The sequence below is a fragment of the Mesoplodon mirus genome (assembly GCF_964341445.2).
Source record: "Mesoplodon mirus genome assembly, chromosome: 14".
Lineage (NCBI taxonomy): Eukaryota > Metazoa > Chordata > Mammalia > Artiodactyla > Ziphiidae > Mesoplodon > Mesoplodon mirus.
In genome coordinates, this window is record NC_138990.1 from 2275806 (window position 1) to 2419984 (window position 144179).

The window sequence follows — 144179 nt, forward strand, 5'->3', positions numbered from 1 at the left end:
TAATTACTTGTGTCCAGTCCAATCGCCAACCTTCTATAGGGGGTTGGGGGAACATGAGCTGAGAGCGCAAGAAGCTGACAACCTGGGGCTCTAAGACAGCAGGTTTTTTTTCACCTACCTTCTGCTGCAGGTAGGAAGAGGGGACAAGATTGAATGCTGATTTCAGTTCTGAATTTTTAATTAATTTTTTATTGGAGTATAGTTGATTTACAAGGTTATGTTGGTTTCTGCTGTACAACAAAGTGAATTAGTTATATATATAGATATATATATGTATGTATATATATATATATATATATATATGTATGTATATATATATATATATATATATATATATATATATATATATATATATATATATATATATATATCTCCACTCTCTTCTAGCCTCCATCTCCATTTCCATATAGGTCATTACAGAACACCAAATAGAATTCTCTGTGCTATACAGTAGGTTCTTATTAGTTATCTTTTATATATAGGAGTGTGTATATGTCAATCCCAATCTCCCAATTTATCCCTCCACCTCCTTGCCCTCTTGGTAAACATGTTTGTTTTCTACATCTGTGACTCAAATTTCTGTTTTGTAAATAGGCTCATTTGTACCATTTTTTTAGATGTCACATATAAGCGATATCATAAGATATTTGTCTTTCTCTGTCTGACTTACTTCACTCAGTATGACATTCTCTATGTCAATCCATGTTGCTGCAAATGGCATTATTTTGTTGTTTTTTATTGCTAAGTAATATTCCATCGTATTATGTACCACATCTCCTTTATCCATTCCTCTGTTGATGAACATTTAAGTTGCTTCCATGTCCTGGCTATTGTAAATAGTGCTGCAATGAACATTGGGAGGCAAGTATCCTTTAGAATTATGGTTTCCTTCAGATATATGCCCAGGAGGGGGATTGCTGGATCATATAGTAGCTCTATTTTTAGTTTTTTAAGGAATCTTCATACTGTTCTCCATAGTGGCTGTACCAGTTTACCTTCCCACCAACAGTGTAGGAAGGTTCCCTTTTCTCCACACCCTCTCCAGCATTTATTGTTTGTAGATTTTGATGATGGCCATTCTAACTGGTGTGAGGTGATAAGTTACTGTAGTCTTGATTTGCATTTCTAGAATAATGAGTGATGTTGAACACCTTTTCATGTGCCTCTTGGCCATCTGTATGTCTTTTTTGGAGAAATGTCTATTTAGATATTCCACCAATTTTTTAATTGAGTTGTTTGTTTTTTTTTGATATTAAGCTGCATGAGCTGTTTGTATATTTTGGAGATTAATTCCTTATCAGTTGATTCATTTGCAAATATTTTCTCCCATTCTGTGGGTTTTCTTTTCATTAAGTTTATTCTTTCCTTTGCTGTGCAAAAGCTTTTAAGTTTAATTAGGTTCCATTTGTTTATTTTTGTTTTTATTTTCATTACCTAGGAGGTGGATCAAAAAAGATCTTTCTGCAATTTATGTCAGAGAGTGTTCTGCCTATGGTTTCCTCTAAGAGTTTTATAGTATCTCATCTTACATTTAGGTCTTTAATCCATTTTGAGTTGATTTTTGTGTATGGGGTTAGAGAATGTTTTAATTTCATTCTTTTCCATGAAGCTGACCAGTTTTCCCAGCATCACTTATTGAAGAGACTGTCTTTTTTCCATTATGTACTCTTGCCTCCTTTGTCATAAATCAGGTGACCATAGATGCGTGGGTCTCTCTCTGGACTTTCTATCCTGTTCCATTGATCTATATTTCTGGTTTTGTGCCAGAACCATACTGTTTTGATGACTGTAGCATTGTAGTATAGTCTGAACTCATGGAGCCTGATTCCTCCAGCTCCATTTTTCTTTCTCAAGATTACTTTTGTTCTTTGGGGTATTTTGTGTTTCCATACAAAATGTGAAATTTTTTGTTCTAGTTCTGTGAAAGATGCTATTGGTGGTTTGATAGGGATTGCATTGAACCTGTAGATTGATTTGGGTAGTATAGTCATTTTTGCTATAGACATGACATAGAACATGGCATATCTCTCCAATCTGTTTGCATCATCTTTGATTTCTTTCATCAGTATCTTATAGTTTTCTGAGTACTGGTCTTTTGCCTCCTTAGGTAGGTTTATTCCTAGGTATTTTATTATTTTTGATGTGATGATAAATGGGATTGTTTCCTTAATTTCTCTTTCTGATCTTTGTTGTTAGTGTATAGGAATGCAAGAGATTTCTGTGTATTAATTTTGTATCCTGTGACTTTACTGAATTCACTGATGAGCTCTAGTAGTTTTCTGGTAGCATCATTAGGATTTTCTATGTATAGTATTGGGTTAGCCAAAAAGTTCATTTGGGTTTTTCCATAACATCTTATGGAACGAACTTTTTGGTCAACCCAATATCATATCATCTGAAAACAGTGACAGTTTTATTTCTTCTTTTCCAATATGGGTTCATTTTATTTCTTTTCTGATTGCTCTGGCTAGGACTTTGAAAATGATGTTGAATAAAAGTGGCAAGAGTGGACATCCTTGTTTTGTTCCTGATCTTAGAGGAAATGCTTTCAGTTCTTCACTGTTAAGAATGATGTTTGCTGTGGGTTTGTCATATATGGCCTTTATTATGGTGATGTAGGTTTCATCTATGCCCACTTTCTGGAGAGTTTTTATCATAAATGGGTGTGGAAATTTGTCAAAAGCTTTTTCTGTATCTATTGAAATGATCGTATGGTATTTATTCTTCAGTTTGATAATGTGGTGTATCACATTGATTGATTTACAAATGTTGAAGAATCCTTGCATCCCTGGGATAAATCTCACTTGATCATGGTGTATGATCCTTTTAATGTGTTGTTGGATTCAGTTTGCTAATGTTTTGTTGAGGATTTTTGCATCTATGTTCATCAGAGATGTTGGCATGTAATTTTCTTTTTTGTGTGATATCTTTGTCTGGTTTTGGTATCAGGGCAATGGTGGCCTCATAGAATGAGCTTGGGAGTGTTCCTTCATCTGCAATTTTTGGAATAATTTCAGAAGGATAGGTGTTACCTCTTCTCTGAATGTTTGATAGAATCACCTGTGAAGCCATCCGGTCCTGTACTTTTGTTTGTTGGAAGTTTTTTGATAACAGCTTCAATTTCAATACTTGTGATTAGTTTGTTCTTGTTTTCTATTTCCTACTGGTTCAGTCTTGGAAGGTTGTACTTTTCTCAGAATTTGTCCATTTCTTCCAGGTTGTCCATTTTATTGGCATATAGTTGCTTGTAATAGTCTCTTATGATCCTTCATATTTTTGTGTTGTCAGTTGTAACTTCTCCTTTTTCATTTCTAATTTTATTGATTTGAGTCCCCTCCCTTTTTTCATGATGAATCTGCTATAGGTTTATCAATTTTGTTTATCTTCTCAAAGAACCAGCTTTTAGTTTTATTGATCTCTGCTATTTTTTTTGTTTCTGTTTCATTTGTTTCTGCTCTGATATTTATGATTTCTTTCCTTCTACCAACTTTGGGTTTTGTTTGTTCTTCTTTCTCTAGTTCCTTTAGGTGTAAGGTTAGATTGTTTATTTGAGATTTTTCTTGTTTCCTGAGGTAGACTTGTATTGCTATAAACGTCCCTCCTAGAACTGCTTTTGCTGCATCCCATAGGTTTTGGATTGTCGGATTGTCGTGTTTTTGTTTTCACTTGTCTCTAGGTTTTTTTTTTTTTTTTTTTTTTGCTTTTTTTTTGGTACGCAGGCCTCTCACTGTTGTGGCCTCTCCCGTTGTGGACCACAGGCTCCGGATGCGCAGGCTTAGCGACCATGGCTCACGGGCCCAGCCACTCCATGGCATGTGGGAACCTCCCAGACCGGGGCACGAACCCATGTTCCCTGCATTGGCAGGTGAACTCTCAACCACTGCGCCACCAGGGAAGCCTGTCTCTAGGTATTTTTTGATTTCCTCTTTGATTTCTTCAGTGATCCAGTGGTTATTTAGTAACATATTGTTTAGCATCTGTGTGTTTGTGTTTTTTACAGTTTTTTTTTCTTTTTTGCCTCTAATTGATTTCTAATCTCATAGCATTGTGGTTGGAAAAGATGCTTGATATGATTTCAATTTTCTTAAATTTACCAAGGCTTGATTTGTGACCCAACGTGTGATCTATCCCGGAGAACATTTCATGTGTACTTGAGAAGAAAGTGTATTCTGTTGTTTTTGGATGGAACGTCCTATAAATATCAATTAGATCCATCTGGTCTAATGTGTCATTTAGAAATTACGTTTTCCTATTTATTTTAATTTTGGATGATCTGTCCATTGGTGAAGGTGGGGTGTTAAAGTCCCCTATTATTATTGTGTTACTGCCGATTTCCCCTTTTATGGCTGTTAGCATTTGCCTTATGTATTGAGGTGCTCCTATGTTGGGTGCATAAATATTTACAATTGTTATATCTTCTTCTTGGATTGATCCCTTGATCATTATGTAGTGTCCTACTTTGTCTCTTGTAATAGTCTTTATTTTAAAGTCTATTTTATCTGATATGAGTATTGCTACTCCAGCTTTCTTTTGATTTCCATTTGTGTGAAATATCGTTTTCCATCCCCTCACTTTCAGTCTGTATGTGTCCTTAGGTCTGAAGTGGGTCTCTTGTAGACAGCATGTATATGGGTCTTGTTTTTGTATCCATTCAGCCAGTCTATGTCTTTTGGTTGGAGCATTTAATCAATTTACATTTAAGGTAATTCTCCATATGTATGTTCCTATTGCCATATTCTCAACTGTTTTGGGTTTGTTTTTGTAGGTCTTTTTTCTTCCCTTCCTCTTTTTTTCTTTGTTCTCTTCTCTTTTGGTTTGGTGACCGTCTTTAGTGTTGTGTTTGGGTTGCTTTTTCTTTTTTGTGTGTGTATCTATTGTATTTTTTTGTTTGCATTTCCCATGAGGTTTTGATATAGCAGTTTATATGTATACAAGGTTGTTTTAAGTTGCTGGTCTCTTAATTTCAAATGCAGTTCTCACTTCCTGCATTTGTAGTCTTGTCTTCTTACTGTTGCTGTTTTTCATATCATATTTGTGTATGGATGATTTCCTGCTTTTACTGTATGTTTGCTTTTACCAGTGAGCTTTCCCATTTGTGATTTTCTTGTTTTTAGTTGTGGCCTCTTTTTGTTTCTCTGCCTAGAGAAGTAAGTGTATCATTCGTAGTAAAGCTGTTTTGGTGGTCCTGAAGTCTCTTAGCTTTTACTTGTCTGTAAAACCTTTGATTTCTCTGTTGAATCTGAATGAGAGGTTTGCTGGGTAGAGTATTCTTGGTTGTATTTTTTTCCCTTTCATCACTTTAAATATATCGTGCCATTGCCTTCTGATCTGTATAGTTTCTGCTGAAAAGTCAGCTGATAACCTTATTGGGATTCCCTTATATGTTATTTGTTGCTTTTCCCTTGTTGCTTTTAATGTTTTGTCTTTGTATTTAATTTTTGTTAGTTTGATTACTATGTGTCTCAGCATGTTTATCCTTGGGTTTATCCTGTATGGGACTCCCTACACTTCCTGGACTTGGGTGACTATTTCCTTTCCCATATTAGGGAAGTTTTTGGCTATAATCCTTTCATACATTTTCTCAGGCCTTTCTCTTTCTCTTCTTCTTCTGGGACCCCTATAATTGGAATGTTGGTGTGTTTAATGTTGCCCCTGAGGTCTCTGAGACAGTCCTCATTTCTTTTCATTCTTTTTTCTTTATTCTGTTCCATGGCAGTGGTTTCCGCCATTCTGTCTTCCAGCTCATTTATCCTTTCTTCTGCCTCAGTCATTCTGCTATTGATTTCTTCCAGTATATTTTTCATTTTAGTTATTGTATTTTTCCTCTCTGTTTGTTCTTTAGTTCTTCTAGGTCTTTGTTAAAAATTTGTTGTATCTTCTTGATCCATGCCTTCATTATTTTTCTGAGATCTTGGATCATCTTTACTATCATTACTCTGAATTTTTTTTCAAGTAGATTGCCTATCTTCTCTTCATTTAGTTGCTCTTGTAGGTTTTTACCTTGTTCCTTCATCTGCAACATATTTCTCTGTCATCTCATTTTGTCTAACTTATGGTGGTTGTGGTCTCCTTTGCACAGGTGGTAGGATCATAGTTCCTCTTGCTTCTGGTGTCTGCCCCTTGGTGGGTGAGGTTGGTTCAGAGGCTTGTACCATTATCCCCTTGATAGGGGGTGTGATTTGTGTGGTGACCAGAGCCTGCCCTGGATATTGATCAGGGCCTCCCTTTTGTTGTGTGGTTCTCACTGCCCTTCAGGAGTGTGTTCTGCCCCCTAGTCGTTGGAGTAGAGGCCCCCCAATCTCTTTCTTTACTGTGTTTCTGATTTGTGATGCAAGCTAGCCGGGATTAATCACTCACACTAGGAGGGAAGTGACTGAGTATTCCTCTTCTGGAGCTGTTCATCTGTAGGTATTGTCTGTCGTGTCACCTTTCACCCTTTGTGCAAGCTCTCAGATTACACTGTTATTGACACTGATCTTGGCTACACCTTAACTCTGAGTATGTTAGCAGTTGGCCCTGGTGTCTCTCAGATGTTTTCACCAGTCCACCAGCACAGATTCACTGAAGTTGGTCCCAGGATTGCAGTAACCATAGATGTAGACCCACTGTGGGTGCTATTGGGGCAGCTCAGACTCTAGCCTGGCCCAATCCCCATGTGTATATGTCCACAAAGTCTACAGCTGCTAAAGCCAGAACCGTCTTGGCTTCAGGAGCACTTGTTGTTCATTCAGATGTCTGTAGGCACTGAGTTTACAAAGCCAGTTGCAGGGGTGTCAATTTGTGGTTTGCACAGCTGCAAGGAGAGATTTGAGCTTTTTTTCCTTAGTTGTATGGTCCCCTGGGGCTCAGCTGTGGTTTCAGCTCCATCTTTACATGTGGGCCACCCACAGAGTCTGCTCGCAAGGCTGCTCTGGAGCACAAAAGTCTGCCCCAGTGAAGAGGGTGTGTGGAGGTGGCATAGTGGACGGGGTCATGGGATCCCAGGCAGCAATAGGTGCACATGGGAGCTGGGAGCCCCAGGTAAAAGAGAGCCAGCCCAGCAGGGACCCTTCCTTGTGCCAGGCCACAGGCATGAGAGAGCCAGCCCTGGTAGTGACAAGTTGTGTAAGGGAGACAGAGGTTGCAGGTGCAAGAGAGCCAGCCCCAGTGGGGGTCCCTCTCAGTGCCCAGGGAGGCAGGGCCAGTGCATAGGGAGAGAGACTGCAATGGCAGCCTCGCCCCTTGTGTGTCACTTAACAATGGTGCTTTGTTTCTGTGGCAGTCCAGGTTTCCTCCACAAGCATTCCCAGTTGCAGACTTCCTCACTCCCATCCCCGCAGGCCTTTTCCTTGCAGCCAACAACAGTCGTCTTCCCGGGGTTGCTCTCCAAACCTCAGGTTCCAGCACCCAGCCCCCGTCTGCACTGGCAGACACACGTTTCAGGCTGGGGTGTGCAGGGCTGTGGCACGGACTGCCTGTGTAAGTCTCACTCTGTCCTGCCGGCCACAGCCCAGTTGCTGCACTCTCCTCTGAGAGCCCCCGAACCTCCCCTTCTGTCCCAATGGATTTCGCCACCAGTGAGGGGACTTCCACGGATAGAGGAACCTCTCCTCTCCTTCAGCTACCCCCACCCCTGGGAACAGGTCCTGTTCTGCTTCCTCTTCTCTTCCTTTTCCTTTCTTCTTTCTTTCATCCTACCCAGTTATACAGGGATCTTTCATGTCATTTTAGGTGTTCGAGGTCCTCTGCTAGTGTTCAGCTGGTGCTCTGTGAGAATCGTTCACTTTGTAGATGTATTCTTTTTTTTTTTTTTCTTTTTGTGGTACGCGGGCCTCTCACTGTTGTGGCCTCTCCCGTTGCGGAGCACAGGCTCCGGATGCGCAGGCCCAGCGGCCATGGCTCACGGGCCCAGCCGCTCCGCAGCATATGGGATCCTCCCAGACCGGGGCACGAACCCGTATCCCCTGCATCGGCAGGCGGACTCTCAACCACTGCGCCACCAGGGAGGCCCTGTAGATGTATTCTTGATGCATTTGTGGGGAGAGATGAACTCCACCTCTTCCTACTCCTCCACCCTCTTGACCTCCTTCTAAACAGCATTTTTGATAGCTGTTTTCCTTCCATGAATTGTTACTAAGGTGCAGCAGTGTCTCAGGATTGAGGTCAGCCCTTTTGCCCAAGGACACACATTATGTGAGAAAACCACCAATTTTTTTCTGCTTTCTGTGACTGCCCCTCCCTTCTGAATTTTTCTTATCACACAAACTAGCTTTTCTAACTATTTGAGTGACACTTGAATCTTTACATGGCACTCTCTCTTTGCCATGCCTTGCTGGGTCTTTAGAAGCCAGAGGAGGAGGAGAAACTAGAGTCCCTACCCTCAAGGGCCTGCCAGTTGTTTGGGAGAAAAGTCTAGTGCCTCCACTGTGACATTTAGCCAGAAGAGAAAGTAGTTCAGGACCAGAATGGGTGTCGTTGAGTTCAGAGATCATTGAAGCCAATGATCTCCTCTCTTTCTCTTTTCTTCTCTACACTGAGGACCCTGTGGTGAGGACCTGCCTTATGAGTCTTCTGCCCAGCTCTCAAAGGATACTGCCATCCTGGGGCTACCTTAAGCCTGGTAATGCTCTCCAGGGCCCAGGGAGGGGACTGATGTGGCACTCCCAGGCCTGAACCATCCTGATTCTCCTAGGTCACAGATGTTCTCTGCTCTCCTTCCCCCAAAACAATTCCCTAGCCATCTACAAGGCACCAACTCCTCCCCCACACCTCATGTCCCTCCTGCGTCTATCCTTCTTCAGCATCCAGTCTTCTCTGGGCACTGACCTGGCTCCATACTCATCCTGCATGCTGCTGCCATGCTTCTGAAGACAGATCAATCAGTAGTAACCATCATCTGAAGTCCCTCTTCCTTCCCTCCTCACGTCCTGCTCCTGCTTAGAGGTGGGACCACATTGTGGCCCTCATTTTACAGGGGACGGAGGCCCAGTAAAGGTGGGCCATGATGTGGATACAAAGTAGCATTGTCAAACTAGAAGAGGTGTCTCTGGCTCTGATGTATTCACTTAGAGAGACGGAGAACATTTCGTTCTTTAAGTTTCCTTCTGGTCTAATGTTCCCCATCAACTGTTGTATTTTTCAACTGTTAGCATTTCAGTTATCAACTCTAGCCCACAGCACTCTAACAGGTCTTTGTGAAATGAGTGGGGCCCTGTGGTATGCAACATTGCCCCCATTTTAGAGATGAGGCCACAGAGTAGGAGAGAGAATTATGTGACTTACCTAAGTCTCCCAGGCTCACAAAGACTCTCTTGCTCATGTGTTCCATGTCCTAGTAAGTGGCCTCAACTTCTACCCCCAAGGCCCCAAGCAAGAAACTTGGGGCTCATTGCAGATGCTGCCTCTTTCTCCTTTAACCCCCACATCAAATTGGTCATTACGGCTATCTGTTCTCTCTCATCACTGTCTCAAGATTCTTTCTCCTCCTCTTCATTTCTGCTGTATTACTGTCTAGTATTAATTTCTGCATTACTGTGTAGTATTGATAAGAAAACAAGACGCATCTGAGTTTCAGGGAGGAATCTCTGTCCTCAGACTCATATAAATGAAATATGACTTCATCTAGATTTACTTCAGTTTCTATTTGGAGCCCCACGACTACCAGGAATGCCACTTTCCATAGGAAGAGTGGAAATTTAATTCCAATATATTTTGGTTCATCCCCACCACACCCCACAGCTCTGTGCCATCTCTCTGATATCACTGCTTGTTCACTGGCCCTGGGTCCTCTAAGATCTCTCTGGAGTCTGAATGCCCTTTGCTCTCCCCACTCACCCAAGAACTCTGCCCAGTTAGCATCATGCATAGACCCTCTCTTCAGGACCCATCCAATGCTCTGGGCTTCAGAATTGGGAACTACCTCTGGGAGGCTATAACCACTCCTTTCTGGAATCTTCCTACTCTTCGGACTCCCAACCTCCTCCCAGCCCCACCCCACCTAAAGGAACTCTTAATTATGGTTTTAGGTTTAAAGGCACTCCCTCTATTGTGGTGTTTACCCTCAGAGACATCTCACTTAATCTCCTTAGTGAATATGAGCTTTAGCCAGAGACTAGCAGGGTGTTTTCTGCTATTGCTCTTCTTCCCTGAGACAATTAAACTGGACCAGCTTCTGGGATGGAGACGGTTGAGGGAAAGTTCAGAAAAAAAAATAAAGGAAAATACACAGAGGAGAAAAACATCAATTAATATCTCAATTAATATTACTCTAATGCTTGTATTTATTTGTATTTCCTCAGAAGAGGGATGGTGGAGGGAGGGAACAAAAAGTGCCCACCAAACTGAGAAGACATCTTGAGATTGAAAAACGAGGCAGGCAGCTCCATAGAATCAATGGATCAGTTTACTACAGGGTAACGTACTCACCGGGTGGGATCAGGCAGATGACGATCCGAAAGCATTAACAAATGCACTTTGCACCACCAAAGGGCCATTGGGACAATTTTAGAGTTAACCTAGGGTATGGGAGTACATGCTTGGAAACAGGATATGCATTCCTAAGTCAACATTTATGAATGGGTAACTAGTCTCACGGGTGCCAGGATTACATCAGCAAAGGTCTTCATCATTGTTTGGCGACTAACAGAGCATAGAGGCAACCTACTCCTAATGATTATTAAATAATATGTATTAACTACAAGGCCTTTGATAACAGAGAAGTGATTTGCCACATAGTACAGTCCTGGGTAGGGTCAGTGGAAGGACAAGAGGAACTCTATGGGCCCAAGATGGCGTCATTTATGCTAATAGCCATACAAGGACCCTATCTCTAGCTCAGATGATTTTATTGTACCTGGGACTTATATAAACTGCCAACTCACCACTTCCACTTAGATATCTAAGAAGCACAATGATACAACATAATTGTTGCTGTTTTGAGCATTAAAAATCTCCATTGACACTGAACCCCTCACACAAAGCAGGAATAAAAATAACCTCAAATCTACACTTAAGCCATATCTGATTTATTCCAGTATAGGTAGCATCAACTTTCTAGTATCCTCATCACAGAGAGAAGCCCCGCACCAACTGGAAAGCTGGTTCTTGTGTGTTGACTAGTTACAGGGTTAGAGGCCATTATCAGTTGGATGATAATCACTTCTGATTGGGTAGTTGTATGGTACTAGCTAATTAAGAACTTTTTGTGAATTATGCTTTCTTTGAGAAATATTACTTAATGGATTCCAAAGTGCTTTGTTAAATTTGCGGAATGTAATTATAAGAAATATATTCTCCTGAACGACTGTTGGGTGGGGAGTGGGAGAAATCTCTCCATCAACAAAATAGGAATAAACTTCCTAATCTCAACAAAGGCAAATGGCAGAAGCTTAAGACTACACTTTCAGGGACCATTTCTATTGTATGTTACCAGAGAAGTGTTTCTAAATAGCGTCAGGCTTCAAAAATCCTAATGAGCTGTAGTGCTTTTTTCTGAGTGTGAATCTGGCCAGGAGTGCCACCTGGTGGGCTGACTGCTTGCTCTTGATTGTTCTTTTTTTCCTTTGGAAAGGATAAAAGGGAGAAAACTCAAGCTGAAGGATTCATTTCTGATGTCATTGCTTATGTTTTGTTCTTCATCCTCACGGTTTGTTCCCTTTCCTGAAGAGGAAAGGGAAGGGGTGACATCGGGTATATTCTTTTATTTTAATTTTCTTACGGTAATATTACGGGTGTGTATTGTAACAAAACTCTCAAAAAGTTAAACGTGGGAATTCCCTGGCAGTTCAGAGGTTAGGACTCCCTGCTTTCAAAAAAAAAAAAAAAAGTTAACAGTTTAACTCCTTCATGACTACTCACCCTTTACCAAATGTTACCAAATATTTCCTTTCCGTTATAAGGCAAGCAGTTCTTTTCACTCTACTTATTTTTTATATAACAGTGTATGATACTGCTTTGACTTTTTTTTCTTTTTTTGGGAGGATCTTAGTTCCCTGACCAGGGATTGAACCCTAGCCCTCAGCAGTAAAAGGGCAGAGTCCTAACCACTGGACGACCAGGGAGTTCTCAATATTGCTTTACTTTTTTTTTTTTTACATCTTTATTGGAGTATAATTGCTTTACAATGGTGTGTTACTTTCTGCTTTATAACAAAGTGAATCAGTTATATATATATATATATATATATATATATATATATATATATATATATATATATATATATATACATATGTTCCCATATCTCTTCCCTCTTGTGTCTCCCTCCCTCCCACCCTCCCTATCCCCCCACCCCCTCTAGGTGGTCACAAAGCACCGAGCTGATCTCCCTGTGCTATGCGGCTGCTTCCCACTAGCTATCTATTTTACGTTCGGTAGTGTATATATTTCCATGCCACTCTCTCACTTTGTCACAGCTTACCCTTCCCCCTCCCCTCATCCTCAAGTCCATTCTTTAGTAGGTCTGTGTCTTTATTCCCTTCTTACCCCTAGGTTCTTCATGACAGTTTCTTTTTCTTTTTTTCTTAGATTCCACATATATGTGTTAGCACATGATATTTGTTTTTCTCTTTCTGACTTACTTCAGTCTGTATGACAGACTCTAGGTCCATCCACCTCACTACAAATAACTCAATTTTGTTTCTTTTTATGGCTGAGTAATATTCCATTGTATATATGTGCCACATCTTCTTTATCCCTTCATCTGATGATGGACACTTAGGTTGCTTCCATCTCCTGGCTATTGTAAATAGAGCTGCAATGAACATTTTAGTACATGACTCGTTTTGAATTATGGCTTTCTCAGGGTATATGCCCAGGAGTGGGATTGCTGGGTCATATGGTAGTACTATTTTTAGTTTTTAAAGGAACCTCCATAGTGTTCTTCATAGTGGCTGTATCAATTTACATTCCCACCAGCAGTGCAAGAGTGTTCCCTTTTCTCCATACTCTCTCCAGCATTTATTGCTTCTAGATTTTTTGATGATGGCCATTCTGACCGGTGTGAGATGATATCTCATTGTAGTTTTGATTTGCATTTCTCTAAGGATTAATGATATTGAGCATTCTTTCATGTGTTTGTTGGCAATCTGTATATCTTCTTTGGAGAAAGGTCTATTTAGGTCTTCTGCACATTTTTGGATTGGGTTGTTTGTTTTTTTTGTTATTGAGCTGCATGAGCTGCTAGTAAATTTTGGAGATGAATCCTTTGTCAGTTGTTTCATTTGCAAATATTTTCTCCCATTCTGAGGGTTGCCTTTTGGTCTTGTTTATGGTTTCCTTTGCTGTGCAAAAGTTTGAAGTTTCATTAGGTCCCATGTGTTTATTTTTGTCTTTATTTCCATTTCTCTAGGAGGTGGGTCAAAAAGGATCTTGCTGTGATTTATGTCATAGACTGTTCTGCCTATGTTTTCCGCTAAGAGTTTGATAGTTTCTGGCCTTACATTAAGGTCTTTAATCCATTTTGAGGTTATTTTTGTGTATGGTGTTAGGGAGTGTTCTAATCTCATACTTTTACATGTACCTGTCCAGTTTTCCCAGCACCACTTATTGAAGAGGCTGTCTTTTCTCCACTGTATATTCTTGCCTCCTTTATCAAAGATAAGTTGACCATATGTGCGTGGGTTTATCTCTGGGCTTTCTATCCTGTTCCCTTGATCTATATTTCTGTTTTTGTGCCAGTACCATACTGTCTTGATTACTGTAGCTTTGTAGTATAGTCTGAAGTCAGAGAGCCTGATTCCTCCAGCTCCATTTTTCGTTCTCAAGATTGCTTTGGCTATTTGGGGTCTTTTATATTTCCATACAAATTGTGAAATTTTTTGTTCTAGTTCTGTGAAAAATGGCAGTGGTAGTTTCATAGGGATTGCATTGAATCTGTAGGTTGCTTTGGGTAGTAGAGTCATTTTCACAATATTGATTCTTCCAATCCAAGAACATGGTATATCTCTCCATCTATTTGTGTCATCTTTAATTTCTTTCACCAGTGTCTTATACTTTTCTGCATACAGGTCTTTTGTCTCCTTAGGTAGGTTTATTCCTAGATATTTTATTCTTTTTGTTGCAATGGTAAATGGGAGTGTTTTCTTGATTTCACTTTCAGATTTTTCATCATTAGTGTATAGGAATGCCAGAGATTTATGTGCATTAATTTTGTATCCTGCTACTTTACGAAATTCATTGATTAGCTCTAGTAGTTTTCTGGTAGCATCTTTAGGGTTCTGCATCAGCCTGATACCAAAACCAGACAAAGATGTCACAAAGAAAGAAAATGACAGGCCAATATCACTGATGAACATAGGTGCAAAAATCTTCAACAAAATACTAGCAAACAGAATCCAACAGCACATTAAAAGTATCATACACCATGAGCAAGTGGGGTTTATTCAAGGAATGCAAGGATTCTTCAATATATGCAAACCAACCAACGTGATACACCATATTAACAAATTGAAGGAGAAAACCCATATGATCATCTCAATAGATGCAGAGAAAGCTTTTGACAAAAGTCAACTCCCATTTATGATAAAATCCCTGCAGAAAGTAGGCATAGAGGGAACTTTCCTGAACATAATAAAGGCCAGATATGACAAACCCACAGCCAATATCGTCCTCAATGGTGAAAAACTGAAACCATTCCCCCTAAGATCAAGAACAAGACAAGGTTGCCCACTCTCACCACTCTTATTCAACATAGTTTTGGAAGTTTTAACCACAGCAATCAGAGAAGGAAAGGAAATAAAAGGAATCCAAATCGGAAAAGAAGAAGTAAAGCTGTCACTGTTTGCAGATGACATGATACTATACATAGGTAAGTGATTTTTAATTCTGTTGTGTAATGTCTTAGGATAGAACAAACCACAGTATGTTTAGCTGTTGATTTGTCACACTATACTTAACCATCAAATTTCTTTCCATTCTTTGTTATAACAAGCATTTCTTCAATGAACATTCTTGTGTGTGTTGTGAGTTTTCCTTAGGAGTGGATAAGATGTGGAATTATTGAGTCAAAGAGTATGTATACTTTAAGTTGTAAGATACTGCCAAATTTCCTGTTACCTCAGTACTTAAATCTTAAATCCTGTTAACAATGTGTGGAGTAAATACCTGTCTCCACTTATATTCTCTCTCTGAAGAAATAATCTTAATGTTGCTCTAATTTTAATTCCCCTGATTACAAACCAGATTGAAATTGTTTTTATATTTCATGGTCATTTATATTATTTTCTTCTCTGAATGTTTATTAATATATTCTCTACAGTTCAATATTGAAGTATGTGTGTTATTTTATATGTATGATTTCTTTGTATAATCTGGATAGTAGTCCTTGGTTATAACTACTCAGTCTTTAATTTTGTTTATGATTACTTCTGTTATTCGTATCAGTATTGATATACAGGCATTCCTCATAGATAGTACAAATTTGGCTCCAGACCATCACAGTATATTGAATATTGCAATAAAGTGAGTCACACGAATATTTTGGCTTCCCAGTGCATATAAAAGTTATGTTTACAGTATACTGTAGTCTATTAACTGTGCAATAGCATTATGTCTAAGAAAACAATGTACATGCCTTAATTAAAAAATACTTTATAGACAAAAAATGCTAAGCATCATCTGAGCCTTCAGCAAGTCATAATTCTTTTGCTGGTGGAAGGTTTGAAATATTGAGAGAATTACCAAAATGTGACACAGAGACACAAAGTGCGCAAATGATGTTAGAAAAAATGGCATTGATAGACTTGCTCAGTGCAGGGTTGCTACAGAACCTTCAATCTGTAAAAACGGCAGTATCTGTGAAGCACAATAAAGCAAAGTGCAATAAAATGAGGTACACCTGTGATCAGGTTTATCAACCTCATAGTTTTTCATTTTTGTTTCAAGTGAATTTTACATGCCTGCTTTTTTTTCTTTTAATTTTGTGACTGAAAGTTTGTGATTTTTGAGCAACTTCACCCCTTTCTCCCATCCACCCACCCAGCTATAGCAAGATAGAGGGAGAGAGCGAAGATAGTGCCCACCAGTCTCCAACCCAGCATCCTGGTAGACTGTTCTAGTAGATTCTTAGTTTGGGTGGGATAGGCTGTTTCTGCCCTGGGCCCTGGAGCAGGTGTGTTCTTGAAGACCCGTTTCTCAGATAGCTACAGTCTTGTGGAAGCGAGTCCTACTGTTTTTCAAAGCTAGATGTTTTGGGGGCTCATCTCTCTGGTGCAGGTCTTAAAACTTGGGGTGCCCAATATAGGGTTCAAATCCTTCACTCTTCAGAGAGAAGCTCCAGGTTTTGAATTCCCTCTTGATTGTGCGTTATAAACTGGGGATGAGGTTTATAATGAGATTGTATCCCAGCCTCTCCTACCCACTTCAGTGTGGTTTTCTTCTTATTTACCAGTGTGCAGTTGTTGCTTAACCAGCCTTTAGGTTTCTTCCAGAGGAAATTGTTCCATATGTAGCTATAGCCTCAGTGTGTATGTGGGAAGAGGTGAATTCAGGATCTTCCTATGTCACCATCAAACTGGAATCTTCAAATATACATTCCTTTTATATTTCTTCTATGACTTTATAATTTTTATATCAATTTCTTTAACCAAAAGGAACATACTTCTATAATTGGTTAAGGATCTAAACTTTTTCTCTGTGTGTATGGATACAATTTTTTGAATAATTTACCTTTCTGAACAGATTTGAATAGCCACCCTTTTTATATACTAAATTTCAATATATACAAATTTTCAAGGTCAAAAGAGATATCTTGGCTAGAGATTCAAGTTTGGTAGAAATTGACATTTACATGACATTTGGATATTGCAAGTGAAAACAATCTCTGAGGTTAATGTGTAGAGTAAGAAGAGGAAAATTTGAAAGAGAAGACAATTAAAGAAGGACGAGGTATGGAGTAGAGATTCAGTGCCTGCTGAATCTAAACCCCAGGGGGAACCACATTCTTACCCTAGGAGCCCCATCAGGGACACAGGTTCCTGCCTTCAGATTAGGCTCAGGTCAGCCCTGATGGTTCCTGTGTCTCTACTTTGCCCCTTGATATCCCTGGGTCTCTGATCAGCATTAACTCCTTTCTAGCACCACGTGTGGGAGGAGAGGTTGGTTCTTACAACTAGGGGGCACTACTGACATTTCATGCATGCAGTCATTGGATGCTGGAACCATCTTGCACAAATGCACAACTGTCTTTCTCTAAATGCCAATAGCATCTCCTTTGAGAATCCCTGGAAGAGAGATTAGTAAGGAAGATATTGCAGATCTACTGGAAAAACGATGAAGAGCTAAGCCAGAGAAGTGGCAAATAATTCAGGGGAAAGAATAGGTATAAGGAATATTTATGTAGTAAAATCAACAAGAGTTGGTCTTAGATGGATGATCCAAGATAAGCAAGATGGAGGAGTCAATCAAGATTCCCAAGGTTGTACTTTGGGCAGTGGGATGGCTGAGTATTTCATCCATCAAGATAGAAATGCAGGAGCAGGAGCAGATCTGGATAGGTAGGAAATTATTAAGTCAATTAGGAACACATTGAATTTGAGATCCCTGTGGGAGACTGTATGGGAATACCCAGCAAGCCAGGAAACAGGTACAGATAAAAATCCAATACAAGAGACTGAGAGGGAACAGCCAGGTTTGGGAACCACTCATGGCGTATATCCCTATGGATTAGTAGCCTCTGTGGGAAATATCCCACTAATACATACAGACCACTGTGTTACATGCTTCTCCAGCCAAGGCTGCCTGTGGCCTTCAGGATCCAGCACACTGATAGTCTGGAAGCTCTGCTATTCCAAACCTTTTCTGTGACTTGCTCAGGTTTTACAGCGTGCTGGGGAAGAGGCTAGGGCTTAGAAGTGGACAAGCTCTGTGAGGAAACTCTCACCATGTTCAAAGATGGAGGACATTACCACCATCTCTGGGACACCTGAAGGATTGTCCTTGAGAATTTGGGACATGGGGGCCCCTCAGTGACTCCCCTGAGAGAGTAATCCCAACCCCAAACCATGAGGTCGAGAATGTGTGAGAGGTTTTAGGTGTACCGAACAGGAGTATTTGTGTCCCAGTTTCAAAAATATTCTCACCTGAACTTTAAGTGTGATTCCCGTGGCTGTCCATCAACCTTTCTCAAAGTTTAGGAGGTAGATTTTCCTTGTTATTTTTTTTTCACATTTCCTAGATGAAGTATTATTGGGAGAGAGTTTTCCATGGGTCTCTTGAGCTCCTACGTGTCTTAGTAGGTATGCTATCCAGACCATTTCTCAAGACTGAGTTTACAATGAGCAACCTTGAGGGATAAATGTCCATGTCTCACCAGGACAAAGCACAGGCTTGTTTACTGCTTGCTCTAAAAGCAAAGGATTTACTAAGTTCAGTGTTCCTCAGCTGTGAAGCAAACCCATTGCATCTGTGCCCATGGTGTCAACCTGTGGGGTTTGGGGGCAAAGGAAATGTTTGCAAACATGCTGATGCTGCTTACTTCTTGTGCCATCAGTAATAAAGTCCTTTGTCTCAGGAGTCTCATGTCTTCTACCAATGTCTATGAGACAAAAACAACTTATTCACTTGTAAGCAGGGGAAAATCAAATCCCAGTTCCTTCAAGTATGTGTTACTTCTGTGATAACAAACCAATCAACATTATTATACAGTTAGAAATACTTCGTCTCTAGTAAATTGTTATTTTCCTTCCATGATTTTCGAGGTAATGTTGATTAAAATGTATGATATGTGTCTATAAACAAATACCTAAAAAGAAAGTATAAGTCTAAGTCATTACATTTTATGAATATTTTCTTTCAGATAAGACATACTTCTCAAGCTAGTATTCCTCAAATCTTAGTGAAATTCAGTTTTCTAGTAAAAATAATTCTGGGTAGTCTAGGGCTGATCCCTGCAGCCATCTCTTTCCATAGTTGGTATGCTATAGAGATTTCCCCATTTATCTTCCCATATGCCTAAGAGTAGGCATGGGATTCTGCCCACACATCATGTATTCCTCCAACTCCCATCCGCCCGTCCTTCTGTAGCAGCTCAATCTGCTAATCTATCTAGGACCAGTGGCCCTATCCCATCTCTCCATCTTTACCTTCTGAGGTAAAATGCAAGTGAATTAGACAAGCCTGATCTCTGAACATGGCTACCAGTCATAATTATCTTTGCTTCTCCTCCCTTTTTACCTCTCTTAAAGGTTTGAATTATCCTTTTTGGGTGGGCAGAGAGAGCCTAAATTTAGCTAATCTGAAACTTTGGTTGTGTAATTCCTTGCTATTATAAGTTAAATTCTGTTCTAATCAAGGAAGCTGGAGTTAAAAGAAGACTTTGTCCCTCCTCACAGTACTTTGAATTCTGTCCTCAGAACATGGCTCGCTTTCTTTGAGAATCTGATTTTTTATCTGTCAACTGAAAACTGTGGAAGGACTAGGTATGCATTTCTGAGCCATCTTTTTGGTTTTTATGTGGAGAACGACTGAAGGGAACTGGAGGCAGGAAGACCAATGAGAAGACAGTTGCAGTGGTTTGCAGTGATCCTGAGGAGAAAGGATGGTAACCTGGATTAGCAATATGGATGGGAGGATGAGAAAGTTTAAGATATTTGAGATAGTTGATGGTGCCAGGTGTAGCTTTAGGAACTTTTCCTAGGGAGAGACATAGGAATCAGAAATGACAATGAGATTTTTGGCTTTAAGCAACATATTGGATTTTGAAGCCATTCCTTGAGATAGCTAATACTGGGGAGGAAGTTTGGAGGTGAACATAGTCTATTCAATATGGACACATTGAGTTTGAGGTACTTTGGGACATTAATTCAACTGGAATGACCAATAAGTAACTAAGTAATCATCTCACTCTTGTGATGCTCCAAGGACAAAGAACAAGATAAAGTCAAAGGGCCAATATTGCTGGAACAAAGAGTTACAGGACTCTTATCACTATGTCACATTGCGACCATTACAATGTCCCAGAGCCCTCCCAAGAAGGATGCCCTGTCCCTTTCCCACCTCAAATAAGGAAAGGTATTGTCCCATTCTTCTCACTCTCTGCACACTGTAAGTATACATACCCTGCCCAGTCAGCAGATAATTCCCAGGTTCTCTTGTTCCCTGGCTATAAAAACAGACCAGAAAACCTTGCTCAGGGTCAACTCCCCCTGGCTATCAGGAAGTTGGCCCGCTGTTCTGGCAGTGACCCTTCCATCTAATAAATTCTATCTTCTTTTCATTCTGCCTTGTGTCTAGAAATTATTTTCCAACCTGCATTCGGACTACAACAACTCTGAGTGTGAAATCCTTCCAGTGGCACGCATTGCTGAGAGTACACATTTCAAATTTCTTAACAAGACTTACAATTTACCTTTTTAGTTTTCATCTCTGACACCTATTAGAAGCAGATAGGGTAGGGGGTCCCCAGAGGAAAAGAACCAATTACAGCTTTGTGACATAAGAGAAGACATTTTGGGCTTAAGCCATTTTGTGATCTTGAAACTGAGCAGGACCCTGTGGGGGCACCCTTGGATACAAAAACCTTTCTGTGTCCCTTGTTTCTTGTTTTTAGGAAATAGGCTTCATTCAGCTTCCTTGACCTTCCGTGAGTTCTAAAGGGCAGATTCAAACCATTACTAATCAGGAAAGGGAGGGAATGCAGAAAGGAGGAGAAGTCAAGAAACAAAAATGCAGCCTTGGGGCAGGGTCCTGGTTCCTCCTCAAGTAGTATACATAACAATATCTTTGAGTTCTTATGCAGAACTGGGGCCCCCAACCAAGTGGAGAATGGTAACTTCAGGCTGAGTGCAAGATTCCTAGAGCATCACCCTGTTACCTCACCACCAACCAATCAGAAGAAAGTCACACACCCTGCAGCCCTCACCCCAAATTTTGCCTTCCTTTTCTGGGCCCAGTGATGACAATCCTGTTTGGCCCCTGTGTGTTTCAACTGCTTACAAGGTTTATCTCCTACAGGGTCCAACAGTTTCAGGATAAATTGTTGTTACTACAAGGGTGGAAGCTGGTTTCAGACATGGGATAACTTGATTTAGATCAGGTAAAGAGAGACTTCTGCTCTACAAGGCAGGACTATGCCCACTTTCAGCAGGAAGTAGTTACAGAAGAACGAAACCTCTGCCCCAATTCCCAAGAAGTATCTTGAGTTTGAAGTCTCTCAGTGGGGAGTTGTTAGGGGAACCACTGACCGAAACTACCCACCCTGGCCAGGCATAATAGTAACCACTTGCATACGTTATCTTACAACAGGAGGTCCTGGTAAGGAATGCAGAACTAACAAGCTACCACCAACTGGAAGAATTTGGGAAAGGTCAAAAGGAGAGATGAGACTCCTGTCCATATGTCCTACCAAGCTCCCAGAATCCTTTTCACTGAATCCATCTTGGCTGAATGATGCATGTGCCACCAAGAAGGACCCTGAGTTACAGTGATTGGCCAGAGACAGCCCAGAAACTAACCCCATTACCACAAACCCTGAGACTGCAAGACCTGTGGCAGAGCGCTCTCCTGGGTTCCCTTGCTCTGCTGCTCTCTGCCCAGGTGCCCCTTCTCAATACAGTTCCTGGCTTTGTCAGCCCCTGTCTCCTCCACAAGTCATTTCTGAGTGTTAGACAAGAGCCCTGGAAGGGGTCCCCCTTCCACAACAGAAGAATGCTCACAATGGAAGGGAGTGTTAGGGAGCGTTTCAAAGGAGGAAAAATACAAGGTGCACAATATAACACTAACTAATAAGTAATCATTTGTAAAAGCTATTAACTAGGAAAAGAAATCACTTGTGGGAGGCAGATGAAAGAAAGTGAGTAGAACATAAAATAATGGAGACTAAAACTGCTTTAGCTAGCTTTTAGCTGCAACATTCTATGCTGGATTCTCCTTTTCAAGCCCTTTCATGAATATGCATATATAGCCCAACCCCTTCATGCATATATGACCCAACCCCTTCATGCATATGCATATATGGCCCAACCCCTTCATGAATATGCATGTACCTTAGCTTAAGATTTCCTCAAATTTGCTGTGCAGGGAGACACTGCTTTGGGAAAGATCCCAGGTGTTCCCCTTACTTGCTGTAAGTAATACATCCTTCCTTCTGATATTGGCTTGGTTGTGTCTCTTGTCTTGACACCCAACAAAAGGTGAACCCAGTTTTCAGTGTAATATAATCCCTACCTAGAGTTGCTCAGCCCAAACTCAAGTTTAGCTCCTCAAGGGAGTAATGCTCTCCGTAGTCTCAGGGACTTTGTGCCACCCCTTCTGTCAGGAACCATTTTCTTTTCCTTTTTTTGCATTCAACAAAGAGTGAGGACCAGCTAGATGCTGAGAGAAAATGGTGAGCAAAAGACAAACTCCATGTCCTCAGGAGCTTACAGTATAATGGTGGAGTTAGACGCTAATCCAATAATTACACAAGTAATTAAAAATTAAGTTAAATTAAAAATTAAAATTGCAAATGACATCAGAGCTGCTAATGGAAGAATGAGAGCCTATAATGAGAATTTTGACATACTGAAGTCTTGCCTGAGAAATTGAAGATAGAGTTGATTCAAAGAGGGAGGAAATCTTTCTAGGCTGAGAGAACTCTCCCGTAGAGGGATATAACTTGGCATATGCGGAGAACTAAAGAAATACAGCGCACTTTCCCTAAGATATCCGGGCCCTTGTGGGGAGTGGGGGTGGGGTGGGAGGAGAAAGACTTGGCTATTTTGTCCCTTAGCAGGCGCCATCTGGCTCAGGTAACCGCGACCTTGTCGCACTGATTACTGGGAGTTGTAGTCTCGACTGAGGGAGCAAGCATGGCGGCCGCTATTGCCAGGGGCTGCCGGGCTGCAATGGCCCTGGGCTGGAGCTTTCGATGCGCCTGGGCTCTGCGCCCTGCGCCGGCCTCTGTCGCCTGCCGTAAGTGCAGCGGGGCTTGCTAGCCGGGGACAGAAGGAGCTTAGGGTCAGGCTAGGGGGAGGCGATTCTGGAAGTCAGGGGCGACATGGGAGGAGGCCTCTCGTGGGACCGCGCATTGGGGGCGATTGCAAGGTTTCGCGGGAGCTCTGGGCTGGCGCGAGCAGTCTTGACCTCTGTGGTGCGCTCCCGCAGAGGCCCTCGCGGGGCCGAGCCGGCGGCAGATCACTGGACCTTCTGAGCCCGGCGCGTTCCAGCCACCGCCGAAACCGATTATCGTGGACAAGCGCCGTCCCCAGCGCCGGGAAAGCAGGTGAGAGCCCCGACCTGGACGCGATTCCTGCCTTTTGGGTCTGTGCGCTCTAGAACCTGTAGTTGCTTCCGAGGTCTGAAACGGGTCTTATCCTGGGGTCTGGAACTCCCAGGTAAGAGCTTGTGTGCAGGATTCATGAATGCGTGAAGCGCACCCAACTCAGGTTTGACTTCCTCGCTTCTCCCAAGCCGGCATTGAACTTTCTCTGCAGTCATATTAGATCAGAATTTCAAGTAGGGATTCCCCAGATTTGAAGCTCTTTGGCCCGTATCGAGATTTTTTCTGTGAAATACATTGTATTTTACCTGTTGACGTTAAGGAACGGATCTTTTCTCCCTAGGTGAAATGGATTGGCCAGAACTCACCCTGTTTTAATTTCCCAACTAACTGTGTTTTAGTGTCTCCGAAAAAGCGATACGGTGGTAAAAATTTCTACTAATTTGTTTCTGAAATTTGCTCTTCAAAACAGTGTGCTTAAAAGCCTGGTTCACTTAAGCAGGCAGTGGTAACTTTGTAGGTACGTGTAAATTTGGATGATCTAGGATTTGCAGAAACTGTTTCTGTAGAATTGTATAACAACCTTATTAAAAAGCACATTTTAGGGGGGAAAATTGGTGTGATTTAGGCTTTATGAAAGGGCTCTATATTGTTGATTTGATTATCTCTGCATATGTATTTGTGTTTAATATTTAAAATATCCTGTGGTTCTAAGTTGAAATAAACTTGAATTTATGGAACCTAGAGATTCAGAAAAGATTTCTCGGTACAACTTTTTTTTTAAGGTGGAAAAGGAATATTTCTGTTAAATGGCAACACAATATAATTCAGTTCAATGGGAGTAACTACTTTGGGAAACAATTTGACAAAAGTTAGTAAGTTTGAGGCTGTCTGTACCTTCCCACCCAGACAGTATACAATGTAAGGAAAGTAATATGTACAAGGAGACATGTACAAAAATGAACACAAAAGTAATGTTTGTAATAAAAGTGTAGAAGCAGCCTAGATATCCTTCAGTAGGTGAATGAGCAAATACATTCTCATAATGGACTATTATACAGCAGTGAAACATGAATGAACTAGAGTTACCATGGATGAACTTCAACTATGATGTGTGAAAAAAGCAACCTGCAGAGGAATTGACAAGTATGGTAGCATTTTTGTATTGCCCAGGCATACATACATATGTAAAGTAGAAAAAAATATACAGGGGAAATTCTCTACTTTCACAGGGCAATCAAACCTAGTTTTCCCAGTAGCCGTTCAAGCTATTATGTGTCTCTTGATGTGATGGAATAAGATCACATCATCACCTCTGTAATATTTTTACCAAAAATGTTTATCCTTGGTCTAGGCATGTGGAAACAGTAAGCAAATTCAAATCCAGGGATGGATCAGCTTTGACTCTTCAAAAAAAGTCAATGTTACAAAAATACAAATATGGGGAAGAGTACTAGTTTAAGAGACTAACAACCAGATATAATATGTGAAGCTTGATTGTAGCTTGGATTGAGCAACAAACAGCTATGAAAGACCTTTTCCAGGACCAATTAGGTACATTTAAATGTGAACTGTATTCGATTATACTACTGAATTAATGCTGAAGTTCTTAGGTGTCATAAAGGTATTGTGATAAATGTAAGAGAAGGTCCTTATTCTTAGCAGAAGCCTTGTAAAGTTTGAGGGATGAAATGCCTTGCTGTTTGACATTTTCAAATGGTTCTGGAAAAAAATTATATGTACATATAAAGCAAATACGGCAAAATGTTGGCAGTAGGTGAAATTAGGTGAAGTATATATGGGTGTTCATTGTATTACTATTTCATCTTTTTGGTAGGTTTGAAACATTTTAAAGTAGGAAATTGAAGAAAAGGAAGAAATTCGTAGGAATCATCATCACACCAAATTTAGTTAATTACCCCACAGTAATTAACTATGGGGGTAGGGAGGGGTGCACAGGGGCTTCAACTACATTGTTAATTTATTCCTTGAGATGGGTGATAGGGACATATATTTTCATTGTAATGTCATTTATACTTTTCTACAGATTAGATATTTCATAATGACTTTAAAATCAGTTTGCTAATAGGGAGATTATTTTTAAAGTTAGTTTACAATTAATGATTTATATGTTTATATCTTTTCCAACATAATTTACTATAACATGTACAACTCAGTCTGAGGCCTGTGGGTCACAAGCTTTGGAATCTGACAGACATGATAAGTTTATAGCTAGTGTAGTAATAAGTCTGTTAATCTTGGCTTGATAAGTTTATAGCTAATGTCGTAGTAGGTCTGTTTACCGTCTCCAAGCTTCATTTTCTTCATCTGTGAAAAGGAGATGATGACACCAAACTCACCTTGTTGTTGTAGGGATTAAGTTATGCTATAGGTGTTTAATAAAGCTTTTAACACAATGCCGGGTGAGTACTCAGAAATTGTTAGCTATTTTCATGAGAATTGACAACAATTTTAGAAATAAGATGGACTTCTCTTATTTAGAGAAGGAAGAATAAAACATGTCAGCATCCTAATCTTTCACTTTTTTTGGTAAAGCAATGGTTTCTCTTTTAGTGATCTTTTAAGTTTGCTTTTAATTTATTTTACTCTATATTTTTCACAGGTTCTTGAGTCCTGAATTCATTCCTCCAAGGGGAAGAACAAATCCTCTGAAATTTCAAATAGAAAGAAAAGATATGTTAGAAAGGAGAAAAATACTCCACATTCCAGAGTTCTATGTTGGTCAGTAAGAGCTGGATGCTTTTATTATTAGTGGTTGGAGGGTTAGTTTTCTTGACAAAGAGAAAATTGTTTTTCACCTGTCTGTGTTTTGCCCATATGAGGTACTTATTCCTAATATTATATTAAAATATTTAGGAAGTTTGAAGTTACCTGGAAATGCTATTGTTTGATTCTGTGTCTCATGTAAAAGTTCACTTTCCTTTTGAATTTGGAGGAAGCATTCTTCGTGTTACTACTGCTGACCCATATGCCAATGGAAAAACCAGCCAGTTTCTGGGAATTTGCATCCAGAGATCAGGAACAGGACTTGGAGCTACTTTTATCCTTAGGAATACTATTGAAGGACAAGGTAGGTTTCATTTCATTATTTTGATTTTCTGGAAAATGTTATCTCAGGAGTCTTTTTTATTTTCTGCATCCTGGGTGAAGACATCTGGAACTTGAAAGTGAAAGGGAGCTTGGAGGGATGACATGGAGCCTGTGGCCTAAGAATGGTATGAGAATTGAGGTTGCTGAGTAAATACAGTTGGTGCTTTGCTTTCTCCTGAAGGCTTCTTTTGTTACAGGGACAAAAACCATTAGAAGTAGACTTTCCAAATCATGGCAACATCAAAGGAGGAGACAAGTGACTATAAAGCAGTACGGGGGCATTCATTTTAGGGGCAAATAACCCTTGAAAACATTAAGATAAGCATAATGATGTCCTTGCAAGTTAACTTTCTCCTAAAATGAATGGTCCCCATTTTGCTTTGTATTACAACAGTCACCACAATTATTAGTTTTATAAGAATTGGAGGAATTTTTTAAAACACAAAATTACATTTGCTATGCTAATAAGATAGGGGAACAAATGGTAAAATTCTAGAAAAATTATGAATCAAAATGGCAGGAACATGGTTGGACTTGGAGGGTATTATGCTAAGTGAAATAAGTCAGATGGAGAAAGACCAGTACTGTATGTTACCACTTCTATGTGGAACCTAAGAATACAACAAACTAGTGAATATAACAAAAAAGAAGCAGACTCACAGATATAGAGAACAAACCAGTGGTTGCCAGTGGGGAGAGGGAAGAGGAGAGGGGTGATATAGGGGTAGGGGATTAAGAGGTACAAACTGTTATGTATAAGATAAGCTACAAGGATATATTGTACAACATGGGGAATATAGCCAATATTTTATAGTAACTTTAAGTGGAGTATAACTTTTTTTTTTAATATATATATTTTTTTATTAGTTTCTGCTTTATAACAAAGTGAATCAGTTATACATATACATCTGTTCCCATATCCCTTTGGAGTATAACTTTTAAAAATTGTGAATCATTATATTATATACTTGTAACATATAATATTGTATAGCAACTATACTTCAATAAAATAAATAAAATAAACATGAATAAAACTAAAAAAAATTTTTTTTAAGAAATAAAGACAAAAAAATTGGCAGGGACAGTACATTTTTCATACTTAAAGTTGTATGCTTCATGGTCCCCAACAGTGAAGTAGTATATTGAAAGAAATTGAACATGTGAGAATCGTTGCTGTCTTCCTTATCCTATCATGACCTGTGGTGCTGTGGATGTAGGAACTCAGCAGAACTTGATAACAGAAACTTGGGCCAACAATCAGGTTGTGTACTTGGAGAAATCTTATAACAGAAAGGCAGGAGCAAAGGTGTGATAGACCTGAGATGATTTTTTTTCTTTAAAATTGAGATAATAGTTTCTACCTCCCAGGGTTGTGGTCAGTTTATTGTGATGTTCTCTACGAAGTACTGGACACAGAATACACAAAAGTATTAGTTCTCTCTTGCTATTTTCTACCATTAACATTTTGACTGTTTGTGACCTGCCTGTGCCTTCCCCATTGATACTTCCTACTTTGATGATTCTTTCTAGTCCATTAGCTTTAAATACCATCCATGTGGTATTAACTTCCCAGATTTATGTGTCAAGGACTGACCCTTTCCTTGTTCCAAACTTGCACCTACAACTACCTATTTGACATCTCCATTTGGGCATCTTATAAGCATAAAACAAGTTCAAAACAGAACTCTTTGTTTCCTTCACAATGTGTTCTTTTAACAGTTTTTTTCTATTTCCATAAGTTGTACCACTCCACACCCATTTATTTAAACCCAAAACTTAGGAGCTATTTTTAGTTATTCTCTTTCACACATCCAGTCAATCAGCAAGTTTTCATGGCTCAATTTCCAAAAATTTTATCCCAATTTTGCCTGTTTCTCCGTCTCCATTGCTACCACTCTTGTCCATGCCACCATCTTTTCCTGCCTGCAACTGTGCAGTATCTCTGGCTTACTTTCCTGGCCCACCAAGTTACTATGCTCCAGCCAAATGGACCTTTTTCTAGTTTTTCCAACATGGCAGGTTTGTTAAGACCCCAGAGCCTGTGCATTTGCTGTTCTTTCTGCCTGGAGCATTCTTGGCTCTTTATAGTATCAGCTTAGATGTTGTCTTTTCAGAGAGGCTTTCCCTGACTATACTATTTATAAAGTTGCCCCTGAGAATTCCCTGGTGATCCACTGGTTAGGACCCAGTGCTCTCACTGCCAGGGGCCCAAGTTCGATTCCTGGTCAGGGAACTAATCCCAAAGCCATGCGGTGTGGCATGCATGCATGCATGCATACATACATACATAAATTTGCCCCCTCCCCAGTCACAATGTCATCACCCTGTATTGTCTTCACTATATGAAGGTACCTTGTTGGTTTATTTATCATTTGTCGTCCACTAGAATGTAGGCTTTATGAGAAGAGAAGGATTTTACCTATTTTGATTTTGCTATAGGCACAGCTCCTATATCAGTGTCTATAACAGAATAGATGTACAGTGGACACTGGCTTAAATCCTGATATTAAACACTTGATGTTAACGTTGATCATATGTTTTACTATTTATATTTCTCTTGGGATTATTCCAGGAAACCTCAGAATATACTCTTCCCTTTAAATGTTTGATGATACAGATGATATATATTAACCTTTTATGTCAGCATCTTGAAACAACTCAAAGTTGTTTCTCCTGTGGAGGGCTCCAGAGTGTTAACAAACCTAGGCCATCTTAAGAGGACTTCTAAATCAAAGTTAGAACTTAAAAATGTACTTACTCTTTTTGCATCATTAATTCTGTTGCTCAAAATGTAGAAGATAGAGTCAAAATGTAGAAGACAGAGTTTTATTTAAGTAATTGGGAAATAAACAAGAACATAACAAAGTGAAGAATTTATTCAAACTTCCAACTAATTTAATACTATCAAAATCGAAGAAATAAATGGCTCAGTATATTTATAGAAGACAGTTTTCTTTAGACTTTATCATTCTAATTCAGGTTTTCTCATTTTTTAATCTACATGGATTTGTTCATTTCTATTTCTTTCAATAATCTTCATTTTAAAGATTACAAATTTATATCACATTTCCTACATGCAAAACCCTGAGCTAATTCCTTCATGAAATAGCTTTTTTATAGTATGAGGTGTATGCAGGAATCTGAATTTAGATTATAAGAATATGTTTTCTTCTCTTTTAGGTGTTGAGATTTGCTTTGAACTTTATAATCCTCGAATCCAGGAGATCCAAGTAGTCAAATTACAAAAGCGGCTGGATGATAGCTTGCTATACTTGCGAGATGCCCTTCCTGAATACAGCACTTTTGATATGAATATGAAGCCAATAGCACAAGAACCTAGCCAAGAAGTTCCTGTGAATCAGGTATAAGTTGTACATTTGGAACTGGAAGTTCAAGTATAAACTAAGAATCATCTTAAAGAAAACTTTTAGAAGAATTTTTGCTTGCAACTATCAGCCTAATTTGTTCCTTTTCTTATATCTTCCTTAGCTGAAAGTAAAAATGAAGCCCAAGCCGTGGTCCAAACGCTGGGAACGTCCAAAATTTAATATTAAGGGGATCAGATTTGACCTTTGTTTAACTGAAGAGCAAATGAAAGAAGCCCAGAAGTGGAGTCAGCCATGGCTTGAGTTTGATATGATGAGGGAATATGACACTTCAAAAATTGAAGCTGCAATATGGGATGAAATTGAAGCATCAAAAAATTCCTGATCTGAGAATGAGTTTGGTTACTTCCAGAGGATATACTGACTCTCAGAGGATTTATTTAGAAACCAGTTTAGTCTCATATACAAGGACATAGTCATTAAGTCAACCAAACATTCATTATTTTATGAATATTATTTTAAAAATTAGCACACCAGTTTATGACTTTAAAAAGAAATATGTACATGCCAAGTGGTCTGATGTCCATTCTCTTAATGGAGGTAAAGCTACAATAGAGTCAAACTGTTACCAGAATGGTCTTCATTGAGCTTGGAATCTGAGCAAGGAAGTGGATAGGATGATTTTTTAAATTTGTGAAAAATTATAAATTCAAAAAGTGTATGATTTAAAGAGTAATAATAAAGTGAGCATTCATATACCCACCGTCAGGTTAAGAAGTAAAACATTTGTAATATCGAAGGTCAAGAAATAGAGCATTTACTAGAATCTAAGAAGACTCTTGTGTGTTGTAATTGCATCCCTCCCCTCTTCCAGATGTAGGCACTATCCTGACTTTGTGTTAATCATTCCTTTGCATTTCTTTATTTTATTACATACACATATACTCTTAAACAATATATTTACTTTTGAAAAATCTGTTGGCAGGTATAAAAGGACAACATTGTCATTATTACATGAAAGCTTCAGGGAGAGCATAACGAAGTCTTTGGGTCATAGTCTGGCTTCAGCTTCCATGAAAGTTTACAAGTCACTTTTGAGGAAGTTCATGGCTAAGGTCATGAGTGAGTCCTGCTAAATAGAAGGCTCACCAGAGGGTATCTGGAAGGGCCTATAGTGTGGACTGCCTAATTGATGGTCTGACAAAAATGTGGTCAGAGGGAGTAGACTTCTTTGTGTTTACTTGTTCTCAGTCCATGAGGAAATTCTAGCTCAAAGGAGTAGGTCAAGACAGTACTTCCATAGGGTGATGTGAGTGTCTTTGCTGATCCTTGTAGCCGAGACGGAATGGAAAGCTGGCATGTAATCATACATGGTAAAGACCAACCTACAGATAATTAGGACCAGTTTCACCTGGGCATGCTGTCCCTCAAGTTTAAAAGAGTACAGTACTAGCACTGATCTTGGGGAGGGTAACCATTAACCTGTCTCTTGAATCATTCTGCTTAAATCTATGTTTTTGTGCCTAAGCTTTTGGGATTTGCGTTTACTCTTCTCCTGTGCTGATCTGTTTTCTGGATTTTTTGTTTTCCATTTTATTGGCTTTATTGTTTTCCATTTTGGTGAAGCACACCCTTTGTTAGCTTCTAGAGAAAGTATCAATATATAGGTAAATTTTTTGACCTTGCATATCTATCATAGTTGATATTTTATAAAATTCTGGGTGGGAGATAATTTTCCCTCAGAATTTTGAAGGTATTGCTTCATTGTCTTATTTCCAGTTGTGTTGAGAAATCCAAAACCATTTTAATTCTCTTTGAATGTGACTTGAAAGCTTTGTAGAATACCTTGGTTCTCAGGGTAGTGCAATTTTGTAGCAATGTGCCTTGGTGTGGGTCTATTTTTATTCATTGTCTTAGGTGTTTGATGAACCCTTTCCATGTGGTAGCTCATATGTTTCAGTTCTGGGAAACTTTCAGTGTTCATTGACTTCCTCTCCTCTGCTTCTCTTCTTCCTGGAACTGATATTTTGATGTTGGATTGGATCTCTGTTTTCCTACCCTCTCTCCATCTCTTCTTTAGCTCTTTGATTCAGTCTTCCAACTCTTTTAGATCTCAAGATCCCTTTATGATTTCTGAAAGTTCCTTTTCTTATATAGTACTCGGTTCTTATTTTATATTCTTGTCTATGGATTTGTTCTGTTACCATTGAGGATGTTCGTGATAGTGTTTGTGTTTGTTTTTAATATTTATTTATTTTTTTTTGGCTGTGCTGGGTCTTAGTTATAGCACACAGGATCTTCATTGAGACATGTGGGTCTTTCGTTGGCAGTGTGTGAGCTTCTCTCTAGTTGTGGCACAGGGTCCAGGGCCTGTGGACTCCATAGTTGTGGTGCATGGGCTCTGTAGTTTGTGGCACGCGGACTTTCTCGTTAAGGCACATGAGCTCAGTAGTTGTGGAGCACGGGCTTAGTTGCCCTGCAGCATGTGGGATCTTAGTTCCCTGAGCAGGGATTGAACCCACGTCCCCTGCATTGGAAGGTGGATTCTTTACCACTGGACCACCAGGGAAGTCCCTGTGTTCTTCCTTTTGAAATTGTTTTTCTGTAGAATCTGTTAACTCCAAATTTCTTCTCATGTATTTATTTCTTTTTCTATGTTTTAGGCTTTTCTAGGACATCTGGCATTCCTTGGCTGTCTACTTATGGTAGACATATAGTGGACTATAAAGCTGATTAGAAGCCTTGGACTTGTGGAAGGGGTTTGCTTTAGGGTTATCTGGGTGGGCCTTTTTTGGTAGTCCCCTCCTCCACATGAATATCTTGCTTTGGTCAGGTTCTACGGAGTAGAGGTTTCCAATCTCCTTCCTGGAGGCTAAGGGTTTGTCTGCTAGTGTTCCAGTTGCCATATTGGAGAAAAACAAGATTTCTGGCACTCTACATTTTTATGGCCATCCTGTCCATCCCCTCCCACACATACACTTTTGGCTTAGTACCCAGTGCCTGCAGTCCAGAAAACTGCTTTAACTGCTCTAGAGAATAAACCTCTGGACTTTAGCTGGTGTGGGGGAGGGCTAGACAAGCAGCAGTGGGGAGTTGGGAAAGGGATATCAGGAATATAACCTCCAAATAGTTTTCATCAGGTTCTCATTTTAGTCACTGTCCAGTACCCCCTGAGGTACTGCATCTGCCGACTGGCAATTGTGAGAAGTGAACTGTGTTGATTCTCATCTTTCTCCACTGCTGGCTTGATTTGCCTTTCTTGAGTCTGCCAGTCCATCCATATGCTTTTTCAGCTTTCAAAATTTTGTTCTGCTTGTTTCTTGTTCTGTTCTTTCTTGTGGTTTTATATCTCATCTATATGTTTCTCAACATTTTGTACTACTTGCATCTTGTCCTGTTTTCTCCTTCCTTGAGGGTTTGTCTTTTTCCCTGTGGTATATTCTAGTGGTTATTTGAATAATTCATCTGACAAATTAACCTATTCAGCCACTTTCCCCAGTAATAGATTTCTTTTGAGAGAAATATTCAGATATTAATGCTTGGGGTTCTTAACATTCAGTGCTACCTTGATATTTCACTAAAAGTTACACAGCGATCTAACTATTTTCAAAAAGCAATGAATATACCATCATATACTTATTTAGATTACTTGTTGAGATAGCCTCTCAAAGTAAAATTTTAACAGCCTATATCCTATATTTTTCTTCTGTTTTTATCAGAAGAGAACCATTAAAGCTTGTTCATTTTTTACCTTGATAAACACTCTGCAGTCTTCTTGGTAGAAGGGCAGATGAATGGTACATTTTGAGATCTAAAGCTGTGCAAATGTATGATTGTCTCATAAGTACATGTGCTCATAACAACAAAGCAAGTCATGTTTTTACTCTAAGATTCTCTTTAAAATTCTTGTGAATTTTCCCTCAGAAAAAACAAATCTTAATACATTAAATGTTTTATTGTGGTAATATATATGTATACTTTACCATAATAAAATTGTTATTAAAAATGTTTAAATAATATATATAACATATAATTTATCATTTTAACCATTTTTAAATGTACAGCTTCAGTGGCATTAATTACATTCATGTTGCGCAGCCATCACCATTATCTTCAAAACTTTTTTATCACTCCAGAGAGGAACTCTAACCAGTACATAATAACTCCCTATTCGTCTCTCCCCATCAGCTCCTGGTAAGCTCGTATCTACTCACTTTCTATATGAATTTACCTATTCTGCTTCTTATAAGTGGAATCATACAATATTTGTTCCTGGCTTATTTTGTTTAATATGTTTTCAGGATTCATCCATGTTATAGCATGTATCAGAATTTCATTCATTTTTATGACTAAATATTCTATTGTATATGTATGCCATATTTTTTTATCCATTTATCTGTTGATGAACACTTGGGCTATTTCTACCTTTTGGTTATTATGAATATGCTGCAATAAACACTGATATACAAGTTTCTTTTTGAGTTGTTTTAATATTTTGAAAATATATACTCCAGATATGTACATACCTTGGAGTAGAATTGCTGGATCATATATTTTGAAATTTTCCTTATACTTTCTTCTTTGACCTATTGGTTTTTAAAGTGTGTGTTGTTTAATTGCCATATTTAATATGCCATAAGTGAATTTTCCACTTTTCCTTTTGTTATTGATTTCTAGCTTCATTCCATTGTGGTCAGAGAAGATACTTAGAGTGATTTCAGTCTTTTAAAATGTACTGAAAATTGTTTTGTGGCCTAACATATGGTCTATCCTGGAGAATGTGCCTTGTGCCCTTGAGAAACGTATATTTTATTGTTGTTGGGTGGAGTGTTTTATATATGTCCATTAGGTCTAGTTTGTTTATAGTGTTATTCAAGTCTTCTGTTTCCTCATTGATCTTCTGTCTAAAGGTTTTATCCATTTTTTGACAGTGAAATATTGAAGTTTCTAACAATTCTTATAGATCTATCTAGTTTTCTCTTTAATTCTGTCAATGTCTGCTTCATATATTTTGGGGGCTTTGTTGGTACATAAATTATATCTTCTTGATGAAGTGACTTTTTTTATCGATATGTAATATACATTTTTGTTTCTTAAAACAATTTTTGGCTTACAGTCTATTTTATCTAATACTAGTCTAATACCCACTCCAATTCTCTTTTGGTTACTATTTGCACAGAATGTCTTTTTCTATCCTTTCACTTTCAACATATCTGTGTCTTTGGAGCTAAAGTGAGTCTTTTATAGACAGCATATAGCTGGATCATTTATTTTTATTTCTCTTTTATCCATTTTGCCAATCTTTGCCTTCTGTTTGGAGAGTTTAATCCATTTACGTTTAAAGTAATTAGTATGGGACTTCCCTGGAAGTCCAGTGGTTAATAATTCACCTTCCAATGCAGAGGGTGCGGGTTCATTTCCTGGCTGGGGAGCTAGGATCCCACATGCCTTGTGGCCAAAAAACCAAAACATAAAACAGAAGCAATATTGTAACCAATTCAATAAAGACTTAAAAAACAATTGTCCACATCAAAAAAAAATCTTAAAAAAAATTAGTATAAGGAAGAACTTCTGCCATTTTATTTGTTGTCTTTATGTCTTATACTTTTTTTGTTTCTCATTTTCTCCATTACCGTTTCCTTCTGTGTTGATTTTTTGTGGTGAACGATTATGATTCCCTTCTCATTTCCTTTTATGCATAACTGTTAAATGTTCTCTTTGTGGTTACTGTGGGGATTATAGTCAACATTATACAGTTTAATTTGAATTGATACTAATTTGAATTCAATAGCATACAAAATTGCTACTCCTATAAAGTTTTGTTCTCCCTTTATTGATGTCACAAATTATATCTTCATATATTGTGTGCCTGGCAATATAGATTTATAATTATTTTGTATGCATTATAGATTTATAATTGTTTTGTATGCATTTGTCTTTTAAGCCTTGTAGGAGATAAAAAGTAGTTACAAGACAAAGTTACAACAATAATAGCTATATTTTCCCATGTATTTACCTTTACTGGAGGTCTTTATTTAATCACAAAATAGATGTAGATTCAAGTTACTTCCTAGAGTCCTTTCACTTCTGCCTGAAGGACTCCCTTTAGCATTTCTTGTAGGACAGTCTAATAGCTATGAACTGCCTCAGGTTTCGTTTATCTGGGAATGTCTTTATTTCTCCCTAATTTTTGAAGGCCAGTTTTGCTAATAGGGAATTCTTGGTTGACACTACTTTTCTTTCAGCAAGTTAAATATCTCATCCCACTGCTTTCTGGCCTCCATGGTTTCTGATGAGAATTGTCTTGTTAAATTTTTTGAGAATCTTGATCATGAGGGGTTTCTCCTCCTTTGCTGCTTTCAGGATTCTCTCTGACCTTGTCTTTTGCCAGTTTGATTACAATATGTTTTGGTGTGCACCTCTGAGTTTATCCTGCTTGGACATTGAGATTCTTGGATTTGCAGATTCATGTCTTCCATCAAATTTTGGATGTGTTTGGCCATTCTTTCTTCAAATATTCTTTCTGCTCCTTTCTTTCTTCTTCTGGGACATTCATAATGCACATGTTGGTCTTTTGGATGGTGTCGGATCAGTTTTGTAGACAGTGTTCACTTTTCTTCATTCTTTTTTTCTTTTTGTTCCACAGGCATGATCATTGTAATTGCCTTGGTTTTAAGTTTGCTGATTCTTTTTTCTGCCTGCTTATACAGGTTGTTGAACTCCTCTAGTGCTTTTTTTTTTTTTTTTTTTTTGTGGTACGCGGGCCTCTCACCGCTGCGGCCTCTCCCGCCGCGGAGCACAGGCTCCGGACGCGCAGGCCCAGCGGCCACGGCCCGCGGGCCCAGCCGCTCCACGGCACGCGGGATCCTCCCGGACCAGGGCACGAACCCGCGCCCCCCGCATCGGCAGGCGGACCCCCAACCACTGCGCCACCAGAGAAGCCCTAGTGCTTTCTTTTAATGTCAGTTATTGTACTTTTCATCCTCAGAATTTGTTTCCCTTTTATAATTTCTATGTCTTTATTGATATGCTCATTTTGTTCATATATCCCTTTTCAAAGTTCCTTTTTTTATTTGTCCATGTTTTCCTTTAGCTCTTTGAGCATGTTCAAGACAGTTATTCAAAGTCTTTGTTTGTAATTCTGATGTCTCTACTTCTGCAGCAATTGTTTCTATTTAATTCGTTCCTTTGGATGGCCATGCATTCCTGTGTCTTTGAATGTATTGTGATTATTTTTGTTGAAAATTGGACATTTAAATATTCTAATGTGATTCTGGAAATAAGATTTTCCCTCCTTCCCTAGGGTTTTCTTCATTTTGATTATTGGACTGTAGTAGTCCATTTGGTTAATGATGTTTTCAAATTATTTTTGCGAAGAACATATTCCTTGTGTGTGATCACTGAAATTTGTTTCTTACCTTGTCTTTAGATAGTGTTTTGATAGATAGGTTTCCTTAAAATTCAGGGGCTAAAACAAACACCTCTCCCAGTTTTTGCAGGTTGTCACTTTTCTAGGGTACTCCCTCAACACTAAACCAGGCTTGCACTAAGCCTAACAGTTAGCCTGAATTGAAGGCTTAGGGTCTTTTGGGTCTTTTTAAAGTATGCTTCTTGCCCTGTACATTTGTGGCTTTCTGAATTTCCCTATATATGCTTTTGAATATCCTAACTGCCCAAAGTAACTCCCCACCCCCAGCTTTTTCTCCCAGTCCTTAGATGGTCTATCGTGTATCTCAACTGTAATCTTTTGACCCAGGCATTTGTGGATTGTTGGTTTGCCTTACATTCTGGCCTGAGTTTTGAGATAGGCAAAACAGAAATGAGTGCTTTGCTTCAGTCCTTAAGGAATCCCTAGAGAGGCTAGAATACAGACATATACAATAATTTGTGAATAAGGTCTGCTCTGCACCATCCAGAGACAGGGACTGAGGTTCAACACTGAGAATGAAGCTGTCATTTTCAAGACAGCTGCACATCAAGGAGGGGTGGGGGAAGGGCAAGTAAAAATGTCACAAAGTTTTCCTAACATTTGTTTTTGTTAAAATTTTTTTCTAGTTTTATTGAGATATAATTGAGCACTGTGTAAGTTTAAGGTATATAGCTTACTGGTTTTACTTTCATATATTATGAAATGATTATCACAATAAATTTAGTTAATATCAATCATCTCATAGTTATACAAAAAGAAAAAAAAATTTTTTCCTTGTGATGAGAACTTAGAATCTACTCTCTTAACAACTTTATAGTATACTATACAGCAGTGTTAACTATAGTCATCAAGTTGTATATTTCATCCCCAGTACTTATTTATTTTACAACTGGAAGGTTGTACTTTTTGGTCACCTTCATCCAGTTCCTCCACCTCCTGCCCCCTGTCTATAGCAACCAGGAATCTGATCTCTTTTTGAGTGTTTGTTTCAGTTTTACATATAAGTGAGATCATACAGTATTTGTCTTTCTCTTATTTCACTTAGCATAATGCTCTTCAAATCCATTCTTGTTGTTGCAAATGGCAGGATTTCCTTCTTTTTTATGGCAGAATAATATACCATAACTTATCTATTTATCTGGCAATGGACACTTAGGTTTTTTCCATGCCTTGGCTATTGTAAATAATGCTAGTATGAACTTGAGGGTGTAGGTAATTCTTTGACATAGTGTTCTTGTTTCTTTGGCTATATACCCAGGAGTAGAAGTTCTGGATCATATGGCAGTTATATTTTTAATTTTTTGAGAAATCTGAATACTATTTTCCATAGTGGCTGCACCAATTTATATTCCCACAAACACTGCACAAGTGTTCACTTTTCTGCACATCCTCCTCAGCATTTGTTACCACATGTCTTTTTCATGGTAGTCATTCTAGTGAGGTGGTATCTCATTGTGGTTTTGATTTGCATTTCTCTAATGATTAGTGATATTGAGCACATTTTCATGCACCTGTTGGCATATATCTTCTTTGGAAAAATGTCAGTTCAGGTGCTTTGCCCATTTTAAATTGGATTATTTGTTTTGCTGTTGCATTGTATGAATTCTTTATATATTTTGGATATTAACCCCTTATCAGACTAGTGGTTTCCAAATACTTTTTCCCATTGCATAGACTGTTTTTTCATATGTTGATCACTTCTTTTGCTCTGTAGGTTTTTTAGTTTGATGTCTCAGTTGTTTATTTTTAATTTTGTTGCTTGAGCTTTAGGTGTCATATACAAAAATTCATTGCCACGACTCATGTAAAGCAGAATTTTTTTCTGTTTTCTTCTAGGAGTTTGAAGGTTTCCAGTCTTACATTTAAGTCTTTAATCCATTTCATGTTAATTTTTGTGAGTGGTGAAATACAGGGGTCTAATTTCATTCTTCTACATGTGAATATCCAATTTTCCCAGCACTATTTACTGAAGAGACTGTCTTTTCTCGGTTGAGTGTCCCCTGCATTGCCAGGTGGATTCTTAACCACTGTGCCACCAGGAGAGCCTTTATTTAGGTTAAACTTTTTTTTTTCCTCAGCAGTTTTCGTACTCCTCAGTGTAAAGTCTTTCTATAGATTTGTTCCTAGAATTTGATGTTTTTCACTGCTACTGAAGTGTTATTGTTTTAAAAATTTGTTTCCAGTTAAATCACTAGCATGCCCATGGACTTTGATATTTGTAAGATCTTGGTAAATTCACTTATTTGTTCTGATTGAATTTTTTTTTTTTTGTAGAGTGCATAAGGTTTTCTACGTAAACAATCTTGTCATTTGTGAATGACGACTCTTGTGTTTTAATCTTTATGCCTTTTTCTTGACTGCTTGCATGGTTAGGACCTGCAGAACAAGAATGAACAGAAATGGTGAGAGCAGACATCCTTGCTTTAATATTTTACCATTAAGTATGATGTTAAGTGTGGATGTTCTTTTGCAGATGCTCTTTATTAAATAATTTATATTCCTGTTTTTGTACTGTGGGACAGTGTTGAATTTTGTCCATTGCCTTTTCTGTAATCATTAAGATGATTGTATGGTTTTTCTCTTTTATTCTGTTCATAGGTGAATTATACTGATTAAATTTTTAATGTTGACCCAAATTGCCTTCCTGGAATAAACCCTATTTGGTCATGATGTATTAGTTTTTTCCTTTTTATATACATTGCTGGGTTCAGTTTGCTAATATTTTAAGGATTTTTATTTCTATATTCATGAGGAATATTGGTCTATTTTCTTTTCTTTTTTTTTTTTTTTTTTTTTTTTTTTTTTTTGCTGTACGCGGGCCTCTCACTGCTGTGGCCTCTCCCGTTGCGGAGCACAGGCTCCGGACACACAGGCTCCGCGGCCATGGCTCGCGGGCCCAGCCGCTCCGCGGCATGTGGGATCCTCCGGGATCGGGGCACGAACCCGTGTCCCCTGCATCGGCAGGCGGACTCTCAACCACTGCGCCACCAGGGAAGCCCTATTTTCTTTTCTTGTAATAACTTTTTCAGGTTTTGTACCACATACGGTATTTCTTAGGAGTCATCTATATAAATATCATTTCATCTCAAGCCTAACAAATGCAAAACTCAATTGTTCTGAGGTATGTTTTCATGGCCATTGAAAGTTCCTAAAAGCCATATGAAAGAAGTAAAAACAAAAAGGTCATCTGTCTGATTCTGTAAAAATTTTACATTCTTTAAGTGAACAAAAAGCTGAAAAAATCCAGGGAGAGAACTGAGATGTGAGATAAACTACTAACTCAAAGATTTGTTTTTGCTAGTTGTTTTCTCTCCTTCATTCCATACATTTCAGAGTAACAGGAAAAAAGCAGGGGTGGGGGGAGGTGGAAAAAGGAACTCTGCACTGAGGATTAGGCAAGCTTCACAAGCGTTTTTGAATATCCTCAGATATAGTATATGATGGATAAAATTACTGAGATTCAAACTCCAAACATAATAAAATTTAGTTTAAAACTATTGGGAATTTTAATCAATTTAGTTTTAAAAGCAGTTCTAATATTTTCCACTCTACAAAAAGCAAGAGAAATCTCTCTGCCCAAGTTAAAAATGTAAGGGATCATCTAACACACCTTTAATTACAAATGCAAAAATTATAGGGAAATTTCAAATGTACACTTTAACAATTAAAAAGTTACAAATTTCATACACAATAAAGTATCTACCATTTATATAAAAAAACAAAGGTCTTTGTGTGTGTATACACACATACATACTTTTTAAGTAGAGAAAAGGTCTGAAAGGATAACAAAATGAAAACAGCAGTTACCTCTGGGAACATAATTGTGTAAGAATGCTAAATCCTTTTTAGCAATGGCTTGAATTTTCTAGATGAGATTCTACTCTTCATAATTTGTGTAACCAAAATAAACTTTAAAAAACTGTTCAGGGCTTCCCTGGTGGTGCAGTGGTTCAGAGTCCGCCTGCTGATGCAGGGGACATGGGTTTGTGCTCTGGTCCAGGAAGATCCCACATGCCGCAGAGCAGCTGGGCCTGTGAGCCATGGCCACTGAGCCTGTGCATCCGGAGCCTGTGCTCCGCAACGGGAGAGGCCACAACAGTGAGAAGCCTGCGTACCAAAAAAAAAACAAAAAAACAAAACTGTTCATACCAGTGAATCATGAGTCTTCACTGGAGTAGAAATCACACACCAATCTGCTAAAATAAATTACATGCAGCTTCAAAACTAGGGGTGATAATGTCAGAGGCCACATGCTCAAATCCTACACATAATCAATTTTTTCCTGATTGTCTTTTGGGCAACAATTTGCATAATACATTTAGGATGGCCCTCAAGTTATTTAAACAAAAGATTTAACAAAAATTTTTAGTAAACTCACTTTGAAAAAAAATTTTTTTTAAATTCTCATACACATAGCATGTTTCAAAGTTTTTATTTTATAGTTATTGAGAGTGCCACAAAGAATTTTTTTTTTTTTTTTTTTGGCTGCGCTGGGTCTTCATTGCAGTGCATGGGGCTCTTTGTTTAGGGGCTCTCACTAGTTGCTGCACGCAGGCCTAGTTGCCCCACACTATGTGTGATCTTAGTTCCCCAGCCAGGATCGAACCTGAGTCCCCCACATTGGAAGGTGGATTCTTAACCACTGGACCACCAGGGAAGTCCCTCAATTTCTTTTTGATTCAATGACCTTGCCTCACTTTCTTAATCACACAAATTTTTTCATTAGAAAATGAATCACATGTGCTGAATATTTATTTATTTATAATAAATTCATTTTATTTATTTTTATTTTTGGCTGCATTGGGTCTTCGTTGCTGCATGCAGGCTTTCTCTAGTTGCAGTGAGCAGGGACTGCTCTACATTGTGGTGCATGGGGATTTCTCATTGCAGTGGCTTCTCTTGTGGAGCACAGGCTCTAGGTGTGCAGGCTTAAGTAGTTGTGGCACACAGGCTTAGTTGCTCCGTGGCATGTGGGATCTTCCCAGACCAGGGATTGAACCCGTGTCCCCTGCATTGGCAGTTGGATTCTTAACCACTGCGCCACGAGGGAAGTTCCTGTGCTGAATATTTAAAATATTTGTTTCCTGTATAGGCCTACCACCAATGACAAAAAAACCACAACAAAAAATAGTAACTACCTAACAAGCGATAATGTAGTACACCAAAAACATACACAAATTTAAAGAAAATGGCAAATGAGGGAAACTATAACATAGCACAGCCAAAACATGAGTATCTTTGTTTTTTGTTTTGTTTTTGTTTTTACTTTTGGCTGTGCTGTGTGGCTTGCAGGATCTTAGTTCCCCAACCAGGGATCGAATCTGTGACCTCGGCAGTGAAAGTGCAGAGTCCTAACCACTGGATGCCAGGGAATTCCCAGAACATCAGTATCTCTAAAATATAAAGCTCTTACAAATCCATAAGAAAAAGATGAATAGATATTTCAAAAAGAATTATAAATGGCCAAAAAACAAGTAGTCACTCTCTAATAGCCAAAACAAATCATTAAAATAAGATTTTTTTCACCTATTAAGTGCAAATGAGTTAAAAAAATGATAATACCTATTGCTGGTAGAGATTCATTGGCCTTTCTTAGACTTCTGTTGGTACAATACATTGGTACACATTTCTGAAGAACAATTTGACAAGCAGTAGTTATCAAAAGCCCTAAAATGCCTTAATCAGAATCCTTAACAAGTAATTCATCCCAATTAAGACTTTCATTTAAACTCATCTGTAAACAGAGATAGTGAAAGTGAAGAGAACTAAAAGAGGTTTTTATGGTTCAGGACAGAAGACCAACCAAAGCCAAAACAGCTATAACAAGCTTCCTTCAACTCCTTTCTTAAGCTGGAAAAGTCGATGGAAAAATCAAATGGAAATAGAAATATGTTAAACTCTTACTGTTCCTGTGTGTCTAATTCCTGCAAACACTGAAAAAAAAGGGCCAGCCTTTCATGATACCAGAAGGTAGAAGGTGGAAGGAATGGAAAGACAGAGTCCTGCTTTTTGGGTGTTGCAAATCCTCCTCTCCATTACTGGGAATAAAGAAGTGGCAACACTTTTTTTTTTTTTTTCCTTCTTTCTCCAAGCAAAAAGCCAAGTGTGACTATATTAAAACCTCATTTTAGTACTTTCCTATAAAGTTCACTCAAACTTCTTTAATTACTGATTTAAGATGGTCTAGGTGATATTCTTCTATGAAGGATTCTGCTTGATTCAAAGCTTTTATTTTCACCAGAATAAGAATTATTTCTTTGACTTCATCCCTGAAAAAAAAAACAAAAAAGCATTTTCCCTTTTAGAAATGCAGTGTGTAAGGGCACAGTGAATCATAAGTAGTTAATCTGAAACAAAAACTTTACCTTATGCCAATATCTAAGATAGCATAAAATATTTAGGTGCTACCTTCTCCACATAATCATGAAGTTCCAATACAGACTACTAGTGGATGTATTCTGGCAAATATTAATGTGAATGACTATAAAAAAGGAGAAAAGCACAGAGCAAATCTATCAGAAATCTGAGTTGTGGTTTGCTGCTACCAGCAGCTTATATGGGCTATCCTGGCAGCAGTATTTATCCACAGATATCATCAAATGCTACAATTTGAAGGTTTTAACTGTTTTTCTTTTTGGAGAGGTGGTTTACCAGAATACCACTGTATTTAAGTCCTTAAACATCTAGTGCTGTGAATGAGATAATCCAAAACGGAGATCTAGCTACTGCTGGGTAAATGCCAGGTTGCAAACCTGTACTTAACAAATGTTGAGATTTTGAAATGGCTAGGAAAATTAAGAAGACATTAAAAACATGCTTGATAAGAGGCTTTTGATTTATAGTTTTAATTTTAAATTCCCCTGTGATACAGTTTTCTGGAAGTGCTTATTTTGGAAGAGATTTACATTTAAAAATATGAACTAATATGTATGAGGTGTGAATATAAAATATTGAGTGATTCTAAAGATCATACATGAAAATATCTCCTAACTCTTCAGTGACAGTCTTAGATTTTTAAAAGTAAAGTACAAATCTTTCTAAAAATTGCTGAGAATGGAACCCTAAACTATGCTTATGGAGGTACAAATAAAATATGCATTACCTGATTTCACTTGTAGATAATTTACGTGCAGACTGCAGTAAAAACTGGATGAAGTTTTCTAGCTGGGGAATAGATGTTCTCATGGCAGAATTTTGGAACCATTTTTCTGGTAAACATGCTGCTATCTAATAATCAAAACACATCATTTTAAATAATGACATTTATTATCTAAGGACTTTAGCTAACATTCAATCCTTATAGTACTGATGTTGGTTGAGTATTATTCTTCCATTTTATAGTTCACGGTTAAATAACTTTTGAGAATTTCCCCTTTTTTTGTCAAGGATTTATACTTTAAAAAAATCATATTTTGATACCGAGAGCTTAAAATAGACTACTCTTTATAAATACTTCCTAGTACTTGTAATACTTTCAATACTCTGTATTCTTGAGTGATTAAATTGTACAAAACATTTATAACTAAACACCAGAAATATGTAGACACAAAACACTTTTAGTTAACATACCTACATTTGACCCTTAAACAATGCAGGGGCTTACAGGCAGTGACCCATTCGCAGTCGAAAATCAGTGTATTAACTTTACAGTCGGCCCTCCATATCTGTGGTTCTGCATCCAAGGATTCAACCAACTGTGGACTGTGTAGTACTCTAGTATGTATTTATTGAAACAATCCATGTAGAAGTGGACCCATGCAGTTCAAACTTGTGTTGTTCAAGGGTCAACTGTATAAAATAGGTACATTTAATATGATTTCACAGTAAGAAATTGGGTGTGTTTGTGTATAATCTACATGAAGAAATAAATCAAGGTCATTCTAAGATACATTGAGTGAAAAAAATTAGTTATGGTTTTGATTTTCTTGTAATTTAATACATTGCTTTAAATGTCCATGGCAGCATAAAGAGTCAATGTATGTGCATTCATTTTTTTCTTTTGGGGGGAAAATAAACCCAAACAACACTTATCATCATCATGCTAAAGGTAATACATGATTTGGGGAAAAGTTTTGGAAAAAAAGAAAAATGTTAACAAAATAAAAAAGAAAAGAAAAACTTCCTCATAGCAGAAGGAAGAATTTTTTTAAAAAAGGAGAGAATGGGAGCAAGGAAAAATCTGAGATCATACTATTTAAAGAAATTCTTGGTTTTGCTATAGTTGGTTAGGTCAAGATCAGTACGTACTTCTAGAAAGTAGAAAGCTGCACCATATATATATTATAAAATACGTTAAATGAAAGTTCTGGAATGCACTCTTTCTAAAATAAATCTGACTGGTCAACACTGAAAACACAGTTGAGGAAAATGATTTATCCTATTTTTTAATCACCTTTTTCAATTATCCAGAAAAAATACAGACACACTGATTGCCTAAGGCAAAAAGTCCTGTAAGTCTTATTATGCAAACTGTATCTTTTTAAAGTTTAAAAACCAGCTCTTACTGGCTTGGAATTTAATGTCATTTGCACTCGCTTTCCCCTTGTTTTGTACCACAAGTCTCAATAAAATTCTGAAGGAACTATCTAGCTTTTCCATAAATGATCCTGGGACTTATAAACACATTGTCTTGGCCTGGTTTTCTGGCCACAAGCTGTGGAGAGAATGTCATATATCCTCTTCCTTAATTCTGCATAGTACAGCGTATGGTCAAAGAGAACTAAACTGAAACCTGAAACACATAGGATGGATGATGATTGAAATTTCTGGTAGATAATGTAGTTTAAAACTACATGAAATAACCACAGCTAGAAAAATGGAGGTTGTCTAGGAACTGCTATCTAAAGTTACATATATATTTATATTTTTAAAAAATTTATTTAAGAATGTAAATATTTTCCCACATTCTTAAAAATTTTTCCTTATGACTTTTATCTTATGGATAGACACTAATGTTTTTAGACATTTAGGTTCTTTCCAACTGTCTTCTATTATAAATAATGCTAAAATAATATTCTTTGTACGTAGAAACCTTTATGCACATCTGATTTTTTAACATAGGATAATTTCCGAGAAGTAAAATTGCTAAGTAAAAGGATATAAACTTTAAAGGTTTTATATCAATCATGCCAAAACAGTCTCCAGAATTGTATTCCTCTTTCCATAGTGCAGAAACTATTTCCCTGAATTGCCACTCCATACGTTCTAGATGAATGGTATCCCTGGAATGATGTGGGGCTGTTGTTTCCCTGTGCTTATGACAATACTGGAAATTATAATGGAAATAACAGCAAAAAATTTGCAGCATAACAGGTAAAAACAATATCCTTACTGTATTATTTGCAATTCTCTGATTATTAGTACTTTTAGTATTTTCCACATGTTTAGAAGTTATCTTTGCATATTCTTTTTTTGGTGAATTAGGCAATTCACCATGTTGCATGTCTTTTGGTCACTTTCAATAAGAATATTTGAATTGTTTACTGCTTTTTAAAAATGTGGGTATTTATCCTCGTTATGCATTGTAACTTATTTCTCTGTTTTTCAACTTTCTTTTTAACTTTTCGTTATAGAAAATTTCAAACATAAACAACAGGAGAAAAAATAAGTATAGTGAGCCCAATGAACCCATCTTCCAGTTTTAACAATAATCAAATAATCCTGATACATTTTTGGTTTAATGAAGTTTTATATTTTTGTCAAATCTATTATTTTTTCTCACCATTTTTGCTTTTAAGTTCAGAAAGGACTCCTTTAACATCAGGTATAGTCATTTATCTTCTTAGTACAATATTTTATAGTTTCATTTTTTTTACACTTAATTCTTTACTTCACCTCTAATTTACATTGGTATGTAGTGAGAGGTGAGGATCTAACATTCATTTTGTAAACAGTTAACAAGTATACTTTTTTTAAATACTGGGTTCTTCTGAGTTTCTGGTCTGTTAAATTAATTTGTTGTTAATGTGAGTACCACAATTTTAATTATTTTGCTACAAAATTGATTTTAATAACTAAATTTTAAAAATGATAAAATTAGAATCAGTTTCTATACAACTTACCTGGTTGCACTTTTTAACAACATCTGGCCCAGGTATGGCATTGAGAAGAGCTATAATAAGATAACGATTCAGCAGCTTCCCTAGTCCTAGCTCTTGCAAGGTGTCTTCTGGGAGGAGTTCATTCCAAAGAAGAATATTGCGGAAGAGCTAAAACACAATAAAATGTCAAGTGACTATGTACCTTTTCGTGAAAGGAAAACTGTAATAGTATCCAACAAACATAAAAAGTTGGTCAAACTCTTTTAAACTCTCACTACAATTGGCACTGTTGGAACCGTCAATTTTAGAATCAACAGAAAACATTTCTGAATAAACACTTGATTCTTTCCAACCTCCATATATTTGTTCATCCTATTTTCATCTTTTTAGGACAACCGCTCAAAATCTATTTCAAATTACCTTGCTGGAGCCTCTCCTGATCAATCATCTTCCTTCTCAATCCATACTCTCCTGGAGGCTTGCGCCATCAGATACAAGACCGCAGGACCTCAGGATTCATAAAAGCACTGCTGTTAAAGCCAGTGCTACTGTTACCAACGTGTGACCTTGAGAAATCAATCAAACCTGAGAACCTCACTGCTCTAATATAGAGTATAAGATGAACAATAACCTGTGACTTTGGAGATACCTTGGGTAAAATACTTTTAAGAAAATCTAATAAAAGTAACATGGGTTTGCATTTCCCTCCTCTAAATGCAGATCTTTCTGTGAATTTTATGGTATCTGCCACTTTCTTTCCAGTAATATATTTATCACACTAGGTGCTAAACTACATCCAATTGTACTAATATGCAATGCCTTTTCACAATGTCATTTTTCATGTTGCTCCCTCTTCTTGAAAAGCCTTTTTCCTGACTCAACCACATGACAAGTATTGATTCACCCTATCAAAATTGTTCTTGCTGAGGTTACCCATTACCTTATCGTCATCAAATCCAGTAAAAAAAAATTCAGTCTTCTTTCTAATTCTCTTCAGTGGCATTAACACTCTGTCTTCGTTCTTGAAAGCCCTTCACTTAGTTTCCCTGATGCCACTCTTTTATGACCATTCTTAGTTTCACAACTCATTCTTAAGGCCTCTCTGAAGACTCCACTTTCTCTGCCCAACTCTTATCTCAGCATCTCCCAAGGGTCTATCCTTAGCCTTCTTCTCATGCTTCATGCAATCTCCTCAGAGGTTGTCATTCATGACCATGCCTCCCAAACCTTTTCTTCTTCCCGTAACCCCTCCAATGCCCTCAAAGAATGTCATCATAAGTTACCAGGTTGCCAAAGTCAAAAACTTGACTAATACCCTACATTCTTCACACGTAATTAATATCTTTTGAATCCATCTTTTCCTTACCTTCCTTTGCCACTGACTTAGCACCGACTTCATCCTGTATCATTTAGACCAGGGGTGAGACAACTGTGGCTTGTGAGTTAAATAAACCTTACTGCCTGTTTTTGTAGAGTTGGTGAACTAAGAATATTTATTTATTTATGTATGTATTGAAATATTTATTTATTTGGCTGCGTCAGGTCTTAGTTGAGGCATGAGGGATCTTCATTGCAGCAAGTGGGACTGTGGCAGGTGGGTTTTAGTTGTGGCATGCAGGCTCTTAGTTGTGGCATGGGGGATCTAGTTCCCTGACCAGGGATCAAACCCAGGCCCCTGCATTGGGAGCGTGGAGTCTTAACCACTGGACTGCCAGGGAAGTCCCAAGAATGGTTTTTATAATTTTAAATGATAGTAAAGTTTACTGAACCAAAGACATGCGCTCATTTGTTTACATATTGTCTATGACTGTTTGTACTACAGTGGCGGAGCTGAACAGTTCAACAGAGACCATATGACCTACAAAGCCTAAAATATTTACTGTCTGGTCCTTTACAGAATTTTGCTGATCTTCACTCTATAGTAAACTTTTTAAAAATAAAAGCAATTATTTTTATTTCTGCCGTTTTCTGCTTACCTTTAGACCTGACCAGAACTGTCTTTCTTGGAACTTTGAATGTGGTGACATTCTGTTCTCTACAGCACTAATTTGAAGCAAAAGAAAGAGAAAAAAGAAAATGCAAATGACTGTTCATCTTTCAGAAACAGAGTTTAAAAGCCTGAATGGTTTTGTTTTTTTAAAAATCAACCAAACTAAGCCTTTACAGAATATAAAGGGAGGTGCTCTGGTGACATCTACTAAAATTACAAATGCATGCACACTTTGAGTCAATAAATCCATGTCTGAGAATGCCTTCTGTAGATACATTTCCACATGTACAGAATAATATGTCCATAAAATTATTCCCAACATTGTTAGTAATGTTTTACTGCTTACATGCTCATCAATTACAGTACATCTATATAATGGCATATTGTGCAGCTTAAAAAAGACTGAGGAAACTTCTGTGATGACATAAAAAGATCTCAAAGATGTACTAAGTCAAAAAAGTAAGGTACAAAACAATGGTTATGACTACAGTATACTTACTTTATAAGTAAATATATAAAAAAGGAGAGGAAAATAAGATTAATTCTAATTGCATTATAAGTATTAAAATTCTATAAGTGTTTAATTCTAATTGCATAAAGAAATTCTGAAAAGGTAAAAAAATTTACCAACATTGAGCATTCTTACATGCATGTATGTGTACAGAGAAGGAAGGGCAAAAACTGGGTGGATGGAGGTCAGGAATGGGAGGGAGTAAGACTTTTCATTTTAAACATAAACAAAATTTAAAAATACACATTCATACTTTTTAACCATGGGACTATATTACTTATCTAAAATATTACAAACCTTACTGGGGGGGAATTTTTACATGCAGGTATCTCTTCAGTATTCACGTTAACTAGCAAGCTTAGAAGTTCCTTTCTTTTCTTTCCATGCAGCTCTTCCATCCTGTAAGTACTCTACAGCTCCAGTTCATGATCCATTACTATAAATGATGCCTTCTTAGCAAATGTAAGAATATGCATCAAATACTACTTGTTTGATCATTTAAAGGTAAATATAGAATTCAAAGATGCAGTTTCTGGCCCCTCAGTGATGTTCCAGGCCTTATGCTGGGCTTTCCGTGTCAGGCATTGTTCTGAGCACTCTCTTCATCTTCACAATGTCCTGTGAGGTAGGCATTAATTTAATGCCCAATTTTATATACAAGGACACTGATGTACAGAAAGGCCCAAGGTCAAATATCTAGTAATGGTGAATCTGGGCTCCAGAATCTGTGTTTCTAACCACTCTGCCATGCCAACTGTCATGTTCTTAGGAATATCATTAACCACCACCCCCAACCAAAAAAAAAAAACCCTAAAACCTATGTCCAAGTGCCAGACATCATACACGGCAATATAAAAGGTGACTGAAAAATATTTGTTGAAATCTCAATTTGCATCTTAATAGGTATGTGTTTTGTAAACACTTAATACATTTAATTTTTTTTTCATTACACTCTTAAATGAATCTGTATTGCAGGAGTAACTATTTCATAAAATCTAGAAATTAGCAACTCTTACCTCATTGGATATAGAGGAATAAAAACATCATCATCTATTGCCTTCTTCATTCTTGAAACAATGGGTTTAATTAAATCCTATTTAAAAAAAATTTAAAAGCATCACTGATAGTTATAAGTAGAAATGTGTTTACCAAAAGAAGCAATTTTAACAGAATAGTGCAAATTTGTACACACAGACTTAGGTGTTAAAATAACTATCAATTAGGTACAAGAGAACTTCATTCATCCATGTTGTTGCATGTTGCAGTAGTTGGTGCCTTTTCACTGCAGCACAATATTCTGTTGCATGATGGAACATTTATTTAGACGGTCTTCAGTTTAACGGTTACTATGAATCATGTTGCTATAAAAGTTCTTGTAGAACATGTCTTTTAGTATGCATGGGCATACAATTCTAATGGGTATATGTAGAGATAGAACTGCTGGAATACAGTTCATGTTTATATGTTCAACTTTGTACAGGATGCCAAATTGTTTTCTGAAATAGTGGTATGCCATTTACATTCCCACTAGCCATGTATGAGAAATCCTGTTTCTCTACACCCTTACTAAATCCTGGTATTTTTAGGGTTTTTAAAGGCTTGCAATTCTGGTATGTAGTCATATTTTATTATGTTTTAATTTTTATTTCCTATTGAGTAATGTGATATTGAGCATCTTCTCATATTCTTATTTACCATTTGGATATGCCCCTTTGCAAAGTATCCAATTAAGCTGCTTATCTACATACCTGTTTTTTTTAATTTAAATTAGGTTCTCTTATTGATTTGTAGATGCTTTATAAATATGGTTTCTTCACTGGTTTGTCAATATCCTTTGACACAGTATATTCACTTTGGCAAACTCATTTTATTGTTTGTATATCAAAAATTGAAAATAACCAAAACGTTGAATTATGGGAACTTTTAAGGACATCATGTTATGTCCATCCAGTGCATGAAATATTTAGCTAAAGTTTATGAAGACTGTAGTAACATGCAAATTTAAATGTTTAATATTTAAGTGGAAGAAGTAGGATACGAGTGTACATGTCCATCAGTATTATAATTCTGAAATAAAAGGTAGGCTGAAAATATCCTACAATGGAATCAGTCTTTGTACTAAGATAAAAATTTCTATAATAAGATACTGATCTTACACTTAAAAAAGGAATCCATATTTGAAAAATGGAAACGGCATACTACATACTAGAGGGAAAGTTATTTTTTTAGGTCAGTGACAATGTGTGTAGCACAAATTAAGCTGTCATATACCCTATACTAAGCAAGTTACTCATAAATGTAGAATTCAACCAAATATATTTTTTCATAAGAGGTATATCTAACTGAAGTCCTGTTTCTCTTTTCACTTAAATATCTGTAACATATTCCTCAAATGGCTGCATATCAATATTAACATTAAAAACAAATAAAAACTCAATTTTCTTTTACTCTCTCAAACATTTTGAATTTCTTTTGTTGTTGTTGTTGCGGTACGTGGGCCTCTCACTGTTGTGGCCTCTCCCGTTGTGGAGCACAGGTCCGGACGTGCAGGCTCAGCGGCCATGGCTCACGGGCCCAGCCGCTCCACGGCATATGGGATCTTCCTGGACCGGGGCACGAACCCGTGTCCCCTGCATCGGCAGGCGGACTCTCAACCACTGCGCCATCAGGGAAGCCCTTTTGAATTCTTTTAAAATACAATTATGTTTTGATTTTTTTCCACTTAATGTAAATGATTTTGAAACTCAGCCTTGATAAATATTTCCATATTAATTTTTGTTTCTTAAAAATAGTTCTCTAAAAAATGCTATAAAGGACTTTATTGAGTCAAATGACAGAAGTAGAATATGGATGGTAGATTAACTACTGTTAAATTTACTGAAACTGCTAACTGTACTATGGTTATGTAACAGACTATCCTTAGCAAATACGCAACTTACTCTCAAAGTGTTCAGGAGAAAAAAAATCGTGTGCGTGTGTATATCTAATGGGAGAGCAAACACTAATGCAAATGGGGCAAAATATTAACGACAAGTCAATCTGGGTAAAAGGCCTATTAATATGCGATTTTTATTCATGAGAGTTTTCTGTAAGTTTGCCATTATTTTTAAATAATTGTTTAAAACAAAAAAAACCTTAAATTCACATATTTTATAACTCGGAGCTCATTAACTTTTCCAAGTAGTAAAATACCTTTGGTGGAAAAAAAAAGTTCTCTAAAGAGTAAAGTTTTAACAACTACACACACTTCTGTATACAGACTTTATTCTTATTTTATTATTTTAATTTTCTTATTGAAAGATTCTTTAAATTCTATAATGCTTTACAATTTTCAAAAGTTTCACACACATGATAAAAATATGGGATGCTTCACGAATCTGTGTGTCATCCTTGCACAGGGGCCATCCTAATCTGTGTATCATTCCAATTTTAGTATATGTGTTGCTGAAGCGAGCACTATATAGAGACTCTAAAACAGCTCTGAAAGGGCACTTAAAAGCTCTAGCGAGTAGTTTTTATGATGCTCTGCATATCCACAGTGATAACCTGGGTGGCATGGGCAGATGTTGAGGCCCTCAGGGGAGGAGAGTAGGTGCTCACCACAGCAAGCGCAGCATTACTTCTGTGTGTGTCTGTGTACAGCGGTATGTAAGGCTTTATTTGAAAAAGTTTCTGTGGATAGAAAAAGAAATTTGAAAACTACCAATCTATCTAAGCATTCATCTGATGTCACTTTCACGTTTCCACTAACCGGTTAACCAAACTATGTACTGTCTCCTGAGGCTGTGCATAACTTCGGGCATCTTTGGACTATTAGATTTCAGTTAATGAGAAGCAAACTTCTCTCCCCTACACCTTCCATACGTTGTCCTGGTTACTTCTCAGGATCATGCAGAACAAATCTAATCATCCTTCCATATGAAAACTCTTCAGGTTTAAGATTGATATCTCACTTTTCTACATTTTCTCTTTCCCATATCATCTTAGACACTCTCCATTTAATATACTTTAACCTAAAATTAAATGCAAAATACCCAGGGAAGTCTTACTTGTGAGGAAAGCACATACAACATTTTTACTCAAAAGAGCATACACCTAGTAGGATGAACTCCCATTAGTCTTTCTGCTACTCAAGAGACACTGTTGACTCATATTGGGTTTACGGTCGATTATAATCCCTCTCTGTGTTACCTATGTTGCTTCAAAGCTGTGCCTCTCCCATCTTGTATTTATGCAGTTGAATTTTCGAACACAATGGTAGGACATATGTATATTCCTTTTACATTTTGAGAGTCAGTCCATTTTCTCAGTATTTTGAAATTCTTTTGGATTCTAATTCTATTACCCACAGATCTGTGACAGAATTCCTAGCTTTCTGTCATTGAGAAATTTTATTAGCATGTATTTTACATCTTCATCTAGTTCAATAACAATATTGAACAGGACAAATCTGAGAAGATTCTGGCCCTATGGGTCAGTATTCTTTAGGTATACTCTACCAGTTTTCTTTATATCTAACTATACCATATCTTTTCCCATTTGATCTGTAAGAAAATCTTAACATATTTAAATGTATTACCTACTCTACCTGTACAGTACCTTATTTATCAGTGAAAGTAACTGAGATAATATGGAAGAATATGCTTTGATAAACAGTTGTTTGTATTTAGGAACCCCATCAATGAAAGATTACAGTAAACACTGCTTTCTTATTTTAAGTGCTCGTAATCCATCTCTGTAATAATCTATTTTAGAACATTAACCAGAATCAAAACTATTCTCACCAGACATTAGTTTACAGAATCATTTGCTTTTCACTTCAAAATCAGGAACTATGCTGTCTGACTTGTTCTTCTGGAACCTTTCTCATTCTCTTCAATTCTTAAATATCACTGAAAAAAATAGAGTGAGCTCACTGGCAAACTGTGTTACTAACCTGGAATATTACGTAGTACACTGATTCTCAAATAGGGATAATTTTGCCATGCCTCAGAATATTTTATAAGTCTAGAGATATTTTTGGTTGTCAAGACGGGGAAGTGCTACTGGCATCTAGTGAGTAGAGGCCAGGGGAACTTAATGCATAGGACAGCCTCCCACAAAGAACTATCTGTTCCAAATGCCAAGAGTGCCAAAGTTGAAAAGTCCTGATGTAGTTCTAGTTTCCTATGGATGCAAAGACCACATTTTCAACATTCAGAGTGGGAGGGCTTCCAGAATTAAAATCACCAGTATAAAAACTTCATGAGTGAATCCATAACACCGCTGAAAGACTTTAGTGGTTACAAAGTGCTGGGCCTGCCACTTTAATCTTTTAAAAGTGACTTGGAACTCTGGGCCCCAGCTTCTTCACCTGTAAAATGCAATTAAAGTCAACACATTTTACAAGGTTGTGAGGCTCAAATGAGAAAATGTGAAAGTGTTAAAAAAAATGGCAAAGCACTATTTACATTTGGGCTATAATTAAATAATCCCACACAGAGAGCAAATACAGGACTATATAGCTGCTTCCTTGTAGCTCTAACCTACTAATCTTGGTTCTATGCTTTATGACAACACAGAATAAATCTATTCCTTCTTCAAATATAAACACTAACTCTATGCACATCTTCTTTTAAGTTGAATCTCTCTAATTCCTGCATGATTTTCACATGTTTTTATCCTGTTGGGGGTAAGTGGAAAATGCCCTTTCTCCATCAGTTGCTACTATTCAAATCCTATTCCTTTCTTCAGGTCCCTGCTCAAATGCCACATCTAACAAAAATTCTTTCACTGCAGAAAGTAATTTCTCTCTCCTGCCTCTCTTTTGAGGTTCATAGCCCTTTATCTGGGCCACTCATGGGGAGGCAATGTGGTCAGTGAGATGATCCTGGGCTTTAAAGTAAGACTAAGCAAGGTACAAATCCTAGTTCTGACTCAAGGCTTTACTGTGAACAACTTTTCAAGATTCAGATTCTTCAACTGTAAGATTAAGCTATCACTGTTGTTAATAGGATTGCTGGGACTAAGTGGGATGCTACAGGAATAAGACCTGACTGAGGGCTTCCCTGGTGGCGCAGTGGTTGAGAGTCTGCCTGCTAATGCAGGGGACACGGGTTCGAGCCCCGGTCTGGGAGGATCCCACATGCCGCAGAGCGGCTGGGCCCGTGAGCCACAACTACTGAGCCTGCGTGCCTGGACCTGTGCTCCGCAACAAGAGAGGCCGCGACAGTGAGAGGCCCGTGCACGGCGATGAGGAGTGGCCCCCGCTTGCCACAACTAGAGAAAGCCCTCGCACAGAAACGAAGACCCGGCACAGCCAAAAATAAATAAATTAATTAATAAACTCCTACCCCAACACCTAAAAAAAAAAAAAAGACCTGACTGAGTGCCTAGTACAGAGCAGGAATCAGATAAACAAGTGCTCCTTGTCACTCCCACTTACTTCCTATTTGAAATAACAGTTTATGTACATCTTGCTTCCTCTAAGATAACATGCTTCTTAAAGGCAGAATCATGCTGGTATCCCTATACTCCCTCTTATTTCTTACAGCTTCCCTCCTTCATGACAGCAATTCCAAGTGCTAAAACTTACTGGTGTTCAGAATATGAATATGACATGTCGCCTTGCTTTTTCAACCACCTTGGTTATTCCACTCTGGGTACCCTCCAGTCTGTCAATCTCTCTCTTAATTCTCTTAAAACTCAATGTAAATTTGGTTTACTTATTTAACTGCATGAGTATACAATATTATTATCAACAAACAGAATGATAAAAAAGAGTACTACAATAAGAGTAAGATTCAACACTCTCAACAGAGCCTCTAAAAAGTTCTTTCCTCTTTATGTCTTATGTTCAGTGAAACTCAATTCTAAATTATGCTAAGATGAGAATCTATCCTACTGAAGCTTGAATCCTCAAAGAGATTACTGTTCTCAACTTTGGCAGATTATAGAAAACTAGTTAGTATAATGAAAGTTAGCCTAGTTTTAAAATCATTGTTAGGGCTTCCCTGGTGGCGCAGTGGTTGAAGGTCTGCCTGCTGATGCAGGGGACACGGGTTCGTGCCCCAGTCCAGGAAGATCCCACATGCCGCGGAGTGGCTGGGGCCGTGAGCCATGGCCGCTGAGCCTGCGCGTCCAGAGCCTGTGCTCTCCCACGGGAGAGGCCACAACAGTCAGAGGCCCGCGTACCGCCAAAAAAAAAAAAAAAAAAATCATTATAAAGTAAGGTCATAATACTACTAGACCTTTGCCAAAAAACAAAGGTAATTAGTATTTTTTTCTTTTAGAAGGAATGAATTTGCACTAATATATTTAGGCCTTTTCGTCTCTGCAGGGCCACTGTATATTCACAAACCTGAAAGACAGCTGGCTGGGCCATGAGAACACAAATCAGACCACTGAACAGAGAGAAATAAGCTAATAAGAATGAAAGTAATAATCTGGATCTTATTGAATGTATGTGTATCCTTTTATAAGCATTACCATTCCTGTAAGAATGTTCAGAAATATCAAGGTGTATTCTTTCATCTTATTAACTATAAAGAGCAAAAAATGGTCAATCCTAGTCTTCTGATAATTACTTCTTCTGCATCTTCCGTAAACAAAGATTTATAATAAATTATATTGATTTACAAATATATCAAGAAATTCATAATTCTAGAAATTATTACCTGTTTGCCTTTACTAATAACTTCATTTTCACAAGTGGAATGTTCTTCAAGGATCATTCTGCTCTGTGTTATTAAATTTGTTGTCTGTGAGGTTGACAAGGGATCCCAAATGAATTCTACAAAGTCTGAAACAAAAATTTTTGGCGGTGCACAATTTAGTTACTAGACTAAGCTTTGCTTGTCACATATAAACAATTGAGGCCTTTAGCAAACACTACTTCCCTCCTTATGTGGTTTAAAATCCATGACAATCAGTACCATTACGTATTTGCATACACTCTCTTTTGTTGCAGTCTGGCTCAACTGCAACCCTAGTTAAATCACCTTGTCACAGCATCTGTGCCTGCAACCATGTGGCTAAAACATGGCTGGAAAAAAATACACTCTAAATTGATCACCATGAAACTCCAGTGAGCCCTTAATGCTGCCCAGCAATCACATTCTGTTTCCCTGGCCCGTTCTCTTTCCTAGACAATTATTTCCTGACTTATCCTTACTCCTTGCTCTCAGTTAATGGACTTTACTCTTCCAGATGAATATTTCTTACATTTTCTCTTCTCCACACTTGCTCTCACTCTCAGCTGATTACTTCCCCATTTGATGAGAAAAATAGAATCAATCAGAAAAGAAGCTCCACAAGCTCCTCCTACAGAATCTACACAGCTACCAGCACCTGTACTCATAAACTCTAACTTGTCTCCCATTCCTATGGATGAAGCACTACACTCCTTGCCAAGGCCAACCTTTTATTTGTACAAAAGACCCCAACCCCTTTGGCTTTCTTGAAGATCCTGTTCCTGGAATTCTGCCCTCTCACTTCCACTGGATCTTTTCTATCACTCTACAATTATTTCTCTTGTATTAAAAATAATCCTTCTCTTGACCCTACTTTCCTCTCCAGTGCTGCCTTATTTCTTTCCTTCATTTTATAACAAAATTACTCAAAAAACTTCCTATCTCCAATTTCTCTCCTCAAACTCCTGAATTCACTTCAGTTAGGCCTTACTTCCAACTATTCTCCTAAACTACTCTTACCAAGTCACAGATAACCTTCACATTTGTAAAATCTAATGGTTGATTCTACTCCCCATCTGATTTATCAGCAACAATCACAACACTTTTCTTTACTTGGCTTCCAGGATACTACTTCCGTGTCCTACTTACCTCTCTGGTCTCCTTTACTGTCTGCTTGTCATCTTGTTGACTTTCTAAATGCTGGAGTACCTCAGGACTCTGGTCACTTACCTTCTCTTTCCTATTTATATTTATACTTTATACAGAATTCAACCACTTTCCAGCCACCTCCACTTTTAACACTCAAGCCTAAGCTACCATCATCTGTTGCTTGGATTACTGCAAAAGCTTCCTAACTGGTCTGCCTACAGTTCATTCTCAACACAATAACCAGAGTAATTCTGTTAAAATGTTAAGGCAGATCTTGTCACTTCTCTGCTCTAAACTCTCCAACTGCTTCTCACTCTTTCACTTAAGTAAAAGTCCTTACAAATGATTTTAAGGCCCCATATGACACAGCCAGTCATCCTGCTCACCTCTTCGTAGTCTCCCCCTTGCTCACTCTACTAAAGTTACCCTGGCTTACGTGCTGTTTTTCAAGCAAATCAGGCTAGCTCCTGCCTCAGGGCCTTTGTACTTGCTGTTTCTGCTGCCTTGGATGCTGTTACCTCAGATATTCATATGGCCCACTTCTTTACTTCCTTTTGGAATCTGCTCATTTGTGACCTTCCCAGGAAAGCCTTCCCTGGCCAACCTATTTTAAATTGCACTACTCTTTCATAATTTGTATCTCTTTCCCTTACTTTATTTTTATCCTTGGCCCTTTTAACCAACATACTCTATATTTTATTTATTTATCGTTTGTCTTCTGCATGGAATGTAAGCTCCATGAGAGCAGGGATTATTATTTTGTTCATTGTTGTATACACTGAAGTAACAACTGTGCTTGACCCTTGTAAAATACATGTTAAATAATGTTTTTAAATTTAAATAGGTTAAAAAGAAACACCCCAAGTCAAATATAAAACAGTGATTTCTCAGGCATCTACAAGGTTAGGCTTGTAATAATCTTAGAAATATTTGGTCAACTAATACTGAGAGCCTACTATGCGCCTAACATTAACGACAGGAAACAAAGCAATAAGTAAGACGAGGTAACTGCCTCTGAACAATTCTGTCTAATGGCAAATACAAACGTTTAGGTAAGCAATTATAATTTAATGCGTAGATGCCACCCTAAGTATGAGTTCAGAGTGCTACAGGAACCCTGAGAGGTATGCCTAATCCAGTTCCTAGAAGTGATGTCCATACCGAGTTCTGAAAGATGAGAAGAAGTTAGCTAGATGAAAGAGGTAGAGTTAGGGGATTTGTTAAGTGGATGGAGGGCAGAAGATATAAAGGCCAAGGAGAATATAGCTGAAGTCCAGTAGAGGTGGAAATGAGGGGAAGAAGGAACCGAGCTTGGCAGGAGATGGGGCTAAAGCACTACTAAACAGAGACAAAATCCTGAAAGGCCTGGAAAGCATGTTAAAGAGTTTAGACTTCATCCTAAAGACAGTTAAGAATAATTAAAGTGTTTTACGTGAGGCATGACAGAATCAGACATATTTTAGATAGATCACCATGGTTTCTGTATAGAAAATGGGTTAGAAAAAGGAAAAAAAAAACAGACTTGGCAATTGCTTATATAAGGAGGTAAGAAAAAGGGAGGAGTGGATGACTTCAAAGTTCTGGTTTGAATATGTGGGTAGATGGAGGTACCATTTTCTAGACAAGGAATATAAGAGGAGCAGGTCTGCAGCAAAGATGACAAGTATGATTTTGCGTGTGGAGTTTGAGTTGTCAAGTAGATGTACTCAGAAGGTACTTTGATAAGAGAGATCTGGTGCTCTAAGAAGACATCTGGACTTGTTCTTCCAGTTCTTTTTGATTTAAAATGAAGCAGAATAGTACCATCCAAAAGAACTTTCTGTGATGATGGAAAAAAACATCTTACATCTGCACTATTTAATATGATAGCCATGAGTGATATATGGCTATTGAAGATTTAAAATGTGGCTAGTGTGACTGAGAACTGAATTTTAATTTTACTAATTTGAAATTTATATTTTAATAGCTACATATTGCTAGTGGTTACCATAATGAGCAACACAGATATAGATGGCACTAGAGGAGAGTATGCAATTACTCAGGGAGCTCATGAAGAAGATCCAGGATAGGACTTGAGAATAAATATACAGTATTAATTTCTCATAATGCTACTTATTTGAGGAACTGTTTAATTGTAAGTGAAAATTTGGAGTTTTCAGATGAGTACTTAAATAAGGCACATATATTCTATGCTATCATTAATAGTGCTTAATAGCTAAAAGTAAATAGTTAAAAGTACTATCTTTCTAAGATACCCATGATTACACTGAAAGTTATATGAAAAAAAAAATCTTTAAAGTATAGTCAAGTTGGCTGAGAAGCACTATAAAGTAAGTTGCTTCATCTTTTAAGAGTTCTATAGACTTTGCTGTCAGAATCCATTCTCAGTGACATGGTGGAACAGATCCTTATCAAATACAATTTCAGATAAAACAAGTCTTCAGACTGAAGCACAAAAATCAATGCCCAAGGGTTTCTGAGTGCTGGTGGCAGATGTGAGGGAAATGTAGTAATGTTTTTTAAAGAAAGAAGAAACACACCATACACAAAAATAAACTCAAAATGGATTAAAGACCTAAATGTAAGGCCAGCCACTATAACACTCTTAGAGGAAAACATAGGCAGAACACTAACATAAATTGCAGCAAGATCTTTTTTGATCCACCTCCCAGTGAAAATAAAAACAAAAATAAACAAATGGGATCTAATTAAACTTAAAATCTTTTTTTGGGCCATGCCACATGGCTTGTGGGATTTTAGTTCCCCAACCAGGGATCAAACCCAGGACATCAGAAGTGAGAACACGGAGTCCTAACTACTGGACTGCCAGGGAATTCCCTAAACTTGAAATCTTTTGTACAGCAAAGGAAACCATAAACAAAACAAAGAGACAAGCCTCAGAATGGGAGAAAATATTTGCAAATGAAGGAACCAACAAGGGATTAATCTCCAAAATACACAAACAGTTTATGCAGCTCAATAGCAAAAAAACAAATAACCCAATCAAAAAATGGGCAGAAGACCTGCATAGGCATTTCTCTGAAGAAGACATACAGATGGCCAAAAAGCACATGAAAAGCTGCTCAACATCACTAATTATTAGAGAAATGCAAATCAAAACTACAATGAGGTATAACCTCACACCGGTCAGGATGGCAATCATCAAAAAGTCCACAAACAGTAGTGCTGGAGGGGGTGTGGAGAAAAGGGAACCCTCCTACACTGTTGATGGGGATGTGAATTGGTACAGCCACTATGGGGAACAGTATGGAGGTCCCTTAAAAAACTAAAAACAGAACTACCATATGACCCAGCAATCTCACTCCTGGGCAAATACCTGGAGAAAACCATAATTCAAAATGATACATGCACCCCAATGTTCACTACAGCACTGTTTACAACAGCCAGGACATGGAAGCAACTTAAATGTCCATCAACAGAGGAATGTATAAAGAAGATGTGGTACATATATACAATGGAATATCACTCAGCCATAAAAAAGAACAAATAATGCCATTTGCAGCAATATGGATGGACCTAGAGATTGCCATACTGGGTGAAGTAAGTCAGACAAAGACAAATATCACATGTTATCGCTTATATGTGGAATTTAAAAATAAGGGTACAAATGAATTTATTTACAAAATAGAAGTAGAATCATGGATATGGAAAACAAACCTATGGTTACCAGGGGATGGGGGGAGGGGTAAATCAAGAGATTGGGATTGACATGTACATACTACTATATATAAAATTGATAACTAATAAGAATCTGCTGTATAGCACAGGGAACTCTACTCAATACTCTGTAATGGCCTATATGGGAAAAGAATCCAAGAGAGTGGATATGTATAACTGATTCACTTTGCTGTACATCTGAAACTAACACAACATTGTACATCAACCGTACTCCAATAAAAATTAAAAAAAAAAGAAACATAAGGGGAGAAGTTAAGGGAAAGAAAGAAATACATGTAGGAGATGAAAGTGTGCCCCTAATAAATGACTTATAAAAAAGTAACTAATGAAAGTAATGCTAGGGCTTCCCTGGTGGTGCAGTGGTTAAGAATGCACCTGCCAATGCAGGGGACACGGGTTTGAGCCCTGGTCCGGGAAGATCCCACATGCTGCAGAGCAACTAAGCCCGTGCGCCACAACTACTGAGCCTGCACTCTAGAGGCCGCTTGCTGCCAACTAGAGAAAAGCCTGCATGCAGCAATGAAGACCCAACGCAGCCTAAAATAAAATAAATAAATTAAAAAAAATAAAAATAAAAGTAATGCTAATGTCACAAATACTAAAGATCCAAAAGTATCAGGAGTTTGATAGCCAATCACTTGCACAAACAAGCATTTTTTAATCAGCTTAAATTATAACATCTGTTGCTTTTTACTGCATATTACAGTTGTTGTGTTCAAAAACGTCTAAAAAAATTTGTGACTGTAACAGAAATTAATGATCTTACACTTTGCCAAAGAACAATTTAATTTTATCAAGATTACAAAACAGTACCTGTAAGTCGAGGAATAATTGTTTTGCTGATGACAGTAGACAAGATTTTCTTATCAGAACGATTTTCCTTCTTTGAATCTTCCATACTGCTATCTATAAATTCTTCTATAGATGTGAACCATGGCATCTGTTTTAAACCTATGGAATCAAACTTATAAATAAAATTATCTAAGTTATAAATAAATTCTTAAACATTAGTTTATTTTTAAATAGTTAACTTTTCAGTAATTACCAGAGCTTCTCTAATGATCAAAGGAGAATAATTCCATATTTTAACCCAATGTATACAGTACTAGACCACCAAGGCTAGGCAGGATGACATGACTAAGACATGACGTCTAGGCAGTAGGACAGAACACTGCGTTTCATGCATTCATTCATATCCAGAAATGTCCACTGTGTGTTCAGGGCCTACTACATGGCAGGTACTGTTAGGAGCAAAATATGCATTTATAACAACAGCAGTTAAAACAGCCACGGAATTTGTTTATAAAAATACACTTATCTCACGCAAAATTCACTTCTGGCTCTCTCGAGTTTCACTGGCACAAATGTATACTTTGCATGTGGTTTAGTTTATTATTCAACAAACAGCAGATGGCCAATTATTATTTGTTGAATAACTGAATGAACAGATCTTTGCTGGATGTAACAGAGTACTCAGTTCAGCTGGAGTGGTTAACAACTAGGCTGCTTTCCGACCAACTATCTACCACTTTCTCAGGGATAAGCTTGGCTCCTAAATTATGAACACTGCATGGCCCTAACACAGAGCCTAAAGGCATGCATGACTAGAGCAGAGGAAGATAAACGACAAGGATCCATCCTTTACTTTGTTAAATCTTTATTTTCAGCTCTTTCTTCATTTTCTCATTTCTGTTTGCTTAACAGGCATATCCACATGGATGTCCCATCATCATTTCATTGTCTATAAAGTAGAACTTTCATCAAAACCGTTCCCCTCTCTGAAAAGTCACCATTTTTATGAATTGAACTACCATTGTACGAATAACTCAGACTCCAAACCTTGGGGTCATCTTTCTGATGTGTTGGTGTTACGGTTATTCTCAGTATTTTACTGATTACTTCATAACACCACTTGTAATCAACACGTTCTCTTCCCTTGTAATCAACACTTTCTTTCTCTTCCCTTTGTCACTATCACCCCACGTGAGGAATTCTTCACCCTGCACTTGGGCTACAGCAATAGCCTTTCAGTATATACCTTCAACTCTTTCTCCCTAGCCTCCAAGTTAGCCTGTTGCTCAGGGCTTCCTAAAACATTACCTTCATCATGTACGCCTCCCATTATCTATCAAAACAAGTTCATATCTCTTAATTTAGGATCTATGCAGTCTACTAAACGAATATTTCTCCCTATGTACCTTTATAAAATACCTTTTCCTTCCTCTGTCTTCCTGTTTAAATTCTATATATCCTTCAAATCGTCATTTAAATTCCTCATCTTCATTGTAGCTTTCCTAGCCAAGTATTCCCATTATGTCATCTCCAACTTCAGAACTCTTGGTACCTATTTTGAATTTCACTCAAACAGACTGTAAAACTCTTAAGGTCTAATACTACCTTTACTTTTTTGAGTGATCTTCAACTTATCATAGAAGAAGATTTAAAAGAAAAAGTGTTTCCTTTACTGATGTTAAGTGTCACTCAGCCTTAAAAACAGAGTGAGAACCAAGAAAAGATGAGTGCAGACTATTACTCCAAAGCACAAATTATCAATTCCAACTCTAAAGGAATGGTACTTTATAGTTAACCTGATAACTAGAGGATTTAAGTAACTAAATGTGATCAGGATTATTTTTTTCACATGTTAAGCTTATGTACCTTAAGAGGATTCCAATCAATCAACTGAAATCGTATTAGGGGATTTAAAAGCTTCGGAATGCATAAACTAATGAAAGCTTCATAATAAGAATCAGGAAACTTTTCTCGCCACTGTTGAAATTTCAATAAAATATTCTGGATATTACAAAAATCATCGTGTACATCTTCAAAAATCTTCTTATGATCCTGTAAAATGTCACCTGTGAAGAAAATGAGTCTCTGTATATTATGCATTTTAAGTTTGTGACCTTGAAGTTTGCTTCCTATAAACATAGTTACGTATAATTTATGTAATCAACTGAGCTGAAAACTATCCTTTGACGTTAACATATAAATTAGGTTTTATTAAAAAAACACTTTAGTAACAATTGACACTAATAAAGTCTGCCGTTTATTGAGCCCCTGCTATATGCCAAAACACTATAAATACATTACCTCACTTCATCATCATAACTATGTTCCCTATAAGGTAGGTGTTTCTAGCCTACCTATTTACAGACAAAGAACAAGCAAACAAACAACAATATCAGATATAGTGAAGTCAAGGAATCTGCCAATGATCACACAGACTAGATCCCCTCTTTGAACTCATCTGGTTGACTGTAAAGCCCACACTCAACTACACATATTTTACCTTCTTATAATGCTAAAACTGGGCTTTACTATATGCAATTATTTTAAATTAAAAATTATAATATAGAAAGTATGCAGTAGAGAAATGAAGCCAAAAATGTTCATGGTTCCTTTTATAACAGGAGATGAAAAAGGTTGATGGAGAAAACTCAGGAATACTCATCATGCTCCTCCATTTTATCCATTTTTTCAGAGGAAAGGACAAGTCTTATTTGGAAAAAAAATGTATTCCTCTTTTCCTGAATTTTACCAACTGTTTTACATAGCTTAAATAATTAAGGGCAATCACAGCAAAGCATTTTCCAGCATTTCAATACTTCAAGACACATTAGAAACTTGATATCTGACCTTGGCTTTTTTGGAAGTCCATCATGTCTGCTGGAGATAGTTCATCATCACTAGATGTTCCTTCCTGATGAGTACAATTCCCAGAAAGAACCCTTGCTTGTCTTCTTTGTGCCCTATATTTTGCAATAAACCAAAAATAAATAAAAAACAAATAGCTCCTGTTGAAAAGAAATGCTTTAAAACAAAAAGTCATCATTTACTTAAAATACCCAGAAATAAACCATCACATTTGCATGCAATTTTATATTAATATTTTTGACATTTTAGCTTCATTAATCTGAACTGGTTCTCCCTCTTTTTTCCTGTAAGACATTCCCAGAGCCTACCCAGATTTGGAAGAGCAGGTAACAATGTAATTAGGACCGGCTTCTAGGTATGAGCCATTCCCAGGCTGATAAATGCCATTTTACCCATTCCTTCTGACTGATCCAAATATACCAGTGCATCTTTAAACCATAAATTTTGGTTTTACATCATTCTCACAAATTAATATGCTAAGGTTATGGTTATTTATACTATATGGTTAATTTTATTTAAGTAGAAAAAATACTTGCTCAATGATGCTTTAAGTCTTTATATAGTTACCTTCGAGATTCAATCTCTTCTAAAATCCATTGAGTTTTTTCATCTATAGCCAAGCTTCTATTTGTTGATGTCTCAGCTTTGCCTGTTAATGAATAAAATTGATTTCATACTGCAAATTCTCAAAAGAAATACAGTGAAACACTTTGAAAACAAGTTATATCTTAGGTATATATACATATCTGTATATATAAACACACACATAGAATATGCTTAAATTGCATATTTCATCATGCAATGAAATTGCAATGTTAACTCCCTATCGCAATATTAACAGTCATTGAGCTTGCTAGTCTACGAAAATGTACCTTGTCTGGTGAATACAGTTCAGCACTTGAGAACAGTAACAAAATTTAATAGAAAGTTTCTTTCCCTAGTATTCTTTTTCAGCAGTTTTCACCAGTTTTTTTTCTGTCCCTATAGTCAAATGCTAGAAACATTTGCATTACCAATATGTCATTCATATTATTTCCTACTTTAGCATGTACTGTAATTTATGACCAACTGAATGTCATGTATTTGAGTCATTCTGATTTTGCTTTTATCATCTACTTGATGCTATGGCCCATTTCTTTCACTATACCCTGACAGCACCTTAATCAATGGAAGACATCTCTGAAAATACAAAACCAGTGTGACAACTAAAGGGAAGCATCCAAATCTTTTATTAATATAATGAGATCTTACAGATGATTCTATGCTGAACCCACCAGAATTTCTTTAACCTCCACAAACAATCTGTGGATGGGCTATGGAAAATTTATAGAGTTATATTTCTGACACAGTCTATATATTTATTTCAAGTCATCTTCAAGCAGTCATTAAATGGTCCTATAAATATTTTGTTTCAAATACTAAGTGATTAGAAGTTATAATTTTCATGTTTTAGTTTTAGACTGCATTTAAGACATTTTGAAGCCCTAGCTTAAATGGTCTGGGATTTTTGGAAGGGGGTAGTTGAAAGGTTAGTGGGAAAATACTCAAAAAACATTTTTTATACAGGAATAAAAATATTGTTATCTTTTAGCTGATAATTTAGCTTAATGAATAAAAAATCACATTGAACATGAAAAACACTAACGTGATAACTCTTGTAAATACGCTGATTCATGTTTTAATTCATCTTGCCTGCGTTTCATAAAGATCATGGCTTGTTTTACAAGGAGTGCATGCATGGCTGATTCTATTTCTTGGATGTTGATAATCTGAAATACATATATAAGTAACATTTTGTGGGTCATCATTAATGAATTATAAAATATAATATTTATATATAAGCACATTACATGCTCAATTCTCATATACAGAAACATTTTTTACACCATCTCATTTCAATTAAAAGAACACTGTGAGGAACAGACCTAGCTTCCAATACTTTTAATACTAATAAAACTAGAAAATCAACTTACTGTATTAAAACAGCTATAAATATCATAAATAATAAAACCTACTGGGCTGGAGTCAGGAACATGGTAAGAGTAGATAGATAAGAAGAAGGATTCTTTTTTGAGCTAAAAGAGGAGGAGGAAATGATGACTGCAGCTATTTTTCACAGGCTGAGGTGGGGCAGACTGTAGGGAACACTTAAGGAAACTGGTAAAATTTGAAAAAAATAGAGAACTGAAGAGACCTAACCAGACAAGTAAGAAAGCTGTCAAGCAGAATTGAGTGATTAGTTGAAACTGGCATTTTTATATTTCTTGGGCAACAATCCCACCCACTCCAATGATGTTCCATAGCTAATGCTATGGATTCAAGCCTTTGACAGTGTAATTCTTCAAGGATGAATGAAGAAAGTTACACTGTAATAGATATTTCAGAAAAGTAACGACCAAGTGATATTAAAGGTAGTCAACTTAAAATAATAGGGGAGAAAATACAATTATTTGGTAATATTTTAAAAGTAAATTAAAACTAAGGCAGAAAGTATATTTTTAAAATGATTAGTCTACTTTAAAAAAAGGACAACTTAAGACCCCAGTGTAAGGACTTAGTACGTATAAAACAAAAACAAAAATTATAATGGAAAAGAATGATTCATAAATCTGATTAACACAAAAATTTCAAAACATCTGATGTCATTGCTAATTACTAGAGAAACGCAAATCAAAACTACAATGAGGTATCACCTCACACTGGTCACAATGATCAACATCTAAAAGTCTACATATAACAAATGCTGGAGAGGGTGTGGAGAAAAGGGAACCCTGCTACACTGTTGGTGGGAATGTAAACTGGTGCAGCCGTTATGGAAAACAGTATGGGGGTTCCTTAAAAAACTAAAAATAGAGTTGCCGCATGATCTTGCAATCCCACTCCTGGGTACGTATCTGGAGAAAACTCTAATTCGAAAAGATACATGCACACCAATGTTCACAGCAGCATTATTTACAATAGCCAAGACAGGGAAACAACCTAAAGGTCCACTGACAAGATGAATGGATAAGGAAGATGTGGTGTACACACGCACGCACGCACGCACATACACACACACACACACACACACAAATGGAATACTACTCAGCCATAAAAAAGAATGAAATAATGCCATTTGCAGCAACATAGATGGACCAAGAGATTATCACAGTAAATGAAATAAGTCAGGAAGAGAAAGACAAATACCATATGATATCACTTATATGCAGAATCTAAAATATGATACAAATGAACTTATTTACAAAACAGAAACAGACACAGAAAACATACTTCTGTGTCACAGACACAGAAAACAAATTTATGGTTACCAGAGAAAGGGGGTGGGGGAGGGATAAATTAGGAGTTTGGGATTAGTGGATACAAACTACTATATATAAAATAAACAACCAGGTCCTACTGTTCATCATGGGGAACTATATTCAATATCCTGTAATAAACCATAATGGAAAAGAATATGAAAAAGAACATACATATACATAACTGAATCACTTTGCCGTACACCAGAAACTAACACGTTGTAAATCAACTATACTTCAATAAAAAAAATTAAAAACAAAAAACACATCTAATGTGAAAAAAAACATTGCAAACAAAATCAAAAGACAGGGCAAACTGGAATGCTTACCTACATCAAATAGGATAAAGCACTAAAATTTTTAAGCAATAAAGAACTGTTCACCATATACTGGAAAAAGAAAAAAGGAAAAAAACCCCACAAAAAACCTCCATATAAACCAAGAAGATAGCAGGGCAAAGGACACAAATAATTCAAAAGAAGAAAAACTACATTAACAAAACAAAGGTTTGTTTGAGATCAAAATAAATATGTAAAACCAAAAACCATTTTTTAATGTAGTAAACTAGAAACTGATACAATCTTTCTGGAGGATAATTTAGCAATGTTTCATAAGCCTTAAAAATATTTAGACCCTTTCACTTAATAATTTACTTTCTAGGAACTTTTCTTAAACAGATGGAATTTAAAAAATTTATACTGCTATTTATAAGTTGCAAAATGATTACAAAAAACACCTAACTGTCCAACATCGAGGGAATACTTAATACTCCAGTATGTCAAAAATATGTAGGAAGAGTCCTAGATGAAATATTTATTTATGGGATTTAGACTTTTAAAAAAATCACACTGTAAGAGAATTTCTCCATAAAAAGAAAATGATTACATATTTATAGACATGTACCTTTTCATTAAGACAGTCAATTAAATTCTCCACATAAACTTTCATGCTTTTATAGAATTTAAAATTTAGAACTTGATTTGATGAATTCTCTAGGTTCTGGATGGTGCTCTTTGAGCTCTTGACATCTTCTATGTATTTTTCATATTCCCTCAGGTGTGAGCGGTGAGTATCCTGTAGTAATGTTAATCTAAATAAATATAAAATAAAAATAAATAAAAATCGCTTTATATTACAAACTTTTATTTCTATTATAGTAAGTAGCGGTCTAATGAAAAATTTTTTCAAATCTACCTTACAAAGACCACCAAGGAAACTGACAATCATATAAACCTGGGTTTATAAGACTTGTAGAGCAAAGGAAAACACCAGGATAAAAGAGGTTTCAAAGGGAAAGGTAGGAAAGGACACTTAAAGATTTTTAGGTGCTGGAGCTAATCATAAGTTAGTCTTAGAGGAGAAGTTAGTAAGTGTGGATTGATCAGATTTTATAAACAAGGTGAGTTCCTGCAATAATCAGTGGTTTTATATTTGAAACACAGGAGTCCATGTGGAGTTACTGTTAAATCAATCTGTGGTCTTCCTTGCAATATGGGTATCTGAGCTGGTATTAAAACCATTTGAGCATGTTATGATTTGGTAATTTATAATATTATAAATATTATAATTTATAATCATTAAAGTATTAAAATATTTAATATTAAATTTAATATTTAAAACCAACATTTTAATAATATTTAAATATTAATATTAAATATCAATAAATATTTAATATTAATAAAATTAAATATTAAATTATCATTAAAATTTAATATTAAACTTTATAATTTATAAATTATTTTGGTAATAATTTATCTGTTTTGTGACTCATAATGGTTTCTGTTTTGTCATTAGTTTTTTTTTTTTTTTTTTTTGCGGTACACAGGCCTCTCACTGTTGTGGCCTCTCCCATTACAGAGCACAGGCTCCGGACGCGCAGGCTCAGCGGCCACGGCTCACGGGCACAGCCGCTCCGCGGCATGTGGGATCTTCCCAGACCGGGGCACGAACCCGTGTCCCCTGCATCGGCAGGCGGACTCTCAACCACTGCGCCACCAGGGAAGCCCTGTCATTAGAATTTGATGTTCTGTGAGGTGCACTTCATTCCCTCTGTTGTTGCTGTAGCCCCTATACTGCTCTGTTGATGTTCAGAAAGCCCAGTTTCTTTCAGCTCTTGTGAATATCACATGTATCAACTGATGTAACATAAAAAGACTCTCAAATACAATTCAACATCTGCTTATCTTTTAAAATTCACTTACCCCTTACATATACATGCCAATGGAGAAATAAGAAACACACAAAAAATCCTGAATGTGTTTTACACTAATATTTGACACTCTGAGCACATTAGAATTAGAGAATTAACTAAATGAAATAACAAATTCATAGTATTTGGACTTGAATCAAACAATTAAAAAAATTAAACTTCTGCTAACCTCCTCTAAAATGAAAACTCATTAGCAAGCACTTGCTTAGGCCAAATGTCCTCTTCTCAAGTTTCCCTTGAACAATGACTACTGCATTTGTCTCTGAAAATCTTTCTTTGCTTTATATAAAAAATAGAGGCAGTTAAGAAATAAATCAAGATAATAATGTACAGCAAGCATTATTATTATTATTATTATTTTTTTTTTTTTTTTGTGGTATGCGGGCCTCTCACTGTTGTGGCCTCTCCCGTTGCGGAGCACAGGCTCCGGACGTGCAGGCTCAGCGGCCATGGCTCACGGGCCCAGCCGCTCCGCGGCATGTGGGATCCTCCCAGACCGGGGCACGAACCCGCGTCCCCCTGCATCGGCAGGAGGACTCTCAACCACTGCGCCACCAGGGAAGCCCAGCAAGCATTATTAACAAAATGCTTTAAGTGTAGTATTACTGGTTACAGCAGTAAATGTGTAAGTACATATATGGAAAAACAAGGTATGGAACAGGGTATATAAGTGTGCTTCAATTTTGTATTAAAAATGGGGCAATATATAAGTACATATGTGCTTATACAGACATACATATATATTACTTCTGTAAGGAAACATAGGAAACTGGTAGAAATGGTTTTCTCTGGGGAAGATGACTTCCTTTTCTCTGTATCAGCTTTTGTACTGTTTAAATTTTCTGTCTTTAAACCATAAAATATATTTTCTTTTAAAATAAAGAACCCGGTTAATAGAAAGAATAAAGTACACTAAAGTTAAAAATAACATTTATCTGGATAAAGTGAAATGCTAATCTATATCAGTGGTCTGCTACTTTTTTCTGTTCTATTACTCATGCAAGACAACTCAAACACAATCTCAAAAAAAAAAAAGATTCTGAGTTATATGTGATTCTAGATGCAATCTATCTATAATTCTAGCTCTGTATCAGAAGGAGATGAAATGATAGTGAAAACATTACAAAAAATAATCTTTAATCAAAATAATCTCATCATTTAACATCACTACTGAAAAACAATGACCTAGAACAGAGGCTGGCAAACTTTTTTTGGTAAAGGGACAGACAGTAAACATTTTAGGCTTTGGAAGCTCGATGGTTACTGTTGTAACTCCACAATTTTATGTTGTAGCACAAAAGCAGCTATAGACAATACACTGCACAAGCATGACTATGTTTCAATAAAACCTTATATACAAAAACGGGCTGTAGGCTGGTAGTTTGCCAACCTCCTAGAAAACAGAGATAACCTGAAATCTAAAAAATGGCACATCTAAAATTTTCATATATTTCACAATAAAATATTACAAAAGGTCCTTTTCTGCATCAAATCATTTAAATAAACCATGACCAACATATTTTAGTTGCAATGTGATCAAGGAATGAAGCTACTGTAAACCTGATTTATACAAAAGATACAGGGGAGAAAATTCTGAACCTATTTCAAGGTACCAGAAAAAAATTCCCAGGTATATATATAAAAAAAAGCAATGAAAATGTTCTTTAAGAATACTTGCTTTGGTGGCAGGAGAACCAAGCTCTCTCCTTGTATTAAATGTTGTAAGGACTAATTAGACTTTTACTGTCATACTTATTCTTTCGTGTATCTAAAGATGCACACTAGATCCTAAATAGTAAAACAGAAAATATATAAATATTTAAAACAAGACAACCTATTACGGGGTTTGCCTTATTTTTAACAAAAAATAGCATTTATAAACGTGAGATTAATACTTTTTAAGAGATAACTATTAATCGCAATAGATAATGAGCGGTTAGCTGTGCTTTAGAAATGTATTTGTATCAACAACCATAAAAATATGCCTAACTTTTGCTGCAGTTAACTTTCCCCGGAAACTTATCTTAAGAAATAATATAACCATTTTGGGACTTCCCTGGTGGTGCAGTGGTTAAGAATCGCCTGCCAATGAAGGGGACACGAGTTTGAGCCCTGGTCCGGGAAGATCCCACATGCTGCAGAGCAACTAAGCCTGTGCACCACGACTACTGAGCCTATGTGCCTAGAGTCCATGCTCCGCAACAAGAGAAGCCACCACAATGAGAAGCCCGTGCACCACAATGAAGACCCAACACAGACAAAAATAAATAAATAAATTCATTAAAAAAAGAAAATAACAGTTTAAGTGACTTATAGGAACAAAACGTTCATAATGAACATCTGTAGCATTATTTATAATAAGACAAATTTAGAAATCAAAATGTCAACGTCCAACAGAGAAATACTTAAATAAATCATGATATACTAACTGTATCGATGAACAAAATATTACTAATATGCTTATTATTTTTTACTGTAGTCAAAAACATAACAAAATTTACACTTAACCATTAAAGTATATTAGAGTAGTATTAACGATATGCACATTGATGTATAACAGATCTTTAGAACTTTTTCATCTTGCAGAACTGAAGTTCTATACCCACTGATCAACAACTCCCCATCTCCCCCCACCCTTGGCAACCACCATTCTACTTTCAGTTCCTAAGAGTATGACTACTTTAGATACCTCATAAAAGTAGAGTCATGCAGTATTTATCTTTTTGTAACTGGTTTATTTCACTCAGTCCTCAAGGTTCATCCATGTTGTGGCATGACAGGATTTTTTTTTTTTACCACTGATAATAAATACTCCACTGTGTGTAAATACCACATCTTCTTTACCCATTCATCTGCTGATGGACATTTAAGATGCTTCTACCTCCAAGCTATTGTAAATAATGCTGTAATGTGCAAATATCTCTTGAACTGTTTTCTTTTGAATTCTTTTGGCTATATATCCAAAAGTTGGATTGCTGGATCATATGGTAATTATATTTTTAACTTTTTCAGAAATTGTTCTCCATAGCAGCTGACCATTTTACATTCCCACCAACAGTATATGAGTTCCCTTTTCTCTGTATCTTTGACAATACTAGTCAATTTCTGTATTTTTATAGTGGCCACCTTAATGGGTATGAGGTGATAGCTCAGTGTGGTTATGATTTGTTAATTCTCTGATTAGTGATGTTGAGCATCTTTTCAGGTTTGTTCACCACTTGTATGTCTTCTTTGCAAAATGTCTATTCCAGTCCTTTGCCCATTTTTCAGTTGGATAGTCTGTTGTTGAGTTACATGAGCTACTTACATATTTTGGGTATTAACCACTTATCATATATATGGTTTACAAATATTTTCTCCTATTCCGTTGGTTGCCTTTTCACTCTGTTGATTATTTCCTTTGTTAGGCAGAAACAGTTTAGTTTGATGTAGTCCCACTTGTCTCTTTTTGCTTTTGTTGCCAGTGCTTTTTCTTTCTTGGGTCCTTTGAGATTCCATATGAATTTCAGGATTTCTTCCTATTTCTGCAAAAAATGCCTTTGGGATTTTGATAGAGAATGCACTGCATCTATAGATTGCTTTGGGTAATATGGACATTTTAACAGTATTAAGTTTTCTAATCCATGAACATGGGATGTCTTTCCATTTACTTATGTCTTCAATTTCTTTCAGCAATGTTTTATAATTTTTGATGTACAAATATTTTGCCTCCTTGACTAAGTTAATTCCTAAATTTTATTCTTTTTAATTCTATTGTAAATGAGTGTTTTCTAAGTATATAGTTTTGGACTTTTCATTGTTAGTGCACAGAAACAACTGATTTTTGTGTGTTGGTATTTCATTCTGCAATTTGCTAGATTTATTAGCTCTAACGGTGTGTGTGTGTGTGTGTGCGCGTGTGTGTGTAAGTGTAGTCTTCAGGCTTTCCTACATAAAAGATCATATCATCTGTGAACAGAGATTTACTTCTTCCTTTCCTATTTGGATGTCTTTTATTTATTTATTTATCAATTTATTTTTCTTGCGTGAATTCTCTGGCTATGACTCCTAATACTTTGAATAGAAGGGACAAGAATAGGCATCCTTGCCTTGTTCCTGATCTTACAGGGAAAGCTTTTGGTTTTCCACCACTGAATATGATGTTAGCTGTGGGCTACTCATATATGGTCTTTATTATGTTCAAGTAATTTCTTCCTATTCCTAGTTGGGTGAGGGTTTTTATGATGAAAGTGTGCTTAATTTTGTCAACGGTGTCTTCTGTATCAGTTGAGATGATCATGTGGTTTTTGCCCTTCATTCTGTTAATGTAGTATCCACACTGATTTTCTTATGAATCATCCTTGTATTCCAGGAATAAATCCCACTTGGTCATGTGTATAATCCTCTTAATGTACTGTTAATTACATTTGCTAGTATTTTATTGAGGGTTTTTACAACAATATTCATCAGGGATATTGGCTTATTAACTTTCTTTTCTTGTACTATCTTTGTCTGAGATTTCGGGATCAGGGTAATGCTGACCTCATAGAATGAGTTTGGGAATGTTATTGCCTCTTCAGTTTTTTGGAAGGGTTTGAGAAGGATGGGTGTTAATTCATCTTTAAATGTTTGGTAGAATTATCCAGTGAGGTTATCTGTCCTGGGCTTTTCTTTGTTGGTAGGTTTTTGACTACTAATTCAATCTCCTTACTAGTAACAGATTTGTTCAAATTTTTCATCTCTTTATAAATCAGTATTGGTAGGTTGTATGTTTCTTGAAATTGATCCATTTCTTCTTGGTTATCTAGTTTGTTGGTGTATAATTGTTTAGAGTAGTATCTTATGATCCTTTTTGTTTGTTTCTGTGGCATTAGCTATAACGTTTCTCTTTCTTATTTTTGTTATTTGAACCTATTCTCTTTTTCACTTAGCCTGGCTAAGGGCTTGTCAATTTTTTGGATCTTAAAAAAAAAAAAAACTTTCAGTTTTGATTTTTCTTCAGTTGTTTTTCTATGCTCTATTATGTTTATTTCTGCTCTAATCTTTACTATTTCCTTCCTTCTGATAACTCTGGGCTCAGTTTGTTCTTTCTTAAGTTTTTTGAGGTACAGTTATGCTGTTGATTTGATATCTTTCTTTTTTAATGTGTTCATTGCTATAAACTTCCCTCTTAGTACTGCTTTTGCTGCATCCCATAACTTTGGTGTTTTTGTTTTCATTTGCCTCAAGATACTTTATAGTTTCCATTTTGATTTCTTCTTTGGTACATTGGCTGTTCAAGAGCATGTTTAGTTTCCACACATTTGTGAATTTTCCCTTTCCCTTTCTGTTACCGATTTCTAGTCTCACTGCACTGTGCTTGGAAAAGGTATGATTTCAACGTTAAATTTGTTAAGACTTGTTTGTGACCTAATGTGGGATCTATCCTGCAGAGTATGGTCTGTGTGCTTGAAAAGACAGTATATTCTGCTGCTGTTGGGTGGAACATTCCATATATTTGTTAGGTTCATTTAGCTTTGTTCAAGATCACTGTTTCCTTAAGATTCTCTGTCTATTTCATCAATTATTTGAAAGTGTGATATTGAGGTCTCATACTATTATTATATTGCTATTTCTCCCTTCAGCTCTGTCAACATTTGCTTTATACAGTTAGGTGCTCTACTGTTGGGTATATATATATATATATATATATAATTGCTATATTGTCCCAATAAATTGACCCTTTTATATTACATAATATCCTTGTCTCTTGTAGTTTTATTTTTATTTATTTATTTATTTATTTATTATTTTTTTTCAGTATGTGGGCCTCTCACCGTCGTGGCCTCTCCCGTTGCAGAGCACAGGCTCCGGATGCGCAGGCTCAGCGGCCATGGCTCACGGGCCCAGCAGCTCCGTGGCATGTGGGATCCTCCCAGACCGGGGCACGAACCCGTGTCCCCTGCATTGGCAGGCGGACTCTCAACCACTGTGCCACCAGGGAAGCCCTCTCTTGTAGTTTTAAACTTAAAATTCTTTTCTCTAAGTAATGCCACTCCTGCTCTCTTTTGTTTACTGTTTTCATGGAATCTTTTTGCAATCCTATCACTTTCATCCTTTATGTATCATTAAATCTAAGTGAGCCTCTTGCAGATAGTATATAGTGGCTCTTGCTTTTTAAAATTTTTTGGCTGTGCAGCTTGTGTGACCTTAGTTCCCTGACCAGGGATCAAACCCAGGTGCTAGGCAGTGAAAGCACAGAATCCTAACCACTGGACAACCAGGGAATTCCCGGATCTTGCTTCTTTTATTTTTCCCAACCTATTCAGCCACTGTATGTCTTTTGATTATAGAATATAATCCATTCACATTTGAAGTAATTACTGATATGGAAGGACTTACGACTGTTATTTTTAAATTGTTTTTTGTCTGTCTTGTAGTTATTTTGTACCTCTCCCTCTCTTTTTTTTTTTAACATCTTTATTGGAGTATAATTGCTTTACAATGGTGTGTTAGTTTCTGCTTTATAACAAAGTGAATCAGTTATACATATACATATGTTCCCATATGTCTTCCCTCTTGCGTCTCCCTCCCTCCCTATCCCACCCCTCTAGGTGGTCACAAAGCACCGAGCTGATCTCCCTGTGCTATGCACCTGTTTCCCACTAGCTATCTATTTTACGTTTGGTAGTGTATATATGTCCACGCCACTCTCTCACTTTGTTGCTGCCTTGTGTTTTGTTGATTTTTTTGTAGTGATGTGCTCTGGATCGCTTTCATTTTCCTCTGCATACCTTCTATAGGTATTTTCTTTATGTTTACCATGGGGATTACCAAAAAAAACCTTATAATTCTAGTAATCTATTTTAAACTGACAACATCTTAACTTCAATCACATACAAAAACTCTACTTCTTTATATCTCCCCTCCACCTCTTGTTATTGATATCACAGATTACACTTAAAAATTTTGTATCCACTAACATGTTATAGTTATTTTTGTGCTTTTACCTTTAAAATTCTATATTAAAAGTGATTTTTACACCACACTTACAGTATTACTGGATTCTGTATTTATATATATATTTACTTTTACCAGAGAACTTTGTATTTTTGTATGGTTCATGCTACTGTCTAGTGTTCTTTCATTTCAACTTGAAGGATATCTTTCAGCAATTTTTGTTAAGGCAGGTCTAGTGTGATGAACTCCCTCAGCTTTGTTTACCTGAGTTCTTTATTTCTCCTTCATACATGAAGGACAGTTTTGCTGGATACAGTAATCTCTGTTGGCAGTTTCTTTCTTTCAGTACTTTGAATATATCATCCTACTCCCTTCTGGCCCCTGTAATGTTTCTGTTGAGAAGTCTCTTGTTAATCTTATGGGGCCCTCTTGTACATGATGAGGTGCTTTTGTTTTGTGGCTTTTTAAATTCTTTGTATCTAGAAAGTTTGATTATAATCGTCTCAGTGTAAGCCTCCTTGTATTCATCCTTGTTGGAGTCCTTTTAACTTTTTTAAGTTGAATGCCCATTTCCTTCCTCAGGCCGGTAAGGCTTTGGCCATTATATCTTCAGATAAGCTCTCTGTCCCATTCTGCTACTCTTCTCCTTCTTGGATTCCCATAATGTATATGTTGTTCTGCTTGATAGCATCATATAAATCCCTTAGGATTTCTTCACTTTTCTTTTTTTTTTTTCTTTTTGTTACTCTGACTTGGTAATTTCAAATGATCACTCTCAGAGGTCTTGCTTGTTTCTTCTGTTTGATATAGTCTGCTACCTTCAGTAAATTTTTTAGTTCAGTTATTACACTTTCAGCTCTAGAACCTCTGGTTCTTTCTCAGTTTCCACCTCTGTTGGTATTCCAACCTTGTTCATGTATCAGTTCCCTGATTTCTTTAGTTGTCTGTGATCACTTATGGCACATTAAGCTTCTTTAAGAAGACTATTCTGAATTCTCTGTCAGGTAATTCATAGACCTCTGTTTCTTTTAGTTCTGGAATTAATTTTGGCCCTTTGATTGGGCCATGTTTCCTTGTTTCTTCATGTATCTGGTTATCTTTTTGTTGTGTTTTGTGTATTTGAAAATGCACTTAAGGGGAGTTTCTCCCCCATATGAAGCTGTTTCTCTTAAGTGCATTTCAATCAGCTTGACTGGAGATTCCCAGTGGTGTTGTGTGGGGAAGACTGTCTTCTCAAACCTTTCCTGGGGGATGCACCTTCTCTGGGCTTCTATATGAAATTTCCTAGTTATAGAGATTTGTGGGTTTCCTTTTCAGGATTCTGTAGTCTCTTGTTCCCTCTGGTGTTTGTAGTACTGCAGACTTTCCGGTTCTGCAACAGGCTGCTTAGCTCTTTCTTGTCCTCAGGTATTTAATGTATGATGGTTCCCCATCAGTGCTCTGAGACAGACAAGACAGAAACAAGTCCCTTGGGCAGTACCTCCAAAAGACAGTGTTCCACACTTCTTTCTCCTTCCCAATGGAAAAGCTATGACTTGGGTTTTTTCTCTCCATCAAAAGCAGTGCTGGCTTGTGAGAGGGGCTAGATGCAGTTGGAATGAAATGGTTTTTCTTACCCATTACAATGTGGGTATTTTGGGCTTTGAGCTTGCCTGGGGTACTACAACTTCCTGATTCCTGGAGTACTCATAAAAGCTTTTTGGACAGTATGTTGTTGTTAAGTTGGTATCTCTGTGAGGCAATGAGGTCTAGGGCTTCTTATTCTGGCATCTTGCTGCCAACACTCCCGACATATTATTTTTAAAAATTAAAGGCTATTTAACAATGCAGATAAATGCTAACAAAAATAGTAAGTGAAAAAAGCAGAACTTGATTTTATTGATTGTAACTATACTATATATATTTATTATAAACACTAAAAGACATAAAAAAAGGAAATCAGTTATATTAATGTGGTAACAGGTGATGCTAATTTTTTCCTATAAATCTCTTTAATACTAATATTTAATAGTTAAAAAGATTATAGTGCTAATTTTTTTCACTATTAAATGTCTATGACAAATATAAATTTTAAAATTAATATTACTTACCTAGTATTTAGTTGCTTCTTTATAATTTCTAAATTTACTGGTGGAAATGAAATGGAAGCACCAAACTTCTTCACTGTTTGAGATTCACTGCTATGAGAAAGATCTATCTCTCGTCCCTAAAAATAATATGAAAATTTATATTGTTTTCAACATTCATTAGTCTTACAAATATTAATAGCATGAAAGCAGATTGGATACACCAAGGTCTCACCAGCTCAAAATTCCATGCCTCTGACATTTTTTATGGTTATAATAAAACGTTTTTAAAATTTGCACACAGTTTTAAAATTTAGAACTTTAAATTCATGTGCAAGAGGCAAATTACAAAATCTTATTTTTCACAAAAGCTTGGTTCTCAGTGCTTATATAGCTAGTTCTGTTTATGATCTAATATACTCTCAAAAAACCACATACTGGAGGCTCCAATCAAGGTGGCAGAATAGAAGGACATGGAGGTCACCTCCACCCACAAATACATGAAAAATACATCTCTGTGGAACAATTCTCACAGAACACCTACTGAACCTGGCAGATCTCAGAACCTAAAAGTGCAAGAAAGATCTCCATGTAATCGGGTAGGATGAAAGAAAAAGAAAAAAAGGGAAGTGGGATGGGACCTGTGTCCCTGGGAGGGAGTCATGAAAGAGGAAAAGGTTCCCATACCTTGGAAGCCCCCCCAGGTGGGACAGAAAGGGAGCTTCAGAGGCTCAGAGGAGACAGCAGCAGCCAGTTTGCACAGAGAGACCAGAACAGATGGTCTGGGCCACTGCCCTGCACTCCCCAGCCTGAGATGAACATCGGCTGGTGCACATGAGGGCTGGGTGCTGATACTCCAGCTTTAGAGGACAGACCCAGGGGAAGGACTGGGGTTGGCTGTGTGGAGACAGTAGGAAGGGGCTGGAGTGTGGTACAGCGTCAACCGGTGGGTATACATGGAAGAAGCCTGGGCCCGCCATAGAAGCGAAGTGTCATTGTTAAGGGGGTGTGAGAAGGGAGGGGTGGTGCCTGCCAATAGCAGCCTCACAGAGGCAGTGGGGCTGCCACTGAAACCCCACTGTTAATGTGCATATGAGTGAAGGGAGGGGCAGGGCCGCCATAGCAGCCTCTTTCTCTGCACACTCTCAGCTGGCTTGGCACCACCTCTACAAGCTCTGGGGGCATGCAAGTGCCAGGGGGTTGCCCACAAGTGGAGGCGGGGCTGAAATCCGAGTTGATTACCAGGGGTCACACAACTTAGGAAGCAGGGCTGAAATCTAAGCCATCTCCCCACGACTGTGTGATCTGCAGATTTATGCCACGGCTACTGGTTTTGTAAAAACTCAGCGACTGCACGATATCTGAATGGACAACGGGTGCTCCTGCAGCTCTGATGGGTCTGGACTTAGCACCTGTGGGCTCTGTGGGCGCATGCACATGCAGGCTGGGACAGGGTCTGGGTTGCTTCCATAGCTCCCATAGCGGGTCGAGGTGTGCAACTACTGCAGTCGTGGTACCTGACTTCAGTGGATCTGCACTGGTTGATTTGAGCCGGTGGCTTTGTAAACACAGGGCCTGAAGGACACCAGGGACTACTGCCTGCATTCCCAAAGTTGAGGTGGGACCAAGGGCATGCCACCAACAGTATACTTTGTTAGCTTGCACAGTGGGTTTCAGGTGACACCATGGAGCGCACTTCACAGTGGATAGCTCTGGGAGAGGAACACTCAGTGGCTCCTCTCAGTGCGAGTGCTCCAATTACACCTATCTCACACCGCACATCAGAAACAGATCTGAGGGTTTCTACTCCAACAACTAGGGGGTAGACGCTGCCTCCAACAGGGCTGTGACAACCACAGAGCAAAGAGGAGGATCCGCTCAACATTCAGTTCAGGCTCGGGTCACCACAACACCAGTCACACCCCCTTTTAAGGTGATAATGGCCAGCACACACTGAGGAAAGAGGCAGCCATACTAAAAACAGCCCTCCCACCAAATATATTAAACCCATGCAGGCTACACATGGATACTCCCACATAGCCCTCCAAGACCACAGTAATTAACTGTTTCTCCTAAACTCATAGAGTAAGAGAAATATAAGTAAAATGAAGAAGCAGAACAACCACTTCCAATTAAAAGATGAAGAGAATTGCCCTGAAAGAACAAACAGTGAAACAGACATCTTCATCTAATAGATACTGATTTCAAAAAGGAGATAGTGAAAATACTGAAGGAATTAAAAAAGACTATAATTGAAATACATATTACTGTAAAAAGGAACTAGAAACTATATAGAGGAGCCAAGAAAAATTAGAAAACTCAGTTGCCCAGATGAAAGCTGAGTTAAAGGCAATAAACAGCAGACTGAATAATGCAGAATGAATGTGTTCTGAAAGACAAAATAATGTAAATCACCCAATCAGAACAGCAGACAGAAAGCCAATATAAAAAAATGAAAAAAATGGAAGCAATAGAAAAGATCTATGGGATAATACAAAGCTTGCCAGTGGTTAGAGGTCCCGCTCTGCCAACAATCAGCCTGGCAGTGGTCCTCGCTGTGGAGAGTGCAGAGAGAGGAGGATCGCAGCCTTCTCCCTGGGGCCCTCCAGGCCCTCTGGCCTCAGGCCGGAGGGTGAGCTGGTGGCTCAGGGACAGGCTGAGGGCTGTGCCCTGCAGAGCTCCAGAGCCCTCGCCAGGGCGACCCACTTGTGGGGTCCAGGCCTTGAAGCTGCCCCGAACCTCTCCCCCATCCCCACCTCTGGGACTTAACGGCAGCAGCAGTCTCCATGGGTCACAGTCCGTGGAGGCCCCAGCAACTGGAGTACATGGACACTGCCGTTAAGGTAGGATACTTCCGTACTCCCGTGAAGCCGGGCACAGCCACATGCCTCCTTGCAGCTAAGGAAGTCTGAGCAGAAGTGACATGTATAGCACCCAGGCCAAAGCACTGAGCTTCAGTACTTGACTCAAAGGCTTCTCTTCCCTGCCGCAAGGACCTCGGAGGTTCTGACTCCAGTCATGCTTGTGGAAAGTTCTATGCTCTCCTTCCTGCTCCTGCTGCCTCAACAATGTTGCTTCGATTAAAATTACTGTTCCCTGAAGAGTGGGTTCTGTCTCCTCCAGGCCCATAAGGGCCAGGGCAGGATACAGGCTCCTCCCCAGCCCACAGCCCCACCCACACTTTGGGCAAAGATGACTTGCGCTACAGTTGCTTTTATGTACCAGGACTGGTGATTTTTAGTGTGGTCTGATGTTTCCTCAACTTTACAATTTTCAATTAGTTCCAAGGGCTTTTTTTTTTTATCACTTCACTGATTCCTGGACTAAAGAGTTAGAAGGCAGTTTAGATTTAGTCCAGACATTTATGGTCTTAGGGATAATTGACTCTATAAATTGTGGAATAAACAGCTTATGCTCATAGAACTGTACAACACAAAGAGTGAACTGTAATATAAGCTACAGACTTTGGTTAATAATAATGTCTCAGTATTGGTTCATCAATTGTAACAAATGTACCAGACTAATGCAAGATGTCACTAATGGGAGAAACTGGGTGAAGAGGGAGAGGTGGGAATGCTGCATATTATCTGCTTATTTTTTTGTGAACCTAAAACTTCTCTAAAAAAAAAAGTCTATTAACTAAAACATAATAATATGGGCAGGGTGAGTACATGAGGGCATCGATGAAACAAAATTAGCCAATAGTTGGCAATTTTTGAAGCTGAATGATGGTCCACAGAGGGGGATTCATTGTATTATTATATGTCCACAATAAAAGTTTTTAAAATATTAAATATAAAGCGTGCCAATCTATGCATAATAGGAATTTCAGAAGGGGAAGAAAGAGACAAGGGGATTGAAAATGTATTTGAAGAAATTATGGCTGAAAACTTCCCAAACCTAAAGAAGGAAACAGATATCTAGGCACAGGAAGCACAGAGGGTCCCAAACAAGATGAACCCAAGCAGACCTACACCAAGACATATTATGATTAAAGTGGCAAAAGTTAAAGATAAAGAGAAGATTCTAAAGGCACCAAGAGAAAAAAGGGTTAATTACAAGGGAACCCACATAAGGCTATTACCTGATTTCCCTATAGAAAACATTGCAGGCCAGAAGGGAGTAAAAAGAGTTAATTACAAGGGAACCACCATAAGGCTATTACCTGATTTTCCTATAGAAAACATTGCAGGACAGAAGGGAGTGGCAAGATATAGTCAAAGTCCTGAAAGGAAAAAAATCTGCAACCTAGGATACTCTACTCAGCAAGATTATCATTTGGAATAGGAAAGAGACAGAATTTCTCAGAAGAGCAAAAACTAAAAGAATAACAGCAATACTAAACCTATACTAAAAGAAATAATTAAAGGCCTTCTCTAAATAGAAAAGAAGCAATAATCTATATAAAAGAGAAAATCAAAAATGGAAAGTAAATCACTTAAACCAGTATACAGATTAGAGTAAAAAACAAACATTTTTATGAAAGGGATGATAAGCAAAATGAACAGAAAAAGGATAAACATGAAGATGTAAAAGAGGGTATCAAAATCATAAAATGCCAGGTAGGAGAGTAAAATAATGTAGATTTTTAAATTTTAGAATGTGTTTGAGCCTATATGACTATCATCAGTCTAAAGCAAGTAGATATAGTAATGGGTTAACATATTTGAAAACCATATTGGTTACTACAAATCAAAAAACATACAGCAGATTCACAAAAACCAAAAAGAAGAGAACAAGCATAATACAAAAGAAAATCATCAAACCACAAAAGGAAAAACAAAAAGAAAGGAACAAAGAAAAAAATACAAAATCAACCGGAAAACAAGGTTAAAAATGGCAATAAATATATATCTATCAATAATTACCTTAAATGTCAATGGACTAAATGCTGCAATCAAAAAATACAGACTGGCAGATTGGATTAAAAAACAAGAGCTTACCATATGCTGTCTACAAGAGACCCACTTCAGAGTGAAGGACACAGACTGAAAGTGAGGGGATGGAAAAAGATATCTCATGCAAACAGAAATGACAAGAAAGCAGGGGTAGCACTACTCATATCAGGCAAAGTGGACTTTAAAACAAAGACCATAAAGAAAGATAAAGAAGAGCACTATATAATGATGAAAGAATCAATACAAGAGGAGGATATTACATTCGTCAACATATATGCACCCAATATAGGAGCACCCAAATACATAAAACAAATACTAACAGACATAAAGGGAAAAAGGGATAGGAGTACAATAATAGTAGGAGACTTAAACACCCTGCTCATATCAGTGGACAGATCTTCTAGACAGAAAATCAATAACGCAGCAGAGATCCTAAATGATACACTAGAGCATTTAGACTTAATTGATATTTTCAGGCATTATATCCAAAAAACCCAATACACAGTCTTTTCAAGTGCACATGGGGCATTCTCTAGGGTTGAGCACATACTGAGGCACAAAACAAGCCTCAACAAATTTAAGAGTACAGAAATGTTTTCAAGCAGGTTTTCTAACCACAACAGCATGAAACTGAAATCAACCACAGAAAAAGAAACGAGAAAAAAAAAAAAAGATTACATGGAGACTAAACAACATGCTACCAAAAAACCCAATGGATCAACGATGAAATTAAAGAATACCTTGAGACAAATGACAATGAAAATACAATCATACAAAAATCCATGGGCTACAGCAGAGCAGTTCTTAGAGATCAGTTCATTGTGATACAGGCCTCCCTCCCTCAAAGAACAAGAAAAATTTCAAATAAAAACCTAACACCTAAACGAATTAGAAAAAGAAGAACAAACAAAACCCAAAGTAAGCAGAAAGAAGGAAATGATAAGGACCAGAGAGGAAATAAATGAAAAAGGGATTACAAAAACAATAGAAAGAAATCAATAAAACCAAGAGCTGGTTCTCTGAAAGGCTAAACAAGATTGACAAACCTCTAGACAGGCTCACCAAGAAGAAAAGAGAGGGGAATCAAATAAACAAAATGAGAAATGAAAGAGGAGAAATCACAACTGATACTGAAGAAATACAAAAAACCATAAGCGAATACTATGAACAATTATATGCCAACAAATTGAACAACCTAGAAGAAATGGACAAGTTTCTAGAAACATCCCACCAAAATTGAATCAAGAAGAAATAGATACTTTGGACAGACCAATCACTAGAAGTGAAATAGAATCTGTAATAAAAAAACTCCCTACAAACAAAAGTCCAGGGCCTGATGGCTTCACAGGCGAATCCTACCAAGCACACAAAAAAGGACTCATACTGATCCTTCTTAAACTCTTCCAAAAGAGTGAAGAGGAGGGAAAACTCCCAAAGACATTCTATGAAGCCACCATCAGCCCGATACCAAAACCAGACAAAGACACTACAAAAGAAAAAAATTACAGGCCAGTATCTTTGATGATTACAGATGCAAAAATTCTCAATAAAATACTAGCAAACTGAATCCAACAACACATAAGAAAGATCATGCACTATGACCTAGCTGGATTCATCCCAGGGTCACAAGGATGGTTCAAAATATGCAAATCAATCAATGTGATACACCACACTGACACAGAAAAGACAAAAACTACCTGATAATCTCAAAAGATGCAGAAAAAGCATTTGACAAAATTCAACATTCATTCATGATAAAAACTCATACCAAACTGGGTGTAGAGAGAACATATTTCAACATAATAAAAACTATGACAAACCTACAGCCAATATAATACTCAATGGTGAAAAACTGAAAGCCTTCACGCTAAAATCTAGATCAACACGAGGATGCTCACTCTCACCTCTTCTATTCAACATAGTACTGGAAGTCCTAGCCACAGCAATCAGACAAGAAAAAAGAAATAAAAGGGATCCAAATTGGAAGGGAAGAGGTAAAACTGTCATTATGTGACATGATATGTAGAAAACCCTAATGACCTACAGAAAAACTAGCAGAACCAATAAACAAATTCATAAGGTAGCCACAATACAAGATTAACACACAGAAATTGGTTGCATTTCTTTACACTAACAATGAAATACTAGAAAGGGAAAGAAAAAAAAAACAATCCCTTTTAAAATCGTATCAAAAAAGAAAATACTTAGGAATAAACCTCACCAAGGAGGTGAAAGACATATGCTGAGAAATATAAAACATTAATAAAGGAAATTGAAGATGATTTAAAGAAATGGGAAATATCCCATGCTCTTGGATTGGAAGAATTAATATTGTTAAAAAGGCCATGCTACCCAAAGCAATCTACAGATTTAATCTGATCCCTATCAAATTACCCATACCATTTTTCACCGAACTACAACAAATAATCCTAAAATTTATATAGAACCATAAAATACCCAGAACTGCCAAAGCACTCCTGAAGAAAACGAACAAAGCTGGAGGTATAACCTTCCCAAACTTCAGACAATCCTAGAAAGCCACAGTAATAAAAACAGCATGGTGCCGGCACAAAAACAGACATATGGATTCAATGGAAAAGAAGAGAGAGACCAGAAATAAACCCACACACCTATGGTCAATTAATCTTCAACAAAGGAGGCAAGAATATACAATGGAGAAAAGACAGTCTCTTCAGGAAGTGGTGTTGGGAAAGTTGGACAGTCACATGTAAATCAATGAAGTTAGAACAAACCCTTACTCCATACACAAAAAATAAACTCAAAATGGCTTACAGACTTAAATATAAGACATGACACCATAAAACTCTTAGAAGAGAACATAGGCAACACATTCTCTGAAATAAATCATACCAATGTTTTCTTAGGTCAGTCTCCCAAGGCAACAGAAATAGAAGCAAAAATAAACAAGTTGGACCTAATCAAACTTATAAGCTTTTGCACAGCAAAGGAAACTATAAACAGAATGAAAAGACAACCTACAGGCTGGAAGAAAATATTTGCAAATGATGTAACCAACAGGGGCTTAATTTCCAAAATCTACAAACAGCCCACACAACTCAGTAACAAAAAAACCCAACCCAATAGCAAAATGGGCAGAAGACCTAAATAGAAATTTCTCTAAAAAGATATACAGATGTCCAACAGGCACATGAAAAGATGCTGAATACTGATAATTATTAGAAAAATGCAAAACAAAATTACAATGAGGTATCACCTCGCACCAGTCAGAATGGCCATCATTAAAAAGTCTACAAATAATAAATGCTGGAGGGTATGGAGAAAAGGGAACCCTCTTACACTGTTGTTGGGAATGCTAATTGGTGCAGCCACTGTGGAAAACAGTATGGAGGTTCCTCAAAAAACTAAAAATAGAGTTGCCATACGATCTTGCAATCCCACTCCTGGGCATACATCCAAAGAAAACTATAACTCAAAAAGATACATGCACCCCAATGTTCATTGCAACACTATTTACAATAGCCAAGACATGGAAACAACCTAAATGTCCATTGAAGATGAATGGATAAAGATGATGTGGTATATATATACAATGGAATACTACTCAGCCATAAAAAGGAATGAAATAATGCCATTTGCAGCAACATGGATGGCCCTAGATGTTATCATACTAAGTGAAGTAAGTCAGAATGAGAAAGACAAATACCATATGATATCACTTATATGTGGAATCTAAAATATAACAGAAATGAACTTATCTACAAAACAGAAACACACTCAGACATAGAGAACAGACTTGTGGTTGCCAAGGGGGAGTGGGGGACAGGTTGGGAGTTTGGGATTAGCAGATGGAAACTATTATATACAGAATGGATAATCAACAAGGTCCTACTCTATAGCCCAGGGAACTCTATTCAATATCCTGTGATAAATCATAATGGAAAAGAATATGAAAAAGAATGTATATATATGTATAACTGAATCACTTTCCCGTACAGTAGAAATTAACACAATATTGTAAATAAACTATACTTCAGTAAAATAAATTAAAACAACAAGAAACCAAATACCGGTTTTTCATGATAGATGCTGCCACCTAACTCCAGTCTAATGAAAGGAAAGCAAATGGAAGTCTGCTGGTGGGTTTCTAGGTAAAGCTTTTAATTTTCTTTAAGCCACCATTATTTGGGTTTTCTGTTACTTGCAGAGGAATGTATTCCTAGCTAATACATGTTGTAACTCAGTACATTTCATATTACTGTCCTCTGGCTCATTGTAACTCACTCATCACCATCATGCTTAGAATGTTGAAAAGGTTCTGAAGAACCTGTTTTAGAAAAGGATATGTGAAGAAGTGGACCAGATAATTAGTCAACTCAATGGCTTAACTACACTTTTTATATTTTCCATGAGACTTGATCATTTCTCATATCAATTCTTACCAAGTCTCCTCTTCAGTTCGAATCATACCTACAAATTCCCAAATTAACCAGACCTTTTCAAACTTCATGTCTTCACCCCTGATATGCTCTTTTGCTTCAAATCTCTTACATCATAAACATCTTTCAAAGACTCATTGAAATTTGACCATTTTCTTACAGGCTTTTCCAAACCTTCTCATCCACCCTCTCGCCTATAAAACTGACCACTCACTTGTTCCTTTGTGCTATTTCAGAACCCTGTATAGAATTCTGTCACAGAACCTTGTAAGATTTTACTGTAATTCTTTTGTTTAGCTGTCTCTCCCCTGCAAAGATTGTACATTCTTTTGTCTACCACTGTTAAGTAGTTATAGAGGCTACACAGTGATCTCCAAGAGATATGCCCAGGTTCTAAAATCCCAAACCTGTGAATGAATATTACCTTATATGGCAAAAGATGTGATTAAGTTCAGGTTCTGGGGAATAGGAGCTTATCCTGGATTATCTAAATGAGTCCTAACTGTAATTACATGTAGCTTCATAGAAGAGTAGGAGAGAGAGTTTGGGATGCAAAAAGAGGAGGTGATGTGAAGATGGAGTAGAGAGATACAGCTATATGCCAAGGAATGCCAATAGCCACCAGAAGCTAAAATAGTCAAGGACTAGATTATCCTCTAGAGCTTTTTGGAAGGAGTGTAGCCGTATCAACACCTTGATTTTGGACTTCTGGCCTCCAAAAGTGTGAGAAAATAGGATTTGGTTGTTTCAAGTCATTCAGTTTGTAGTAATTTGTTAGAACAGTCACAGGAAACGAATACAGTGGCATGCAGTAAAACTTTAATAAAGAAATCAGTAAATGCATCCACATCAGCAATAAAAATGCAAATCAAATAAACTTGAGATTCCATTTTCACCAAGTGAACTTATACCTAAAGCTGGCAAGATTACGGTAGAACATTCCCATAATAACAGTGGCATTACAGAGTGATCTAAATTTTCTCTAGAAGACAACAGAGAAAAATGTAATAAGTGCCATAAAAATGTTCATCTTCTCTATTAGTAATACTACTCTTGGCCATTACCTTAAGAGAAAAGTTCAAAAAACACACATCTGAACAAAAGAAAGAAAAAAAAAAGGAAGGAAAAAAACCAAGCAAATATTTACCAGTTCTTACTAACAGCAAAAAAATTCAGACTGCAAATAACTAAAAAAAAAAAAAAAATGGCTCAGAGACTTCTAAGTTGTAACTGAAGGCTTACTTTTATTTAGCTTTTTAGTTTTAATAACATGAAGATCGTACAATACTTTCTTGCTTAAAAGAGCAAAAAATCTTTCAAAGCACTCCTGTTAAAAAGATTAAAAATAAAAATTGTGTTTGTTATACAATTTATAAGCACTTTGACTTAGATTAGACCATTATAACTTTGAGCCTTACAGCCACCTACTCAGGTAGGTAACATTATCATTCCCACTTTATTATTCCCACTTTATTGATGAGAAAACTGAGATTTAGAAAAAAGAAATTATTTTCTCAAAGTCATACCAATAATTATTGAGCTCTCACAATATTAGACACTATGGGATATAACACGGAAAAAAGTAGTTAATAATTCTTGACTTCAGGGAGAGTGTATTTTAGTGGTAGAGCCACAACCCAAATCTAGGACTTTCCACCTCAAGTATAATACTTTTTTTGTTTGTTAGTTTTGTTTTAACCCTCACTATTTATTTGTTTGAACTTCACATTTAGGCATCTACCATATAACTGTAAAATTAAAAGTAAAAAAGATGGTTCCCTCAAGGGACTTACAATATGTAGAAAGTATTCATAATCTAGTGGGAAAAGAACTTAATGTACATGGTATAGTGGGTTGAATGATGGCCTCCCAAAGATAGGTCTATATCTTAACCCCTGGAACCTCTGAATATGACCTTATTTGGAAAAAGGGTCTTTGTGGTTATAATTAAGTGAAGAATCTCAAGATGAGATTATCCTGGATTACCCAAGTAGGCCCTAAATCCAATGACAAGTATCCTTATAAGAGACACACAAAGTAGAGCGTAGAGAAGGCCATGTGAAGAAGGAGGTAGAGATAGAAGTTATGTAGTCACAAAGCAAGGAATACCTGGAGCTACCAGAACTTACAAAAAGCAAGAAAGAATTCTCTGCTGGGAGATTCAATTCAATCCCTACCAAAATGCCAATGAAATATTTCATGGAACTAGAACAAATAATCTTGACATTTATATGGAACTACAAAAGACCCTGAAACAGCCAAAGCAATCTTGAGAAGGAACAAAGCTAGGGATATCAAGCTCCTTGGTTTCACACTACATATTTCAAACTATATTGTAATCAAAACAGTATGTTACTGTCACAAAAACAGACACATAGATCAATGGAACAGAATAGAGAGCCCAGATATAAACCCATACTTATATGGTCAACTAATCTACAACAAAGGCGACAAGGATATACAATGGGGGAGAAGGCAGTCCCTTCAATAAATGGTGCTGGGGCTGTCCTTTCTCCACTGTACATTCCTGCCTCCTTTATCAAAGATAAGTTGACCATATGTGCGTGGGTTTATCTCTGGGCTTTCTATCCTGTTCTATTGATCTATCTTTCTGTTTTTGTGCCAGTACCACACTGTCTTGATTACTGTAGCTTTGTAGTATAGTCTGAAGTCAGGGAGCCTGATTCCTCCAAAATTTATAAACAGCTCATGCAGCTCAATAGCAAAAAAACAAACAACCCAATCCAAAAATGGGCAGAAGACTTAAACAGGCATTTCTCCAAAGAAGATATACAGACTGCCAACAAACACATGAAAGAATGCTCAACATCATTAATCATTAGAGAAATGCAAATCAAAACTACAATGAGATATCATCTCACACCAGTCAGAATGGCCATCATCAAGGAATCTAGAAACAATAAATGCTGGAGAGGGTGTGGAGAAAAGGGAACACTCTTGCACTGCTGGTGGGAATGTGAATTGGTACAGCCACTATGGAGAACAGTATGGAAGTTCCTTAAAAAACTAAAAATAGAACTACCATATGATCCAGCAATCCCACTACTAGGCATATACCCTGAGAAAACCATAATTCAAAAAGAGACATGTACCAAAATGTTCATTGCAGCTCTATTCACAATAGCCCAGAGATGGAAACAACCTAAGTGTCCATCATCGGATGAATGGATAAAGAAGATGTGGCACATATATACAATGGAATATTACTCAGCCATAAAAAGAAACGAAACTGAGCTATTTGTAATGAGGTGGATAGACCTAGAGTCTGTCATACAGAGTGAAGTAAGTCAGAAAGAGAAAGACAAATACTGTATGCTAACACATATATATGGAATTAAAAAAAAATGTCATGAAGAACCTAGGGGTAAAATGGGAATAAAGACACAGACCTACTTGAGAACGGACTTGAGGATATGGGGAGGGAGAAGGGTAAGCTGTGACAAAGCGAAAGAGAGGCATGGACATATATACACTACCAAACGTTAAGGTAGATAGATAGTGGGAAGCAGCTGCAGAGCACAGGGAGATCAGCTCGGTGCTTTGTGACCGCCTGGAGGGGTGGGATGGGGAGGGTGGGAGGGAGGGAGATGCATGAGGGAAGGGATGTGGGAACCGATGTATATGTATGACTGATTCACTTTGTTATAAAGCAGAAACTAATAAAAAAAAGAAAAAAAGAAAAAAAAATGGTGCTGGGAAAACTGGACAGCTACATGCAAAAGAATGAAACTGGACCACTTTCTTATACCATATAGAAAACTCATTTTTGAAACCATAAAAGTAGAAGAAAACATAGGTAGTATGCTCTTTAACATGAGTCTCAGCAGTATTTTTTGGATATGTCTTCTCAGGCAAGGGCAATAAAAGCAAAGATAATCAAATCAGACTACAAATTGAAAAACCTCCTGCACAAGCAAAGGAAACCATCAATAAAACAAAAAAGCACTCTACTGAATGGGAGGAGGTATCTTCAAATGATATATGTGATAAATTGTTAATATTCAAATTATATAAAGAACTCATACACCTCAATATCAAAAAAATCTGATCAAAAAATACACAGAGCATCTGAAAAGACATTTCTTCAAAGAAGATTTACAAATGGCCAACAGAAACATGAAAAGATGCTCAACATCACTAATCATCAGGGAAATGCAAATCAACACCAAAATAAGATACCTCACACCTATTAGAATGGTTATTATCAAAAAGACAACAAACAACAAGGGTTGGCAAGGATGTGGAGAAAAGGGAACCCTTGTGCATTGTTGGTGGGAATGTAAATTGGTGCAGCCACCATGGAAAACAGCATGGAGATTCCTCAAAATATTAAAAATAGAACTACCATATGATCCTGCAATTCCACTCTGGGTAATTACCTGAAGAAAACGAAAATGTTAATTTGAAAAGTTATATGCAACCCTATGCTCACTGCAGCATTATTCACAATTGCCAAGATATGGAAGCAACTTAAGTGTCCACTGATATACAAATAGATAAAGAATATGTGGTAATATATACACAATTGAGTATTATTCAGCCATAAAAAAGAATGAAATCATGCCATTTGCAACAACATGGTTGGACATAGAGGGTATTATGCTAAGTGTAACAAGACAGAGAAGGACAATCTCTTTGATCTCACTTATGTGTGGAATCTAAAAAATGAAACAAACAAAACAGAAACAGACAATATAGACACAAAGAGTAAACTGGTCGTTGCCTGAGGGGAGGCGGATGGGGGTAGGGTGAAATAAGTGAAGGGGATTAAGAGGTACAAACTTCCAGTTATAAAATAAATAAGTCACAGGGATATGATATACAGCATAAAGAACATAGTCAATTACACTGTAATAATTTTGTACGGTGAAAGATTGTTACTAGACTTATCATGGTGATTTATTTCATAATGTATATAAAAGTCAATCACTATCTAGTACACCTGAAACTAACACAATACTGTTATGTCAACTCAACTTCAATTAAGAAAAGAAAAAGGGGGGAAAAAAGGAAAAAAAAAAGAATTCTTTCCTAGGGCCTTCAAAAGGAGCACAGCCCTGCCAACACCATGAATTGAGACTTCTAGCCTCAACAACTGTGAGAGAATAGATGTCTGTTGTTTTAGCCATCAAGTTTGTGGTAATTTGTTACGGTAGCCACAGGAAACTAATACATATGGCATAAAAGATTATTACCTTTGTGATTTTAATTGCTTTTCTCATCTGCTGCTCTTCCCAAATATCTTGATATTTTTTATCTTCTTCACTATCTTCACTTGTTTCTTCATTTCTGGTTGCTTGAAAAAAAAAGTTCATGTATAAATATTCCATATTTTTCCATTCTAATAGCAGCAGAAATTAGCAATTGGGGAGCTTATAAATGGCTTAGCAGCTCTTTATATGTGTTAACCTTTTCTTCACAATTCAAAATTTACTCTCTCTTTATAAAGAAAGGAAGATATCACGATGTTACATAACACAGTTCTCTATCTAAGGACTGTGTTGAACCTAGGACCTGAATCTAGCAATCTGACTTCAGAATCTGCATTTATCACCAAACTGTCTCACTCAAAACATGATGGTCTCACATATGAAAAAGCTTGGAAAAAATGCAACATTTGGTTTTATCAGAGATTCTCAATTCTACCTTAGAATCTAAACATGCAAAAATAATTTCTGGGTTAATAGGAACCAAAAGTCTCATTCTGAAATAGTATTATTTGAAATGACAAAAACTTGGTAAAACATTATTGTTTACAAATGAGAAATGTGAAAATAGTTCTTTGATACCTAAGGATTATTGGTTGAGGAAAACTTTTTACTAGAGCAGGGAAGATTTTAACACATGACACCAAAATCCTACCAATGTTTCTATGTTAAAAAAAATCTTATAAAGGTGACAATGAAAGTTTTCAATATGAAAAATAGGAAACTCTACAAATTTTTTAACCTGTCAAGAAAGATCAAGTGGAGATCAGATAACAGTAAACATTATTATTGCATGTACCCTTTGATAACATTTTGATACAGACATGTATTTTAGAAGCCATGATGTCAGTAAATACATTGGTATTAAAAAATAACTTAAACAACCTTTAGAATAGGAGATACTACATTATGTTTTTATGGATATTTTTATCATAATATTATATTCTAATGAAAAATGCCTTAATGTTCATTTATTATAAATAAATTAAATATGTACCTGTTTTTTCAGCCATCTTTTGTCTAAGTGTTTGAGGCTTCGGGGTAAATGGTATTATATTTTCATCATCATCAGTCTCACTCTCAGGATATTCAGTGTTTTTCTTCATACCAGAGATGGTGAAGGCATGTTTTACATCCAAAGAAATATAGTCCTCTTGGGCCCTGGCCAATTCACGTTTTCGGTAGGCTGCCTGAATAAAAGCTGCATCAGGGATATTTACTGAAAGAAACAAAGAGGAGGACATTGAAAACAAAATACTAACAGAGAGAAATATTCCTCATATTTAAAGGAAAAGAGCACCATTTTTCCAATTTTTTCACTATTTTGATATGAATAATGACTCAAAATCTGTTTCAATAGAATTATTATTATTATTATTTTTTTGTGGTACGCGAGCCTCTCACTGCTGTGGCCTCTCCCATTGCGGAGCACAGGCTCTGGACATGCAGGCTCAGCGGCCATGGCTCACGGGCCCAGGCACTCCGCGGCATGTGGGATCCTCCCGGACCGGGGCATGAACCCGTGTCCCCTGCATCGGCAGGTGGACTCTCAACCACTGCACCTCCAGGGAAGCCCAGCCAAAGCAATCTTGAGGGAAAAAAACGGAGCTGGAGGAATCAGGCTCCCTGACTTCAGATTATACTACAAAGCTACAGTAATGAAGACAATATGGTTCTGGCACAAAAACAGAAATACAGACTAATGGAACAGGATAGAAAGCCCAGACATAAACCCACGCACCTGTGGTCAACTAATCTATGACAAAGGAGGCAAGGATATGCAATGGAGAAAAGACAGTCTCTTTAATGAGTGGTGCTGGGAAAACTGGGCAGCTACATGTAGAAGAATGAAATTAGAACACTCCCTGACATCACACACAAAAATAAATTCAAAACGGATTAAAGACCTAATGTAAGATGGGAAACTCTTAGAGGAAAACATAGGAAGAACACTCTTTGACATAAATCATGGCAAGGTCTTTTTTGATCCACCTCCTAGAGTAATGGAAATAAAAACAAAAATAAACAAATGGGACCTAACGAAACTTAAAAGCTTTTGCATAGTAAAGGAAACTGTAAACAAGATGAAAAGACAGCCCTCAGAAGGGGAGAAAATATTTGCAGACGAATCAATGGACAAAGGAGTAATCTCCAAAATATATAAACACCTCATGCAGCTCAATATTTAAAAAAAACAAAGAACCCAATCAAAAAATGGTAGAAGACGTAAATAGACATTTCTCCAAAGAAGACATACAGATGGCCAAGAGGCACATGAAAAGCTGCTCAACATCACTAATTATTAGAGAAATGCAAATCAAAACTACAATGAGGTATCACCTGACGCCAGTTACAATGGGCACCATTAGAAAATCTACAAACAACACATGCTGCAGAGGGTGTGGAGAAAAGGGAACCCTCTTGCACTGTTGGTGGGAATGTAAATTGATACAGCCACTATGGAGAACAATATGGAGGTTCCTTCAAAAACTAAATATAGAATTACCATATGACCCAGCAATCCCACTACTGAGCATATACCCAGAGAAAACCATAATTCAAAAAGACACATGCACCCCAGTGTTCACTGCAGCACTATTTACAATAGCCAGGTAATGGAAGCAACCTAAATGCCCATCAACAGACGAATGGATAAAGAAGATGTGGTACATATATACAATGGAATATTAGCCATAAAAAGGAATGAAACTGGGTCATTTGTAGAGACGTGGATGGACCTACAGACTGTCATACAAAGCGACGTAAGTCAGTAAGAAAAAAACAAATATCGTATATTAATGCATATATGTGGAATCTAGAAAAATGGTACAGATGAACTGGTTTGCAAGGAAAACAGTGACACAGATGTAGAGAACAAACGCAAGGACACCAAGGGGGAAAAGTGGCGTGGTAGGGGGTGGGATGAATTGGGAGATTGGGATTGACATATATACACTAATATGTATAAAACAGATAACTAATAAGAACCTGCAGTATAAAAAAGTAAAATTAAATTAAAAAAATCACTGCTATAGAAAAATACTAATATTAGAAATAAAGGTTTTTTTTACATCTTTATTGGAGTATAATTGCTTAACAAAGGTGTGCTAACTTCTGCTTTATAACAAAATAAATCAGTTATACATATACATATGTTCCTATATCCCCTCCCTCTTGCGTCTCCCTCCCACCCTCCCTATCCCACCCCTCCAGGTGGTCACAAAGCACCGAGCTGATCTCCCTGTGCTATGCGGCTCCTTCCCACTAGCTATCTACCTTACGCTTGGTAGTGTATATGTCCATGCCTCTCTTTTGCTTTGTCACAGCTTACCCTTCCCCCTCCCCATATCCTCAAGTCCGTTCTCAAGTAGGTCTGTATCTTTATTCCTGTCTTACCCCTAGGTTCTTCATGACATTTTTTTCTTCTTAAATTCCATATATATGTGTTAGCATACGGTATTTGTCTTTCTCTTTCCGACTTACTTCACTCTGTATGACAGACTCTAGGTCTATCCACCTCATTACAAATAGCTCAATTTCGTTTCTTTTTATGGCTGAGTAATATTCCATTGTATATATGTGCCACATCTTCTTTATCCATTCATCTGATGATGGACACTTAGGTTGTTTCCATCTCTGGGCTATTGTAAATAGGGCTGCTATGAACATTTTGGTACATGACTCTTTTTGAATTATGGTTTTCTCAGGGTATATGCCCAGTAGTGGGATTGCTGGGTGATACGGTAGTTCTATTTGTAGTTTTTTAAGGAACCTCCATACTGCTCTCCATAGTGGCTGTACCAATTCACATTCCCACCAGCAGTGCAAGAGTTTTCCCTTTTTTCCACACCCTCTCCAGCATTTATTGTTTCTAGATTTTTTGATGATGGCCATTCTGACTGGTGTGAGATGATATCTCACTGTAGTTTTGATTTGCATTTCTCTAATGATTAAAGATGTTGAGCATTCTTTCATGTGTTTGTTGGCAGTCTGTATATCTTCTTTGGAGAAATGTCTATTTAGGTCTTCTGCCCATTTTTGGATTGGGTTGTTTTTTTGTTATTGAGCTGCATGAGCTGCTTATAAATTTTGGAGATTAATCCTTTGTCAGTTGCTTCATTGGCAAATATTTTCTCCCATTGTGAGTGTTGTCTTTTGGTCTTGTTTATGGTTTCCTTTGCTGTGCAAAAGCTTTGAAGTTTCATTAGGTCCCATTTGTTTATCTTTGTTTTTATTTCCATTTCTCTAGGAGGTGGGTCAAAAAGGATCTTGCTCTGATTTATGTCATAGAGTGTTCTGCCTATGTTTCCCTCTAAGTGTTTGATAGTTTCTGGCCTTACAGTTAGGTCTTTAATCCATTTTGAGTTTATTTTTGTGTATGGTGTTAGGGAGTGATCTAATCTCATACTTTTACATGTACCTGTCCAGTTTTCCCAGCACCACTTATTGAAGAGGCTGTCCTTTCTCCACTGTATATTCTTGCCTCCTTTATCAAAGATAAGGTGACCATATGTGCGTGGGTTTATCTCTGGGCTTTCTATTCTGTTCCATTGATCTTTCTGTTTTTGTGCCTGTACCATACTGTCTTGATAACTGTAGCTTTGTAGTATAGTCTGAAGTCAGGGAGCCTGATTCCTCCAGCTCCATTTTTCGTTCTCAAGATTGCTTTGGCTATTAGGGGTCTTTTGTGTTTCGATACAAATTGTGAAATTTTTTGTTCTAGTTCTGTGAAAAATGACAGTGGTAGTTTGATAGGATTTGCATTGAATCTGCAGATTGCTTTGGGTAGTAGAGTCATTTTCACAATGTTGATTCTTCCAATCCAAGAACATGGTATATCTCTCCATCTATTTGTGTCATCTTTAATTTCTTTCATCAGTGTCTTATAATTTTCTGCATACAGGTCTTTTGTCTGCTTAGGTAGGCTTATTCCTAGATATTTTATTCTTTTTGTTGCAATGGTAAATGGGAGTGTTTTCTTGATTTCACTTTCAGATTTTTCATCATTAGTATATAGGAATGCCAGAGATTTCTGTGAATTTTGAATCCTGCTACTTTACCAAATTCATTGATTAGCTCTAGTAGTTTTCTGGTAGCATCTTTAGGATTCTCTATGTATAGTATCATGTCCTATGAAAACAGTGACAGCTTTACTTCTTCTTCTCCTATTTGGATTCCTTTTATTTCCTTTTCTCTGAGTGCTATGGCTAAAACTTCCAAAACTATGTTGAGTAAGAATGGTGAGTGTGGGCAACCTTGTCTTGTTCCTGATCTTAGTGGAAATGGTTTCAGTTTTTCACCATTAAGGATGATGTTGGCTGTGGGTTTGTCATATATGGCTTTTATTATGTTGAGGAAAGTTCCCTCTATGCCTACTTTCTGCAGGGCTTTTATCATAAATGGGTGTTGAATTTTGTTGAAAGCTTTCTCTGCATCTATTGAGATGATCATACTGTTTTTCTCCTTCAATTTGTTAATATGGTGTATCACGCTGATTGATTTGCGTATACTGAAGAATCCTTGCATTCCTGGAATAAACCCCACTTGATCATGGTGTACGATCCTTTTAATGTGCTGTTGGATTCTGTTTGCTAGTATTTTGCTGAGGATTTTTGCATCTATGTTCATCAGTGATATTGGCCTGTAGTTTTCTTTCTTTGTGACATCCTTGTCTGGTTTTGGTATCAAGGTGATGGTGGCCTCGTAGAATGAGTTTGGGAGTGTTCCTCCCTCTGCTCTATTTTGGAAGAGTTTGAGAAGGATAGGTGTTAGCTCTTCTCTAAATGTTTGATAGAATTCGCCTGTGAAGCCATCTGGTCCTGGGCTTTTGTTTGTTGGAAGATTTTTTTATCACAGTTTAAACTTCAGTGCTTGTGATTGGTCTTTTTATATTTTCTATTTCTTCCTGATTCAGTCTTGGCAGGTTGTGCATTTCTAAGAATTTGTCCATTTCTTCCAGGTTGTCCATTTTACTGGCATAGAGTTGCTTGTAGTAATCTCTCATGATCTTTTGTATTTCTATAGTGTCAGTTGTTACTTCTCCTTTTTCATTTCTAATTCTATTGAGTCTTCTCCCTTTTTTTCTGGATGAGTCTGGCTAATGGTTTATCAATTTTGTTTATCTTCTCAAAGAACCAGCTTTTAGTTTTGATCTTTGCTATCGTTTTCTTCTTTTTCATTCATTTCTGATCTGATTTTTATGATTTCTTTCCTTCTGCTAACCTTGGGGTGTTTTTGTTCTTCTGTCTCTAATTGCTTTAGGTGCAAGGTTAGGTTGTTTATTTGAGATGTTTCCCGTTTCTTAAGGTAGGATTGTATTGCTATAAACTTCCCTCTTAGAACTGCTTTTGCTGCATCCCATAGGTTTTGGGTCATTGTGTCTCCATTGTCATTTGTTTCTAGGTATGTTTTTATTTTCTCCTAGATTTCTTCAGTGATCACTTCGTTATTAAGTAGTGTATTGTTTAGCCTCCATGTGTTTGTATTTTTTACAGATCTTTTCCTGTAATTGAAATGTAGTCTCATAGCATTGTGGTCGGAAAAGATACTTGATACAATTTCAATTTTCTTAAATTTACCAAGGCTTGATTTGTGACCCGAGATATGATCTATCCTGGAGAATGTTCCATGAGCACTTGAGAAAAATGTGTATTGTTGTTTTTCAATGGAATGTCCTATAAATATCAATTAAGTTCGTCTTGTTTAATGTATCATTTAAAGCTTGTGTTTCCTTATTTATTTTCATTTTGGATGATCTGTCTATTGGTGAAAGTGGGGTGTTAAAGTCCCTTACTATGAATGTGTTACTGTCAATTTCCCCTTTTATGGCTGTTAGTATTTGCCTTATGTATTGAGGTGCTCCTATGTTGGGTGTATAAATATTTACAATTGTTATATCTTCTTCTTGGATTGATCCCTTGAACATTATGTAGTGTCCTTCTTTGTCTCTTCTAGTAGTCTTTAAAGTCTATTTTGTCTTCTATGAGAATTGCTACTCCAGCTTTCTTTTGGTTTCCATTTGCATGGAATATCTTTTTCCATCCCCTTACTTTCAGTCTGTATGTGTCTCTAGGTCTGAAGTGGGTCTCTTGTAGACAGCATATATATGGGTCTTGTTCTTGTATCCATTCAGCCAATCTGTGTCTTTTGGTGGGAGCATTTAGTCCATTTACATTTAAGGTAATTATCGATATGTATGTACCTATTCCCATTTTCTTAATTGTTTTGGGTTCGTTATTGTAGGTCTTTTCCTTCTGTTGTGTTTCGTGCCTAGAGAAGTTCCTTTAGCATTTGTTGTAAAGCTGGTTTGGTGGTGCTGAACTCTCTCAGCTTTTTCTTGTCTGTAAACATTTTAATTTCTCCATCAAATCTGAATGAGATCCTTGCTGAGTAATCTTGGTTGCAGTTTTTTCTCCTTCATCACTTTAAATATGTCCTGACACTCCCTTCTGGCTTGCAGAGTTTCTGCTGAAAGATCAGCTGTTATCCTTATGGGGATTCCCTTGTGTGTTATTTGTTGTTTTTCCCTTGCTGCTTTTAATATTTTTTCTTTGTATTTAATTTTTGACAGTTTGATTAATATGTGTCTTGGCATATTTCTCCTTGGGTTTATCCTGTATGGGACTCTCTGTGCCTCCAGGACTTGATTAACTATTTCCTTTCCCATATTAGGGAAGTCTTCAACTATAAACTCTTCAAATATTTTCTCAGTCCCTTTCTTTTTCTCTTCTTCTTCTGGAACCCCTATAATTCGAATGTTGGTGCGTTTAATGTTGTCCCAGAGGTCTGAGACTGTCCTCAGTTCTTTTCATTCCTTATTCTTTTTTCTGCTCTGCAGTAGTTATTTCCAGTATTTTATCTTCCACATCACTTATCCGTTCTTCTGCCTCAGTTATTCTGCTATTGATCCCATCTAGAGTATTTTTAATTTCACTTATTGTGTTTCTAATCGTTGCTTGATTCATTTTTAGTTCTTCTAGGTCCTTGTTAACTGTTTCTTGCATTTGTCTATTCTATTTCCAAGATTTTGCATCATCTTTACTATCATTATTCTGAATTCTTTTTCAGGTAGACTGCCTATTTCCTCTTCATTTGTTAGGTCTGGTGGGTTTTTATCTTGCTCCTTCTCCTGCTGTGTGTTTTTCTGTCTTCTCATTTTGCTTATCTTACTGTGTTTGGGGTCTACTTTTTGCAGGCTGCATGTCTGTAGTTCCTGTAGTTTTTGGTGTCTGTCCCCAGTGGCTAAGGTTGGTTCAGTGGGTTGTGTAGGCTTCCTGGTGGAGGGGACTAGTGCCTATGTTCTGGTGGGTGAGGCTGGATCTTGTCTTTCTGGTGGGCAGGTCCACGTCTGGTGGTGTGTTTTGGGGTGTCTGTGGACTTTTTATGATTTTAGGCAGCCTCTCTGCTAATGGGTGGCGTTGTGTTCCTGTCTTGCTAGTTGTTTGGCATAGTGTGTCCAGCACTGTAGCTTGCTGGTCATTGAGTGAAGCTGGTGCTGGTGTTGAGATGGAGATCTCTGGAAGATTTTCGCCATTTGATATTATATGGAGCTGGAAGGTCTCTTGTGGACCAGTGTCCTGAAGTTGGCTCTCCCACCTCAGAGGCACAGCACTGACTGCTGGCTGAAGCACCAAGAACCTTTCATCCACACGGCTCAGACTCCTCAATTTGTGATGATTCCTTGTCTATTCATGTATTCCACAGATGCAGGGTACATCAAGTTGATTGTGGAGTTTTAGTCCGCTGCTTCTGAGGCTGCTGGGAGAGATTTCCCTTTCTCTTCTTTGTTCTCACAGCTCCCGGGTCTCAGCTTTGGATTTGGCCCCGCCTCTGCCTGTAGGTCGCCGGAGGGCATCTGTTCCTCCCTCAGACAGGACAGGGTTAAAGGAGCTGCCGCTTCGGGGACTCTGGCTCACTGAGGCCGGGGGGGAAGGAGGGGCACAGAGTGCGGGGCAAGCCTGCGGCGGCAGAGGCCAGCGTGACGTAGCACCAGCCCGAGGCACGCCATGCGCTCTCCCGGGGAAACCGTCCCTGGATCCCAGGATCCCGGCAGTGACGGGCTGCACAGGCTCCCCGGAAGGGGGGCATGGACAGTGACCTGCGCTCACACACAGGTCTCTTGGTGGCGGCAACAGCAGCCCCATCGTCCCACCCCCGTCTCTGGGGTCCGTGCTTTCAGCTGCCTAGAAATAAAGTTCTTAAACAAAATTCAAAAGTTACCAACCTAGTGATGTAAACTCTTCTTCCAGAGAGCTAGAGGTATTGGAAGATGAACTCTGATCATCTTTACTTTCTGAAGAATGATGTGTTCCATCCTCTTCGTCTGTTGCAAGATCAACCGCTCTGGATTCTAACAGGATGTTTTCTTGAATATAACAAGAAAGAGTCAAGATGTTGGAATCAATAATTGAAATTGTGAACAACACATGGCATATGTAAAATATGGTGTTTTAATTTTACTCTACATATTTAAAGTAGATATGCAGATCTTTCTCTAATTTCCATTCTTTCTGAAATCAATGGATGGTCTAATAAATGTACAAGGATGTATCCTATTTGTGTTATCTACTTAACTAGTAAAATACTCCCTTCATTAAAGAATGAAATGAAAAGAGGAAAGGGAACATAAGAGAAAAAAGAAAATGACAAAAAGTGAAAGAATATTTAAATGAAAAAAGAAAAATAGTGATAGTGAATAAATAGAAAAAGAAAAGAATACTTAACGTACATTTCCTATGTGCTAGGCACACTGAAGTCTGTTTTACAAGATTTATTTCATTTAACATTCACAACTCTATAAAGTAAATGTTATTACTGATGAGAAAACTAAGGATTGGAAAGGCTAAATAACATGTCCAATGTCACAAAGTTACTAAATGGAGAAGTTGGGCTTTCAATCTAATTTCATCCAACTCTGGAATTTAGGCTCTTGTAATATAAATACTGAGTTACATTTCAATGGCTGGTGGTAAGAAGTACTATAATGAGTACTGTAGCCTCAAACCAAATCATGGATCTATTTCCACTGTGTGATTCTGGAAAGGACACAGTCAATTAACCTATTAAACAAAGACAGCATTAAGAGAGAACACCCACAGAGGTATTGTGAGAATTGAATGAGCAAAATGTAAAGGAATTTATGGTATTATTGACAAAAAAGGACTTGTTAGTTCACAAATATTTTGTAATAGTTGTGAATAATCTTAAGATTTAAGATTACATAAATAAGTACTCTTATATTAAGAATGTTCCTTAATTAGAAAACCTATATAAATTTCAAAAAAGCTGGAGTAAAAATCAAGAATTAAAAGACAAAGTAATATATCACTTCTTGGCCATTTGGCTAAGATCAAGTGTAAAAGACAAGGAATATAGCTGTAGCTTATATCTTTCTTAGCTACTGCTATTTATGACAACTCCTACATCTTCTTAAAGTGAAGTAAAGTTACACCAGAGCAGTGGTTCTCAGAGTATGATTCATCTACCCTTGGAGGTCCCTCAGACCCTTTCAGTGGGTCTGAGGGAAAACCCAAACTACTTTCATCACAACATTAACATGTTACTTGCCCTTTTTACTCCATTGGTGGATAAAACCGCTAATTTTTTAGTATGAATCGTAACAGTGATACCAATCTGCAGAAGCATCCACTGTATTCTTTTCCACCTTGTGCTAGCAAGAAAAATAGTCAGTTTCACTTATTGTCCTTAATGAAGCAATAAAAAATTAATTTTATTAAATTTTGGCCCTGAGTACATATCTTTTTAATATTCTGTGGATCAAAATGGAAGCATGCATAAAGCACTTCTGGCGCATACTGAAATGCAATGGTTGCCTCAAGGTAAAGCACTTGTGTGATGAGCTGCAAGTTGAACTTAACCACTGTCTTCGAGGAGGAAAACCTTTCTACTTGAAAGAATGACAGACAAACTCTAGTTATTCAGACACGGGTATCTGACAAACATTTTCTTAAAAACGAGCAAAGTCGTGCCTACCACTTCAAGATTAGAGGTTGCAAGTGAAGTCTATAATTTTGGGAAAGCACACCCTCTACTGTGAACTTGATAGCTTTCCAATACTTAAAGACTGATGATGTCAGTAGTAGCATTAAGAGATTTTTTTTGACATTGTAATAAATTGTACCAACACTTGCAAGAACTGCAACTGGGTGAACCACTACTTTCCAAAGAGTCAATGCATGATGTTACCAATCATGCATGGGTAAAAGCCATTCAAAGTGCAAAACACACCGACAGATTTTATTTAGTGGAGTACAAAGAATTGACTGATATGGTTTCAGCTTCCTCATGCCAACTAAAACTTAGCACTTGCCTTCTGCATCTACAAGGATTAAGTCACAAACTGCTGTAGCTGCTGATTTTCAACACACCCTGAAAGGAGTTCAGGGCAGAGATGAGGAATGAGGTACTCTGTGCTTTGGGAAAAACTGGCAGAACAGGCCTTCAGACAGATATTTTCAGAAGATTTTATAAGCCCGATCCTTACAACTCCTCATATCTGGAAAAGCACTAAAATCATTAATGGTGACGTCTGCTCCTCATGACTAGCAGCAAGGTTCTGCCAAAATGTGTGTCTGACCGCACAAACCCCTCTTCACTAATATCATATGTAACACTGACCTCTCCCCTACCTCTGTGGAGCAGTTTCTCAAAGCTACCTGAAACGCTGTCTCCTGGGCTATAGTTCTCATTTTGCTCCAAATAAAACAACTCACAAACTTTCACGTTGTGCATTTTCTTCAGTCGACACACACTGCAAACTAACCTTTAAGAACCTATTACTTTTTTTTTTTTTCTTTTTGCGGTATGAGGGCCTCTCACTGTTGTGGCCTCTCCCGTTGCGGAGCACAAGCTCCGGATACGCAGGCTCAGCGGCCATGGCTCACGGGCCCAGCTGCTCTGCGGCATGTGGGATCTTCCCGGACCGGAGCACGAACCCGTGTCCCCTGCATCAGCAGGTGGACTCTCAACCACTGCGCCACCAGGGAAGCCCCAAGAACCTATTACTTTTTGAGCTTCATTGTAATATTAAAGCAGAACACCTTTAATGAACTAAAAAGGCTCTTAAGTACTCCTAGTCATCTATCTGTGGTTTTCTTCATACATTCAAACAAAACAACACATTTCAATAGACTGAATGCAGAAATATCTGTGAGAATTCAGCTGTCTTCCATTAAGCCAGACATTAAAGAGATTTGCAAATTGAAAACGTCACTCTTACTATTTATCAGAAAAGTTATTTTTCATAAAAATGTTTCTTATCCCTACATATAATGAGTTAATTTTTAAAAAGAATTAATAAAAATTTATCTTAATTCCTAAGATGGTAAATATTATAGATATAATCCACAGAAACAAAAGCTCTTTGGGATCCTTAATTATTTTTAAGAGTATAAAGGGTATACCTTTAAGACCAAAAGGGTACTCTTAAGACCAAAATGTTTGAGAACCACTGTTTCACTGTTTTGGAAGGCAAGAGAAGAGGCAACTCCTGGGCCCCACCCCCCATTAAAGTTTAACCAGATGACTCTTACATAAAGAAAAAAATATTTTAAAAGTCATCAGAACTTCAGATAAACAGGTGATTATGACACTGACTAAGAAATCACCAAAATCACTTGGACTAAAAATAGTGGGGAGAAAACTTTTTTACCTCAAGACTAACCAAAAACTATAGTTTTTTTTACAGATACTTTTTTATTTATTGAAATTATACCATGTATACTGTCTTGAAAATAACAATAAATTATGTAACATATCATTAGCAACATAGGTTTGTTTTCTACATGGTTATTTCATCCTGTGACAAGCCAGAAATGCTGAATCATCATTCTATTGGTGGCATCATCCACAGGTGACAAACTGGAGATTCTACTCATGTCAACAGGCCGGGGATTACCTCAGTTCATTAAACCCGAGTGTTAGGTATCCTGGAAAAACATGGTTTGCAGACAAAAGTAGGTAAAAAGTGCCATTTATTTGGAGAAGCTGGTTGCTTTTAGGGCCTTTACTACGAGCTTCACTATTGAATTTTTTTAGAAGTTCCTTTTAGAATGAAACATAATCTCAAATATTTTTATGTGTGTCTGAGTCAGAAGTTAATGTATTTAAACTTCAAGACCCTACTTATACAAGTTCCTTCCAAGTCCTTGTTCCTGTGTTTTTATTTCTAACTTTTCCTAACTATACAGTTTTATTCTTAACCATATTATTATTAAACTCCAATTCAAACTAGAACACATCTTATGTAAACAAGTTTATGCTGCTTGAATTCTATTTTTAAGAATGCAAAGGTACTTCAAAATTACTACATTGTATTTAACACCATTATTGGTACTCTACAGGGTCACCAATCTGTTAGTGGCATATATTGCTATTTTTATCTTTTCTTTAAATAACCGATTAAAAAACAAAACGCAAAAGAAAATGTCCCAAAGCCTGTCACCTAAATTTTTCTAGTGTATCGTTTTGCTTGTTTTCGAGGAAAAGAATTGGGGACAGAAAGTACCTTCACCTACCTAGGAGTATTAGGAATTTTTAAACTCTTCTGTGACGATTTAGGTTCTTCTAAGCATAAAGTGCAGCACTAAAGCTATATATAATTGGTGAGGGTTTATCTGACAGTGCAAACACGGACAAGCCCAAACCATGCAGTATTCTTTCTACTCCCCCAAGGGGCCCAATACGGAGATGCAGGCAGCAGGCCAGTGTTCGCAGGCAGGTTATCTCCGCGATTCATCGTTGTTCCTGGCTGGCAAAAGGTTGCAGAAACCTTTAGAGAACCCCGCGGGCTCTTTCCCCATCCTCCCCACACCCCGCCCCGGGCACCCACCCTGCTGCCCCGCGTCACCTGGGACGTCCGAGCCTCCGTCCAAACGCGCAGCCGCTCTCGCGGAGTGCCGGGAACTGGCCCAGACCCGGCCGCGGCCCCGACCCCGGGCCCGGCGGGGTAGTTCCGCCGCTTCCGCGCGGCCTCCTCCAGACGGCAGCCCTTCCTCCGCAGGGCCCAGGTCTGCCTGCTCCCCCGACGCCCCGGGTTCAGCAAATGGTTCCTGGGTGCTGTCGCTGTCACTAGAGTCCGCTCGGCGCTGCCGGAAAGTCCTTTTCGGCCTGTGAGCCATAGCAGGCTCACTTCCGGCTCTGGCTAACCCAGGGCTACAGCAACCACCGAGGCGCGCGCTTCCGCCTCCCGCCTTTCCGCCGCATGCGTGCGCCCGACCCGCGCGTCTTCGACTCCAGCTTCTCCATGCGCATGCGTGCTTTGCTTCCTTCGATCTGTTCGACAGAGTTCGGTTCCCAGGGCTGAGGTAGGTAGAGCGTTGTCTTTACTTTGCAAGGCCACCTTGCGCAGATGGTTGCAGAGAATCTCGCTGACTTCCGGAGGTGAGTTCCACGGAAAGCTGCGCTCACAGGCTCTCCTTGTGCAAACCCCATCTGGGAATCAGGCGTTATGCCCACATCCTGGACTGGGACTGGATCTGCTCTTCTACTTTCTGGAGAGAGTGAAGTTCTCTCTCCAACCAAGAATTAAAACAGACAAAAAACAAGCAAAAAACCGCAGGTGTGTGTGTGTTTGAGATTGTCTCTGAAAGCTAAACAGTAAAATCTACACAGTAAAATCTGCACATAAATGATAGGTGCACAAATAAGCAAACATCAAATGATTGCTTCCAAGCATCAAGGCTTCAATCGAACCTGGTTAAATACGTTGGTCCATAAGAAAAAAAATGTATTTGAAAAATGGGGATGTAATTTAAAAAGAAGCACAGAGATAAGAAGGACAGCCCCACAGAATTACCTTTAGAAACGGGTGAAGAGCAGCAAGAGAGAAAGAAGCCTTTTTAGGTACCCATAATCATCACTACTTTATATTATTTGCCCTTTCTCATGAATACGAGGAATTTCTTCCCCCAAGAGGGCATGAATAATGCCATATATCTTATTTGCCCCCACTATACTTATTTACAACACTAGCTTATTAAATTAATCAACTGGTTATTAGGAAACTTTACATTATTCATCTTTTATATAATTTAAAATTGAAGAGGTTAATAATTGAAAGAAAATTGGCATATGAAATATTCCCAGCTTTTGGAAATCGTTTATCCCCTAGTGGTGACATTTTATTCTGCTCCTCTAGCCATTGATCAGTGGGTTCTGAGCTCCCTCTAGTGAGAAATGTGCTACTTACAGAAGGATTGTGTCAATCTTTTGGAAATTGCCTCCTTTCTCATAATAGAGCTACTTTTCATTCTCTCTTGTTATAAGTAATGGATATATTTTCATTTTTAAGCCAAACCTACATCAGATTTTCTCAGAGAACAAATTTAGAGAAGTCGTATTAATAAGTTATCACTCTCTCCTTTAGGAATTAAAAACACTTATTGTGGAAATACATCCACAAAAGTATGGACCTAATTTTGTTTTCATTTTTTCAGTATCTATTTTTGAGCACTTACTATGAAGGTCTCTTGTCCTGGGCCCAAAGGGTCATGATATACATGGGGGTCATGCTCCCGGTGGTCAGGTGCTATTAGCCAAATTATCCCTACAGTTTGGCTTGTTGGAAATTACTTTAAAAAAAATGATGCTCAAAATACTTAATGTAAGATCTACACTCTTAACAAATTTTTAAGTGTACTGTACATTATTGTTAATTATAAGCACAATGTTGTACAGCAGATCTCTAGAACTTTTTCCTTTTAACCAAAACTTTTTACCTGTTGTACTTTAACTCCCCATTCCTCCTCCTCCCTGCCCTGGCAATCACCATTCTCCTTTTTGCTTCTATGAGTTTGGCTATTTTAGGTACCTCATGTAAGTGGAATCATGAAGTATTTACCTTTCTGTGACTTAGCATAATGTCCTCAAAGCTCATCCATTTTGTCACATATAGTGGGATTTCCTTCCTTTTTAATGCTGAATGATATTCCATTGTCTCTATATACCACATTTTCTTTATCCATTCATTGGACAATAGACATTTAGGTGGTTTCCATACCTTGGCTATTGTGAAGAGTGTTGCAATAAATGTGGGAGTGCAAATATGTCTTCAGGATCCTGATTTCAATTCTTTTGGATAAATACCCAGAAGTGGGACGGCTGGGTCATATGGTAGTTTTATTTTTAATTTTTTGAGGAACTTCCATACTGTTTTCCATAACAACTGCACATTTCACATTCCCACCAACTGTGTGCAAACATTCCACTTTCTCCACAACCTTGCCAACACTTGTTGACTATTGATTGATTGACTGATTGATACCAGCCATCCTAACAGATGTGAAGTGATATTTCATTGTGGTTTTGATTGGCATTTCCCTGATTAGTGATGTTCAGCATCTTTCACATACCTGTTGGCTTCTTTGGAGAAAGTCTATTCAAATCCTATTCAAATCAAAGTACAAGGATTTCAGGAGCTCTGTGCCAGGAACCAGGAGCAGAGACTGTTACTGAACCAAGCTTGAGTCCACTCGCCCAACACACAGCAAAGCCTATTTACCAACACTGGGTTGTAGTGAAGGAAAGTACATTTACTGCAGGGCCAAGAAAGGAGAATGGGAGGCTCACACACAGAAGACCCAAAATCCCTGTTGGCTTTCAGGGAAAGGTTAAAGTGCAAGGTGATGAAGAGGGTTGCAGGGTGCTTGATCAGCTCATGGATATTCTGATTTGTTGGTGGTGAGGTAACAGTGGTGTTTCAGAGTCAACATCATCAACCTTCTATTTCCAGCTGGTCTGGGGTCTACATGCTGGTGGTCAGGAGTTAACTTCTTTCACCTGTTGGGGGTTTTAGTATCTGCAAAACAACTCGAGGATATGGCTCAGGATATTATCTATAACCTTTAAGGAGGAACTAGAAGTGCTTGACTTTGTCTTATAGCTAAACTACTATTATTGTTTCTTGCTTGACTCTTTTCCTTAGTGTCTGCATTTCTCTGATTAAATTTGCTCATTGTCATTCAGGGAAGGTTTTAGGAGGCTAAAGCTCTTCTAAAAACAAGAGGCAGGGGACATGGGGATCTGTTCCTGGGAAGGCTCCATAGGGACCTATAATAGAAATATATATATATATATATATATATATATATATATATATATATATATATAAAATCTCACAGCCATATTGCAAATAATATAGTTATTAAAACTTATACCTGCTTGGAGTAATGTTCACACAGTTCTGTTGGGTATTGTCCTATGAGTGAAATATTGGGACATGGATTATGTATATCTTTAATTTCAGTGGAAAATGCCAGCTTTCCAAGGTAGTAGCCACCTAAATTTATACTTCCATAAATTTACATGTATAAAAGTTTTCATGATTCTTTATCCTTGCTAACACTTGGTATTGTCAATTGTCTTACTTTTAGCCTTCTGGGTCCTGATGGCTTTAATTAGAATTTCCTTGATTACTAATGAATAAGAGCCCTTATTCATATATACATATAAATAATATATATAATATATATGTATGTATTACACGCACACACACACACACAGACACACACCCATATGTCCTACCTAAAGTTCCTCTTTTGTGACTTTCTTATTCAAGTCTCTTATCCATTTTCTATTACTTGTTTTTTTCTTAATGGCACATAGCTATTTGTTATGTATTATGTATATGAGCCCTTTGACTGTTATACATATTGCAAATATGTTCTACCACCTTGTGGTTGGCTTTTTCACTCTCTTAATGGTTTTTGTTTTTTTGTGTGTGTGAAGAGAAATTCTTAAATTTTTAATGTTAATGTAAAGCAATTTATTTATCCTTTCCTTTATCTTTTGTGCTTTTTGTGTCTTATTTTAGAAATCTTTCTATATACCCCAAGGTCAAAAATATAGTCTCTGATAGTATATTATGGATATAGATCTATAATGTACCTGGAGTTGATATTTTTTGGGTATGGAGTGAGATGACAGTCAAATTAATTTTTGTATGGTTATCCAATTGACCTAATTTAATTAAAAATTATATAATGGAAAATTTCCAAACATATGTAATAAGTACATAGAAGAATTTAATGAACTCTTATTATTCAGCTTTGATAATTTTCAACTCATGGACAACTTGTTTCATTTCTATTCCCATCTACTCTCTTTACACATTATTTCAAAATATGTCACACACATGGTGTTTCATCCAAAATATTTCAGGTATGTCTAAAACATAAAGACTATATTATTAAAAAATAGTCACAATCAAATTATCATACTTACAGTTGGCAATATTTTAAATTTTTTTTATTGAACTATAGTTGATTTACAATGTTGTCGTAGTTTCAGGTGTACAGAAAAGTAAATCAGTTATACATATACATATATCCACTCTTTCTAAGATACTTTTCCCATATAGACTATTGCAGAATATTGGGTAGAGTTCCCTGTGCTATACAGTAGGTCTTTATTAGTTATCTATTTTATATATAGTGCTGTGTATATGTCAGTCCCAATCTTCCAATTTATCCTTCCCCCTCTTACACCGTGTAACCATAAGTTTGTTTTCTTCATCTGTAACTCTATTTCTGTTTTGTAGATAAGTTCATTTGTACATTTTTTTAGATTCCACATATGAGCGATATCATATCATATTTGTCTTTGTGTGACTTACTTCACTCAGTATGACAATCTCTAGGTTTATCCACGTTGCTGCAAAAGGCATTATTTCGTTCTTTTTTATGACAAATATTCCATTGTATATATGTACCACATCTTCTTTATCCATTCCTCTGTTGATTGACATTTAGGTTGCTTCAATGTCCTGGCTATTGTAAATAGTGCTGCAATGAACACCGTGGTATATGTCGCTTTTTCAGTTATGATTTTCTCAGGGTATATGCCAAGTAGTGGGATTGCTGGGTCATACGGTAGTTCTATTTTTAGTTTTTTAAAGAAACTCCATACTGTTCTCTATACTGGCTGTATCAATTTACATTCTCACCAACAGTGCAGGAGGGTTACTTTTTCTCCACACCCTCTCCAGAATTTGTTTGTAGAGTTCTTTTTTTTTTTTTTTACATCTTTATTGGAGTAAAATTGCTTTACAATGATGTGTTAGTTTCTGCTTTATAACAAAGTGAATCAGTTATACATATACATATGTTCCCATATCTCTTCCCTCTTGCGTCTCCCTCCCTCCAACCCTCCCTATCCCAGCCTTCTAGGTGGTCACAAAGCACCGAGCTGATCTCCCTGTGCTATGCGGCTGCTTCCCACTAGCTATCTGTTTTACATTTGGTGGTGTATATATGTCCATGCCTCTCTCTCGCTTTGTCACAGCTTACCATTCCCCCTCCCCATATCCTCAACTCCATTCTCTAGTAGGTCTGTGTCTTTATTCCTGTCTTACCCCTAGGTTCTTCATGACATTTTTTCCCTTAAATTCCATATATATGTGTTAGCATACGGTTTTTGTCTTTCTCTTTCTGAATTACTTCACTCTGTATGACAGACTCCAAGTCTATCCACCTCATTACAAATAGCTCAATTTCGTTTCTTTTTATGGCTGAGTAATATTCCATTGTATAAATGTACCACATCTCCTTTATCCATTCATCCAATGATGGACACATAGGTTGTTTCCATCTCCAGGCTATTGTAAATAGAGCTGCAATGAACATTTTGGTACATGACTCTTTTTGAATTATGGTTTTCTCAGGGTATGCCCAGTAGTGGGATTGCTGGGTTATATGGCAGTTCTATTTGTAATTTTTTAAGGAACCTCCATATTGCTCTCCATAGTGGCTGTACCAATTCACATTCCCATCAGCAGTGCAAGAGTGTTCCCTTTTCTCCACACCCTCTCCAGCATTTATTGTTTCTAGATTTTTTGATCATGTCCATTCTGGATGGTGTGAGATGATATCTCATTGTAGTTTTGATTTGCATTTCTCTAATGATTAATGATGTTGAGCATTCTTTCATGTGTTTGTTGGCAGTCTGTATATCTTCTTTGGAGAAATGTCTATTTAGGTCTTCTGTCCATTTTTGGATTGGGTTGTTTGTTTTTTTGTTATTGAGCTGCATGAGCTGCTTATAAATTTTGGAGATTAATCCTTTGTCAGTTGCTTCATTTGCAAATATTTTCTCCCATTCTGAGGGTTGTCTTTTCGTCTTGCTTATGTTTTCCTTTGCTGTGCAAAAGCACTGAAGTTTCATTAGGTCCCATGTGTTTATTTTTGTTTTTATTTCCATTTCTCTAGGAGGTGGGTCCAAAAGGATCTTGCTGTGATTTATGTCATAGAGTGTTCTGCCTATGTTTTCCTCTAAGAGTTTGATAGTTTCTGGCCTTATATTTAGGTCTTTAATCCATTTTGAGCTTATTTTTGTGTATGGTGTTAGGGAGTGATCTAATCTCATACTTTTACATGTACCTGTCAGTTTTCCCAGGACCACATATTGAAGAGGCTGTGCTTTCTCCACTGTACATTCCTGCCTCTTTATCAAAGATAAGGTGACCATATGCGCGTGGGTTTATCTCTGGGCTTTCTGTCCTGTTCCATTGATCTATCTTTCTGTTTTTGTGCCTGTACCATACTGTCTTGATAACTGTAGCTTTGTAGTATAGTCTGAAGTCAGGGAGCCTGATTCCTCCAGCTCCATTTTTCGTTCTCAAGAGAGTTTTGGCTATTTGGGGTCTTTTGTGTTTCCATACAAATTGTGAAATTTTTTGTTCTAGGTCTGTGAAAAATGGCAGTGGTAGTTTGATAGGGATTGCATTGAATTTGTAGATTGCTTTGGGTAGTAGAGTCGTTTACACAATGTTGATTCTTCCAATCCAAGAACATGGTATATCTCTCCATCTATTTGTATCATCTTTAATTTCTTTCATCAGTGTCTTATAATTTTCTGCATACAGGTCTTTTGTCTGCTTAGGTAGGCTTATTCCTAGATATTTTATTCTTTTTGTTGCAATGGTAAATGGGAGTGTTTTCTTGATTTCACTTTCAGATTTTTCATCATTCATGTATAGGAATGCCAGAGATTTCTGTGCATTAATTTTGTATCCTGCTACTTTACCAAATTCATTGATTAGCTCTAGTAGATTCCTGGTAGCATCTTTAGGATTCTCTATGTATAGTATCATGTCCTATGAAAACAGTGACAGCTTTACTTCTTCTTTTCCTATTTGGATTCCTTTTATTTCCTTTTCTTCTCTGATTACTGTGGGTAAAACTTCCAAAACTAAGTTGAATAAGAGTGGTGAGAGTGGGCAACCTTGTCTTGTTCCTGATCTTAGTGGAAATGATTTCAGTTTTTCACCACTGAGGACGATGTTGGCTGCGGGATTGTCATATATGTCATATATGTCATTATGTTGAGGAAAGTTCCCTCTATGCCTACTTTCTGCAGGGTTTTTTTTATCATAAATGGGTGTTGAATTTTGTTGAAAGCTTTCTCTGCAACTATTGAGATGATCATATGGTTTTTCTCCTTCAGTTTGTTAATATGGTTTATCACGTTGATTGATTTGTGTATATTGAAGAATCCTTGCATTCCTGGAATAAACCCCACTTGATCATGGTGTATGATCCTTTTAATGTGCTGTTGGATTCAGTTTGCTAATGTTTTGTTGAGGATTTTTGTATTTATGTTCATCAGTGATATTGGCCTGTAGTTTTCTTTGTTTATGACATCCTTGTCTGGTTTTGGTATCAAGGTGATGGTGGCCTCATAGAATGAGTTTGGGAGTGTTCCTCCCTCTGCTATATTTTGGAAGAGTTTGAGAAGGATAGGTGTTAGCTCTTCTCTAAATGTTTGATAGAATTCGCCTGTGAAGCCATCAGGTCCTGAGCTTTTGTTTGTTGGAAGATTTTTAATCACAGTTTCAATTTCAGTGCTTGTGATTGGTCTGTTCATATTTTGTATTTATTCCTGATTCAGTCTTGGCAGGTTGTGCGTTTCTAAGAATTTGTCCATTCTTCCAGGTTGTCCATTTTATTGGCATAGAGTTGCTTGTAGTAATCTCTCATGATCTTTTGTATTTCTGCAGTGTCAGTTGTTACTTCTCCTTTTTCATTTCTAATTCTATTGATTTGAGTCTTTTCCCTTTTTTTTTTGATGAGTCTGGCTAATGGTTTTTCAATTTTGTTTATCTTCTCAAAGAACCAGCTTTTAGTTTTATTGATCTTTGCTATCATTTCTTTCATTTCTTTTTCATTTATTTCTGATCTGATTTTTATGATATCTTTCCTTCTGCTAACTTCTGCTAACTTTTTTGTTCTTCTTTCTCTAATTGCTTTAGGTGCAAGGTTAGGTTGTTTATTAGAGATTTTTCCTGTTTCTTAAGGTAGGATTGTATTGCTATAAACTTCCCTCTTAGAACTGCTTTTGCTGCATCCCATAGGTTTTGGGTCATCGTTTCTCCATTGTTATTTGTTACTAGGTATTTTTTTTATTTCCTCTTTGATTTCTTCAGTGATCACTTCGTTATTAAGTAGTGTATTGTTTAGCCTCCATGTGTTTGTATTTTTTACAGATATTTTCCTGTAATTGATAGCTAGTCTCATAACGTTGTGGTTGGAAAAGATACTTGATACAATTTCAATTTTCTTAAAGTTACCAAGGCTTGATTTGTGACCCAAGATATGATCTATGCTGGAGAATGTTCCATGAGCACTTGAGAAAAATGTTCATTCTGTTGTTTTTGGATGGAATGTCTTACAAATATCAATTAAGTCCATCTTGTTTAATGTATCATTTAAAGCTTGTGTTTCCTTATTTATTTTCATTTTGGATGATCTGTCCATTGGTGAAAGTGGGGTGTTAAAGTCCCTTACTATGAATGTATTAGTGTCGATTTCCCCTTTTATGGCTGTTAGTATTTGCCTTATGTATTGAGGTGCTTCTATGTTGGGTGTGTAAATATTTACAGTTGTTATTTCTTCTTCTTGGATCGATCCCTTGATCATTATGTAGTGTCCTTCTTTGTCTCTTCTTATAGTCTTTATTTTAAAGTCTATTTTGTCTAATAAGAGAATTGCTACTCCAGCTTTCTTTTGATATTCATTTGCATGGAATACCTTTTTCCATCCCCTTACTTTCAGTCTGTTTGTGTCTCTAGGTCTGAAGTGGGTCTCTTGTAGACAGCATATATATGGGTCTTGTTTTTGTATCCATTCAGCCATATGTGTCTTTTGGTGGGAGCATTTAGTCCATTTACATTTAAGGTAATTATCGATATGTATGTTCCTATTCCCATTTTCTTAATTGTTTTGGGTTCATTATTGTAGGTCTTTTCCTTGTGTTTCCTGCCAAGAGAAGTTCCTTTAGCATTTGTTGTAACACTGGTTTGGTGGTGCTGAACTCTCTCAGCTTTTTCTTGTCTGTAAACGTTTTAATTTCTCCATCAAATCTGAATGAGATCCTTGCTGGGTAGAGTAATCTTGGTTGCAGGATTTTCTCCTGCATCACTTTAAATATGTCCTGCCAGTCCCTTCTGGCTTGCAGAGTTTCTGCTGAAAGATCAGCTGTTAACCTTATGGGGATTCCCTTGTGTGTTATTTTTCCCTTGCTGCTTTTAATATGTTTTCTTTGTGTTTAATTTTTGAGTTTTATTAATATGTGACTTGATTAACTATTTCCTTTCCCATATTAGGGAAGTCTTCAACTATAATGTTTTCAAATATTTTCTCAGTCCCTTTCTTTTCCTCTTCTTCTTCTGGAACCCCTATAATTCGAATGTCGGTGAGTTTAATGTTGTCCCAGATGTCTCTGAGACTGTCCTCAGTTCTTTTCTTTCCTTTTTATTTATTCTGTTCTGTAGTAGTTATTTTCACTATTTTGTCTTCCAGGTCACTTATCCGTTCTTCTGCCTCAGTTATTCTGCTATTGATCCCATCTAGAGTTTTGTTTTGTTTTGTTTTGTTTTGTTTTGTTTTGTTTTGTTTTGTTTTGTGTTACATGGGCCTCTCACTGCTGTGGCCTCTCCCGTTGCGGAGCACAGGCTCCGTACACACAGGCTCAGTGGCCATGGCTCACCAGCCCAGCTGCTCCATGGCATGTGGGATCTTCCTGGATCAGGGCATGAACCCATGTCCCCTGCATCGGCAGGCAGTCTCTCAACCACTGTGCCACCAGGGAAGCCCCTCATCTAGAGTATTTTTAATTTCATTTATTGTGTTGTTCATTGTTGCTTATTTCATCTTTAGTTCTTCTAGGTCCTTGTTAAATATTTCTTGCCTTTTGTCTATTCTATTTCCAAGATTTTGCATCATCTTTACTATCATCATTCTGAATTCTTTTTCAGGTAGACTGCCTATTTCTTCTTCATTTGTTAGGTCTGGTGGGTTTTTATCTTTCTCCTTCATCTGCGGTGTGTTTTCCTCTCTTCTCATTTTGCTTATCTTACTGTGTTTGGGGTCTCCTTTTTGCAGGCTGCAGGTTCGTAGTTCCCATAGTTTTTGGTGTCTGTCCCCAGTGGCTAAGGTTGTTTCAGTGGGTTGTGTAGGCTTCCTGGTGGAGGGGACTAGTGCCTATATTCTGGTGGATGAGTCTGGATCTTGTCTTTCTGGTGGGCAGGTCCACATCTGGTGGTGTGTTTTGGGGTGTCTGTGGACTTATTATGATTTTAGGCAGCCTCTCTGCTAATGGGTGGTGTTGTGTTCCTGTCTTGCTAGTTGTTTGGCATAGGGTGTCCAGCACTGTAGCTTGCTGGTCATTGAGTGAAGCTGGGTGCTGGTGTTGAGATGGAGATCTCTGGAAGATTTTCGCCATTTGATATTATGTGGAGCTGGGAGTTCTCTTGTGAACCAGTGTCCTGAAGTTGGCTCTCCCACCTCAGAGGCACAACACTGACTCCTGGCTGCAGCACCAAGAGGCTTTCATCCACACTGCAATAGAGGAAAAGGGGAAAAAATCATAAATCTTGCTTTCAAAGTCCACCTCCTCAATTTGTGATTATTCATTGTCTATTCATATGTTCCACAGATGCAGTGTACATCAAGTTGATTGTGGAGCTTTAATGCACTGCTTCTGAGCTGAATTCCCCATTTCTGACTGGGTCTTTTAAAAGTATTTTCTTGTTCTTTGTTAAAATATTCACTGTGTACATCAATTCTTTTCTCTAATTTAGTTAATATTTTTATTACCAATGCTTGGAATTCTTTGTCTAGTAAATTGTTTATTTCTGTTTTATTTTTTATTTCTTCAGGGGTTTTCTCTTGTTCTTTCAATTGAGAGTAATTCCTCTGCCTTTTTATTTTGCTTAACTCTCTCTGCCTCTATGAATTTATGTGAAACAGTTACCTATTGTGGTCTCAAAGGGGTGTTCATATGTGGGAACATCCCTGTAGTCTGAAACTTGTGCCCAATGTCTTTAGGGGAGAGCTAGGTTTGATGTGGACACAAGGCACGTCTTTCTTCAGGGTGTGATGGCAGCAGTTTGTAGGGGGTGCAGCTGGAGATGGAAGGGCTAGAGCTGGCATCCAGTGTGAGTGGGACTTCCCTTCAGCTCGTGACCATTACCACTCTCTCAGGGGGGATTCTAATTTGCTGGAAGAGAAGCCCTGAGTGTCAGGTTGACCTGGCTCCATTCCGTTTAAGTGTGTGTGTTTTTTTTACCTTTCCCTTCACCAGGACTGTTGCCCAAAAGAAGAGAGTGCTGAAGTAAATGAGGTCTCTGTGCTGATAGAGGTTTGATGTGCTGCCTGTGTAGGTGCCCATGACTCTGCTCAGATGCAGCCTTTGGATTAATTCCTATTTGTCCCTCACAGTGATCACTACCCCTAGCCTCTGCCACCCCTACTCTGATGTGGAACAACTCTGCAGGGCTGGAAGGGTCCATGTGGACTCTCAGCAGGTAATGGAGGGTGAGTGGCTACCATCAGAGATTGGGCTGCTTGAGTAAGCACCAACAATGGCCACTGCACCCTGCCCAGTCTCTGCCCTGGGACCAGGTCTTCTGCACATCCCGTGGTCTTTTCCTGGTTGTGGCTGCCCCAGATCCAGTGCCACATTGTGATGTGTAGTCAGTGGGGCTGGCACATTTGTTCAGCTTGGGCTGGGGTGCATGGCAAAATCGTCATGGGAAATGATGCAACCACTAGAGCAGACCTCTCTCTGCCCTGCCTCAGGAGCTAGCCAGTGAGTGAGCACTCCTCATGAGCTGAGTCCAGGCTTCCCACAGCCCTTCTGTTTTTTTCCAGTGGTCCTCCAACCAGCCAAGTGCGCTTTTCTCCCCTGTGTAGGCCCCAGGACTGGGGAGCCCAGTCTGGCTTGAGCCACTCACTCCCCAGGGTGGGTGTCTGTCTGTGTAATCTCCCTTTTCCTCTGATTCCCTTCCCAGGGGCACAGGTCCTGACCTGATCACTTTTCTTCCCTTCCTACTTGATTGCATATGTATCTTTCTTATAGCTTTGTTTGTAGGAGTTCTTCTGACAGTTTCCAGTTAGTTTTCAGTGAGAATTGTTCCATGTGTAGATGTATTTTTGATGTGTTTGTGGGAGGAGGTGAGGTCCACATCCTTATTCTTTACCACCTTGATCCTTCCTAGAAATAAGAGTATATAGGTGCTAACACTATGCCAGGGCTAGAGGAGGTGTGGCTATTATTTTAACAAATTCAGTATTTCCTAAAAGCTTAGCTAATTTTGTTTTGTTTTGTTTTGTTTTGCAGTATGCGGGCCTTTCACTGTTGTGGCCTCTCCCATTGTGAAGCACAGGCTCTGGACGCGCAGGCTCAGCGGCCATGGCTCATGGGCCTAGCCACTCTGTGGCATGTGGGATCTTCCCAGACTGGGGCATGAACCCGTGTCCCCTGCATCGGCAGGCGGACTCTCAACCACTGTGCCACCAGGGAAGCCCGCTAATTACATTTTTGTTTTCAAAGAACCTTCTAAGTTCCTCTGTGTTCCTCCATACCTTTTAGCACATGGTCTTTCTCATGAATAATTGAAAGCCTGTAAGTTAGGTTAAAAAACAAAAGAAAACAAACCTCCCTTGTGGAGCTTTGAAGAGTAAAACAAGTGGAAGGAAAGTCATTTGTGTTGACTGGATTTTGATTCCAAGAATGTGATACCCTAGAAGTTTGGACCCACGCTGGTATTGCAGTTATGGATTTTGAATATTTATTGATTTTAACCTGTCTAATCATCTTTTCATCATGTTTTCCTGTTTTCAGAAAACTTTGTATATCAAAAAATTTACTGAACTACCCATGAGCTATTCAAGTAGCTTAGATAGGCAAGTACCTATTGTTATCAAGGAAAACTGCTCTATTTCGCTCTTAGCTCCATGAATTTATTTAATACTTGCTTGTCAAATTTGATGGGATTTCACAGCCCCAATTCCTGTCTGCTAGCCTAAGGTTGACAATTTCCATTTTCACAAATATTTTGGTAGTGATAGAAATAAGAACTCTTTATTATTTCAACCTAAGTAGTTTCCTCTCCACACTGTGGAGATGCTCTTTAGTAAAAATAAGGCAAACCTAGTTCTCATCCATTCCCAGGACATAGGACTGTGAAGTTGGACCTGCTGACTTGGTCCAGCTTTGTTCAACACATGCAGAATAACTTTTTTTCCCCCTCACCAGAACCCTATGCTTGACAGCAGCCAATATTCCTTATTGCCTTCAGTGTGAAGGTCATTGAACTCTGATCATTCAATGGTAGTGATTCTGAAGTTTCATCTCCTGATTCATCTCCTGAAATTCATCTTTCTAATTTCTGCTGTTCTGAATCTGAGCAGAGTTATGATGAGTTTAAGTGTTCATCAATTAATGTCAAAACTCAATGTAACACCTTCAGAACTAACCTTGACAGTCACTAGAATACAAAGTGAATTCACTAATGATCAGTTCTTGAGCAGAAAACATCTCAGAAATTTGTGATGATGAAACATTTAAACTCAGTTCAAAAAATATGCATGGGTTTTTAAAATGGGGATTAAAATTTTTGAACACAGAATGAAATGAGGGCACAAAGAACAGTCATATGGTTCAAGGACTCTAAAACTAATTTTTTTTTTCAAATTTAGAACTTTTTTATTCTTTTGATTAACTTCAGTTTACTCTGGTACTTGTTAGAGGGAAAAATTCAGTGGGCTTTCTGAAATTTCAACTCTCCCTGAAGTCATAGTTTGTTAGTACGTTTTATGGTTATGATAGAAAACATGGGTATTTCTATTACTTGTAAGTGCTTCAAATCAATTCCATACTGATGATTTTCAGTGGAATGGGCTTACTTTCTTCTCGGGACAAAGCAATAATACACATATATTCCCATGTACATTCACATGTGCTCCATTCCCTCTTTATTACACCCATGTCATGAACTGATAGGGTCTTGCAACTACCAGTTTGGGCCCAATCCACTCAAGGGAGGTTTTCAGTGCTCCCATGTTGAGTGTTTGTGTCTCAACTTCAAGCAGGACTGTATGGTTCATTGTCTCTTCTACAGGGGAAGTGGAAAATCCTTTTTTCGGCGAGGGGGTATGAAAAGTCTTTACTTTTTATTTTGATACACAGGTGCACGTATTACAGTTGTGTTTTAGAGCCTGCAGATGTACAATTTTAGTAGATACTGCCAACTGTTTTTAAAATTGTTTTTCCAATAAATTCCCCAAATGTCAGTATATGTACATCCTTATCAACATTATCTTCAAAAATCTCATCAATTATTTCACCAAGTCCAGCTGGCTAATTGGAATCCTAAGTGACTGCACAATCCTTAGGGTGCTTTAGGAAGCCCATTGTGATCTGATCTCTGCCTGTCTTTACAGTCTGTCCTCATAATGAACCCTAGACATTACGGTCAGCGTAGGCTTTTGAGCAATCTGTGTTTCCTCTTTCATACTTCCAGTCTTCACACAGCTCTCTCTTTGTGTGGATTTCCCTTTCCCTCCTTGTCACCCTAAAAGAGTCCTTCTCAGTGTTAGGTCAAGTTCTTTCTCCTCTGTGCTCTTGTAGAACTTAATTCTCTCTTACAGCATTTATCATATTTGTTAAAAGTTGTTTCTTCATCTGACTCATGAACCTTTATCTTCAGCACCTAGGAATGAATCCAGTGCATATTGATATCTCAATGTTTGTTTGTTAAATGAGTGAATGAGCTGATGAATGTATGACTGAGAACTGGCATTATACAATCCTTGCCTTTTCCCCCATTTTATTTCTAGTCTTACCAGGGAAAATTGGGTTCTAATGAAGCTAATTTCACAGAGTCCTAACGCAGGAAGAGAACTTAAAGTTTTACAAATTATTTCATGTCTCCAAATGCCAGCAGAGTCTATTTACTATCTCAGATAGAGACAGTCATATGTGCTAAGTTGGGTAGCTAGTTGGTATGGAATTTGATTTTGGATTACCTTGAAGATTCTTCTGCTCTTCTCTCCCTACTTTCCTCTCCAACAACAAATACCTAAAGTATCTCTACCTACAGGCAAAATTAACATACAGATATATTCACTATTTTACCAAGATGTGTTGCATGGAATGTGTCCCATAAGGTGCTTCCTGAGTAACAGACTCTATGGGCAAACTAACTTTGTGGGTTATGCCTGATTGTACCAGCCTTTGTTAGTTCAGGTCTTCCAGGAAGCAAATGCCAAAATGGGATTGGATGCACATGAGATTTATTAGGGAAATACCTAATGAATGAAGGGAAAGAAACAGGCACAGGCAGAGAAGCAAAGGTAGAAAAAAGGTGGATTGAATAGGAAGAATCTTAGATTACAGTGCAGTGCTAAGGAAGTTTCACTGAGGATGGGCACACCACAGCTTAGTCACTTGTTAGAAAAGTCTCATGTCTCACAGGAATGGGCTTACACTGGTACACACACTGTGCACTGCCAGGGAGAAATTGTGGTCTCAGCACAAATGCAATGGTGGACCCAGAGGGCTGGCAGCTGGGGCTGTCAGTCAACTTTTGCTCCCTGCAGCAGGAGATCTGAGAGGCACATTTTCATGGCTGTCTCACAGGCTCTATTCTAAAGGTAATTTGTGTGTAACATTCATGACATACCTATGAAAGTGGTAAGTTGTACAAATATCTGCATTTTACAAGGCATAGGCAGGTTAAGTAACTTGCCCCAAACCGAAGTAATGGATCTGGGATTGGAAACTAATGAATCTGGCCCCAGAGACTGTGATCTTAACCACTGCATTATATTGTCTCACAATATCCCCTTTTGGAGACTCATAACATAACTTCCCAATACTCCATTCCATCCTATTGCTTTATCCACTTCTTATTTCACAATGTGCATAACTATGATCAAGGCTTTGAGAATTCTCCAGTGAAAATAAATGTTTGTTCGTTTAGCCCAGTGCTTTCCAAATTTATTTACCTATGGAACTCATAGTTGATAGTATTAGTGTTCTCTAGAGCACATTTGGGAAAATACACTATTTTAAATGATTAGCAACAAATTCTTTCCAAGTAGCAAGGTTCTATGGGAATCGAAGGAGACACTGTGAAGGCTGAGCTCCTAGGTGGGCAGAGATAAGTTGTTATAAATGCAAAGGGAGCAGAAGATTGAGATTCATCAAAACAGAGCTTAGGCTTCAGTTCCACCATTTCTGGTGAGGTGGCTTGGTTTGATAACCACTTATCCTCAGTGTTTTAGCTGTCAATTATGGATAATAGTGCCCATTTGCCAGTGTTATTCAAATCAAGTGTGAATTTATATAAAGGTGCTTATCCCAGTGCCTAGCATAAAGCAGCTGTGGTCAAATATCAATTTTCTTCCTTGATTTTCCCTCAAAGAAAGACTAAATGCATTTAATTTACCCCTTAGCTGGGGGTTAGTTCTCTCAGTGAAAATTGTGTCTGCCTGACTAATGTGCAATGACTCTTTGCTTCGGGATATTCACTAAAAAAAATTAATTGGACACAGAATTTTTCTGTTGAGAAAGGAATTAGGTAAAAATAGTGTTGTGGATTTGAGGGAATATCCCTATATGGACTTTGATTAAAATCTAAGAGCATCTGACTTTAACATATCTCTTGGAGGACAAGAAAGCTTGGAAGATTAGTTGTATCCCCCCTTGCTCTCCTCAGATTATAAAGATAAAAGTTGAATACCCAGGAATGAAAGGAGTAAAGGTAGAAGAACTATGGGCTCAGGAGAGGAGATGGGCAGAGACAGGCTGCTGTATTCCCTTTATTCACTAGGAAGGAAGTCCTCAGCTGATCCCTGTGCTAACTGCCCCGATGCTCCTCTCCCTTCTCCCTGCTCTGAGACTCATTGCACAGCTCCGACCAATCCCAGATCCATTACTTCGGTTTGGGGCAAGTTACTTAACGTGCCTATGCCTTGTAAAATGCAGATATTAGTAAAACTTACCACTTTCATAGGTATGTCATGAATGCTACATACAAATTACCTTTAGAATAGAGCCTGTGAGACAGCTCCGACCAATGGGCTTTACAATTCTGGGCTATGGGTGGGGATGGTCAGTTAACAGGACCTGAGCATTAGGACTTTCTACACTGAGGGGATATAGCACTGGAGACATGATCATTTGCTACTCTGCTTGTTTTTCTGTGATCTCAGTGATATAAAATAGTCCATTACCCCTTTACTTTCCCCATGGAGATTTTACTTCCTTCTCCCTCCTGGGCTCGTGATGGACTCTCTGTTCGGAAGGCTTTTCCTCCTCTGGTCCTTCCTTTCTCATTCAACCTTCTACATTTTGCTTCAACTTTGTGTGTGTGTGTGTGTCCCTTGTTGGCTCCATTCTTCATTCCGACCCCTCCTCTTTGTCCCTTCTTCATTCTCTGCACGTTATTTATATGACAGTTTCACCTTCTTTCCCCTTCTAGGATTTGGCTCTTTCCCAGGTTTCTTTCTGTTACATCTGTGCTGCTATTTGAGCATCTGTAGTCTTTAAGGGTTGGTCAGAGGCAGAGATGCTCCCTGCCAAAAGGCAAGGGGTGATTTGTTCTGAATTAGCAGTCTGTAACTGACTCTGGCCTTTATACCTTTTCTGGTACAGAGACAGATACAGTGCAAGACAATATGTGGGCTGCTAGGAGAATTGTATGACCAGTCCCTTCCTTCCAAGCTAAAGAGAACAGATTTTATTTTGAGCCCTGCAGACTCTCTCCTTTGATTAAAAATCTTTTATTTTTTCAGAAATAGCAGGTTTACCTTAGTTCCCCTTTTTGTACTGAAATCCCACTGATTTTTCAAAGCTCAATACTCATGCTGCACCATCTGGGAGCATGAATTTCCCTGATATCCCTCTCAGAGGAAATTACTCCCTCCTCTCTGTTTTCAAGACATCTTGTTTTGGCCTCCCTAATGGCCCTCTCCCTAAGTTAGTTTGCACGGCAGGTAGTTTTCGTGTCATTCTCCTCTGCTAAACTGTCGACTCCTTAGGGGCACCTTCTTCAAATTTGTAGGATGAGGCTCAGCCAGATATTTTGGAAAGAGCAATGATTCTCAAGCTTTAGTGGCTGAGATATGAAATATACCAATGGACATTGGCCAGTCTATATAGGACAATAAAACCTGACCCACACCTCTATAGCAACCAGCCTGGGGAGCCAATCAGCCCAGAACAGTTAGAATTTGGTCAATAACTGCCAGCTTCACTAATTTTTGCCCCCACCTCCAACCCAGGACCAACCAGATAAAGTGAAATATGTTCACAAACCAGTCACATAGGATGCTCCACTTCTAGTTAGCCTCATCCAGCTTTCCTGCATCAATAACCTCCAATCAAGATATATCTTAAGCTTTCCTTTTTTTTTCCACTGTAAAGCTTTGCCACTCCCCTGACTGCCTTAGAGTCAAATGTAAGTGATGGTGGCTGATTTCCTTGCTATAGCAAGCTCTAAACATTAAACCTCTGCGTGTTTTCATTTGGATGGTCTTCATTTATTTCTACACAGCATAAGAATAATGTAGAGAGCTTGTTAGTTGAATTGTCAAGATTCTAATTCAGTAGCTATGGGGTGGGGCCTGAGATTCTGCACTTTTAATGAGCCACGGGTGATCTTGAGTCGCACAGGATGAGATAGCGTGTTCAGGTAATTATCAGATATTAATCTGTGTTCTCCCCACCAAATTTCTTTTCCCTTTCCTTTGCTGCATTCACACAGGGAAACTTTCCTGAGTTCAGTATCTCAGGGGAGAAATGAAGCAAGCAGGAAGGAAATACTCAGGGACTTTACTTCTGTGTTTTGTTTTGTTTTTCACAAAAATTCAGGTTTTTAGTGGTTCTTAACCTGGGGTTATTTTTCTTCCAGAAGGAAACATTTTACATTTCAGATTGTCACAACTAAGAGATATTTACTGGGTGTGTGTAGATGCTGCTAACATCTGTGGGGGAGGAAAACTTTTCCTTTCTTCCGTTCTGGTTTCTTTGACTGATCTAATTAAATTGCCATGAGATAAATTAACAGGAGAAAAACTTAATTTTTTTAATGTAGAGGAGCTCATAAAAATATCACTCAAAGAAGTGATCAAAGCAGGCAGCTCTTCTACTTTTTAGACAAAGAAACAATAAATTTGGGAAGAATTGATAAAGAAGTTTGGGCTTGGGGTAGTAAATTAGTGAAGAAGTAACAAGGTTTGTTTACACAGCCTTCTTGGCCCTAAATTCCCTATCTCTGGTGATAAGGTCGTCTCTTTGCCTGCTGGTACATGGAGGATACCTTTCACATGGGGAATTTATTTCCTCCTTCTCAGGGGGTGAAGAAAAGTCAGAGTGTCCTTCTTGCACTGGCTGTTTCTTAAGTAACTTTAATTCAAAATAACCAATGTACCAGAATGACACACTTTGGGGTGACATATTCTGCTCTCCTTCATATCCTAGAATCCAAAGGACAAGCCCCCACTACAAAGACTTATCTGGTTCAGAATGTTAATGGTGCCAAGGTTTTGAAACCTTGATATAGAAGAGACACAGAGAGAATGTTTGAAAGCAGCAAGGGCTTTCCCCATCTCCTAAGATTTCCTGGGTTGGGAGATCTAGAGTAGAGACACAGGGAAAGAGATAAGAGCAGAAACGTGTGAGGCATGACCCATACAGAGGGGCCTTGTACCATGTGTCCTCGATAGGCCTGTGGGGAGACAGAGGACTTAGAGGAGGAGGGCTACAAGTTGAATCTGGATCAAGAGGGACAGTTGGATAGCCTCACTGTCCATACTCAATCCAAAGCTGCAGTTATCCCTTAGCATGGAAATGAGAGAGAAGTTGCTTCAGGATGAACATGCCAGGTGAGAGGGAGAAGGGATATCTCAGGAGTAAACAATGGACAAATGACAGGACCAGATGGGAGGGCTTTTGGAAAGCAAATGGCATAGAAAATCAGAAATGGCTCCCTCTCTGTGCCTTATACTTTGAAAGCACCTGAAACTTAGATGCAGCCCTAGGAAAAGTGGACCTGAATGGTCTGAGATTAATTTTCCAGTATAATAAGAGGTTGTGGGAAAATAAATCTTCCTGTATTTTTTTGTTTTCATGGTTAATCTGTTCTGCTCCAGAAACCTTGTGTGTGTATTCAGGGTAATACTAATAAGTATGCATATTAAAAACTTAACAGAATCCAAAAGAAAAAAAAGCAAACTGAGTTAGAGAAACAGAATAGTTCCTACATAGCTGAGTTTTGGCCTGAACTCCTAATAATCAAAACTATCTACCCCACGGTTCATCATGGACATTAAGAATTGAAGCTGTGCCTTATTGTCTATATTAATATGACTTTGTGCTTTTCCTCTGTCTTTAGTAGTATAACTTTACTACTCAGGCAAATGGCCTGATTATTCATTATAGGAAGTTCCCAAAAGACCCATCAACTCTTCAGTGGAAAATATCAACAGACAGTTTAAGCCTTATGATTTTTAAATCCTTCTCCTAAAAATCTTTACCTTACTCTTTCCACCAATCCTGGACTATTGTATTATAATCCTTAACAATTCTAATCAAGCCCCCCAAATTGCCCCCTCAACCCCCCTGGAAAGATATGCCTTAAATAAATCTTCCAAATCTCAGTACATTCTGACCTTACCTTTCCCCTTTTTAAATGTTGCCAAAGCAGTGCTAGATGGTTTTCTCCCTGAACTGTGGTAAGCAATATACTCAGGTTTGTCTCTCTACAGGTTGTGTTGGACATATTTGGGAAGCCAACTTTCCACGCTTGGCAATCACAGTAACTACAATCAAGGGATGCTATCTTTGTTCCAAATGTTTCCCTTTTCCTGGACCTCCTTGTGTCCTCAGTCCTCCTGATTTCATACATCAGTGGCCCCCAACCTTTTTGGCACCAGGGACCAGTTCTGTGGAAGACAATTTTTCCAGGGAGGGGTGGTGGGGGGTGTTGGTTCAGGCAGTAATGCCAGCGATAGGGAGCGGCAGATGAAGCTTCGCTAGCTCACACACCACTCACCTCCTGCTGTGCGGCCCTGTTCCTAACAGGCCATGGACTGGTACCAGTCTGCAGCCCGGGGGTTGGGGAACCCTGGCATACAACATCCCATATACACAACCTTATGCTTGCATGGGTGCAACTTGTTCATTGTTCTTTTGGTGATTGCAGAAGGGGTCCAAGTTGTGTCTAGAGGCAAGAAGGCAATGACCAGCAGAAGCAAGCAGTTTGGTTCACAGGACTCTTATCTGGCTGGATGCTTCTGGGATTTGTGTACACCTGGGTAGGTTGATTATTGATGAGGAAATATAACTAACAGCAGAATTTTCTCCCAACACGGATAAGCTCTCCACAAAGGTACTAGAGAAATAAAATGGTTTTATTATTGAATAATTGTTAAGCCAGAATGTGATGTGCAACACAGGCAATATGCTAAGAGAGTGCAAAGACAGAAAGGAACCTCACCCCCTTATATCGTCAACAGACACAACCCATTCCATACATGCTCTCAATAACTAATCCTCAAGAGGACTTGACAGTACCCTTGGTCACACACACTTCATTCTAACTTCTGGTAATCAGGGTGATCATCTGTATTAACTAATTGGCTCTATACAAAGGAAAAACAAATTTCCCTATCTTTATGACAAGAGGTAGTTTTGCAAATTTGGGGGAAGATACTCACCAAAGTTAGGCTATTAGTCTTCCACAGAAATAGGAGTGCTATCTCCCTTGATGTTAGCATTTCAAAAAGATGGCTCCTAAGTCCTTGAAAAAGACATTCCTGAGTCATACACCTGACAAAAAGCCTATCTAGTTTTCAAAAAGATTTATATAGATTTCAAAGTGAGAAGAAAGTACTTACCATTTTAAGTTTTCTAAAGTCAATTCTCTAAGAAAAAGGAGGGGAGGGGCATCTCTTCCCTTATTTTAAACGGGGAGAATTAAGCCTCTTATTTAAAAATTTTATTTCACCTTACATTATGCAGGGATCTGACTGAAATAATCAGTTCTGCCACGGTGGTTATTTCATCTGTGAAGGGTAAAATCTGTGTCTCAGTGGAACGCTATGTACTTTCTAGAGCACATCGTGAGGGTTATCTAATTCTAGACTTCCACTGTCTTTGTGCTATTTTGCCACTCTATAAATTGCAGATAACTAACAGCAATGCAAAATAATTCCTGTTCATAGACATGCAAATTCTGTCCTATCCAGTAGAAGTTCAACTGACTATCCTCCTCTAACATGGATGAGGCCAGTTTTGCCTCCATTTGCACATTCATTTTAATATATCCTACCTATAGATGTGTCTCTTCTTTTTCTTCTCATTTTGAACCAATTTTCCCATCTTGTTCTCTCACTGAGTAACGAGCTAAATAAAATATTTAACATATGTTTATTTTATATCTGTACGAAAGTTGTGATTTTACCTTTTTTTTGAAAATTACCCTTTAACACCTGGCACAGATCCAGTCTTACCAGCATTCGCAAATTCCGTTCTTAACTCTAAATTTGGCTGTATGACTTTGGCGATATCCTTATTAATAACTTATTAAATTTTTAGGTGCTAGTTAGGAAAAAATAGTAAAAATGGACACTGAACAGCAGTGGAACCTGGTCAGAATGCCTCTGACAGCTCCATAGATATCTACTGTGTAATCTGGTTCATTCAGTTAGGAGAGTGGGATTAATTTTTTTCACCTGTTTTTCATCAGTTGTTCTTTGTATCCTTTGTACTAGATGGTCAGCCTTTTATTTATATAATGCACTTTATTCTGATACTCAAGGGGAAGGTGACATTTTTTCATCTTCTTGCTGTATAATGTTATGGGTTGTTTGCTTTTTACTGTTCTCAAAATGGCATCAGGATTTATGGTACGATTCTTCTGGTCCCATGAACTTCATATCTCCATCCTTGGCAGTTATCCAATGTCTGGAGCTTCTGAAGGAGGCAAATAATAATAATGACAATGATGATTTGCCCAGGTATTGTAGATGATGCACTTGCTGTGGGAAATTTTTTTCTAATACCTGCAGAGGAGAGGCATTTGATCTGAAGCATGAGATGTGATAAACTCACCAGTGTCGTAACTGAGAAGAAATTTTAAATTATTTTCTATTATTATAGTTCTGGCATTAAACATGTAGTTGACTCCTACCTTGTCATTTACTAGCTGCATTGCCTTAGGTAAAGTGAGTTAATCCCTCTGTGCATCAGTTTACCCTTTTGTTAAATGGGGATAGGGATAGTATCTACCTCCAAAGCCCTTGCTCATGTTCTCTGTCTGTCAGCAATGTTCTTCCTTCTTCTAGCTGCCAAATGGAAACATTTCACATGTCAGCTCAATTAACAATTTTCTCCAGGAGGGTTTCCCTTCTCTCTCTCCCAGTTACACTCTCCCAGAGCATTTTATAATTTTAAAAAATCACATAGTTCACAATTTATAATCATATATGGATGAGTGTGTTTATTCAATTTCTGCCTCCTCTTCTAGGGTGTGGGGTCCATGAGCGTGTAGGTGGGGTAAGATTGTATCTCTCTATGCCCAATACCTCATACTGTGACAGGCAAGAAGTCAGTGCTCGATAAATAGATAAATATTTTTAAAGTTTTATTGAAATTGTCACAACATTGTTTCTGTTCTATGTTTTACTTTGTTTTGTTTTCTTGGACACGAGGCATGGGGGATCTTAGCTCACCTACCAGGGATCGAACCCACATCCCCTGCATTGGGAGGCGAAGTCTTAACCACTGGACTGCAAGGGAAGTCCTCAATAAATATTTGTTGATTGAATAAATGAAATATTTAAAATGGTACCCTAAACAGAGAGGCACTTAATAAATGTTACTTGCCCTTTTTTGTTGCATTCAAAAAAGGAAATTCAGGACATTTAAAAGTCAGTAGATTGAAAATGGCCTCTTTTGGATATTCAGATAAACTAAGGACATCTTTCAGCATAACCTTTTTCTACATAATATATATACTCTATTTACCACTATTTAAAAGTAATATCTCACACCACAAAGCTCTGAAATGCGAGTCAAATGCTTGACTTCTTATATCATATTCTATACATGGAGCATATTGTGTGCTGATGGTATTTGCTTGATCATCAAATTAATTTTTCTTTAAACTTTATTTATTAATTGTTTTTAAACATCTTTATTGGTGTATAATTGCTTTACATTGTTGTCTCTGTTTCTGCTGTATAACAACGTGAATCAGTTATACATATACATATATCCCCATATCCCCTCCCTCTAGAACCTCCCTCCCACCCTTGCTATCCCACCCTTCTAGGTGGTCACAAACATCAAGCTAATCTCCCTGTGCTATGCACCTGCTTCCCACTAGCTATCTGTTTTACATTTGGTAGTGTATATATGTCAATGCCACTCTCTCACTTTGTCCAGCTTACCCTTCCCCATCCCTGTGTCCTCAAGTCCATTCTCTATGTCTGTGTCTTTATTCCTGCCCTGCCCCTAGGTTTTTCAGAACTTTTTTTTTTTTTAGATTCCATATATATGTGTTAGCATTCTAGATCCATCCACCTTACTACAAATAACTGAGCTTCGCTTCTGTTTATGGCAGAGTAATATTACATTGTATATATGTGCCACATCTTCTTTATCCATTCACCTGTCGATGGACAGTTATGTTGCTTCCATGTCCTGGCTATTATAAATAATGCTGCAAAGAACACCATGGTATACGTCGCTTTTTCAATTATGATTTTCTCAGGGTATATGCCCAGTAGTGGGAATGCTGGGTCATATGGCAGTTTTCTTTTTAGTTTTGTAAGGAACCTCCGTACTGTTCTCCATAGTGGCTGTATCAATTTACATTCCCACCAACAGTGCGAGAGGGTTCCCTTTTCTCCACAACTTCTCCAGCATTTGTTGTTTGTAGATATTTTAATGATGGCTATTCTGACTGGTGTGAAGTGATACCTCATTGTAGTTTTAATTTTCATTTCTCTAATGATTAGTGATTTTGAGCAACCTTTCATATGTTTTTTGGTAATCTATATATCTTCTTTGGAGAAATGTCTATTTAGGTCTGCCCATTTTTGGATTGGGTTATTTGTTTTTTTGGATATTGAGCTGCATGAGCTGCTTGTATATTTTGGAGATTAATCCTTTGTCAGTTGCTTCATTGGCAAATATTTACTCATATTCTGAGGGTTGTCCTTTCATCTTGTTTATGGTTTCCTTTGCTGTGCAAAAGCTTTTAAGTTTCATTAGGTCCCATTTGTTTATTTTTGTTTTTATTTCCCTTTTGCTAGGAGGTGGGTGAAAAAGGATCTTTCTATGATTTCTGTCATTGAGTATTCTGCCTATGTTTTCCTCTAAGACTTTTATAGTGTCTAGCCTAACATTTAGGTCTTTAATTAATTTGGAGTTTATTTTTGTGTATGGTGTTAGGGAGTGTTCTAATTTCATTTTGGTACATGTAGCTGTCCAGTTTTCCCATCACCGCTTATTGAAGAGGCTGTCTTTTCTCCACTGTATATTATTGCCTCCTTTATCAAAGATAAGGTGACCATATGTGTGTGGGTTTATCTGTGGGCTTTCTATCCTGTTGCAGTGATTTATCTTTCTGTTTTTCTGCCAGTACCATACCCTCTTGATTAATATAGCTTTGTAGTATAATCTGAAGTCAGGGAGCCTGATTCCTCCAGCTCCATTCTTCTTTCTAAAGATTGCTTTGGCTATTCGGGGTCTTGTGTGTTTCCATAAAAAATGTGAAATTTTTGTTCTAGTTCTGTGAAAAATGCCAGTGGTAGTTTGATAGGGATTACGTTGAACCTGTAGATTGCTTTGGGTAGTATAGTCACTTTCAAAATGTTGATTCTTCCAATCCAAGAATATGGTATATCTCTTCATCTGTTTGTATCATCTTAATTTCTTTCATCAGTGTCTTATAGTTTTCTGCATACAGGTCTTTTCTCTCCTTAAGTAGGTTTATACCTAGGTACTTTATTCTTTTGTTGCAATGGTAAATGGGAGTGTTTCCTTAATTTCTGTTTCAGATTATTCATCATAAATGTATAGGAATGCAAGAGATTTCTGTGCATTAATTTTGTATCCTGCTACGTTACCAAATTCATTGATTAGCTGTAGTAGTTTTCGGTTGCATCTTTAGGATTCTCTATGTATAGTATCATGTCATCTGCAAACAGTGACAGTTTTACTGCTTCTTTTCTGATTTGGATTCCTTTTATTTCTTTTTCGTCTCTGGTTGCCATGGCTAAAACTTCCAAAACTATGTTGAATAATACTGGTGAGAGTGGGCAACCTTGTCTGTTTCCTTATCTTAGTGGAAATGGTTTCATTTTTTCACCATTGAGAATGATGTTGGCTGTGGGTTTGTCATATATGTTGTTTATTATGTTGAGGTAAGTTCCCTCTATGCCTACTTTCTGGTGGGTTTCGATCATAAATGGGTGTAGAATTTTGTCAAAATCTTTTTCTTCATCTATTGATATGATCATATGGTTTTTCTCCTTCAATTTGTTAATACGGTGTATCACATTGATTGATTTGCATATATTGAAGAATCCTTGCATTTTCCCCAGGTTGATCATGGTGTATGATGCGTTTAATTTGCTGCTGGATTCCGTTTGCTAGTATTTTGCTGAGGATTTATGCATCTATATTCATCAGTGATATTGACCTGTAGTTTTCTTTTTTTGTGACATGTTTGTCTGTTTTTGGTATCAGGGTGATGGTAGACTCGTAGAATGAGTTTGGGAGTGTTCCTCCCTCTGCTTTCTTTTGGAAGAGTTTGAGAGGAGTGGGTATTAGCTCTTCTCTAAATGTTTGATAGAATTCACCTGTGAAGTCATCTGGTCCTGAGCTTTTGTTTGTTGGAAGCTTTTTAATCACAGTCTCAATTTCAGTGTTTGTGTTTGGTCTGTTTATATTTTCTATTTCTTCCTGGTTCACTCTCAGAAGCTTGTGCTTTTCTAAGAATTTATCCATTACTTCCAGGTTGTCCATTTTATGGCATATAGTTCCTTGTAGTAATCTCTCATGATTGTTTGTATTTCTGCAGTGTCAGTTGTTACTTCTACTTTTTCATTTCTATTTCTATTGATTTGAATCTTGTCCCTTATTTTTCCTGATGAGTGTGACTAATGGTTTATCAATTTTGTTTATGCTCTCAAAGAACCAGCTTTTATTTTTATTGATCTTTGCTATCATTTTCTTCATTTCTTTTTCATTTATTTCTGATCTGATATTTATGATTTCTTTCCTTCTGCTAACTTGGGGCTTTCTTTGTTCTTCTTTCCCTAATTGCTTTAGGTGTTAGGTCAGATTGTTTATTTGAGATTTTTCTTGTTTCTTGAGGTAGGATTGAATTGCTATAAACTTCCCTCTTAGAAATGCTTTTGCTGCATCCCACAGGTTTTGGGCCATCACGTTTTCATTGTCATTCGTTTCCAGGTATTTTTTGATTTACTCTTTGATTTCTTCAGTGATCTCTTGGTTATTTAGTAGTTTTTTTTTTTCTTTCGGTATGCGGATCTCTCACTGTTGTGGCCTCTCCTGTTGTGGAGCACAGGCTCCGGATGTGCAGGCCTAGCGGCCGTGGCTCACAGACCCAGCCGCTCCACGGAATGTGGGATCTTCCTGGACTGGGGCATGAACCCGTGTCCCCTGCATTGGCAGGTGGACTCTCAACCACTGCGCCACCAGGGAATCCTTTTAGTAGTGTATTTTTTTTAGTCTCCATTTGCGTGTATTTTTTACAGTTTTCTCCCAGTAATTGTTATCTAGTCTCATAGTGTTGCTTTCAGAAGTGATACTTCATATGATTTCAATTTTTTTAAATTTACCAAGGTTTGATTTGTGACCCAGGATATGAACAATCCTGGAGAATGTTCCATGAGCACTTGAGAAGAAAGTGTATTCTGTTGATTTTGGATGAAATGTCCTATAAATATCAGTTAAGTCCAACTTGTTTAATCTGGCATTTAAAGCTTGGGTTTCCTTAATTATTTTCATTTTTCTTGATCTGTCCTTTGGTGAAAGTGGGGTGTTAAAGTCCCCTACTATGATTGTGTTACTGTTGATTTCCTCTTTTATGGCCATTAGCATTTTCCTTATTAATGAGGTGCTCCTATGTTGGTGCATAAATATTTACAATTGTTATATCTTCTTCTTGTACTGAATTGATCCCTAGATCATTATGTAGTGTCCTTCTTTGTCTCTTGTAATAGTCTTTATTTTAAAGTCTATTTTGTCTAATATGAGAATTGCTAATGCAGCTTTCCTTTGATTTCCATTTGCATGGAATATCTTTTTCCATTCCCTCACTTTCAGTCATATTTGTCCCTAGGTCTGAAGTGGGTCTCTTGTAGCCAGCATATATATAGGTCTTGTTTTTGTATCCATTCAGCCAGTCTATGTCTTTTGGTTGTAGCATTTAATCCATTTACATTTAAGGTAATTATCGATATGTATGTTCCTATTAGCATTTTCTTAATTGTTTTGGGCTTGTTATTGTTGGTCTTATCCTTCTCTTGTGTTTCCTGCCTAGGGAAGTTCCTTTATCATTTGTCATAAAGTTAGTTTGGTGGTGCTGAATTCTCTTAGCTTTTGCTTGTCTGTAAAGGTTTTAATTTCTCCATCAAATCTGAATGAGATCCTTGCTGGGTAGAATAATCTTGGTTGTAAGTTTTTCCCTTTCATCACTTTAAATATGTCCTGCCACTCCCTTCTGGCTTGCAGAGTTTGCTGAACGATCAGCTGTCAACCTTATGTGGATTCCCTTGTATGTTATTTTTTGATTTTCCTTTGCTGCTTTTAATATTCTTTCTTTGTATTTTAATTTTGGATAATTTGATTAATATGTGTCTTGGCATATTTCTCCTTGGATTTTTCATGTATGGGACTCTCTGCACTTCCTAGACTTGATTGACTATTTCCTTTCCCATATTAGGGGAGTTTTCAACTATAAGGTCTTCAAATATTTTCTGAGTCCCTTTCTTTTTCTCTACTTCTTCTAGGACCCCTATTATTCAAATGGTGGTGCGTTTAATGTTGTCCCAGAAGTCTCTGAGACTGTCCTCAATTCTTTTCTTTCTATTTTCTTTAATCTGCTCTGTGGTAGTTATTCCCACTATTTTGTCTTGCAGGTTACTTATCCATTCTTCTGCCTCAGTTATTCTGCTATTGATTTGTTCTAGAAAATTTTATTTTATTTTTATTTTTATTGTTTTTTTAGAGATCTGCCTGAAGTGAGGCAGTGACCCATGAACACACTGGACCATTTCGGGTTCACAGGTCCTAAGTGAGAACAAGGGTGTCAGCGTTCTGACAGTCTGACTCTCAATATGCTCTTTTTTTTTATTTGTTTCTGCTTTATAACAAGGTGAATCAGTTATACATATACATCTGTTCCCATATCCCTTCCCTCTTGTTTCTCCCTCCCTCCCACCCTCCTTATCCCACCCCTCCAGGCGGTCACAAAGCACAGAGCTGATCTCCCTGTGCTATGCGGCTGCTTCCCACTAGCTATCTACCTTACGTCTGGTAGTGTATATATGTCCATGCCTCTCTCTCGCTTTCTCACAGCTTACCCTTCCCTCTCCCCATATCCTCAAGTCCATTTTCTAGTAGGTCTGTGTCTTTCTTCCTGTCTTACCCCTAGGTTCTTCATTACATTTTTTTTCTTAAATTCCATATATATATGTGTTAACATACAGTATTTGTCTTTCCCTTTCTGACTTACTTCACTCTGTATGACAGACTCTAGGTCTATCCACCTCATTACAAATAGCTCAGTTTCGTTTCTTTTTATGGCTGAGTAATATTCCATTGTATATATGTGCTACATCTTCTTTATCCATTCATCCATTGATGGACACTTAGCTTGTTTCCATCTCCTGGCTATTGTAAATAGAGCTGCAATGAACATTTTGGTACATGTCTCTTTTTGAATTATGGTTTTCTCAGGGTATATCCCCAGTAGTGGGATTGCTGGGTCACATGGTAGTTCTATTTGTAGTTTTTTAAGGAACCTCCATACTGTTCTCCATAGTGGCTGTACCAATTCACATTCTCACCATCAGTGCAATAGTGTTCCCTTTTCTCCACACCCTCTCCAGCATTTATTGTTTCTAGATTTTTTGATGATGGCCATAGATTTTTTGATGATGGCCAGAGAATTTTAAATTTCATTTATTTTATTGTTCATCATTGCTTGTTTGCTCTTTAGTTCTTCTGGTTCTTGTTAAACGTTACTTGTATTTTCCCCTCTATTTCCAAGATTTTGGATCATCTTTACTATCATTACTCTGAATTCTTTTTCAGGTAGACTGCCTATTTCCTCTTCATTTGTTTGGTCTGGTTGGTTTTTACCTTGCTCCTTCATTTGCTGCATATTTCTCTGTCTTCTCATTTTGCTTAACCTACAGTGTTTGGGGTCTGCTTTTCACAGGCTTCAGGTTCGTAGTTCCTGTTGTTTTTGGTGTGTGCCCCCAGTGGGTAAGGTTTGTTTAGTGGGTTGTTTATCCTTCCTGGTTGAACGGACTGGTGTCTGTGTTCTTATATATGAGTCTGGATCTTGTGTTTCTGATGGGCAGGTCTGCGTACATTGGTGTGTTTTGGGGTGTTTGTGACCTTATTATGATTTTAGGCAGCCTCTCTTCTAATGGGTGGGGTTGTCTTCCTGCCTTGCTACTTGCTTGGCTTTGGGTATCCAGCACTGTAGCTTGCTGGTCATTGAGTGGAGCAGGGTCTTAGCATTGAGACGGAGATCTTTGGGAGAGCTCTCGCTGATTGATATTACGTGGAGCTGGGACGTCTCTGGTGGTCCGTTGTCCTGAACTTGGCTCTCCCACCTCAGAGTCTCAGGCCTGACACCTGGCCAGAGCACCGGGACCCAGTCAGCCACACAATTCAGAAGAAAAGGTAGAAAATAAAGAACAATAAATAAAATAAATTAAAGTTATTGCAATAAAAAATTATTAAAATAAAAAAAATTAAGTAATTTAAAAAGATGAGAGAAGCCAAACCAATAAATAATTCCACCAATAATAAAAAGTGCTAAAACTAAACTAAGATAAACATATAAATCAGAAACTAGTCAGTTGTGTACAGCAAACCCCAAGTCTACAGTTGCTCCCAAAGTCCACTGCCTCAATTTTGGTTTGATTCTTTGTCTATCAGGTATTCCACAGGTGCAGGGTACATCAGGTTGATTGTGGATATTTCATCTGCTGCTCCTGAGGCTGCACAGAGAAATTTCCCTTTCTCTTCTTTGTTTGCACAGCATCTGGGTTTCAGTGTTGGATTTGGCCCTGCCTCTGCATGTAGGTCACCCTCTCGCATCTGTTCTTCACCCAGATGGGGAGGGGGTTAAAGGAGCGGCTGATTAGTGGGCTCTGGCTCACTCAGGGTGGGAAGAGGGATGGTATGGTAGTTATAATTGGAATGCAGGGTTACCCTGCAGTGGCAGAGGCCAGTGTGACATTGCAACAGCCTGAGTTGCACCATGTGTTCTCCTGGAAAGTTGTCTTTCGATCACAGGACCTGGCAGTGGCGGACTGCACAGGCTCCCAGGAGGGGAGGTGCGGACAGTGACCTGTGCTTGCACACAGGATTCTTGGTGGTCGCAACAGCAGTGTTAGCATTTCATGCCCATCTCTGTGGTCTGTGCTGATAACTGCAGCTCATGCCTGTCTCTGAAGCTTGTTTAGGTGGTGCTCTGAATCTCCTCTCCTTGCACACTCTGAAACAATTGTCTTTTGACTCTTAGGCAGTTCCAGACGTTTTCCCAGACTCCCTCCTGGCTAGCTGTGGTGCACCAGCCCACTTCAGGCTGTGTTCATGCAACCAAACCCAGTCCTCTCACTGGGGTCTGGTCTCTAAAGCCCAAGCCTCAGCTCCCAGCCATCATCCATCCCAGTGGGTGAGCAGACAAGCCTCTCAGGCTGGTGAGTGTGGGTCAGCACTGATCCTCTGTGGGGGAATTTCTCCACTTTGCCTCATGCACCCCTGTTGCTGCACTGTCCTCCACGGCTCTGAAACTTCCTTCCCCCCACCCCCATCTCCACCAGTGAAGGGGCTTCTTAGTGTGTGGAAACCTTTCCTCCTTCACAACTCCCTCTCAGAGGTGCAGGTCCCATCCCTATTCTTTTGTCTCTGTTTTTTCATTTTTTGTTTGCCCTACCCATGTATGTGGGGAGTTTCTTGCCTTTTGGGAAGTCTGTGGACTTCTGCCAGCATTCAGTAGGTTCATTTTTGATATATTTGTGGGGAGGAAGGTGATCTCCACATCTTATGCCTCTGCCATCTTGAAGGTTTCATCCAAATTAATTTTTATAAAAAACTGCAAAGGCAATTTAAATGATTTCTTGACTGAGATTTGCAAAGCTCCATGCCAGGGTACAACTAATTCGGTAAATTCTACATTAGTGAAAACAAACAAAAACAATCATTTATTTAAATGGTTCTGCATTCTCTTCTGTTGCATGGTATCCCAGATAATTATCGTGTGATGAGACAAACCATACAGTAAAAACAGAAACAGTGGGCAACCATGGGCCATTCTTTTGTTTTTTGAGGCCATCATTTCTAGAGAGTTAATTCACTAAAACCTAGGTTCCTAATTATCATTTCCCCAGTAAGGTGAAATGTAAGTGTTTCAGGGAAGCAATAAAATTGGGACATTTTATTCCTTCTTATATATAATTCAGTCTGCTCAAAAGGCAAGTTTTAAATTACAGACACAGTTTTCCTTTCAGCTCCATACTGGGGGTTTCTGAAGCACAGCCACCATTCTCAGCATTGATGTGTGCACACAAGTTCCATTAATGCTGGTTGGAGCTCTGCCTGTGTAACAAGCTTAAATCTGCAGGTGGAAACTCAGTACTGCAACTCAGAGGCTGGCAAGTGGCTCTCCCACACTGGGAGACACAAACAAAGCCTCCATATCTGCTGGTGTCTTTGATGGCCTTCATAAATGGTGCTTTCTGTTGTCTTTGCCCACTCAACATGAAGCTCCCAATCCTTTACTATGTCTGAGAGGCTCTGGGTTAGAACAGAAAAGAGTCAATTTAGAGGTCACTTATTCCAACCCCGTCATTTTGTAGTAATGAAAGGTGTGGCTAAGAGGGGTTAAACACTGCCAGGTCCCTCCCACTGGGTAGTGGCACTGCTGGTAAGAAAATCTAAATCTTCTGGGTAAAAGATCTAGTATTCAACACTGCCTTTGCAAATGAAGGTAAAAGGGTTGTCTTTTCCTTTTATTTTAAAAAAAATATCTTTTTTATGCTTTGAGTTTGGGACCTACATATATGAATGTCTGTGTTTTACAATACTTTGCAGTTGTTAATTGTACTTGGCAAATCAGTCTGTTCCCAAAACAGCTCGACAAAGTTTCTTGCAATACGACTGGGGTCCTTGAAGCCAAGAAGCTGAGTAAAAAAAACAAACCAAAAAAAAAAAAAAACCAAACTATTAAACATTCTTTTAAATGAGAATCAGCCCATGTTCACATGCTCTGATGGCTTGTGAGGCTCTGATCCTCAAAATCTTTAATGAAAATTGTCAATGTATTCCTTTAAGTATTCATATCCTTAATACTATTTAAGTGAGGAAGTCTAATAGGATCATATGGAATTTTCACAAAATGGTTTATCAAGGCTCCCTTTTCAGTGAGCTGTTCTTTCAGAAATTGTGATTATTTTTCTTACCTTATTTTGTAAACAACAAATTTATTTTTCAGAGTTCTGAAATTTGGAAGTTCAGGATCAAGGTGTTGATAAATTTGATTTCTCTTGAATCTTCTCTTCTTTGCTTGCAGATGGCTGTCTTCTCACTGTGCTCTCACATTGGCCTTTTCTCTGTGGTGTTTGCATCCCTGGTATCCCTTCCTCTTCTTATAAGGACCCCAGTCATATTGAATTACGGCCCCATCCTTATGACCTTACTTAATATTAATTACTTTTTTTAAAGGCTCTATCTCCAAATACAGTCACAATGGGGGTTTGGGCTTCAACATATGAATTTGAGGAGTACATAATTCAGTTCATAACACCAGAGAAACGCCCCAGGTAAAAAAAGTTAACTCTAAAGACTTTAGGGTTAGGTCCACTTCCAGAAAATCTAGGCTGAGATTCATCTTGAATTTTGAGTCTCATTTTTTAAAAAAAAGTCAACATATTTTGGTGAGGTTTCTAAATTTTTAATTAAGGCCATGGGTGCTGTATAAAAAGAAGCTGTAAATGCTACCCATTGCCTGAAGATTTATCTAGCCTTTTTGTATTGATCCCTCAGGTAGACTCCCTGCTTGGCTTTTAAGTTTTCCCTGAACATAGCCCTAAGTTTCTCACGTTTCACCCTCAGGCCATTCAACTACACTCATGTCATCCCAATCTTACAACCTTGTTTCTGGCTTATGTGGAAGAGATTGGACCTTGCTTTGTTTGTCAGAGAGACTAAAATGCAGCTATTTTGTACTTACTACAGTAGAAACCAATTTGAATTAGATTAATGAAAACTATAATTATAGATCATCATAGAGAAACACCATCTTATTAATTCAAAGGTTGCATAATGAATGGCAAAGTCAGTACACAGCCTGTGCCATTTCTAGTCAGAGTACTGTCAAGAACTCAAAGTGTTGGGTTTGTACTGTTCAGTAACATCACTGGAGTGTTATTTGTACCCAAAGGGTAGTTCTATAAATGTTTTCTGCTCCTTAAAATTAAAATTGAGTCTTAACAAATTATGAAATACAATAACCTTGAGGAAATAAAGAAAAGAACTGTAAATTTTATGCCACAAACAATATAGTTTGTAAGTTCCATGCCCATATCATCTATCCATTACTTATATGTTGCTGAGTAAATGGAAACCTTACCTGTTTCTTATAGAAAGGACATACAGACATTGCTTCTAGCTGCAGAGACAGAAAACTTGCTAATGTTTGAAATATCCTAGAAGCAAATATTTGAACTTTAAAATTGCTTTGAGGAGGAGCTTCAGGACGGCAGAAGACTAAGACGTGGAGATCACCTTCCTCTCCACAAATACATCAGGAA

The 144179-nt window shown here is 37.8% G+C and overlaps 2 protein-coding genes across 4 annotated transcripts; one reads left to right on the plus strand and one right to left on the minus strand.

Annotated features, from left to right (window-relative positions):
* The first annotated feature begins 22754 nt into the window (after nt 1-22754).
* On the plus strand, nt 22755-40040 carry MRPL19 (mitochondrial ribosomal protein L19). The gene is made up of 6 exons (XM_082643015.1): nt 22755-22863; nt 23056-23173; nt 25794-25912; nt 26127-26261; nt 29462-29643; nt 29771-40040. The coding sequence occupies exons 1-6, from the start codon at nt 22761-22763 to the stop codon at nt 29990-29992; spliced, it is 879 nt and encodes a 292-aa protein (XP_082499141.1). The 5' UTR covers nt 22755-22760; the 3' UTR covers nt 29993-40040.
* GCFC2 (GC-rich sequence DNA-binding factor 2) lies at nt 40041-108973 on the minus strand. Of its 3 annotated transcripts, XM_082643012.1 has the most exons (17): nt 108653-108973; nt 104009-104149; nt 95783-96004; nt 94774-94874; nt 80266-80381; nt 69952-70138; nt 67398-67521; nt 66320-66401; nt 65735-65847; nt 64754-64953; nt 62909-63059; nt 57233-57357; nt 50594-50670; nt 49053-49119; nt 47098-47244; nt 44139-44263; nt 40041-43305 (listed from the first exon to the last, which is right to left on the minus strand). In XM_082643012.1, the coding sequence occupies exons 1-17, from the start codon at nt 108921-108923 to the stop codon at nt 43188-43190; spliced, it is 2367 nt and encodes a 788-aa protein (XP_082499138.1). In that variant the 5' UTR covers nt 108924-108973; the 3' UTR covers nt 40041-43187. The 3 variants fall into 3 exon arrangements, with proteins under 3 accessions (XP_082499138.1, XP_082499139.1, XP_082499140.1); XM_082643013.1 differs by lacking the exon at nt 64754-64953 and having other exon boundaries at nt 62909-63046; XM_082643014.1 differs by lacking the exons at nt 40041-43305; nt 44139-44263; nt 47098-47244; ... (1 more) ...; nt 50594-50670; nt 57233-57357 and having other exon boundaries at nt 62960-63046.
* Nucleotides 108974-144179: the final 35206 nt, after the last annotated feature.

What these genes read in the sequence shown, in the direction of transcription:
- MRPL19 (XM_082643015.1), top strand. Translation starts at nt 22,761, where the DNA reads ATGGCGGCCGCTATTGCCAGGGGCTGCCGGGCTGCAATGGCCCTGGGC. An exon ending in CATTCCAGAGTTCTATGTTG is followed by an intron (nt 25,913 to 26,126) that starts GTCAGTAAGAGC and finishes TTGAATTTGGAG; the next exon opens with GAAGCATTCTTCGTGTTACT. An exon ending in GAATACTATTGAAGGACAAG is followed by an intron (nt 26,262 to 29,461) that starts GTAGGTTTCATT and finishes CTTCTCTTTTAG; the next exon opens with GTGTTGAGATTTGCTTTGAA.
- GCFC2 (XM_082643012.1), bottom strand. Translation starts at nt 108,923, where the DNA reads ATGGCTCACAGGCCGAAAAGGACTTTCCGGCAGCGCCGAGCGGACTCT. An exon ending in AATTATTCCTCGACTTACAG is followed by an intron (nt 57,358 to 62,908) that starts GTACTGTTTTGT and finishes TTTTTGTTTCAG; the next exon opens with ACTTTGTAGAATTCATTTGG. An exon ending in TTATCTACAAGTGAAATCAG is followed by an intron (nt 43,306 to 44,138) that starts GTAATGCATATT and finishes TTTTTTTTTCAG; the next exon opens with GGATGAAGTCAAAGAAATAA.